The 129,825-nt window shown below is 45.8% G+C and overlaps 1 protein-coding gene across 2 annotated transcripts; it reads left to right on the top strand.

The window, feature by feature from the left end:
- Nucleotides 1-27,968: 27,968 nt before the first annotated feature.
- Nucleotides 27,969-88,303, top strand: LOC147734909 (proto-oncogene Mas-like). 2 transcript variants are annotated; one of them, XM_086953099.1, is made up of 2 exons: nucleotides 27,969-28,039; nucleotides 85,740-88,303. In XM_086953099.1, exon 2 carries the CDS (start codon nucleotides 85,760-85,762, stop codon nucleotides 86,795-86,797), a length of 1,038 nt encoding a protein of 345 aa, XP_086809225.1. In that variant the 5' UTR covers nucleotides 27,969-28,039; nucleotides 85,740-85,759; the 3' UTR covers nucleotides 86,798-88,303. The 2 variants fall into 2 exon arrangements, with proteins under 2 accessions (XP_086809225.1, XP_086809226.1); XM_086953100.1 differs by lacking the exon at nucleotides 27,969-28,039 and adding an exon at nucleotides 28,143-28,209.
- Nucleotides 88,304-129,825: the final 41,522 nt, after the last annotated feature.

Raw genomic sequence — 129,825 nt, 5'->3', positions numbered from 1 at the left:
CCACAGTGAAAGTGTGCACATTTTGTCAGAGTTATGTAACAGCAGGACGCGCGGTCCACATTCCAGGATGAAGAAGAGCTATTTTAAGCTGCGGAATGAAGGTCTTATGACCTTACACAAATGAGGTTATGACAAAAATATACACACATCTTCTGTGGATGCCACCTTTCACTTCTAATTGTCTTTTCAGGTTCCTCCAAGCATGTGTTGTTTAACAAAACCTACTGATCACTTTTGAACCTTATGTGCAATGACAGTAAGATGTCTCCTGCACCTTCTCCTACAGAGACCTGAGAGACAGATTTATCATGTTGTTGCATTTCCCTTCCATCACAGAAGGTAACACAAAGGCAACGCAACACTAAAGTCAGATGTGCCACGTAGCTCAAGGTCACCTTGCTTGGCTCTGTGGAAGCACAAGTTGTTGCTCTGCATTACTCTGCGCCAGGAAGGCATTCCATGGATGGGATGTAGGTGTTATCACTTATCCACCCATGCATTTTGGTGCATTCCCATGTTTACCATGAGTGGTAGACTTTAGAATCGCTCAAAATGCTAGGCCTTCCCTGGGGAGGTGTAATGTGGAGAAATCTGTTTATTTTCCTGTTGTTTTCCTCTCTCGACATTCTGCATCCTGCAGTACACGTTGAAAGAAAAGCCTCAACAGAATGCTTTTGTGCAGGAAGGTGACACTTGCTGCACAAACACATTTCTGCCTACAAAGCAGGCACCCTTGCACCAGTGCAAGGATGCCTACATTAGCGTATTGGGCTCCAGTGCAAGGAGAGGACAGGAATGTGGCTTTTTTAAAAATTATTTTTATTATCAGCACATAATGAAGAGTGAAACACAAACAGTACAAATATACCAACATTATCTATACATAGAGCTATACAGAAAGGCATAAAATAGAAACTAAAAAGAAAATAAATTAATACAATAGGAAGAAGAGAAGATGGTGACCCTGCAAAAAATTTTTTTACATAAAGTTGCCCCAAGTTTTCTCAAATTTAAGAAGAGATCTGGTACCCCTTATTCGAGCTAACCCAGCTTCCATATTGTGGATTTCATTAACCAAAAACCACCATTGCATAATCTGTGGTGGCTGTGGCGATATCCAAGCCCGAGCTACTATGAGTTTAGCACAGGATAGCAAAATAGTGACTAAAGCTTTTTGGGGTAAATTAGTACTGTGTATATCTAAAATTATGGCAGAGGCTGACAGTACCGGTGGTCTTGCCAATTTAAATTTCAAAACTTTATCCAAATTGAACCAAAAGTCTTTCAGTTGAGGGCAAGAAAATAGCATGTGTTCTATATTTGCGCCCACAGTATCACACTTAGGGCATTTGGTATGGTCTGTATATAGTGGATTTGAAGACCATTTAAGAATCACTTCCGGGGTATGATATAATAAACAAGAAGTTTTGAACTGTTGCAAACGAAGGCTAGCTGAGTGAACCAGCCTGTTTATATTAGAGAGGGAATGTGAGATCTGATCCGGATAGACCGTAGTACCAAGTTTAGAACTCCATTTCTCCGCTAGTTTGGAGCAATCTTGTTTTACATAATAATTTAGACAGTTATAGCCAGTGCTTATTACTGATTTAATTTTAGATGAGTAGAGGCAATCCCAGATATCAGATTCTGAGACAATTAAGATTTTCATCCGATGTATCAGAAAGTCGTGAATCTGAATATATTTAAACTTCATAGACTCTGTCAGATGGTACAGATTGTTTAATGTCTCAAAATCTAAAAAGCCATTAGTACCATACATATCCCCTAAGGTTGATATACCATGTGTTGCCCAAACACTAGCCCTGCTGTCATTAAATATTTCCTCAATACAAAATTTATATACTTCCAAAGGAATTGAGTTCTCCCCTGAAGCTTTCCCTGTTGGCAGAGAAATAATTACGTGTCTCAGTTCCTGCTCGGTAATATTATCCGAGAGATCTTCCAAGCCAGGTAAATTAAATTTCCCATTGATATTACTTTCTAGGTATTTTAATATATCAGATGTGAGGGGTTGATTCTCCGGAGTGTAGAGAGTATTATAGTAATCTCTGAATTGAGTCAGAATCTGTATCGGTTGATTATATATAATTTGATTTGGGCCTTTAATACATTTGATACGAGTCTGAGCTCTGTCATCTGCTACTTTATAGGCCAGTAGCTTACCGATCTTATCCTCTCCTTCATAGCACTGAATTTTGGTCTTAAGCATTTTAGCGCAGTTTTTTTCCATTAAGGTAGTTTTAAGATTAGATTTAAGTGATCCTAGTTTTAGTTCTATTTCTAGAATATTGGTAGATCGTAGACAGAGTGCCTTAACCAATAGTATTTCAGATTCCCTAATATCTGCTATTAATTTGGTATTATCATTCCGACGTTCAGAGTTTTGTTTAAGAATATATTGTTGCGCATGGCCTCTAATACTGGCCTTACATGTATCCCAGACACATATATGGGAGGCAGTATGAAGATTTATTTTGATGAACTCAGACAAATGGAGTTTAAGTTGGGAGATATAAGCTGTGTCTGTCAATAGATAGCGGGGGAAAGAAAACAATCTGATGCTATTTTGGCCCTCATTATATCTATAGGTTAGTAAAATGGGATTGTGATCCGAGGACACCCGGGGACAGATTTCCTTAGAGCTGTTCTGAATAATTTGATCTGTTGCCCAAGCCATATCTATCCGGGTACACAGTTTGTGGGGAGCAGAGTAGAACGTGTGACCAGGGATATCAGGATAAAGAGAGCGCCATACATCCTTAACATTGTGTACCCTGCTTAAATCCAAAATAGCAGCCCTAACTTTGTGCATACGTTGAAAAGTCCCCGGTCTAGTAGTATCCTGCTTATAATTAATAATGCAATTAAAATCCCCCATCATGATTAATTACCCCTCCCAGCCCAGTAATTCCACATTTAGTCAAAAACAAAAGCTTCATCCCTGTTGGAGCCATAGATTCCACATAGTACATATTTACAATTGCCAATACAGACTTGAGCAATCACCCATCGACCCAATTTATCGGTGCCAGATCTGATCGTTTCTATTCTTGATCTTTTATCCTTTAATATGGCAACCCCCCTTAGAGAAACCGCTTGAGAAGAGCAGACTATAACCTCATAGCCCAGCTGATTAAGTAATTTTCTGTCTTTATACGATATGTGTGTCTCAGATAGAAAAATTAGCTGAGGATTATAAAGTCTTAGTTCTTCAGATATAAGTCTTCTTTTATTCTTATTATTTACGCCGGCTACGTTCCACGCTAAACATTTTAATGTATGCATTTTTGCAAATAATCTAAATCAATTTTGCCACACTGTATGTTATAGAGCAATGAAAATAGACAGAAAAAACAACGGTGCAGCACTTTCCAGTTTAAACATTTATCATAATGTGCTGAATTTTAAAATATTTTACCCCTTCCCCTGCCACCCACCCCTTGGAGAACCTGGGCCCGCCCCCCACCCGCTTTCTCCCTCAGCCCAGGACTAGAGGGAGCCCCTTCCTTGTCTGCCGCCATTCAAAGGCAGCACAGAACACAGTAGCACCGGGGCTATTGGACCATCCCCTCTCTCTTTTTTTTTTCCTTTTTTTCCCTTTTTCCGCCTTCCCTTCTTTCCTTTCCATTATTTCCCCCTTTCTGTTTTTTCTCCCTCCCTTTTTCACCCACTTATCTTTAGCCCAACAATTAGCTTAGATTTGATAGTGTTTTCTGCGCTTCTTTTTCATCCGAGAAAAAATAGGTATGAGCACCTTTAATGATTTTGAGGCAAGCAGGCTCCTGCAAAAACACTTGCGCCCCAATAGCTTTGAAGAGGTCTATAAGCTTTTTTAGTCTCCATCTCCTATCCATTGTATGTTTGCTCAAATCTGAGCGAACAAATATAGACATATTCTCATATTTTATAGGAGAATTGGGACGTGCTTTAAGAGCTACTGCCTCCCTCAAAAGAAAATTCCCAAAATAAATTATAAAAGGTCTAGGGTATTTACTGTCTCTTTTCTTCTGGAATGGGGGGAGACGGTGGGCTCTCTGAACCTGAGAGTCCCAATCCCAGTCAGCTAGATCAGGTAAAATTTTGCTAAGTAATGCCACCACATATCCCCTAGCATCTGACCCCTCCAAACCCTCCGGTACACCAAAAAGTCTTAGATTTGATCGACGTTGGCAGTTTTCCAAGTCCTCGACCTTCAGAATCTGGCTCTCATGGTCCTTTAGTGAAGTCTTGGTGTGGGCTGAGCATTCTTCAATGCCAACTACTCTCTGTTTTTGGTCTTCAATATCCTGAGTTATCCTGCCTAATTTAGAAGTCATTTCAGTCAGTGATTTCTGAAGCTTGGTGTTATCCCCACGTAGTTGCAAAAAATGTTCTTGCGCCTCAGCACGATGGCTAGTTAAAGTATGTAGGATAACCTCAAAAGGGGACATCTCAGGACAATTTTCCTCAGTGCCGTCTGGAATGATATTACAGGAAGAGTCGGAAGGTAAACATGTAGATGTGTCAAGGCCATGGCAAGATGGCTTCAAGGCTTACAGTGGAGATTGCCATTGCAGAGATAGTGGTTGAACATGTCGGGCTCGGGGCTGGGCAGAGTCAGAGTCCCAATCTAGTGCTGGCGCCGTCACAGAATGAGCTTGGGGTGAAGGGTGAGTGCCCAACTGTTTTTCCTGAGATTCATCTGCAGAAAGAGCCGACCCTGGGAGTCGAAGAGTAATATTCTTCATTAGTCCCTTAGCCTGGATCCATTTTCTAAGGGGGCTATTATCCAAATTAAGATTTTTTTTTTCGTAGTTGAGGCAAGATTAATTAAGGATAAACCTTCTGCTGGTGTTCTTTTCCCTTTTTTAAATGTGCCTTATAATGTTATATATGGGGCATTTCTCCCATCTCCCTTTGATAAATCGGGGCCCGAGAGTCCAGGAAGAAAAGAGTGTCCGGATCAGCACCTGTGGTAATGCTAGGACAGAATAGCAAGCTTCAGACATCAATCATCTGTTGATGCTAGGAGGCAATAACATGCCAAATATGTTAATCATGTGGTAATTCTTGGACAGAAATGTGTGTATCAGATGTCATTGATGTGGTAATGCTAGTAGGAAAGGGTGTGCACTACATGCCAATCTGTGGTAATGCTAGGACATTATTGGGTGTATCATGTGTCAACCATGTGTTAATCTTAGGGGGAAGGGTGTGCACAAGATGGTGATCATGTGGTAATGCTAGGACAGAATGGCATGCATCAAAGGTCAAACATGGGTTGATCCTAAGGAGAAATGGCATGCACCTTACGCCAAACATCTGGTAATACTAAGACAGAATTGTGTGCATCAGATATTAATCATGTTAGTGCTAGGAGGAAAGAGCATGCACCAGATGTCAATCGTGTAAATGCTAGAACAGAATGGAATGTATCAAATGTTATCCATGTGTTAATAACAGGACAGAATGGCATGCATCATATGTCAAATGTGTGTTAATGCTAGGACAGAATTGCATGCACCAGATGTCAACCCTGTGGTAATACTAGGACAGAATGCCATGCATCAGATATCAACCACAAGGTAACACTAGGACAAGATGCCATGCATCAGATGTCAACCCTCTGGTTATACTAGGACAGAATGCCATGCATCAGATGTCAACCCTGTGGTAATACTAGGACAGAATTGCATGCACCAGATGTCAACCCTGTGGCAATACTAGGACAGAATGGCATGCATCAGATGTCAACCCTGTGGTAATACTAGGACAGAATGGCATGCACCAGATATCAACCCTGTGGTAACAATAGGACAGGATGCCATGGACCAGATGTCATCCATGTGGTAACACTAGGACAGGATGCCATGCATCAGATGCTAACTCTGTGGTTATACTAGGACAGAATGCCATGCATCAGATGTCAACCCTGTGGTAATACTAGGTCAGACTGATGGCATGCATCAGATGTCAACCCTGTGGTAACACTAGGACAGGATGCCATGCATCAGATGTCAACCCTCTGGTAATACTAGGACAGAATGGCATGCACCAGATGTCAACCCTGTGGTAATACTAGGACAGGATGCCATGGACCAGATGTCAACCATGTGGTAATACTAGGACAGGATGCCATGGACCAGATGTCAACCATGTGGTAATACTAGGACAGAATTTCATGCACCAGATATCAACCCTGTGGTAATGCTAGGACAGAATGCCTTGCTTCAGATATCAACCTTGTGGTAATACTAGGACCGAATAGCATGCACCAGATGTCAACCATGTGGTAACACTACGACAGGATGCCATGGACCAGATGTCAACCCTTTGGCAATACTAGGACAGAATAGCATGCACCAGAATCAACCCTGTGGTAATTCTAGGACAGAATGCCTTGCATCAGATGTCACTAGCTGCTATGACTAAAACAAAAGCCCAGGAAACCTAATTTATATCTTAAGTACTATGTGTTTCCTACTTTAAAAACATCATAATTCTTAGAGTGAATTATGCTGTGTATGCTGTCGGCTTGTTCGTGGGATGCAAGCCACACACCTGCTACATAATAGAATTCTCTGACGTTGTAAGGTCCTGGTTCATGGCTACCTTATGATTCCTGTGTTAAGAGGAATTGCAAAGGGATTGACGTTACAAGTTGTGTGATAATCAACACAGGACTGCTGTGTTTGCCCCATATAGTTGTACAGGTTAAACCCCAAAACGTTTTGACTGAAATGGCCCAGAAAAAAAAACATTCTGAAATTAGTGTGTTACCTTCTCCTGCATGTTACACCTCTTTTCCAAGTTGAAAACTGGGAATCGGAGGTATTTAAAACACTACGGGTATATTATCAAGAAACGGCGTTAACATTATCGCCGCTTTAGCGGCAGAAAACTGCTGCTAACGCGGCGATAATGGGCTTGATAATACCCTCTTGTGAATTCCCAGAGAAGCCCATGTTCTGGTGTAAACATGGGCTTCTAGGAGCATTCTCTTCGGCGTATTATCAAACCCATTTTCGCTGCTTTAGCAGCAGTTTTCTTGCGCTAAAGCGGCGATAATGTTAACGCTGTGCTTGATAATATGCCCCCTTGTTAATATCCCATCATGGGGTAATGGTATTTAGTAGCAGGGGAACATACCCCCACCCTACCCCTTACAACTTCTAATCAGGATATAGCAAGAGTGATATCAGAAAAGCCCACATTTCCTCAGCAGCAGCAGTTCTACTGCAGATTCTGCTGAGCTTCTGCTTGTGATAATAGTCCTTGGAGTGAAAAGTCTGACTACTTATTTACTATTTATTCTGTAATCCTATAAAGCCGGGGCATGCCCTAAAGGAATGTCATAGCAAAAAAAAGCAGTATTTTCATAGCAAGGCCTGACAAGAGTATACACATCTATAAACTAGTTAAATAAAAAACATTTTTACAGGACAATACAATGATTTTACTTTTATAGTGCTTGAATGCCCGGGGGCATCTTGGCGCTGCAGCTGACGTAGATGGGGGCCTTTAACAGTGCTGTTCAATGGTTAAAGAGCCAGGATATTTGACATGTCTTAAAGGACAGGAGATCTGATTAGTTCTTTGGGGCCATGGGGAGAGAGTTTCATAACTTTGACGTGATCAGCATGACACTTCTGCCTCCCCATGACGTTTGTTTGGTCCTTGGTAGCACTAGACAGTTGGCCTCCGAGGATCTGAGTCTTCTGGATGGAGCACACCAAATAAATATGTCTTGGAGATAGCCTGTAAGACCAAGCAGAGGACCTTAAACTCTATCCTCTTTACCTTAAATTCTATCCTCTTTGCCACTGGAAGACAATGTATCTGGATCAGAGCCTGGGACACAGACTGATATTTTGAAATTCCTGTAAATAGTGGGGCCGATGCATTCTGTAGCATCTGCAGTTTTTAAAAAAAATTCTTGATGCTAATGAATAGGGCATTCCCAAAATCTAGTTAAACTAGGGCAAGAGAGGTAACCACCGTTTTCTGAAGTTCTGCAGGGATGATGGTGCAAATGTTCCTGATTATTTTTAATGTGAAGATTACTGATGATGCAAGGGCATTATGAGGTGGAGGTGGAGCAGATGGACCAGTGCATAGAAATGTTTGAAGCCACTCAAGAAAAACATGTAAAGATGGACGTGTTAGTGTATCTACAACAGGAGAAAAATTAGGAATGTACAACATCCTCTTCCTACTACGGTGGTGCACAGAATTAGAACAATGCCTGTGTGTACACGAGTGGTAGTGATGGAGGAATTTTCCAGTGAAGTAGAAGATGATGGGTTTGATTTGATTCTGCCAAAGTTTAGCTGTCTGCAACCCAAGGCAAAAAATGCAGTTAACAGTAACAAAATAATAAAATGTGAATTGGAGACAATTCAAATAAAATAAATCGACTCTAGATGTTATGTGGCCGATGCCCAAAGCATTTATGTGTCCCAATGTACTACAGGAGAACTCTTTATGTACTCTTACAAGTGTTTGTGCATCAGACAGGAAATGTCCAACTTCCTGTTAGAAAAACTGCAAAGAGGGCACTGCCCTTTCAATTTGAACTTATCTATATATATAAAACCGAATGTATGTCTGTCTGTCTGTCCTTTATGCATTACTACACCATTCATTCGATCGTCATGAAACTTTGAGAAGTTGTTGAGTACACTCCCGCGAAGGGTTCTGGCATAATTTCCTTTTAAATATCGGCCCCCCAGGGCCCTCATAATCTTTCGAATACTGATGTATGCACCAGACGGAAAAACAAAAAATTGTGTATCCACAAGCATTCAAATAAATAAATAGAATTAAAACGAAACTTTGAAATGTTTTCCATAATAAAATTAATAAGTTTCAATAAAAATGACACAATGTAAATTGAATGTTATCATAACGAGTGTCCTTGAATTTCCTTTCTTCGGAGATCACATCAACGCGCAACGGGTAAGCTAGTTGTATATGAATCTTACCTGAATATTCCCCTTTTATTCCCACTTTTTGTAATTTGGGGTCAATTTACAAAGGCATATAAGAAAACGTACAAGAGGATTTCAGGAGTACTACTTTACATCCTTCATGATGCCATACTGGATAGGCTTTTATCTTTGGAACAACCAGAAGCATGAATCCAGAACAAACACTAGAAAAACACTGAACAAAATTAGCATACATTTTTGGTATAAAAAAAGGTGTAAAAACATAATATGAGATAAACCAACCTTTGAATGATTTCCTTATAAAAAAGCCCTCAAGTTTTGTGGGAGTAATACATTCTCTTTTTAAACTGAGGACTAGATGACCAAATGCTTTATTGTGTGCAATGGATGCCCTCCCATAGCCAGCGGCATAGCTAGACCTTCGGCCACCCATGGCGGCCCCTGTGTTTACCGACCCGCGACGACCTTATGAAACAGCAAGTGTGTGGGGGTGCTGGCTATTCCTGCGACGGCCAGACCCAGCAGCAGGTAAGAGCTTGGGGTCAAGGGGAGGCCCCCATCCCCAAAACCCTTGCCCCTCAGCCAGGAAAGATCGCCCCAGTACCCTTGATACACCACTGCCTTTTGGGGTCTTTCAAAGACAGGGTGAAGGTTCCTTAAGTGCCTCATTATACCCACTTCAGGTAGGCGGGCTGAGCTAAAGACTTACTCAGACGTAGGTTCGTAGGTGAGCAGAGACCAATAATTCAAGTAAGGAACTTAGTTGAGTTAATATATATTCCAAAGTGGAAAGGTAGGGGCATATTATCAAGGTTTTGCATCACTCTTGTGCCTCGCCGGGGGATGCAATGGCGACTCACAACCTAGATGAGAATTAACAAGCATGGCCTGTGTGGCTTAGTATATATGGAGTAACGCAGGGCAGTGCAGGCTGCTGCTTTGCGTTACTCTGCTGCAGGGAGGAGTTCTATGGGTGGAGCATGGGTGTTCCCACGTGTACACCCATGGAATTTGGCACTTTCCAGATTTACCATTAGTGGTAGACCACCTGGGAATGCGTGAAAATGCTTTGTGCCCACGTGAGGCTTAACAAGGAGAAATATCTTTATTTCTCCTCATCTTTCCTCTATCTTCATGTGCTGCACCTGTAGAAAGAGGTAAAAGCCTCAAAGCGTTGTTTTCATGCATGAGGGTGTGCTTTACTGCACAAAATCAATCCAGCCTGCAATGCAGGCACTCTTGCACCATGGTGCAAGGGAGCCTGCGTTGCGCTAGGCAGTCAAAAGTGCACCAGCGCAATGAGAGAGCAAGTGTGTGCCATATCTTAATAGATGTGGAGCATTCTTGCACTCTTCCTTTTACACAGCGCAGTGCAGCAAGGTGTTTTACTGTGTTGCATTGTGTGATTCATTGATAAATATGGCCCTTATGTTTGTGATATTTTAACTATTTCACAAACAACGTGAAAAACAATGATACATGGAAAGTAGACAAAAAACTGCTTTACTGTTTCACTAAAATCAAATAAAGGAACCATTAATAGGAGATTATTCTAAGTCAAAAGTAAAAAACATTACACAAAAGTAGTTGGACAACTTTACAGTGGGAGTCAGAGGGGGGATCGTTCAATTAATCTCAGAGAGGCAGCAATGAGATCGGCAGACATAGTAGAGGTAGATCATTATCGTACCCAGGAAGGGCCTGTGGAGACCTATGGCTTTGTCTCCCTCTCTAGTCACAGGAGCCGTAGCTGGTCAGGCCCCAGCATCACCCTTAAGCTGGTGTCAGTAAGAGGTTTTTTCACTGATTGACATCAGAATCTCACTATATGCTGGCTTTTCACTCAGTGCTGCTCCCAGCAACGTGCATTATATATGGTTACTGAGAAGTGCATTATATATGGTTACTGAGAAGTGCATTATATATGGTTACTGAAAACACCAAGAAAGTCCAAGAAAAAAGAAATCCCTGTGTATTTCACATGATCAGTCTCCTCCTAGGGAACTTAACTTTGATTGGGCAAACATGGCCATGGTAGCTGTATTTGGGCAGCCATGCACATGCTGCATATTTTCAGCACTGTAAATGTAGAAAGGATGGGAGTCCTCTGCCTCCGTTTGAAACACAAAGAACCATATTTATCAAGGTTTTGCGTAACCTTGCACCACGCAAGTGTGCACAAGGGCGAAGCAATACTTAAGTGAGATTTATCAAGCCATGCAAGGCCACCTTAAGTGGTCCTGCTTGGCTTGACAAAACTAGAGTAACGATAAGCAACCCAAATTGCTATCTTGCATTATTCTGCCCTGGGAAGGCATTCAATAGGTGGAATGTCTGTGTTCCCACGCATCCACCCATGAATTTTGGCGCACTCATAATTTTCTATTACTGATAGACCTTGGAATGCGTCAAAATGCTGTGTACCCCAGGTGAGGTATAACAAGGAGAAACATCTTTATTTCTCCTCGTTATTTCCCTCTTTGTACATGTGCTGCTCAAAGAGAAAGAGGGAAAATCCCTTCCTTTCCTTCCTGCACAAAATCAATCCTGCCGACAAGGCAACATAGGCGCTAACCAGCCAAATGTGCACCAGTCAGCAATGCACCGTAAAACTGTAAGTATGCACATTCCTGCCCTTTCCCTTTCACACAGCACAGAAGGTGTCCTGCTGCTTTGCATTGTCCTAAAATATTTGTGGTTGGAAAGGCGGGGCTATTGAGTGTGGCTGAAGTGAAAGCTTAATGGTATAAGACAGCTGACTGGCTGCCAAGTTCTTGTCCTTTGGGAAAGATAGAACCATCTGTTCTGTTGTACATTTTATTATCAAGTCCCAGACTTCTATGCAGGGCTGCCATATTTTTTAATGGGACACTATTCAGCAATGTAATTTCTCAAAAATTGTATTGGATAGGGGGAGGGGAGCTTTCCCAAAAGACAACATGGAGCTAGAAACATTGGTAGAAACCAAAACAAAAAAAAGAAAATTCAGACCACATCTTTGCATTGTTAGAGCTATAAATACCAGGAAGTACTATTGTTCAAAGCAACAGTGCGCAATAGTTCTTTACAGACAAATGACTTTTTCAGAAAATGGCAGCAAGATTGTGCGTTTGACTAGTAGTTCACCTTTCGGAACTTTTCAGTAACACTCATTGTAAATGGCTCATGTTAATGCTCATTGGGCCAGTAAAAATTATCATCAATTGATAGGATTTCAATGACCACTTTATGGGCAATTTTGTGTTTTTCAGCCAAATACTTATATAAAGCATCATATATAACGCATAATTCATTAATTGTAATCGCGTTGGCCCACTAAAAAGACCAAAACCCAATAAGCTTTAAAGACGCGATTCCTTTCACTACGCGCCTCTCCCCTGGACTCTCTTTGATTCTCTAGCCCAGCTTTGTGTCTCATCTAACTCACTCTCACACACTCTCGCACTGATATCTCTCACCCTTTTCCTCTGATAACCCCTTTTACTCCCTTTATTTCTATCTTCCACTCTCTCTTTATCCTTTACCCATACTATATCATGTCCATCTTGCTCTTCCTTTCTGCTACATCACCAAAGCTGTATTATTATCTTCCTTCCCTTTACTCCTGCATCCATACTTTCTGTTGATCTTTCTCTGTCTAACATTTCTTCCATTTTATATGAACATCCGTTCCACATTTTTCTCTGCCTCCCCCTTGCCTCTCTAGCCTTTTATTCTGCCTCCATTTCCCTGTCTCTCACGCTTCCCTTTTGCCTTTTAATCTAGTAGCTCATCCTCCCACCTACCCTACTCTAAAGAAAGCCACCCTCTGCTGGCCCTTCTTTACCTTCTATGTCTTTATCCTCTCCCCGAATTCTCTGACCTCTCCCCATTCCTTCAATTTTGCCCCTTTTCTCCGCTGCTCTTCGCTGTGTTTCTAATATTATTCTTTTTAGGTCTAGCTGAAGTGAGCTTTTGGTCTGTGACGACAGAGTGATTGTGTAGAGTAGAATTAAAGGGAAGATCTTTGGAAAGGACATGTCAGGGAGTACACCGTCAAGCATGTTTCGGTTCATGTGACCCCCTTCTGCAGGACATCATTTGACTGCACTTAAAGCTGTGGTCTTCAACAGAGGGTATTCCTATTGAGAAGATAACCTATTTAAAGGCTTATCAACCTTAATAGGAAGCAATCCCCCCACTGTAGAAAACAGAAAGTTTCTCAAGGGTCCCACTGATACTTGGTCCTTTTAAACCAACAAAAAAGAAATTGGCAAGAAGCTGAAAAATAAAAGAACATCTTTATTAACCTCAAATGAGAGAGACTACGTCACACTGAAGCCTTAGCAAAGGAACGAGGCAGTCTGAGGAGTGCAGAAAACAGAGGCCTTATATATGCTTATGGTTACATAGTCATCATAAGACCAAGGGGCAGTCCTGGCACATGTAAGCATGCAAAATGACTAAGATGGGCATACAAGATCTGCTTGCTCAACAAAGTTACTTCTCCATACAGCAGCAAAAATAGCCTGACAGTTATACTAGAGAAGCAGGTGCATTCTACTAGCTAGGCCCTTCTGGGCATGTGCGAAGGTGGAAGATGCTAAATATAGTTTGTTTCTAGGCAAATTACAAGAGCAGTCAACACTGAGAGAGGACAGAGCGCATGGCGAGCACGTTGCAGCACATGGCAAACAAGATGGATGCCAGAAATACAAAATGGCTTTCAGCTCATGCTAACAAATCCCTCCAATATTTAACAGATGATCCTTTTAGCATGAGCTTAAGACATTCATATGATCCAGTAGGAACATAGAAAATATTTGCACATTAATTTTCATAAATGTATCAATATCCTTATTCATTGCTAGATGGGCATTTTTCATTCTAAACATTTCATTAAGCGGGTACATGTAAGGTATAAGCAGGAATATAAAGGGAACAAAGCATCAGGTCATAATTAACATACAGATAGCAGGAGAAAGTACTGACCACTATCACAAACAGAATTATATTTTTTTCTATTCCTAAGCAAAAGCAAATCCTAAAATCATCTAGTAAACATTTTCAGGGCTCCTATGCATTTCAGTGACTATTAATTTTAATTTCAGAATAGCAAACAACACATATCTAATAAAAACATTTGCCAATTGACTTTTACATTTTCCTTTTATGAGGGCTAGAACATCAATCATATCTGGGACCAGGAGGACCACACAGGGCCATAGGAATTCAAACAAAGAGCTGCAAAGGGCTGCTCCTCCTCAAAAATGGGACGACTAAAGTCCTTGGGGAAATTGAAGCCGCTGTACAACCAAGCCAGAGGAGAGTCTTTTCCCTGTGTCTGTTTGAGCCTCACAGGCAGGCTCTTGTTGTTTCCATAGTGGAGCTGCATAACTCGCAACTCAAGAATCACAGCCCAGTTTCAAGGAAAAAAAGTCTCTTCTTTCAGGATAGGGCAGTCACCTACCAGGCAAATGCACTTAGCGATCCTTTCCAGTGTCTCAGGCAGTGCACCAGTTTTCTTCACTTCAATTTAACAGGCACCAGAGACACAGCACCTGTACCCTAATCTCAAGTTCTTTCCTAACTCCTGTATTGCTCTGCTGGCGCATTGCTCATTCCTTGGGGCCACACATTGCATTCAGTGTGCTCAGGTATCTCTTGACCAATAAACAAAGGAGCAAACTTGCATTCACTTTAGGACCAGGATTCGGAGGCCTGATTCTAGGATCTCTGAAGCAACCCTTGTTTCAAAAGGGGTCACCTCAAGCAAAGCTTCTTCGCCATTCAAGTCGGTCTGTGACTCTCAGCTGGGCATGATCCACAATTTCTTCTTTCTGATTTTTGACCCCGTCTTTCGCCCAAGACAGTGGAAGGGGTATACACTTAACATCCCAGGGCTTCCACCTTCACTGAGGTCCTAGTTGCCAGCAATGCCTGTGCTGGTTACCTTCACTTTGGCTTCAAGCTGGACTGGTACTGACTCTGACTCCCCAGGCTGAATCTGACGTCCGGGCCCCTCTGGCAGTGGTTGTAAAGCAGCAAATATCTATTGGTGGACAGAATAAAAGGTCTTTAGACAAGGCACAGAAAAAGTCTATCAACGTAGAGGATAGTCTTAGAATACTTCCTAGTCTTGGGACGCCCCATATATTAGCAAGGCACCCAAGAACCACTTTAATCTATCTATGAGAGAGTAAAAAAAACAACAGCCTGAACCTATTGGCAAGTATAAAAGGAAAACTTTGGTGAACTGACAGGTACTACATCACCCAATCCCAAGCAGCCAAGGAAGTCTGTATTAATTTACTAAACTCAGAGGAAAAGAGAAAAACAACACAGTGTACTCATCTGAAACCCCTCAAAAAAAGGAAATGTTCTACACTTTTGTTCATAAACTTTACATTACTTGTACAGACACTGCAGAAACTTCTAAAAGGATTCTTCTTAATAAAAAGCACCTACATTGGACGCTTAGGACGCTTAGGACCATGCTCTCATGTTATAGGAGCAGCAGGAAAATCTAAAACTGCTAATTTAACAGGGTTTCTTATTTATAAAAAACATTTTCTTCAAAACATTTTTTACTATTGATCACATGGGCATCTTCCCTGCGTTCTACTTTTCATGATCCAAACTATGCAACATCAGCTCTAATAACGACTGTCAGTTTATTTACACAGAATAGCTAATAAAAAAAACTAGCAATGCCCTTGCAAAACTATGTAGCATGGAATAACATACAATAATGTTGTTATCACCTAAAAATTTTAGAACAAAAACTACCCACATCTAGATCCCCTTAAAGGTCAAATAACGGAACAACAATCTAGACTGTTTATCCTGTCATAATTTCATCAAACAGGATGGGCAGTAACACAACATGTATTTATTCATTTATTCATTTTATTGGGAACAACAATCTAGACTATTTATCCTGTCATAATTTCATCAAACAAGATGGGTAGTAACATAACATATATTTATTAATTTTATTAATTCTAACAATGTTTAAAACAGTATTACTAAAAGCCAATTAAATGCCTCATTGCTATTTCACAGACAGCTTAGACTGGCTAAAAAGAAAGGAGAAAAAGAGAGGTCAACATACATATTACCTACCCTTAATTTGTAGAGGAGCTAGCCTCCTTCCTCCATTTTGACAGTAGGAAACCTGAAACAGGTTTCACTTCTGTCAACACTATCAACTCCTATTTGTAGCAACTGGCCATAAACAAAGTTATAGGAGGTACATAGCACTTTTGAGGAGGTAAAGAATATGAATACCCAAACCTCAATCCTTTTAGCAAATTGTTACGGGCTCAGGAGGAATGGGCAGGATTCGTGTTCTGGTCAATGATGGTTTTATTGACGCAAACAGGAGATCAGTACAGGTTTTGCGGGTGTGTAAAGGTCGACGTGGGGATCGGCTCCGACTTCTTCGGACTTTTGGCTTGGGCGTCTCGGCTCTCCTTAGTCCCTCAGGGAATCCTCCTCGCTAGGGGCTCGTCCGTGATGGCACATGATCGATAATATCCAATAAAATGAGAAGGGAAGTGTCATGGGAGTGTTCTGAAAGGTAACTGTGAAAGGAACAGGGAGTGAGGGAGAATCCGTAGTGCAACACTCAGGGCTCTCAGACGGTGAGGGTCAGTCTCAAGAGTAAGGGTACCGGGACTGAGCGGGAATCCCAATCACTCGTCTGACCAGCCCTTTCTCCCAACCCAACTCGCAACTCTCCGTCGTACCTGGGCTAGCCACACACCTCCCTCGGGTGATTGGCTGGGTGAAGCGAGGTGTCGTTGGCCTCCTGGCTTCTCCTCCATCAATGGTACGGCTCTCTCCCTCCAGGTATCCTCCTCCGGTCTATCACTCTTCTCCACGCTGCTCTCTTCTCTCGTCTCTCTCTCCGCTCTCCAACCTCCGGTGTACAAGCACATCCTCTCGGAATCTGCTTCCGCATTTGACAACGCTGCGTCCTTGGGAGGCCCCTCCCACTCATCCGGGTGCTGCCAGTTAAAGGGCCAGGGCTCTTCGCTGTCCTCGGTTTCCTTGGCAATATCGATGTCAACAGAGGGGAGTTCCTTCTGTACCCGGGAACAAACAGGGGGGAGTCGGTGAGTGCCCTTTCGCAAAGTCTCTAAATCAGTATTTGGGGGAGCGGGTAACGCCACCCCGCTACACAAATGTGCAAGTGTAACATGAGGGCGAATGAATTCAAACTAAATCCCAATATCTCAGCCCTAGTGGGCACCAAACTAAAAGCATTAGTGCTGTATATATGGCCAAGCTCACATATACAATTGTATTGTGGTATATTCATATGAGTGCATAAAACTTGCTTTTGCCAACAAAAAAATGAGCACAACTCCTCCTTCTTTTCCTGCGCTGTCATCTTGTCTTTCAAAATGTTACAGATGTCAAAATGTCAAAGCAGAACTTGCTCTGGTAGCCTTGCCAGGCTTCTAAACATAGAACTGACTTTTAACTCTTCCCAGCTGTCATATTCTGTGTGCAAATTTTCCATGCAGCTTTCCCTATTCAAAGTCACCCTGAAAACAGAAAGCTGACCCATTCCCCTGTTTGTCAGTTTAATAACTTCTGCTGGTTTTTTTATACATATTTTCAATTATAAGCAGTGTGCAGTATACTTGTCTAACAATATAGAAGTCAGCTATTTGTATTATACCTAAATGTATGCATTTACTGAAGCCTAAGGCACTTTAAAAGCTGCTCTGAATGGAAAAAAATGCTGTTTAAATGGGGAATTTTGCCCAATTTCGACTTTGATATTTGGGGCACTTACAAATTAATATCCTATAACTTTTTTGCATAATAGTCATCCTCAAAATGTTCTCTAGATAGCCCAGGAGTGAGAAATCAGAAATAATCATATATACCATTATAAAAATGAGTTTTTTCGCCTGCGCAGAGTGAAATTCCATATGCAAATATCCTCATTATGCGGTACAACACAACTTACATTTAATTTTAATGCTAGGAGGTCACAGTATGAGTATTAAGCTTTATAAATATTAAAAAACTAATTTAAAAGCACTCATGTTTTAAATAATTTTTCATAATTGTTATGTATATTTCTTTTAATAAAACCAATCATTTTTGATAATTCCACATGAAAAGCAAACACACCAGGAGAAGAAGATTTTCAAAAAACTGCGTTTTATACTTTTTAGCTATAAACGCTATTTTTTTAAAATCTTCTTCTGGTGTGTTTCAATCATAAGATTTTTCCTTTTTCAAAATTGCTTTACATTTGTTGAGAAAATATTGAGATATCTTTTATCTGTATAGAATACACAGATTACAGCAATTGCATTTACCTGACAGAACCAATTTGTTACTTATATCATAAATACCCGGGTTCTGAGGGACACAGGGTCAGCCCATTAACTCTAATGTATACTGGAGTGGATACAGTACGGGTTTGAATGCAGAGGCCGCCCCCAAAAGGGGCTTTGAGGGCTGGTGCCATAACCAATACTGAGCCTTGTAAGGATCCGTTTCTGGGTGCCCTAAAGCACCCAGAAGCAGAATGGGAGTAGCCTGGCACTCCTCAAGGGCGCCAAAGAGGTGCCATGCCCCCCCAGCCAATGGGGGTAGCGGGTGAGGTACAAACCCCCCAATGGGGGGACACCGGCAGCTGAAGCTGGAAAATGGAGGGGGGGTTATACGTCGCTGCTCCCCCTGTGCAGCTCCTGTTCATCGTGGAGCGGTGGAAGCGGCGCACCAAGGTTTTGACCCACCCACCCTCACCTAAGGAACCGCAGTGTTGCAGTGGTGGACAACAGGCAATCGGTTAGTGGAGAAGTAAGGATGCAATGGTTGGTTATGGAGACAAACCTACAGGGCGGTGTGTAGGGCCACTCGCTTTGGGATTCCTCATGGCAGGGTGAGTTGGCCTGACAAATAGGGGGTAGTTTTATTCATAATAAAACTGCGGTCAGCAATGAGCACTATAACCACAACGCATGTTGGCTGTTTATCCTGAGGAATACAGGTATGAGAGAGTGCATGTATAATGGAGTGGGCACAGTGCGCGGGTAATGTATTTCTTAAGAATATTTAATTCTAATATTTGACAAAAGCATGATGCTGGTTTTTGGTCATCTTATTGCTGATCTGGTTCCTTGGAAAACAGAGGGCACTTTCCATTATGGATGTTGTTTCATAATTTGTGTGGAGCTATTTCATTATCTATGTCTGTCCAGTGCTGAAGATGTGCACGGAGCTCTCACTGCAGATGTTTGAGGACAGCATTTAAGAGTTAGGTAATGTTGGATTCTCTGAGCTCTTTAGAGCATTGCTGTATGAGCCTGAAAGATTTCTCTAGTTTGACTATGACTCTGAGCTATGTATAATTTTTTATTTTTCCACCCTACCCCTAATGGTAGATTCTCAGTCAATTTAATATTACTTTATTCGAATACATGTTGTATACATAAAAGTACAATAAAAATACATCCAATTCATTACATTAAAAATCATGAACAAACATAAATATGACGTGTAATTAATGAAAAGAATTAGAAATCCAGCGCCCTCAAAAGTACATATAGTGCAAAAGCATGCACCAGAGCAAAAAGGTATTCAAGGAGAAATGTGCTCTTACAGCAGCCTTCAAAAAGACATCCAAAAAAATTCGCATGCATTGATTAAATGTCTAACTCCTTATTTCTTTAAAAAAAAGAACCAAAAAATGTTTGGAATAAAGAAGATAAAAGCCACAGAAAAAACATATAATGTGACATTGACTGTCCTGAGTTCTTCGTCTATACTTAGAATGCAGGGAAATGAAGATCCCAAACACATTTTTAAAAAATGCAAATCCATTTGACCTTGCATAACCAGTTCATGAATGCCAGAAAAAGATGGATTGATATCCATTTTTAGGGAAAGTGTGGCTCATCCCCTCTGTAAGTCCCCTTTTCCCTGCCCTCTATTGCCCAATATGGTGAGTGTGTAGATGAGGGGGCCGTGACGTGATGCAGGAGAGAGGCCAAAACCATAATCCCCCTGGAGCCTTCATGGAGCACATACTTCACACAGATAGTCTGGAAGACCACTCTAAACAAACTTGAACACCAGTGGGGGGGTGGCGGATCCCTGCCAGAGCCGTCCCTGAGGCAAGTTCAGGCGGCACCCGCACCTCCTTCGGCGCCTCACGGGAAGTGATGCGTGAAAGGAGGTTAGGAGGGCATGGTGCGCGGGTGTGCTCGCTCAGTGGCTGTTGAGGAATGTGGAAATGCCCCTGGACCTACGTTCATTTTGGTACTTGAGAACTGACGCCTCTCCCCGCCCTTTCCATCTCTGCCTTCGCATGCCAGAGATATATGAAAGAGAGAGAAACATCAGGGTGACTAACACTGTGCGCAACACCCAGTGATAAGAAGGGTTTGTGGCGCTGGGGTGGCTGTATCCAGGGGTCTCTGCGCAAAGCTTGCAGCCCGGTCATCTAGGGTACAGCTCGAGTGTGGGCGGGGAGGTACCTACTGCCAAACCTGCACAACAGTCTGTCAGAGCCCGTGGGAACCCCGCAGATTTAAGCAGCGATGCTGAGGCGCACAGAGCCCGTGGGAACCCCACAGTCTTAAGGAGAGCAGAGCCTGCGGGACCCCTGTGAGAGGCCTCCGCTGTCAGGCAGGGTGCCTGAAAGTTTATCACTAGCACAGAATCGCGCAATAATCAGGCCACACTGTTGTTAAGCATAAAAGGCCATTTAGTAGGACCAGGCTGCACAACATAAACCAAAACAACAATCAACAACAACTAAATCTGCCCCCAATGCAAACTCCATCCTCATACTCTCCTTTAATTCCACCTTCTGTTCTTCAACCTTACTTCCAATCTCTCTTCGCATCCTGGCACTACTCTCATGCCACCAGTCACCTCCCCCATCATTCACTCCTCCCCCCCGCGAGAGGTGGGTGTGCCCGCTAGTGACTCCCCCACCCCTCCCAAATACCGGCAGCCCTGCAACCCGTCCTAAACTGGCACGCTCTGCCAACCCTACCCCCAAGCTCTAATTACTGTAGGGTGGGTGGGTGGCCACAGAAAAAGCTGCTCCCCACCCAGCAATGCCAGAATGCAGGAAAAGGAAGTCACCTTCCCCTCCTGCATTCTTATACCCACCCCCAAACCACACCCCTAACCCCAGCCTGGCCCTTCCCCACGCGAACGACCCCAGGGGAAGACTAGACTGCGTCTTCGCTTTCCCTGGGGCCCTCCAGAGCTATTACGTTTCTTCCGTCAGTGGTAAGTAGCTAGTCCAGGCCAGTCTGTCTCTTTGCCTTGTGGAACGTGTAGTCCTGTTTATTACTGCTCTATTAAAAATTGAGGTCTCTAGTTGTTTGTGACATTCTCTAACAGTGTGTATATCTGTGCTATACACATGGACGATGAAACCATTTCCTACCTGTGTGTGTCTGTGCTTGTATGTATGAAGAGTATTTCTCTAGCACCTAACTACCCAGAGGCCTCATAGGGCTTACGGAAAAGGAAGCAGAATCACATCAGTCTACACCGCTAGGGAAACATTCTAAACAAGTGTGTTTTTAAGAGCTTGCGAAAAGTCAGCAAGTTGTTATTCCCCCGCATAGCTTGGGGAAGGGAGTTCCACAATTTAGCAGCAGTGAATGAGAAAGAGAGACCTCCCCATCTTACCTTCCTTAGTTTCTTAGTGGTGGCCAAATATAGAGAGCTAGAACGTAGAGTCCTAGGCGGCAAGTAGGGCGTTAATAATGGGTGTGAGATGGATGGTCCGGTCTTCCACCTGGCTTTATGTGCCAAGCACATAGCCTTGAATTGAATCCAGGCAGCAATAGGTAGCCAGTGTAACTGTTGCAGTGCTGGCCTTGCTGATTGCCGCTGTGGAACCTGCAGGAGCATCCGTGCTGCACAGTTCTGAACTACTTGTAATTTGTTTATTGTGGCTTGAGGGGCTCCCAGGTACATAATATTTCATTAGTCCAGCCAGGACAATATGAGGGCTAGGACCATTATCCTTCTAGCCTCAAATGGAAGGAGGGGAATAATTTTACGGAGCATTCTCAACAATCCATAGCAGATTGATGAGAGCATGGTGGCCTGGTGTCCAAAGTTAAGGGAGTTGTCAAGCCAAATGCCTAAGCTCTTTATTTGTGGCTTTGGAGATGGTACAGGACCTAGACATGATGGCCACATGGGGACAAAGACAGTGGGGGATGGATTACCCCACAGCATGATCTCTGTCTTGTCCCCGTTGAGGCGGAGGTAAGAGCGCTCCATCCATCTGGCCACTGCTTCAAGGCAAGGAGCCAAGGTGCTAGACGAACCCTTGTCATGGTGGAGTGATACCACTAACTGGGTATCATCTGCATAGCTGACGATCTTAATGCCAAATGGATGGATAATCCCTGCCAACGGCCTCATGTAAATATTAAAGAGCGTCGGACTTAAGGCCGCACCCTGTGGAACCCCACATCCCAGAGATAGACTGGAGGAGGCCACATCTCCGACGAAGACCTGGACGTGGCGGTCGCTGAGGAAGGACGAGAACCATGTCAGTGCAGCGCCTGTTACCCCGACACTCTTGAGTCAGTCAGCCAAGATGGTGTGATTGACCGTATCAAACGCTGCACTGAGGTCTAAAAGAATGATGGCAGCCATTCCCCCCTCATCCACCAACTTCCTTGCCTCCTCTGTTACCATCAACAGAGCGGTCTCCGTCCCGTGGTGAGGACGGAAGCCAGTCTGCGTGGCATCCAGCAGATTGTTGAATTCTAGATGGTTGACTAGGATATTATTAATGTGTTTCTCCAACAGTTTACTCGACCAGGGCAGGAGCGAGATTGGGCTGTCTTTGTTTATGTGTGGGTGGCTCTATCCACCATGCAACATTGCACCAATGTTCAGTGGGATGTATATTTGTATTATTATCCATACATTTTTTTCCATCTATTTGGGTGTGTGTCGCTATCAACACCTTCTAGTGTCTACTTTTCTGTCAGGAATCCTAAGTGTGAGAAAGGATGTGTGAAATGTACAGTTTTGTAGCCAGCTGTTTCTAAGAGCTCCCAATGGGATCACATCTGGAAAGCCAAAATGGTGTTCCCTGGATAACAACATCTGGTTGAGATGCAGATCCTGGACAAGAGCTTGCATCTATCTACTGGTTAAACATAGTGGCCCTGGTCAGTAGGTCTGCGCACCCCACCCCCACCTCCAGGTGTATAAATATGAATGAAAGCGTGCGTCTGAGTGACAACGTGTGGACGTGTTTGCTGGATTCTCCAAGCACCATGCCTGCCTGTGAATTTGACAGGGATGTCTTGCATATTTAAGCCTATGCATGCTCGCATGTAGTGTGGATTTGTACACGGTTCTCACCGTGTTTTCACATACTCTGTGGGTACTTTAGGGCACCGTTCATGTAGGAAGTGGGGGGAAAAGGAAGAGGGAGAAAGACCGAGAAATGTACAAAGGATACACAGAGAGCAAGGAAGCAGAGAGGGGGGAAGGTGAAAGGATGAAAGTAAAGAGGCAAGCAGGAAAGGAAGGAAGGGACCGATTAAAACAGGAGATAGGGAGACAGGAAGGAAAGGAGGTTGGAGGAAAGAAACAAGGAAGGCAGGCGAAGAAACGGGACGGAGGGGGGAATGGGAGGGAGGAAAAAAGGAAGGAGAGCAGGACTGGAAGGAAGGAAGCAAAAAGAGGAGGGGACGGAATGAGAAAAAGAGGGGGGAAAGGAAAGGCAGTAAAGAATGAAGGTAGGATGAGAGGAAGGAACAGAGGGCGTTTGGGAGGTTCAGACGTATTCATGAGGGCTTGGTGTCTCTCAGTGTGGCCAGCTGGCTCCAGGCAGCCTGTGGAGTACAGCTTAAGCCATGTAATGCCTTTTTACTGGTTTGCCTCTTGCTGCCTTCCCTGTGGATGTGTAACAAAAAGGGTTTTGGCAATCATACAGTAAGGCTATGCCAAGAACAGAGTTAACAAAAGAAGTTGCCAGTACTGTGCAATGATTTAAAGTTTTTGAAAAGAGAATTGAGCGGGCTGTCACTCAACCTCAAAGACCACTATTTCAGTCTGGACACTTTAGAAAAATATTTTATTTGATTGTTTTCTTATTATTTTTGTGTTATTTTTATTTTTTCAAAACGTTAGACAAAACAACAAGTGAGTAACTGCAACTTGTATTTAATACAACACCTGTCCACTATTCGGATACAGTTATCAGAGTTTTGAAAAAACGAGGGATTCAAGGATGTATTCAGACACGGAAAACAAGGGGGTGGAAGGTACCCAAGTTACAATTCAAAAAGAACATGAAACATTAACACTCATAGACACCGATTAGACAATGGACACATAAATCAGATAAAGCAAGAGGAAGGGACCTCTATCAACAAAGATATTCAGTTTGAAGGCCCTATACTCAAGTCCTGTGTACAACAGGGGGGCCTGTACAGTTAATGAAAAACAAACCAGGTTGAAAATGTTTTTCGAATGACCGACCAACGAATATTTTTATCCTTAAAACATTTTAAGTCATGTTTAGTCGCCAAAACAGAGTAAATCTGAAATATTATAGGGTCGACGCGTTTCGAATCTCCATGTGGATGTGGCTCAGAGTTACTCACAGCAGCCCAGCTGGATGAATCAGCTGCCTGTCTTCTAGAGCCTGAGCAGCCCTGAACTGCACTGGCCTGACTGCACAGGGAAGGCAGCCCTGCCCTCCCGGAGGCGCCTCTCTTGGCGCTCCCCCATGGCTTACCGCCAAGACTCTTTGTGTAAACTACTTTGGGAGGAAACAATCTTCATAAGAACTGCATGACGAGACCTGCCTCACTCTCCACGGGTGAACCCTTGTCATTATGTGCTTTCATTGGTCCCGTACCCATGTGGCTTGTTTTTGTTGGTTTTTTTTTTTTTACTCTTCTCACTGCATTTGTTTCCCTGTGTGGTGTAATTGTAATTATATAGCGCTTACTACCCCTGACGAGGCGTCAAAGCGCTTTTTCGGCAAGTAGCACCCTACTCCGGGACCCATAGAGGATTTGTGTTAAATTAGTGTAGTGAAATATGAAAGTAATTTTAAGTGGTGGATAGGTTAGTCAGTTATTTGGATTCAGAAGGAGAGAAGAGGAAAAAAAAAGGTTTGTATTTATATAGCACTTGTTACCCCTGATCAGTGTTGAAGCACTTTTCTGGTGAGTAAGATGCTACTCCGGAAGCCATAAAGGATTAGTGAAAATTAGTATAGTGAAATATGAAGTAATTTGAGTGGTGTGTGTCTATTTGTCCGTATTGGTTGGTCTGTGTTCAGCTGGTTGTGTAGTGTAGCGCCAGAATTGCTGACTTCGGAACTGGGAAACCACTTAATCTACCCGTGCCTAAAAAAACCAAAAATGAATGTGTAATAACTGATGCTCAATTTAAGTGCTCCAATACTTTCAGGTCGAGTTTGCGCTAAATAAAACTATGGGGAAAAATTGATGGCGCGAGGATGTGGCATTATATCAGGACTTTAAGTGGGATGAAAAAACTGAGGGGTCTCTCAAAGGGGCATGGCCAATCAAGTTTATGGTGTGGCTTAAAACATGTAAGATAAAAATCTGTGCTTAGCACGGTGTGCTGCTCGACTTGTTTTTTGCTGTTTCTGTCATTGCATTCAGATATATGATGCAACTAGTAACATCATAACTACAACGAGTCAGGACCATTGGTTTTATCAACGGTTGTTAGTTACATACGACAATGTTGCTGCTCCTGATTTTCAATAAGAGAAGGGAAATCCAGAGAGAAAATGACTCTCTTTAAAGGATTTCTCTCTCCCTACAATGCTCACCTGGGACGACGTCATGCAGTAACTTGTCCACTAGTGAGAAGGGAGCAGTTTATATCAATGTGCCTGCTGTCACTACAGTCGGTAAAAAAAGGACCACCTGTGCCAGCTAGGCACAAAACAGAGCCTGATACAGAATCCGTTTCGAGGCCCCCTCTAAAAAAACTGCCGGTGCTCAGCCCCGGTGAGACCCGGCCCACTTAAATAACTGCATAATGTTCAGAGCTGCAGACTTTGGAACTGGGGATCCAAGTTCCAATCTCAGCGTCTGCTCAACATCCTGTGACTGTGGGCAAGTCACTTAATCTCCCAGTGCCTACAAATGACTGTGTAATGTAACTGGTGCTCTTGAAAAGATCTCCAATGCCTTCGGGTGAGTAAGTGCTATATAAATGCTGCAAAAACTAACAATTGTTACTTTCATGACGTGACGCATGCCTGAACCACAATTGAGTCAGTTATGAAATTAACAAACAAAACGGAAAAAACTTTCCTCACCTCGCTTGGATCAATGTTTTTCCGCCAAGTGATGAAGCAAAATATAATATGGCAATTCAAATAAAAAAGGCCCAAACGTACAGTTTTTCCAGCTCTATATTTGACCAATATCTAAATGTGAGTGACTATTTTTAATCCACTTCTACAAAAAATGTTACTGTTTATTGTTGAAGCTTGATTCACACTGTCTGAGACCCCCCCCTGATTCAGAGATCATGGTGAAATATTACTAGGTAAAGGGGGAGGGGGGTGATCGCATCAGAGACAGAGATAGAAACTCGCATTAATACTTAACTCAAATACTTAGTTCATGTAATTCGTCTTTGGTTAAAAAAAGTCATCAAATAAATAAAAAAATATGTAATCTCGACGTTATTCTTCAAATGTCATCAATGGACGGATTTCATGAATTACAGAAGCTCCTCTGCTCAGTCCCTTTAAACTAGTAAACCAGGAGGCGCTGCTTTATCTTTCATGTAAATGCACCCTTGGCTGTGACTTAAAGTCCATCACCTCAACCTCAGCCGGGTGCTGCCACCATTTCTAGGAACGAGAGAATAAAGAAGCTGACACGTGCCATCCTTCCGGAGGGAGGAACTGTTGAGGGAGGGATACGAAGCACCGTGGACACCTTAAAGTCCATCTTTATGTGCAATATCTTCCCCCTCATGTCTCTTTCCCCAACATGGCTTGAGTAGCTAGAGTGAGAAATCCTCGTTCACCCCTGCATCAGAGCTTTCTTCACTCTGCATGCCCTCTTAGCGAGTTGTGACAAAGATCACACAAGATGTCAGGAGAGATGTGCCCTATGTGTGTGTGCACGCATACACACGTCCATACATTCATCAAGCCAGACAACCACAACGCATGGTAAGAGCTGTCATTCTTTCCAAACCTTTTCACTAAATGTGCATGCATTATGCCCAGAAACCTCAAACCACAGCTGCCAACTGGTCTCAAATCCTGAATGACACCCTCAGCCAGTCTAGACTTTTTTAGGCACAACACTTTACATGTTGGAATTGTTTTCGGACATACTCAAGTGCCCCTACATAGAAGACACAACTAAGTCCCACAATGCAATGTATTGTTGACTGAAACATCAGCACTGGATAAAGCCTTTATCCAGTGCTGATGTTTCAGTCAACAATACATTGCATTGTGGGACTTATTTGTGTCTTCTATGTAGGGGCACTTGAGTACGTCCGAAAACAATACCAACATGTGAAGTGTATAATGCGCCTCTCTAATGCGAAAGTAACAAAGGATTTGTGACACCTTTATCATAAAGGTGTCACAAATCCTTTGTTACTTTCGCATTAGAGAGGCGCATTATACAATTTGCTACAGCATAACCACTCTGCAGTATTTTTTACTCTGCGATTAATCATACGAGAGGAGATCAGTTCTTTATACATTTTTTTGTATAGTTTTCATTTGGATTCTTGAGGTGTTATTATAGTGTCCAATCATTGGTATGTCGGCGTGTTGAGCACACGTATAAGTAGTTTTAGGCACTAGACGGTACAAGGCACATAGTCATTTCGGTGGATTTTACCGAACACGTGCTGAAGTTGGTGCAGGTGTACGCACAGAGAACTTCAAATCCCACAATCCTCATTGTATCTGCGACGTTTCTATTACCGTGGAACTCCTTAAGTGTTGTATGGTATCCTTCCGCGGTTCTAAGCTTCGGCTTCCAACATCATAGACCAGCTCGGATATCGGTGGAACGGGCGCTAAATCGAATACATCATCCTTGTAATAGGTATGTGGAGTTAGTTAATACGGAGTCGTTTTGTTACCTTGCTAGTTATTACTCTCCAGAATAGAACAGTAAATGCAACCCGCATTATTTTTTGCAAGAGAACCTCTTCACAGATTCCATCGGCAGTTTGTACTTTCATTTATTCATCTTTGAGGCACAGCAGTTATCAGGTATGCGGGGGAGGGGGAGGGGGGGGGGGGTAGACATCGTGCATCCTAGTAAGAGTGGATGCAATATAAACCTTCAATAAAAATATTTAAACAAAAAAAATAATAGCCACTCTTACTATACATACACGACGTGTGTCGATAAGTCTTTCTTCTGTACTGTCCACAGTACACCAACTTCGGGAAGATTCTGATGTTCGTCATTTTTTTTCAAGGTGCGTGACCTCTCAGTTTTTTATAATATGAGCAAACGGGGACACCTTAGATTTTGTATGGTATTATGCTAGAAGCATTGTTCATCAGTTAGATCACACAGAATAACAGGGACATCATATAGATATGATTGGCATTTTGTTAGTAGCACAAGATTATGCAATCGTCATGTGGACCCAAATTCAGCACAGTAATTATTGAGTAGGCCGTCCATCAACAGCTTTCCGGCACTATTTAACATAAGTACAATTGAGTGAGTAGGCACTATTACTATTCAGCACTAACGATTGAGGGCCCGATTCACAGAATGAATTTAAGACTCAATCCCAAACTTACTACTGTTTTGGTATTCACAGAATGCACTTACTACGTTTGGCATTCACAGAATTAACTTACTACTTTTGGTATTCACAGAAGTTAGGATTTTGTCTTAAGTCTGTCTTAAGTCTGTCTTAAGACAAAATCCTAACTTCTGTGAATACCAAAAGTAGTAAGTGCATTCTATGAATACCAAAATAGTAGTAAGTTTAGGATTGAGTCTTAAATTCATTCTGTGAATCGGGCCCATAGGGTCCTTGGTTCTTATAACTGATTACTTACCACTTTGCACATTCTTATTTCTCCATCTTTGAACGTCGACTTTGAGCATGCCATAGTCACCCGTGTTACATTCACACTATGTAGGGACACCTCCGTAAGTTTTATGCTTGAATCATTTTTTGCTCACACAGATGCATACTCATTTATTTTAAGTTTTAGGAAATCGCCCCTGACGTAGGGAAATTTTATTCCCGAAATGCATTGGGCTCCGGACTCTACGAAAACTACAGTCACATGATTATTTTATGCTATGTATCAATGTGATTTTCCGCATTTTTGAAAACTTGCATTGGTTGTAATGTTAAGCAATATAAATGTACAAATTCATATAGACATATATCCAGTGAGAATATATGTATGTTCACAAACATGTATCCTATACGTTGAATCAATGAAGGAATTGTTTGACTAATGTGAATTCTGTTTTTTCAAGTCAAAAGTAAATGCTAAATAGCAAAGCTGACTAATTGAGTAATTTGTACTATTTCAGTAGTGGAATATAGTTTTTCCAGGGTACAGTGCACACTGCTTGCAGGCAGCGCCTGCATTTTCTCATTTATTTTAGACAGTGTTAGCCAGCACTAGTATGTATTGTAGCACCCCACACAGAGCGAACGTTTGAGTTAGGAATATACTCCAAACTATAGGAATAAATTGTGAGTGCACCTCATTTCTATATCCATCACAAATCACACGATGCCATGTGGAGCCCCCCCACTGTCTCAGTATGGACACCTGCCATAGCTGCAGGAGCCATGCGGCCCATCTTAGGCTTGACACCTTCATGTTATGTAAGCTTAGCCTACAACATCTTGTCTGCTAGGATTCTTAGCACCATTTTCAGAATGCAACCTGTGACCAAAACAGGAACCCTGGCTGAAAGTTGTACATCTACCTTACAATGATGTACATCCCAGACGGTAGTTGCGGGGAAACCGAACCCTGTCTCTAGCCTGGCCTAAACAGGACATTGCCCAACACAGTGGTACTCATTTTATCATACAGAGAGATCTCACATTCCAGATATAGTTTGGTACCAAAAAGGAGTAGAGAAAGGCAGATATTATGACAATGCTTCAGCGAGAGATGTTCTCTCGGCTTCACCCCCTACATTTATCTAATGAAACCACTGAAACCAGTGAGTAGCTAAGCCCTACACTCCCTAACCCCCAAAATGTGATCGTACACTGTTTATTGGTGCATCACAAAATGAAGGATTCTAAAGCTTCATCAAAACACCAAAGTCCCTGATACAAAAGGGCATCCCTTAACCAATCAGTGCAATAAATGTGCGTGTACTCCTTGAGCTGGTGCATAAAGCTGTAGGCGCTAGGCTACAGAACACAGCTTCAATATGTCCTCCTACTCATGTACCGCACTATTTGCTTTCCAAATGGTGAAATACATACAACATGGACAAGGGCAACATTATTAAACAAAATCTACTCCTCCTTCCCTGATGAAGCTAGGGAAGGCAGAGGCATCGGGCTGTGTGTAAGAGGTGCGTGGAAGGGGGAAGGTATGAGCAACCTCCTGGCCCCACCTCCTGAGACACTCATTCAAATATGCTCAAATGTGAAGTCAGGCTCTCCTAGGGATCCTGCGGCCCCTAAAGTTCTCAAGGAGAGTATCTCCGCCCTGGAAACATATATTATACACCTTTTGGAGATCTCATTTGGGACTGGCGTGGTACCCAACTGCTGGAAAGAGGCAGTGGTCCTGCATCTACCCAAAAAACCTCATATCAGCCCTGAACGACTCGATCATCTGCGTCCTATTTCTCTTCTTCCCTACTTTGCTAAAGTGGCGGAGAAGGTGTTGAATAACCAACTGACTTCGCATGTGTAGAAATTCCATCTTCTTCATTCTTCTCAATCGGGCTTTCGGGCTGGTCATTCCACCGAGACGGCATTGTTAAATGCCGTCGAAACATTCAGGCAGAGGGTGGATGCTGGGCGGACAGTGGCCCTGATCCTGTTAGACCTTAGCGCCGCCTTTGACATTGTGGCACACCCCACCTTGCTACAGTGTCTAGAGGCGGGTGGTGTCTCGGGTCTTGCTTTGAAGTGGTTGGGTTCCTTCTTGGCAGAGCGTAGCTTTCAGGTGAGACAGGGCTCCCACTACTCTAAGAGCATTAGGCTACGTCAAGGGGTTCCGCAAGGCTCGGCCTTGAGTCCAACCCTCTTTAATCTCTATGTGGCACCCCTTGCTAACATCGCCGAACGGTTCGGCATCAGGGTGGTGTCATACGCCAACGACACACAACTGTTGGTGTCCCTAACGCAGGATCTGGACTCGGCAGCCCTCAACTTCACAGCATGTCTGCAGGAATTTGCATCTTGGATGTCTGACAATTGCCTGAAGCTGAATGGTAACAAAACCGAGGTGCTGATCGTAGGCCGCACCCCATCAGTTTGGTCGTCGGCATGGTGGCCTCACACTTTGGGTTCCACCCCCATACTGAGTAATCAGGTGAATAACCTGGGCATGTGGCTTGATCCTAAACTCTCTTGAGTATCAGTCCAGACGGGTGGCAGGTACCTGCTTTGGGGTCTTAAAAGGCCTCCGTAAGACTTTGGACCTGCTGCCGGTGCCGGCCAGGAAGACTATGGTGCACGCCCTGGTCACTTCCCGCCTGGATTACGGCAATTTGCAGTATCTGGGTGCGACGGGGGCGTGTTTAAATAGGCTCCAATGTGTGCAGAATGCCGCAGCGAGGTTGGTTCTCATGCTACCTAGAAGGGCGTCTGCGAAGAAGGCTCTGGTGTCGCTTCACTGACTCCCTATTAGAGAGAGGGTGATGTTTAAGGCACTCTGTGTGGACCCATTGTTTGGCACCACTCTGAACTGAATTAACAATGTTGTCTAATGTAAACTTTTGTTAATTACACCTTTAATTGCTGGATTTTCGTAACCACCTACGCATTTGCATTCACAACTGACCTTCTCACAGCAATGGCAAAAATCAAAGCACTGCTCCAAAGGACTTTCGCCTTTCATTGCTTGAAATCTGACAATCTGCCTGACTTGCTGCAACCATCCCCTCAGACTAAGCAATGGCCTATGTCTTTGCTCAGAAGGAGAGCTCAAAAGCGGTCAAAAGGAGTGATCGAGGGAGGTCAACACTGACATAGGTGGTGGGAGGGAGGTGAGGTAGCAGCAGAATTAAAGAGAGAGGCATGGTAGACATTAAGGAGTAAGGTAGGAAAATGCTGAATTAAGAGGTTAGGATCAGAAAGATGGTGTAGGTAAAGAGAAAAGTGAGGTAGAAAAGCTAGAGAGAGGGGGCTGAAGTGTTAAAAGAGTAATGTGGTGTGGATGGAAAAAGAGACGGGTGGGGTACAAAGATGTGTTGAAAGAAGGGTGACGTAGGCAGAGGTGTAGTAGAGAGAACAGATGAAGAGACGGGGATAAGTATAATAACAAATACATAGATTGAAAGAGATAGTGAAGAGTAAGTTCGAAGAGTTTAGGAGATGTAAGGGGAGAGACGCGAGACGGTAAGAGACGAGGAAGCGTAAAGGAGGTTGAGGGTGGAAGAGGGGGGTGACTGAAATATAGAGATGTGTACACAGAAAAGTTAGGTATGGACAAAGGGGAGTTGAAGAGAAAGATGTGGTTGAGAGACACTGATGTAGTGGATTGAGGGAAGAAAAAGGGGGACAGAAGAGTCTTGAGGTTAAGAGAGGTGTGAAACATGAGTTGGAGAAAGAAAGATGGATATAAAGTGAGAGTGGAAAGGTGTGTATATCTAGAGAAACAGGGTTAGAGGTAGTGGAAGACAGAAAGAGGGAAATATATACAGAGAGAGATACAGAGGTGAGCAGGAAAGAGGTGAGGAAGAGAGCGAATGGGGAGATGGAGAGGAGTACATGGGTGAGAAAGAAAGGTGAAGTTCAAAAAGAATGAGTTTAGACTGTGAAGAAGTGGGGTAGAGAGAGGTGAACTAGAGTCTTACTATTGAAGGTGAGGTTAAACGAATGAACAATAAGGTAGAGTGTGTGCAGAATTAAACAGTCACCCATTTTATTATAAAGCGTACAACATAGGTGCATGTTCTGTTGAGTGTAATATTGTATGACACAAATATTTTATTATGTGATGTAAAAAGGACAGTTTGTGCAGATTATGTGCCCTTTCTAGCTAATCATTTAACATATAATTCTACAATACATGTCACTTTTGTGAGGCAGTGTCCAACACTTGAGCATTCAGTTGTTATGGGTAGATATTCCACGAAGGCCCATACTACTGAAACGGGCAGGGCTAAATTGACCTCCACATCCTCTCATCCCTTAGAAGAAATGTATTCGTCTTTAGCAGATTCTGACTATTTATAGTTTTTAGAAGGAATGACCTGACCAAATGTCCTCAAAACTTATCTTTTAGAACGCAATAATTAAACAGAATCACACCCATGTTTCTTCTACAAGTGCAAAAGGAAATGTACTTATAGGACATTACACACCGCCTCAAAAAAGTCTCACATTAATCACCTAAAGATTCTATGAGTTTTGTTAAAAATGGTGGTTCCAAATTTGTGCTGTTACAGGATAATTTCAAACAATGGTTGATACAAAATGAACTGAAATATGTATATTTCCCTACAGGCTGTGATCCTTAAAGTAATACACCTAGAGTAGGCTGCCAAAGATCTGTATATAGACACTTACAGAATATAAGAAGTAACAAAGGACAGAAGAATATTTCCAAGCTCTCACTGGACCATGTCCTTATGTCTCCCCAATGTTCATTACAAGAATGTATTAGTTAATGCTTTTTGTGTATCTCCAGAACCACAAGAACGTCTAACTGATTGAAAACCTAATGGCCACAGCCTTGAATTTCAACAAGGCTAATTCAGACTTTCATCCATCTCAGGCTCATATTGTGAGTAAAACCAAATGGGGTCATATGGTATTGCATATATTCTCTAACACTTTTTGTATACCTCATCCTGCACTGCAAAGATCCCTGTTCCAGCAGTAAAGGCCACAGTAAATATAACTTAATGATGCTACCTGACCCAACTGCCCTACCCATAATGCAGCGTGCCTCTTGCCTGCCCTGTGATGTGAGCAGAGCTGGTCCAGTCAGTACTTTCCCCGGAAGCTCCGCCTCACCGCCTCAGCCTCGAGTCCCCAGCTGATTATGGTTCATGCCTGGAGCCCACCTGTCTCTGGACCAAAACCTGCCTCACTCGTAATTTTTTGTTGCGCTTTGTTTGCTTGTACTATGCCTGCTTATTGTTGAGTCTCACTCGTAATTTTCGTAGCGCTTTGTTTGCGTGTACTATGCCTGCTTAATTGTTTTATTCTGCGTGTTCCTTATTCCTCCCCCTTGTTTTTTTACCCCCTCGTCTTCCGCTGCCCGGTTCCCGACACTGCTGCCCCTGTGGCTCCTCTCACCCTGATACCATCACTACCCCTGCTCCTGCCTCCCTACTTATGGCGATCGCTGCACGGTTGCGCCGCTGGCACACCTAAGACAAGACAAGCCTGTCTGCGCCTGTCCGTGCCTGGACCACACCCAGCGCCAGACACCCTGGTCCCCACGAGCACCACCAGGCCAGTCGCCACTACGATGCCAACCTCCTCCACGCCGGCTGATCTACTGACTGCTTCCGGGCCACCCCAAAGCACACCCACGGACCCTTCACCTGCCGAAACTGCAGCTTCACCAGCAAGCGTACACCAGCATGCACCCCCCCTCCCTCAACCCCCCCATCACCCCCCACCAAGGCAGGCCATAACCACCTCCGATGCATACTGCTCAATACCCGCTCCGTCCACAGGCACGCCATCGAACTCTGGGACCTGCTTGACTCATTCTCCACAGACGTTGCTTTCCTGACTGAGACCAGGATGACAGCTCATCGGCACCCGACGTTGCCATAGCCACCCCTGATGGCTACAAGATCACCCGCAGGGACCGCACCAACAGATTGGGAGGAGGAATCGCCATCGTCCCCAGAAACACCCTCCGAATCTTAACCTTGGATTTGATATTGTTTCAGTTGAGCTCATATGGCCGATTTACTCATGAACAATAGAACCTCTTAATAGTGTCAAATTATGCATGATTATATCCTCCTCAAGATTTGGAAAGCAAGGGTTTTAGTGAAAGATGAGCTAGAAAGTTTGGGAAAACATGCACAGGTATTCTCAAACTTTTCTCCAACTAATTCTCGCCCTAGAAATGGTGAATGGCATCTGAAGGATTTTCTCCGTGGCCTCTTATGACCAAATTCGGAGAAGGCTCCCCTGTCATAATGTGGCTCCATCTTTGCATATTGTGGGTATTAGATGCATAGCCCTGGGAATAGGTGGTCCTCCTTATAATACTGTGCACATTTTAAGCCAAAGATTCACACCATTTTGACTTTTTTGGACCCTCCGTCCCCACCGAATCGCTACTGAAAGTTAGGGATCTTGGCTTTTGCAATTTTTATGATTTCCACCTAAAAAAATATCAAAAATAAAGAAACAGGTGTTCATTAAACAAATAAACACTTTTTGAAAAATGTATTTTGCAAAGAGCAAAATATGCAAAATCTGAATTTTAATGGAGAGTTTGCAACTTTTCACATATGATTTCCTTTCTAAAAGACAAAATGTCTAATCACGAGTCTGGCAGTCCACGGACTGCCAGAATCCTGGGTGCATGGCAGAGGCAGACTTCCAACTGCCCTTTTATGGCCAGGGCGGTCAGGCCACCCTGGCGGTGTCATGGTGTTCTTGAGTCCTCAATATCCTTGGTGTGGCTGCTGCGGCCCACCAAGCATATTGCGAGTTTCCTCACCACGGTCACACTGCCATTGAAAGTGTGGCGTTGAGGATACTCAGGGGACCTCCTGTGTGCATGCAGTACACTGCAGCAGTTCATGCCGTGCAGGTACTGTCTTTGACATTCCCATTGCAGTGCCTATTTCATAGGCACTGCCCTGGGAACAATAAAGAGCAGCCCACCAGACAGGAGAAAACTCCTATTCAGATGGCCGCTTCAAACATGGGTTTGGGAGTGGGGTGGTCCCGTTTCCGCACCACCAAACTCCTCATTATGCCAAAGGCAGTGATAAGCTAGATCTTAGCATATCACTTTGTCTTTTTTGCTCCTCATGCATGCTCTCTATTTGTTAATGCATTCCATTGCTTTATTCGGCACTACAAATCGTCCATAATAAAATCTATTTTCTGTACTTCCTTTGCTCCCAAAAATAAAGCTAAGGACAGCACCTTAATTTTAAGCCTCCAATTTAAAAGGCTGTGTTAAGATGTTTAATTTAGCTTTCTTTACCAACTTTACTTTTCTGAAATGTTTGTTGAATTTTCTGAACTGTCATGGACACTCTGAGTACTGTTGCACACCCTCAGGGGTCTGCAGACCACCGGTTAAGAATTACCCTTTCTATGCAGTACTGAATGTGGCCCTAACAGTCTGTGGCCGACATTGGCATCCATGCTTGATGAAAATGACACGTTTGAGAACTAAACTGTGTGTATACTAGGTGCCATTCTGTGTATTTGATTTACTAGAAGAGTAATTTTTTTACAAATCAGCAGGCTTTGTTTGGACAATTGAATAAAAAGGTTAGTGTTAGAAATAGAGGTCTGTAGTTGGCAATGGTTTGCACCATTGTATAAGTAGTGACCCATGTTCCTAGTCAGGATAAGGGGGATACATTTTTAAACTAACCCCTGTTCACCCCCTTGGTAGCTTGGCATGAGCAGACAGGCTTATCTCAGAGGCAGCGTGTAAAACATTTGTGAACACATACAGTAATACAGTGAAAACACTAAAAAAGAACACCACACCAATTTACAAAAATAAGCAATCTTGCTCTACACCAAACAAGACCAAAATGACAAAAATCCACAATACTGTACCGCAGTCGTGCTTGCTGCTGGAAGCGTGGGGAGCCCTTCAAACTGCTGCTGCCTATCTGCACATTGGGACCCTTGTACCTTGAGCCTGTGTGCTCCGTCGTTTTTCTACCGCCTGTGCTTGTAAGCAGAACTGTGCCTGAGCCCGTGTGCTCCATCTCATCACCGCAACTGCCCCAAGGGATTCTTCTTTGGTATCCTGCACGAGTCAGCCGGTGCATTCCAGCCCAGATTTTCTCACCTGCTGAGGGAGTTGAGTTTGTCAGCGGGAGCGGGACTGCGAGGCCCAGAGGTGCTAGCGCCAGGTAATCGCGCGCACCTGGTGCCTCATCCCGCCCCCTCCTCCTCCTCCTACTTAGCCCAGCTTCCGCACGCGGGACGCGCGCGGACGGAAGCGCCGGTGAAGACCGGGCAAAGAGCGGGCCGTTGTGTGGCCGTTAGGTGGCCGGAGAGGCTGGGCTGGGCCCCGCCCCTTTATTTTTGTGTGTTACCTAGACCCGGGTTCTCCACGATCACCACTGTTTGTACACTCTGTTTAAGTGTTACATTGTGCTTCTGAACTTACTATCCTGTGTTAGCATAGTTCTTTTATTATTGCTGGCTAGGCAATTGTAGGTACAGTTACCCCTGTATAACTTCACAGTTGTGCATCTTCTTGCCATTATGGATACGGCCTCACCAGGGACAGTGGGGGCTAACCGTAACAAGGGCACACTAGATAATTATTTTAAGAAATCTATCTCAGAAATTGAAAGGGAAGATGCCCTAGCAGAGAGAAGGGTGGAGCGTCGACGCTCGATCGAGGGTTATAAGGCAAGACCCCCCCTGGCTACGCCCCCGCATATTTTAATACCCAGTACAGAGGTGACCCCTATTACTGAGGATCCATTTACATCCCAGGGAATCCCAGAACTTCTAAGGGACATTACTTCCACACCACCTTCCTCTGGGGATCCATCTAGTTCGCCTACTGTCGCTCCCCCACCACCTTGCAATCCTGATGCAGCCCAGAAACTTACGCCAGCTCCTATCCTTATGGGAAAAACCACTGCCAAAAATCAACTGAGGAAAACTGAGGTCCAGATAATCCATGGTCCTCCGCCCAAAAAAAGAATGAGGAAGGGGGCACTACACAAAAGGGCAAAATTAGCCACTCTGAATTTGGTAAGGGGAAAGGGGGGGGTGCAGCCTCTGTTTCTAAACCAGCTGTGGGTACTAGACCTACTATTTCTACAGTGACTGTACAAGAAACACCATCCCTTATACTAGCTACTACCCCTCCATGTGCAATTCCGGAGGAGATTCTCCCGCTCGCCCCTACCTTGGAGTTCCTTGGGCAAATGCTCAGGACGCTCACTTCCCCTATTGTAGATAGATTATTGGCCATAGAACAACGGCTAGGGAACTTGGAACAGGCTATTCTAAATAGACCGGTCAATCAGAAGGCCCCTTTAATACCTAGTATAGCTCTGACTGCAGTCCGTTCACTTAACAGCTCAAAACCTTCTACTTCTAAGATGCCCCATCCAACATCTAACAATCTAGCCAAGGCGGCCCATACAACTTCTACCATCACTACAACAGCCTCATTTCCCATGCCCAATCCTCCCACTAAAACAGTGTCCCATATTCCCCTAGGCACCACAACCTCCGCCACCCCTTCTAGAGCTGCCACGAACAAGAACGGTACCAACTCGAAGGGTGGAAATAGTACAGTCACAAGACCAAGCCACCCGGCGGGAGAGAGGGTACCCTCTAGCAATGCACCTAAACGTAGGATCCCCCAGGTTGAACTTCCTCCAGAATCACTACCTTATGTAGTGGTGCTTACGGGTGTGCCCACCCTGGACCCTGATAAGCGAGAAGGTCCAGAGGAACTTAAAAATAAAACCATGTATTGGTTGTCTAAAAATAGACCACTCCCGGTGAATGTTAATGGGGACATAGTGCATGTGCGCCGACTCTCCTGGTTAGGGGGACGGGAGAAAGATATAGATGGCGACTTGATTGTGATTAACTTCAGGGACCCAGAAGCTGTTGGGCATATTCTGAGCTGGATGCTGGGGAACTTAGGCAAATCAATTATGCCGTGTGATCTCACCTATTTCTACCCTAGAGCCCTAGTAGCTCCCCTGTCATGCCCATGGCCCCCCATGCCCCCAACAGGGATTAATGGTCCAAAACAAACTAACCATTATTTCCCCTCACACCCAGGTCCCATGATTCCAAAGAATGTTCATGGGTGGGAACATGTCCCACAAAGGGGCTATGGCACTAATTATAGGAGTACGGACCACTTTTCCCAAACAGGGGGGATGGACCATTTGCTTCCTTTTACACCTTTGGAAGTTAATAATAGATTTGAAGTTTTCTCTGGCTTGGACTCTTGTGATTGACGCCTGGGGTCCTTTTCTGGTTATTTTGCTGTAGAGAGGGCCTTAAGTGGACCGAATGGAAATTCTCACGTTCCCGGTGCCAACTCCCCTTGCCACCTGTCAGGAGACCCTTATGGCACGATCCCAAACCTCCCAGTCACATCTAATTACAGTCCACCCTCCTCACTAGGGGTTCCTATCTCAAATGTTTGTAGTGGTAGTAACACCTCAGGGGGGCAGGGACCAAACCTGCACACTCCCTCTAGAGCCCTGAGGGTACTATCATGGAATGTTGCAGGTATTTTCAACAAAATACACACGGAAGAATGGGATTCCCTAATAACAAACAGTGATATCTGCCTCTTTCAAGAGACATGGGTGAGGGAACCGGTTCTTAAAACTGGCTATGCCATATTTGAAATCCATGCCACCTGGAATGGCAAGGGGAGGCCCTCGGGTGGTTTGGCGGTGTGGATAGCATCTCATATTGGCTGCAAAGCGGAAATTATAGCTACGTCTTCTCAAGACATCCAGTGTGTTCTACTAAACTGGAAGGGCGCTCCAAAGTTAGCAATAATAAATGTTTATTCCTGCCCAGTAGGACCAACGGCGGAGTCCACCACACTAGAAGACCTTGCGTCTTTTTTGGGCCAGTTGCCAACAGACTTCAAGGTGGTAATGGGCGGTGATTTTAACTGCCACTTCGAGCCCCTAGAGGGCTTGAGGGAAGGGGCCCTTACTGCAGAAGACGATTTCTGGGGTATACCAGTGTGTCACTCGCCCCATCCTAGATCCTGGTCTCCACTTGCAGTCCAAATTATGTCATTAACTCTTAATTTTGCGTTAAGAGCCTGTAATGGACGCACTCCTTCAGACACCCCCTCCAAGTGCACATTTAATAGACCTAATCATGAGTCACGACTGGACTACATTTTTGTCGATACCAGCCTTTGGCCAAAGGTGGAGGACTTTTATATAATCCCCCGCACTGATAGTGACCATAATGCTCTCCTACTCTTCTTGGCCTATCTTCCCGAACCTGTAGGACCCTCTCCCCCAGAGGAAAGAGATGAACGGAGAAATCTGGTACTAACTTCAAATAGGCGTAGGGTGAGTTGGCAGAATTTCTCCAAAGCGGAAGAAAATATTGGGAAAATGTATAATCTGGTGCTGCCTAAATTTGAGGCCTTGGAAGAACTAATTAGTTTATCCAGTACCCAGGTCTTGCAGGAATCCCTACCTTCTATTCACGAAGATTTAGTGGGTGCATTGGGAGAGGTCCTCTACCCAGAGGTGCCTAAGCCCAAGCACAAGACTAGAACATCTACTTGGTATAACTCTGATTTCAGAAAGGCCAAAGCTGACCTTATCACTGCAATCAAAGAGGGTGTACCCCGGACCAGGGTGTCCGTTTTGCGGCAACAGTACAAAGACACAATGGCTCGTGTAAGGTCAGACTGGGACTGGGACAGATGGCAGGACCTTTCAGCAGCTCTAATAACCAAGGACTCAAGAAGATTTTGGTCCTTGGTTACTACTGGCTCGGGGGAACCCAAAGCTGCAGTTGAACCCAATATAGCAGCACAAATATGGGAAGATCACTTCGGGAAACTCTATGCAGATGTCCTTGAGAATACTGAAGCCACTGTTGCAACACTCCTCTCCCTTCCTGGTGATACTTTGGAGTTCACGCTAGGGGAAGTGGCCAGCGCAATAGATGGCTTAGCGATGGGTAAGGCCCCTGGCCTTGATAAATTACCTGGTGACCTTTTTAGGTCCCATTCAGAGATCTGGGCGCCTTACCTTCACATCCTTTTCAATTCACTTGCACGTGGAATGGCGATCCCCTGTACTTGGCTGGGGGCAGAGATAGTCCCCATCTTCAAGAAGGGCTGTCCTCTGCTCCCATCTAACTACAGGCCGATCAGCCTGATAGATGTCCCCCAGAAGATTTATTCGCGACTCCTACTGGACCAACTCATGGACTGGATGGAGGAAAATGAAATCTTAAGTCCTCTCCAGGCTGGCTTCAGGAAAAATACGTCCACCATGGACCAAATCTTCCGCCTAGTTCTCCTCTTCTGGAAAACGGTGACCATCGAGGGCGGGAGACTGTACATGGTGTTCGTGGACCTGAAGTCAGCGTTCGATCTGGTACCGCGAGGAAAGCTCTGGGAGGTCCTGAAGGAGATGGGAGTGCCCATTAATCTACTCCAGGCTATAATTAGACTCCACCAGGGCAACTTCGCTCAGGTACGTTGTGGGCGGGGCGGAGCACTGACAAATAGGTTTCCTGTTTCCCGGGGGGTCAGGCAGGGCTGCGTCCTTGCCCCTACTCTTTTCTGTTTATATGTGAACAGCGTCATCTCACACTTAGCTAATGTTGGGGATAATGACGCCCCAGTCTTGGCAGGCAGGAGGGTACCAGCAATTATGTTTGCAGATGACACCCTCCTGCTTTCTAAATCACCCATGGGAATCCAGAGAATCCTTGACGGCTTCGATCTCTTCTGTAGGCAGTATGGCCTTGAGATAAACGCAGGGAAGACCAAATACATGATTTTTAACCCCTCCTCTACAACTAGACCTAACCCATCCCTAAATTCCACGGTCCTAGAGAGGGTCAAAACATTTCAGTATTTGGGCGTAACCCTTCAAGAGAACCTCTCATGGGGCCCACAGATCGCAAGCTCGCGAATAAGGCTTTCCCAACTCTCTGGGGCTATTCTAAAGGTTACTAACACCCCAACATACAAACCTATAGCTCCTGCAGTTGAGATGTATAAAGTGCAAGTGAAACCTGCCGCACTTTATGGTAGTGAGCTATGGGGGCACCAAGCGGCAACTGAGTTGGTAAGTGCTGAAAATAACTTTATGAGGCGTCTTTTGGCCCTCCCAACTGCAACTCCCCTGCTTCCCTTACGTCTTGATCTGGGTTTACCTTCCATTAGGGAGGATCTTAAATCCAAACCCATAAGATTCTGGCATAGACTCTGGTCAACAAAGGAGCTTAGTCACTACAGGCAAGATCTTGTACATGTCATGAACCTAAACCACAATGACAAGATCCCCTGGCTAGCCTTTGTTAAAAAAGAACTGTTCAGGCTTGGTTTTAACGAGCTGTGGGTGACTCCAGAAATTGGTTGTAACAAGGTCCCCCGGAAAAGACTAGTGGAAGTATACAAGGAACAAAATCTTGCATCCCACATGACTGCACTTAGCACCGGCACCCTAACTCACTGTTTTACTCATCCAAAAATTCTTATAAGTTTGAAACTTTTCTGGATTTTATATATCCGACCATGGCCAGGAAGCTGTTTATACAGTGGCGGTTTGGCTCCCTGCCAATTAAATCCTTCACTAGCAAATGGACCAATGGAGGGGATAAACTATGCCCTGGTTGCAACCTGTGTGATGAGGAGGAAATCCATGTTCTGTTTTTTTGCCCCACCTATAAATCCCCAAGGAAATATTGGTTGGTGCCCCTATGCAGGAACATGGCTATAAGGAACTGTCTGACATCCTATAGAATATTGAAATCTGACTCCTCCCCCCATATTGTTTTTGCAGTTTCAAAATTTCTTCTTGCCATGTGGCGTATGAGGTCCAAGTTGATTAAGGATAAACCAACATAGAATGAATGTTCTGTCACTGCCTCACTGTAATTTATGGCTTCCGTTGGTAAATGCCTTTTATCATATTGTCTATTTTATTTTCATGACATGAATTGTGTTGTTCCCTTTTTATGTATATTATCTATCGATTTTAAACGGATAAGAAGTGTCGTTACTTGTATTTGTTTACATTCCAATGATGATTTTAATACTATTGTATGTATTTGCATGTATCTTTTATGGTCTAAATGGCCGAAATAAAGATTTTTTAGATTGGATTGGATTGGATTGGATTGGATAATAAAAATATGACTTTCAAATGGTGGAAACAGTTAAGTTCAAAGGAAATTGAAGATGCAACACTTTTCACAAAGTACTTTAATGCGTCACGCGCAAAGACAAAAGGATCGCATGGAAGGTGATGCATCAGTTCCTTACACTTAGGGAAGGTGATGCGTTGGTTCCTTACTGCTGCACATAGGAGGTGATTTGTCAGTTCCTTACCGGAGAGGAGGTGATGCACCAGATTCTCACTGCGTGGGGAGGTGATGCGTTGGTTTCTTACTGTGTCTTCAATGATGCTATAGACCTGGCACATCGATGCAACACTGTTAGAAATGGAGTAGCCAATTCTCCGGGGGGTAGCATGGAGCAGAGTGGGCAGGTCAAACTCCTGAGGACATGTGTTAAGCATCCACGCAGTACCCACAGATGACACACTAGGCACACCACTAAAGAGACACAACACCGCTTATGGTTGTAAAAAGAATTACTTTTGTATTAGGTCCAACCTGCAAAGGTAAAACACAGTAAAGCATAGTAATCACAATAGGGTGCCAGGGCAATGGATACCAGGGGGATTATGTACAGGGAAAATGGGAAAAGCAAGAAAAAGGTGAGTCCATTGGTTTCCAGGGCTGAAATAAAACAGTGTTATCATTTGACATGAAACATTAGCAGTATAACGTGAGGAAAAGAAACACTAGGCATGAAAGCCCATTATGCATAACTCCTTAGGCCAGCAACACGGTGTGCAAAAACATGACATCAACATTAGGCAAACTGATGCAGGGGCAACATTACCATGCCTGGCACCTTAGCATAACTGCATTACCATAGGGCACCTTCACCTGCGATGTAAGCAGTGGAGGGGGCAAACGGCATTCTATCGGCATGCATGAAACCTGGGGCGGTCCAACAGGGGCAGAAGACACCTTACGCCCATAGCTGGGTGGGGAACTATATCTGACCCAGCCTCGGCCACGCTACCTGTGCTGTCACTCTCCTAAGGCCTCGCAGGTCTAGACAGTGTGTGCCCCAATTGTTGCCACTGCCCACTGTCCAGTAGAATTAGTCTTGGCTCCGGTGGAACCCTCCCAACAAGACACTGGTCCCAGGGGGGGCACTAACCCTGTGCCCGACACCCCCCCCAATCACGTGTGGACCGAGCCCCACTCACCGGTTCCTCCTGGGCTCTGCCTGTGGGTATTTTGGGACTTCCATGCGGTGCTGGGGAGGGGGCAGGCTCCAACAACGTGCCTCGATGCCCCCTCTGTCACTCTGCAGCTGTGGGCACTGCGGGGCTCTCCTCAATGCGGGAGCCCCGCCTGCAGCGCCCTTCTGGCGGCTTGCCCTGATGTCTCACCCTGTCCTCCTGCAGCTTGGCGGCAGTCTGTCTGGGCTGGCGGCGGTCGCTGGGGAGGGGGTGCACAGCTTTGCCTCCTCAAAGGTTGCGGGGCTCTCCTATGCACCTGGGAGCCCCGTCGGTGGCAATGCCTCACCAGACTTCACTCGGGGTCCCTCCTCTCTTGTGGGGACCCAGGACTTCTGGGCAGCCTCCTCCAGCTTCACCCGGGCCCCGCCTGCCTCACGGGGGCCCGGGACTTCGAGGCAACCTCCGCAAGGCTGCAGGCTTGTTTGGGGGCTGCGGGGCCAGTGCGGGGTAGGCTCCCGCCTGGCTTCTTCATTCACACAGGGCTCCCCTTCCACCGCGGGGGCCCCGGGAGCACTCCGGCTTGCTCCTGGCAGTTTCCTCTTGCCGGCCATGCCCCCAACCAGGCATGCCTCAGCCTGACTTCCGGGTCGCTGCGAGCGGCCCGAGGATTCCTCTGCAACCGCGGTCCACGGCGGTGATTTTCTGGCATCAGGTGTGGGGTTGGCACCCGCTGGGGGTGCAGACGCAGCGCTGCCCTTTTTGCCCCGGGCGGCGGCTGTGCTTCTTTTCTCGGCGCCGACGCGGGGTGGGCACCCGCCTAATTGGTAAAGCACACTCAGGGCACCAACACATGCGGAGGTGGCATGCACGCGGGGCAGGCTCCTGCTTGTATTAAAATTTGCATAAGGGCGCCAAAAAGTGGGGTAGGCTCCCGCAGTGCTTCCCAGGCAGTCCGCTCCCTTTTGGGCCACACAGCGCTTCTGCAGTACAGTGCTTCAAAGGGGCAACAGCGCTTCCAGGCAGCCCAGCGCTGCATCACCGAGAACAATCTCAGCAACAGGGCACTTAGCAGGTACAGCGCTCCAAGATTATAGCGCTTAGCAGGCAGCACTGATACAGGGCCAGGCAGCGCTTCGCATGCACAATTCCTCACAGCACAGCGCTTCTTCTAAGCCCAGCACTTCCAGGTGCACAGCGAAAGGGGGCGGACAGTCCCAGCAGCAAGCCTCAGGGTAGCACTCCTCACCTCCTGGGGGCGGGTCCAAAGTGCTCCTTCCCTTCTAGGCGCTTCTGGGCGCAGCGCTTGCGTGGCGCAAGGTCCCGGCAGCTTCAGGGACCTAGGAGGGCCCTCCGTCAGGGGGCCGAGGGGACAGCAGTAGGCACTACTGGGCCAGGTCAACAGTCAGTGGGGGCTTCATAAAAACAGGGTGGTAGGCTGACACATCCTCCACTGCAGCCCTGGCCCTCCTCCTGAACAGCAGCCTGAACTCCTGAAGTGGGGCTTCCACTAGCCCTGGGGACAGTAGAGGGGTGATAGATGGGTGCAGGGTCCAGCACACAGGCCAAGTGTCGTTATCCCCTAACAGCAGGTCCTCTTCCAGTTCTGTCTCTGCACATGGTGGAACATCCCCCTTATTTATAACCCCCTCACCCCACCTTCCAGTTAGTGCCTTCTAGAATTCTGTGGCAAACTGGTTTAAACTGGCTCAGGGGGCGGAGTATAGCAACCTGGGTGCCAGGCTTTCCCTCCAAAAGCAGGGGTGGCTGGGTACCTAACGCCTAGAACTCTAACCTACTGCAGTCTGGTGGCACAACGCACAGCCATGGCATCCATTTTAAAAATAGCATTTCATCAGGTTACATTTTACACCATTGGTGAAAATAAGTGTACACACCATTGCATGCCCATATCACATTACAAAGGGCATCTCGTATCTCACATGGCCTATACAGTGACCTTTACCATGGGCGAGACATACTGAAATTAGTACGCCGAAAAGCGAAAGATTTTGGGGGAAAAGGGCCAAGTCCAACAAACACTATGATCCGGGATGATGCGTGGGTTCTTGCAGCTGCACAGCAGGGCTTGCGTCTGAATCGGTGCAGTGATCTCACACTTTGGAGACCGTTGCATTCTATGTGCTGTGCAGAGATTTGTCGAGCCATGGGCAGGCGCTGCGTCAGTTTCTTTGGCGATGCGTCAAACGAGTACGGTTGCATTAAGCTTCTTATAGTTGTGCTGCTTTCTCCACCTCCCAGCAGCCAGAACAGCTACAAGCACCTCTTAGCAGGTCAGAACTCCCAGCAAGGAAGTTCAGGGGAGGTGGGGGTGAAGTCTTTGTGTACCTAAAGACTTCAGAACAGGAGGCAAGATCTTCTTCAAGCCCTTGGGGATCTTCCTCAAGCAGGGGGCACAGCAAACAGCAAAGTCCTTTTCCCTTTCCTTGGCAGAAAGTAGCCAGTGCAGGCCAACCCCAGACAGCAAACAGCACAGGGGCAGTATTCCTCCTCCGTTTCTCCAGCTCTTCTCCTTGACAAAGGTTTGTCTTGATTCCCATAAGTCATATCAAAGTCTAGGGCCCTCTTTTTATAATACAAAATCATTTGTTCTCTGTGGCAGAGAAGCTCTTTGCCCAGCCAAAAGCAGTTTTGTCCTCTCTGGTGCAGCTTCCTGGCAGTGGTGGTGGCAGCATTGTCCTTGGCAGAGAAGGGCCATTCGGGTGTGAAAGGAATCTCCTCCCCCCATTCTCTGAATACAGCCCAGCCCGGGCTCCAGACATATCTACACCCCCCCCCCCCAAGTGGCTGTCTAAACAGAATGCACATCCCCAGCCCTGTCTCTCCAAAGCCAGACAGTCAATACACAATCTAGCAGAGGCACACTGGATGGTTAGGAAAGAAAATGCCTACTTTCTAAAAGTGGTATTTTCATTCCCAGAATGTAAAAATGACCCTCACTAAAAGATGCATCTTGACATTCGGAGTTCAGGCATAGCAAACTTAATTTTCCTATCTTGTTCTATGGGCAGTAATACTCATAAGATGGTAAGGGCAAACTCTCCCTTTTATCCTATGGGGACAGATAGCCTTACAATAGTTAAAAGCGAAATTGGCAGTATTTCACTATCAGGACATACCACACACATCAGGGCATGTCTTACCTTTCATACAGACTGCACCCTGCCCACAGGGATACCTTGGGCCTACCTTAGGTGTGACTAAGAAAAGAAGAATGTTAGGGCCAGGCAAGTGGGTGCACTTGCCAGGTCGACATGGCAGTGCTAGACTGTACACATGCACTGCAGTGGCAGGCCTGAAACCTTGTAGCAAGGCTGCTTGTGTAGGAGGCACAATCAGTGCTACTAGCCTACTAGCAGCATTGGTGTACAAGCCCTTGGCGCACACAGTGCACTGTACCAGGGACTTGACAGTAAACCAAATAAACCAATCATTGAAACATCAATCCATAACAACAATTAACAAAGGAAGCATGAAGTAAGTGAAGATAACGATCTCACACCTTGGTAGTAGATAAGGAGTATATTTATTGCAGCACAGAAGATACAGGACTGTAACCTATCTGGCCAAAGCACAAACTGCCAGATCGTGGAACATAGAAAGACATCATAGGTAGAACACTTAAACAATCTAGAAGGCTAGCACAGAAGAAGCTAAGCAGAATACAACATATCTTCCCCCCCTTAGACAATAAAAGAAATCAAGGGAAAACAGAAGAAACAAAAGAGTAACAGAACTTTCAGTGAATGTAATCATCCAGGTAAACTGGAGGGTGATTAATTACGCAATCCACAGCATCGGAGTCAATCAGAGGCCACCAGAAATTTTCCTTCACACGTCTTTGAGTGAGGGTCTGCCCTAAATGGCCTTCATGAGCTAAGTTAAGAATCTTATTCCTCAAAGAATGAGGAGGAATAAATCGATCACCCCTCATTAGAACATTCTTACCAGACAACGATAACTCATCCAAAATTCTAAGAAAAGGCCTAACAGGAGGCTCAACAGTACTCTCTCTTCTCGACCCTTTGATAACAAGATCAACCACAGCTTTCAACACAGAATCCTCCTCCATGCCCTTTGACCATTCCTCTGCAGAAAATGAACCTTCCCCCAAGAATAAAACATCTTGCAAGAAAGCAACAGCAGCATCATCGGGTACCTCTTCAGAGGAACTTTGTGACCCAATAGACTGCACCGGAAGACGAGATAAACAGTCTGCCTGGATGTTCTTCCAGCCATGAACAAATTCTACTTCAAACTGATAGTCTTGAAGACGAGAGGCTAATCTGGCCAACCTGGGTGAGCCCTTACCAGGGCCTCCAGGAGCCAAAACATTGAGCAGAGGCTTGTGATCTGTGCGAAGGACAAATCGAGAACCCCACAAGTAAGTTCTAAAATAGCTTGCCCCCCAAGCTGCCGCAAGAGCTTCTCGTTCAATAACTGAATAATTTAATTCAGACGCAGTCAATGGTCGAGATGCAAAAGCAATTGTTTTCTCCACCCCACTGTGTTTTTGGAGAAGAACGGCACCTAGGCCAATTCCACTTGCATGTACCATCAAAATAGAAGAGCGACCGGTGTCAAACGGAGTAAGCACATTGGCGGACTTAAGTTCGATCTTAATCGCCTGAAAACAAGAATCTTGCTCACTAGACCACAAAAACTTAGCCCCCTTCTTTAACAAACATCTCATAGGAGCAGTTTTGGTTGAGAAATCATTAACAAATTTATCATAAAATTCGATCAGTCCCATGAAAGATCTCAGCTGCTCCTTGTCAGCTGGAGGAGGAGCTAACTCGATGGCTTCCAACAAGTTTTTCTTCGGTTTAACACCCTCAGCAGACAAGCAAAAACCTAAGTATTCAACCTCTTTGACCAAGATTGCACATTTCTCTCTACGCAGAGTGAGTCCAGCTTCAGCTACTCTGCACAAAACACTTCGTAAGACACTGTTGTGCTCCTCCAAAGAACCCCCAAAAATCAGGATATCATCCTGAAAGTATATTACTTTGTCTAGACCCTTAAACACTTCGGTAACCATACGCTGGAAAACACTCGCAGCTGATATTAGCCCAAATGGTAAACGAGTGAATTGAAAAGTCCCCTCCCCAGTAACAAACGCTGTCAAATGTTTGGAAGCATCCTCTAAACGAATCTGGTGATAAGCATGCTTCAGATCTAACTTACTGAAAAATCTGGCACCTTTGAGAGTGGAAATCAATTCCCCAATATTAGGCAACGGGAACACATCAGCCACTACACACTTGTTCAACGAGAGCAAATCCACACAGAACCAAATCTTGTTGTCAGGCTTCTGAGAAATCACAACAGGGGAAATCCAAGGCGAGGCTTCTACGGGCTCTATAATGCCCCCTTGTAACATTTCTTCCAAAACAGATTTTACTTCCTTACGCAAAGCGAAAGGCACCCGCCTGGCTTTATGTTGAACAGGAATACTCCCTTCTTTCAACACAATACGATGTGAGTACCCTTGCAGCTCACCTAATTGTTCTCTGAAAACATTGACGTAACTGGAAAGAATATCATCAACAGTGAGATTGTCTACAATCATGACAGGTTCTTCAGCCCTTGGATTTACCACAATGTGTAAGTCATACTGATGAGAACGACCCAGAATGGCAGGACCATCGACAGATATGTAAACTTTACCCCAAGAGGATCTGTCTTTGAAAACAATCTTCCCCTCAAAGTAACCAGGAAGATTAATTTTCTCTCCCTGATACCCAGAGGGAAAGATGTCGCACTCTTTGAGAGACCTGTCCCCCCACACACTCTTTAATAAGGACACAGGAATGATGGTCCACTTTGAACCAGTGTCAACCATTAGACTGACTGACTTATCGTCAATAATAAAATCAGCCTTTGGAACTCGTTCTCCTTTACCCAGACAAGAACAAACTGAATCACACAAAACAAGAATTTTGTTCACATCTCGCTTTAGCTCACTAAACTCATCCACAACAGTTACCCTTGAATTGGATTTGTTTTTGCACATCTTGGCAAAATGTCCTAGCTTACCGCACCGTAAGCACTCCTTGTTATTCGCAAAACAAAATTTTGCTTCAGAAGAATGTGAATAACTACCACATCTTGAACACATTTTGGAGTGAGACTTATTAGAGGGTTGATGTGAGACATTTTTCTTTTGTAGCACATAACCTTTTTTTCTAACAATAGCGATGGCACATAACCTTTTTTTCTAACAATAGCGATGGCTGCCGCTTCACTATCACTGCCATCACTATTGGCTAATTTGTGCGAAATTTCAGCAACCTTTGACTCTAACCCACTCTTCTGTAGTTCCTTCATGCACTTTTCGCTCTCTTCGACTATTTTGGCTAGTTCAATCGCCACTTTCAAAGTAGGGTTTTTGGCAGCCCATAAACGTTCCTGTATTTTGCGATTATTAGCTTGTACTATAAGTTGATCTCTAATGAGTTCATCTGCCATATGTCCAAAGTTACATTTAACAGACAATTCACGCAAACGTGCAACAAAATCATCGATGCTCTCATCCTCGAGTTGTTTGTTCTTTTAAAATTTGTATCTTTGTAAAACTAAGTTCTCTTCTTTTCCAAATCTTGTGACTGCTCCTTTAAACTCATCCAGTGATGAGGATGAATCAGAAGATAGGACTTGTGGCAAAAATTTCAAAATGCGCTGTCCCTCCTTTCCCAACGTTGTCATGAGAAGAGCTTTTTTTCTTTTGGGCGAAAAATCCTCCCCATCTAGTGCTTCTATATCATTATTAAACATTGCAATCCAATCTTCCCATGCGGTAGATGGGTTTCCAGGCTCGCTGAGAAATTGAGGAGGAAGAGCAACATTGACTGGCTGTGCCATATTTAGTACAATAAAGAAATATATGCCAACAAGAATCCTTAATCAGATATAAGAACAGCAGTGTGTACAAACAATTTAAAATAAATGATAATGTCACAGTTGAAGTGATTTTAACAAGTCATAAGACACTCCGATTCATTTGTTTATATTTAGCAGCTGGTCTGAATTGAAAAGTACTTCACTCTGGTCTGCATTGAAAAGTACTTCACTTGAATCAGTGGTCTTTAACGTGTCTAACACCTCATTCTTTAGCGTGTCTAACACCTCATTTATAACATCACAGACATTAGAGAAATGCACGCTTACTGTTCATAAAATGAAGGATGAGAAAAGCGATCCGATGAATGGCCGAGTAAAATTCACTTTTAGTCACACAGTAATCTCTGAAACCATCGAAAGCCGATACGCTTTCCGAAAGATGGCCGCCGAGGTCAGATGTCACGTCAGCATCAAACGTCACACGCGTTTGACCTTGCGCTGAAAACGCGAGACATCCACTGGTTGTCAGGAGACTGAAGAATGCTGTGCGCCGGGTGCGGGAGATTCTTGGTTGCCAGGAGACAAAGAAAACAATGAACTCACCGCGGAGCAGTTGCTACGGCAACACAGGAATGACGTCAGAAGATCAGGGCAACGGCATTACCAACCCAGAAGAAAACGGAAAAATGAAATTTTCTTCGTTTTTCTCCGTACCGCTCGATGAGAAGACTGAAGGGACGTCACATTCTTTCACTGCCTGACACGCAGGGTTTACCAGGAAACAGAGCGCTGTTCTTCCGAGAAATTTAATTCTGCTGCAATCCAGAAAGATCGATGAATGGCCAGAAGCATCCACAGCCAAGTCGCCAAATGAAGTAAGTGAAGATCACGATCTCACACCTTGGTAGTAGATAAGGAGTATATTTATTGCAGCACAGAAGGTACAGGACTGTAACCTATCTGGCCAAAGCACAAACTGCCAGATCGTGGAACATAGAAAGACATCATAGGTAGAACACTTAAACAATCTAGAAGGCTAGCACAGAAGAAGCTAAGCAGAATACAACAAAGCACTTGCACTTTGCCACTGAACAGCAGTAGCAAAATGCCCAAATCTTCTAGACCAGAAAAAACGAAGTCAACACACAGCAAAATAACAGGAGGCAAAGACAAATACAGGGGAAACCGTTGCCAGGTCTAACAGTTAGCAATTTGTGAAGAATGTGACTATTTTAATAAAATGTTTAACTGGTGTACTTATAAGTAATTGTTGCCTTTACAGAATATATTTTAAGCTGATGTTGCAGTGATAGGTTCAGTCGGAGTGGGCACACTTATTGCGGTATTTATGAATTTAATGGCAGCAGGAACTTGCTGCTCACTTATTTCATGATTCATGCAAAGGCATCTGTTTAGCTATAATGAAGAATCACATCTGTTGAGGTAGTGCCTAGTGGTGCTCATTTACTTGTCTGTTCCCTGAATCCATAAGATACTGTTAACCTGGTCTGTAGCTGTAGTGTCTGGGCCGATCTTGTAGGCTTAATCTGGGAGATCACCTCTCTGCCTTATGACTGAGAGATTTGTGTAGCTTTTTATTTTCTCACTTTCTCCACTCCAAGTAGATTACCAGGCAAGATATAGGAATGTTCAGTTCAGTTCAATAAACTTTATTCGGTTAAAAACAAATAACCATAAAAGTAGCAGACATAAAACAAATTACAATGATTACAGTGATTACAATAATTACATCTCATGATTATCAGTACAGTGAGGTAGATCAGTAGGAGGTCTAGGCCATTTCAGTTAGCATTTGTTTCCTAAATTTAAAAACACTTTTTAAATAATTTAAAACCACAGTAACAGTTAAAACCGTATCCATTTTCTGTACTTCTAAAAAAGCTGGGCGACATCTGGTTAAATTCATGTCTTTTTAAAAAAAGGACAATTTTTCTACGGAAGGCACTATAAAATCTGCAGAAAAAAAGGATCTGAATATCAGATTGTTGTGACGGATCATCACACAAACAGGTGGGCAAAATGTGATTCCGTGAGTTCATGCATGGAAAAGACACTAATCTAAAAAATATACAAAATCTAAAACGAGTTAAAAGAAAACGATCATAGTTTGTCATGGGCAGGGATAAATATGGCTGTACAGAGTTAGTCTCACAGAGAGTAGGAAGGTGAGAGTGTACTGAGGGTTTCAAAATTTCCACTCTCTTCCTCTTATCCACAAGATGGTCCAGGCAGATGGTTTTTAGTGTACTCCTGGAAATGGTATCCATTGAGGATGGATCCGAATAATATGAATAGCATCCAATCTCGGTTAGGAAACGCTTTACATATCCCAGCCATTCCATTCTGTCCACATGGTCCAAACTGAGGGTGTCCCGTAACAGGGCCCGGTTCATAACGCATTCATTGGTAGTCCATACCCTATGCCACAATAGGATAGGTTGAATTTTGATAATGTCCGTTATGTAAAGTTGGCCAAGTTCAGCGTGACAGTTGAAAGTGGCAGCGCACTGTGGAACTGCTAGGACTCCCCTCAAAAATGTATTCTCTACCAGCTGGATTTGATCTACATTTGCGTATCCCCACAAACCTGAGCCATACATAGCCACAGACAAGCATGTAGCTTTATATATGGTTAACATTTCTTTTATCGGCTTCCTGCCCAATTTTCTGACAAAATTCTGTAGGGCCATGATCGTTTTCATAAATAAAAGAGTTCTAGCCTTAATTGCACTTGTCCAGGAACCTGACTCATGGAATAAAATGCCCAAATAAGAAAAGGTTGGGGTATTATCCAATGGCACATTGTTTAAAAACATATGCTTCATCAGTTTACCTGGTTTTGGGCCACAGTTCATTGTAAAAGTCTTACTACAGTTTACTAGTAGGTCTAGGTTCAACATGAATTTCTCAAAACTAACTACTAGTTTTTGCAGAGCACGAGGAGTGCATGCCATGAGTACTGCGTCATCCGCATACATGAGCGCAGGGATTGCCCTCCTCCCCACCCTGGGCATATCCCTGCACTCATGCAGCAGGTGACGCTCGAGCCCATTAATATAAAGAAGAAATAAAAAAGGTGCCAATACGCAACCTTGCCGCACTCCGCGGCCTACACTAAATTGTCTGGAGCATTCTCTCCCCCTGCCGTAGCGAACAGAAGCTGTGGCTCCACTGTAAAGTTCCCTCAAGAAGCAAATGATGTTATTGTCCACTCTCAAACCTTTCATTATTCCCCACAATTTAGAGTGTGATACACAATCGAACGCTGATGAAAGGTCCACAAAAGTAAAATACAAGCGTTCCGATTTTATCCTTATATATTTGTGCTGCAAAAGCATTAGGTTTAAACCTTGCTCAATTGTGCCAATCCCTTTTTGAAAACCAAATTGCAAATCACTGATGATATCATTTTCCTCTGCCCAGCTTTGGAGTCTTGCCAACACAATACGTCCCAAGATTTTTACTGATGAGTCAAGAAGGGAGATTGGTCTGTAACAGGCACAACTGTTCCTATCCCCCTTCTTGTAAATCGGGACAATGACAGAGGTGAACCAGGATTCTTTCAGGCCCATTGAGAGAGCTGCATTAAAAGTTGTACCAACATAGGTCCCCAGATTTCAGTATTAGCTTTAAATAGGTCTGCCGGAATCCCATCAGGTCCGGCAGCCTTGCCGCCTTTGGTAGATCTCAAGGCTAGAAGTACTTCATCAAGTGTTACAACCAGGTTATAACTCTGTTGTGAATCCAAACTGAAGTTAGGACCCCTACTATGGATATCTTCCTGTGCCTTATAAAGATTTGAGAAATGATCTACCCATTTATCCTCATCTATTGCAATCTCGATTCGCGCCGTATGGGTTTCATATGGGAAAGGGGTGTTAATTACTTTCCAAAATGCAGCGGAATCTTTAGATTGCGAGGCCTCGCAGAGGGAATCTATTGCCTCCTTATTTAGCGCAGTTTTCCTTACTTTCAGGGCCTGATTGTATGTGGACCTGCACTCTCTTATTTCGCCTATATCCCTGGGGCATCTGTGTACTGCCTGTTTCAGATTTTTCAATGCCCTGGTGCATGCGTTATTGAACCAACTCTTGGGTCCCTTACCTCTATGTTTTGCCTCCACCCTTAGGCTACCTTTTATGTTTGTAGCTATTATTCCAAAGTGCTCGATAATTTGATCATTAGTGGAGTTGTCACTCAGGCAAATCCTAAAACTATTTGAACACAACTCCCAGAGTTCCTTAAAAAAGGTTGTGGGGATTACTTTGCTCCATTTAAGTGTGTACCCATTTTGTCTCCCAAGGACAACATCAACCGCTGTCTCAACTAGAGGCGCGGCCGTCGATGGGTGTGGGAACAAATCTACTACCTTAAGACATTGTGGAAGGTGGTCACTTATGGGTAATTGGATATTCGTAACCCCCAACAGTCTATGATTAAGATTACTGGAGGCAATAATAAAATCAATGGTTGTCGCTAAGCCTCTACCAACAAAGGTCGGTGCGAAGGGTGTGGGTTCTAGGGCAAATTCATTAGCAAACCCTAAATCAAACATAAATAATAATTCATTAAGCAGGTCGCCCATCAGAGTATGATCAAAATGTGTCAAATGCATATCTCTCTCTGTCATTAGGCCACATAGGCCATGATTCCCTTTAGTACATAATGAACAATTAACCCCCCCCCCCCCCATAAAATTATCAACTCCCTATCATTTTTATCTACCTCTAACTGAACTTCCTCCTTAAGCTGCTTCATTACAACCAGAATTTCATATCTCGGGACATTATTATAAAAATTAATGATTAACACCCCGGCTCCTTTAAGATTCCTTAGGGTTATAAGCTGAAAATAACTGGAATATAAATGGCAATGAGCTTGTTTAATGTTAAGTTGATTTGAAACAAGCGTGGTCAAACCACCCTTTGCTCTACCAAAATGACCTCCAACAGCTGGTGTAAAGAAGGTTCTGTAACCATTTACATGGATTGGTTCCTGAGTCCATGTTTCTTGCAAGGCCACTATATCCTGGCCATTTATTACAGACTCCCAGGCTGGGTTAGTAATTTTTTGCCTAAACCCTGCTATATTCCAAAACAGCAGTGCACATGGATCATTCTTTATCTGAATCGGGCCATCTCCTATCTGTTCCCCACTCCCATTTTTAACATCTATGATAGATTGCATCTGCTCCAGAATATCACTGTCGCATGGTGTCAGTCTATCAGAAGTAAGGACCTTTTGTAGAGTGGGCAATTCTTGGGGTAACTCGCTCAAAGCCTCGGTACTTTTAGGGGGAACCATACCCTTAATAAGAGGGTGAAAAACTGGAGGAAATTTTTTTTTCCCGGCCAGATTTTCTTGGGATATCTGAGCTTGCTGTCAATCAACCCCATCCAGACCAGAGAAGATCTGGAAGCGATTTTGGATAGGTAGATTATACATGTGTGGGAAGAATTCTCTGTTATTCCATGGTCTACCTTGAGGGGGGTTAGGCTCCAGATATGGTGGGTATTGATTATTTGAAGGGGGGTATTGATGATCTTGCAACTGATATCTGGGATAAAACACCTCCGGCCTTTGCATGTAAATATGGGGGTCCTGAGCATTTACATAAACAGGACTGCCCAACAAAGGTGGTGGCCCCCTTGGACCAGGCCTATCCCATGGTCTCACATTTCTAGACCCCCGTTGTTGATGGGTTGGCTTCTTAAATAGCTGCCTATTCCAGCCCCGTTTAATATGGTCTTTTGATGGTGCATAGGGATAGAAATAGGATAAAAGATGTGTGGAGATGGCATCGCTGCTACTGGCATCGAACCAATCTCCAATGTGCCTCACGGCCCTATAATCCTTAAAATTAATGATTATAACATCACCCTTTCTATCCTTCGGTCTAACTCCCACCCAATTGGCACGCCTTACACTTAGAATTTCACCATTGATGGATGCAGGCAACTGTCTGTTGTCTCGAAGCCAAAAGGTAACCTTGCTCCGTAAGGCTACGTGATCTTCCCATTTACCTGCAGGCAGTTCTGGAACCCCTGCCATTACAATAACGAAAGGGGCAGAGTCTGGGGGTAAATCTATAGTACGGCTCGTCTTTTCTAAGGCAATAGTCAGTGGATTCCCATTTCTCGATTTAGTTGTTAATATATCCTTACTACCACCCTGGTTTTGAGGTTCCCCAGGTTTAAGGGTTTGATCTTTAATTACTGGGGCAGCCGGCTGAGTTATAGGCAATTGTGGTGTGGGAGTTAATAGCGTGATCGTGGGGCTACCCGATCTTACCCTCTCTTGCACTGGTTTCTTTTTTATCACAGATGCTGGTGCTTTAGTTGCTGGTGTTATGGGAGCTGATGTTATGGGGGGAGCTATTACTTTAGATTTTGCAGGTAGGTTAGTCTTTGCTATAGGATTCATCTTAGCTTTTCCCGGGCCCTTTATTAGGTCATGTAAAAGGAGGGAATTCTGTTCAACCTTTTTCTCTATAATGTCTAAGTGTGCACACATCATGTTGGTCTTATCCAGAATCGGTTGCATCACACCCCTGATAAGTTCTGCAATTTTGGCCATCATGGCCTCTTCACCTAATAAGGTTTGACCCGTTTGTAACTGTGGGGAATGAGCTGCCCCTTTCCTTATCTTCTGTGCTCGATTACACAGTGGCTCACCCCCCCTTTTTTTACTGGTTCTTATAGCAGGGGGGGAAATAGAAGACCTAGAAGATGACATAATAGGAATTTTTGGGGAACCTGATAACCTACCATTATCATTCCCTGTAGGTGAGTCCAGTAATGATGAGCTAGTTGGTGTGCTAGACAAAAGATGTTTGCTCATTGTATTGGGATCAAGAGGAAGATTATCAATATTGTCTATAATCCCTGGTTGTGAGAAATCAATAAGCATCACAGAGTCTGTAAGACGACTCAGCGAAGTTGCATCCCCCGTTCCTCCCAAGTTGGGAGACCTCAACTCAAAGAATAGAGGTACAGTTCTAAGCACACTCACCCCACCTTGTGTAGTTTTATGGCTTGCCTTACTTTGCTTCCCCCTTTGTCTCACTCGGGCTTTCTTGAATCTTCTAGGGGATTCTTTAGTTGCAGGATCATTTATTCCAGTAGAGGATATGCCCAACCCTGTGGGGGCTTGAACATGAGGGACTTCATCATGCTACCCCGCATGGACCATAGCTGTTACAATAGTTACTTTGCCTGCAGGGACCGGGTGTTCCTTTACCACAGAGATATCAGGAACAGTAACTGGGGGCTCAGGTGTGGTAGTAATAGCAGGCGAATGTTCCAATCCCAAAGACGCCCTTCTGTTGCTGTTGATTTGCGCTACCTTTTTTATAAGGAAATTGTCCATAGTAACCACTTTAGTGGTCATAGTGGCTGATGGTTCCAAGCTCAATTATTACAAGATATAATTGTGTAGGAAATAGGATCTCACTCACGTGTTTTGAAGCTACTCAGACGAGCAGTGAGCATTGATGGTCGAAAAGGGTGTGGCCCCGGCCCGGCTCCTCGGTCATCGGAGGGCCACAGAGGGCCCGCCCTTTGCCCGGGCTTAACCCCGGGCGCTCCCGCGCGCTCCCGCGACGCGGGGGCTGGCTCTCTTTTCACAGCGCCTCCTGGCGCTGCAATGACGGCGTCAAGATGCGCCGCCGCATGTGCTGCTGGGTAGGCGAGTCCTCCGCTCGGCGGCCGCTATGGTGGTGAAAGCGGCGGCGGGAGGACTCGCTGTGCAGGACTCGTGCGCTGACCGGGACTCGTGTGCTTGCCAGGTAACTGCCCCAAAGAGTTTTGCTGTGCGTGGTGATGACTAGGAAGGGATGTTCAGGGAAAATAAAAGTAGAAGGGAGGTAGAAATGAGAAAGGGTGGTGCATCCCCCTTGAACATGGGTAGAAGATCACAAAGATCTGCATACCCAGTTATTTGAACTGCCTGTAAAGCCTATTGCTTTTTAATGAATTTTAGAGAAACTGGTTGAAAAAAGCATGGTTTTGGTCCAGTTGTGGACCAGTTTATGAACATAAATCCCATTACATTTTCAGGTTGTACGGCTATGATTGTCTGTCAAGTCAAGCTATGATTGTCTATCAAGTCAAGTTATTGTATACTACCAGCCCATCCCAAAGTTGTCCGGGAGCAATCCGGCTTCAGGGCCCCAGCCCGCCCCGACGTTGTCCGTGTCCCCCCCGGAGCCTTCCTCCATATATTGCAGTATTATACCTATGTTTACTTTGTACGCTTTTGTAACCTGCACACGTCCCTTTTTCGTCCTCTAATGCAGTATTATACCTCCATGTTTACTTTGTATGCTTTTGTAACATGCAAACGTAACTTTTTCATCTTATAATGCACCGTTTGGCTCACTTTTGTAATGCTCCGTTTGCTTCCTCTTGCTCACGGTGTACGCTTTTGTAACCTGCACACGTAACTTTTTCCTCCTGTAATGCACTGTTTGGCTCACTTTTGTAATGCTCCGTTTGCTTCCTCTTGCTCACGATTGTCATTTTTCCACCGCTCCTAAATAAATAAATAAATAACCTACCTCATCCGCCACTCACCGCTCCTCCCCGCCTGTCCGCCGCTCCTCACTGCCTGTCCAGCGCTCCTCCCCACGCCATGTACGCCGGTCCTCCTCGCGCTCCTGGACGCCGTTTCTCCCCGCGCTCCTCACGTCAGCACGCACGTCGCGGCCGGCACTTCTTCCAAGGGACTACTGTTTTTTTCAGTAAATTTTTTAAATAACGTATATTACGTTTATATTGCCTATGTCCATCTGCACACCCTCACGATTACATCGACGTATCGTGTGTGTGGATTGGCGCTGTGGTTCCAGAGTTTACCTGCCTCAAAGTTTCAAAGTTCTTCCTTTATAATAGTGGTATAGATGTTTTGATCTTGCAGAGTGTGGGTTTTGCTTAAATGTTTTATTTCTACATTTTAATAACTTAATGTGACCGTTATCCTATCATTCACATTTAGTAGTATTCAATAATCTATATTTAGTTGTGGCAATCAGTAATAGTTCTTTTAATTAGCATTTTAGTTAAAGCCCTTCTTATGAGTTTGGCAGTTCAATGGACTGCCAAACCCGTTGTGGCTGTCCACAGACCCTTATGCTGGCAGTCCGGCCGATGCATTAAGACTGTGGCAGTTGTTGGACCGCTGATGCCACCAGGGATCCACTATCCCTGGCTGTGATGCAGCTGTCTGAGGCCCCTCATATGCTGGTGATGCTGCTGCTGCACCAGCAAGCATATTAGAGGTTGCCTCACAGATGCACTTTTCATGGCAGTGCGTCCTTAAAGTAAAGTGTGGTGGTGAGTAAACAAAGGGGCCTACATGGCCCCCTATTGCCTCTGTACCATAGGGTGGATGCAGGGGAGCACATGTTGTGCTCCCATGTGTTCATGCACCCACAGTTCCTGTTGGGCATGGACTTAACAGTCCATGCCCTGAAGAAACTGCCTTTGATGCTCCCATTGAAGTGCTTTTTTTAAAAGCACCACAGTGGGACCACAAAAAAACTGCACGCCGGAGGAAAAATTAGATGCACTCTGGCAGGTGGTCTTTAAGAGCTTTGGCAGTCATGGGGTGGCAGCTTGGTGGCCTCTCTCTCTGAGACCATCAAAGTCCTAATAAGGCCCTAAATGTGTGTTCAAATACAGTGGCCCAATCATTAGTTAATGCATTGGCTATTATCTTTTTCTTTAGGTGGTTGAGTCCATTGTCCAGTCATAAATCTACTACAGCCGACCACTTAGTGGTATTAAATCTAAATTTAGTTGCAGCAAAGGGTAATTTTATAATTAGCATTCTAGTTAAATATGTTGGTTCCAATACAGTGGTAGCCTTTCTTCAATCATTAGTTAGTACATCTGCTATGATCTTTTTCTTCAGATGATTGAGCCTATTGTCCAATCATAAATCCACCTCTTGGAACTGTCTCTTTTCACTGGGGTACCAGACTATCATTTGTATACAGTCTTTAGTTTTAGATGTTGACATTAAAATAATTAAATCAGTGCTCTTCTTCTTTTCGTTAAAAAATGTATTTAGACAGTCTGGGCAGCAACTGACCTAATTATTGGCTCTATTGATTGTTATTGTCTCTTTATAATTTATAAACATCTTCGTTTATCAATTCTTGATTGAATAAGTATTAGTTTCAAAAGTAAAGTCCTAAAATCATATCACCTGTCTATTATGACCGTTTCCTCCTTTGAAGACTTGGATTTCAGTATCATTGCCCAGTCAAACCCTGGAGGCTTCACTAAGCAATCTTGGGTGTCACAAGGACTGCAATGGGCACCAGGCCCTACATCAACATCTGAAAACAGCTTCAGCGAGTACGCTGCCCCCAGCAGACCCCATGGGGACAAGAGGAGTACATCTAAGAAGCCACATCCCTGGCTTCCCCATCCTGTGCAGCACCCATGAAAGGAATGTACCCACCCCGGGAGCCGTGACCTTGACTTGACAATAGCCCATCTGTGTCTAGACACTGTTCCTGGCCTCGGAACTCTATGGGCAAAAGCAAAAGACTGCCACACCATAGCACCATAGCATCCTGGCCCAGGTAACAGAGCAGTTCAAAAGGTGGCGGTGATGGACGGAGCATCTGAACTAATCAAACACTCACACCCAGTCAACAGATCTGGGTTTAATCCATCACCGTTCTTTAGCCCACTCAGCCACCCCAGTTCAGACATGGCCATATGCAAATCAGTCTGAACCTGTGCCTCATGGGACCAGAGCAAACATTGACTTTCGTTGAGACATCACAATTAAAGGCACGTTTAGCACCGAGGCAAACATTGACCCTGGCAGCGTGGCGAACACCTGTACATCTGCGGGTCCTCGGCTGTGGCACACAATGGACATACAAGCCAGAAGCTCTCTGAAACAGAGTGCAGCATGAGTTTCCCCAGTACATGATGTACCAATAAACCTGTCTGACCTTCGTGCAACAGGAAGCTTTTTCCCCCATTCGACAAGTAAATATTGTGTTTCTGCAGTCTGAACTCCTAAACGTCAGCAAACTCGTGCACTGGCAAAATATTCATCACATGCCTGACTTCCCTGATAAACATCTAAACCTCACCGTGACCATAGCTGACACCTGTCTGAGAGGCAGCTCTGGAGCCAGTCCAGGAGCTTTATTCCAAACGGCAGCGACAGCACACTACTAGTCTGACCCCTGACCCTCGCTATCGAATGACACAGGCACAAAGCTCGAGGCTCGGAGAGCCAAGCTGTAACAATGACCCTGCTTCGGAGCTATGTAATGAGGACACTGTTTCAAAGGAAGATGTTTTATTACATCTTACTTAAAATCCCTTATTTGGAGGTTTCATTTAAAGGGCTCAAGCTTTCCATATCCATGCATGAGTAGCTCTTCTAGGTCAGGTTTTTTGCTTTGCATTCTGGGACTTTATGCCCCTTTTATAAAACCAACAAAGCAAAGCCAGAATTCTGGACTGGACGAGATACTCCTGCATGGGCATTGGAAACCTGGCTGTCTGTTCCATACGGGTGCACTTTCTGCATATTTGGCCTGGAGCCAGATAGGACCTCAGTCCTACTAATGAGACTGAAACCTCTTGCATAGTTCCTGATTCACTTCTGTGCCGGAATTCTTTCAGTAGTGATGAAAAAGTTGCATAGTGGGTTCTTTTGATGTGCCTAGATGATGTTGGTACAAAAGAATAAACCAAAGCTGAGATGCTTGAAAGCCTGTCCTAGTTCATCTCACATGATACACTTCAGTCAGCAGATCTATACTCGCCCTGAATGCATTATACGGACACCTTACTTTTTTATTAATTGCTTTTCAGGTCTAACCTTAGCCAATCCTTTTGTTGTTACTAAATGGCTATGTATAATATACTCACTTACAGGGACTTTCAGCCAGCCAGCTTCACCCATCGGTCTGTTCTGTTATTCACACTTTCTTTCTGCCACTGCAGAATAGAGCAACACAGTGGGTCAGCCCACTGCAGGCACTGGCTAACTTCACTGTGAGTGACGTGTTGGACTTGGCCCTTCTGGCAGGTTCACCCCTGAACATTTTGCTTATTAATTGTGACCTGGCGATAGTGATTTTTGGTTTCTGCGCACTTTACCACTGTGTCCCAGGGTAAAGTGCGCGAGTGTTGTAAGGTTGGCCTGCCCTCCCATAGGAATGCATGGGGAATGTATGTGTCCATGTTAGTTCCTGATGCGTGGGGCGTTCAAGCTCGAGTTTGGTATGTGCGGACTCGTGTGATTGAATGCTGCGCGATGTGTGCTTCATGATTGTGTCTAGTGTGGAAGTGCCACTTCTAGAAGTTGGTGTGCCTGTGCAGTGAATGTGCTGGCTTGTGATTGGCTGGAGCTGGCTGGTGTGCCAGGCTCCAGGAGTAAGGATGGATCTGCCCCAGTGGTGAATGGGAGCTCTGCATGTGTGATGGCTGGGGAGGAGTGCACCTGGGACCTGAATAGGGCTAGGCTTTCCCCACACAATGCTGGCTCCGCCCCCTGTGGTGCGACTGATGACCCTAGCCTGACTAGCGAATAGGAAGGGTGGCTGAACACATCACAGTGCTCTAAAACTAGCTGTGACTGGTTTTTCCCCCACCCTGCACACAGACAAAGGATTTAACTGTATAAAATGGGGCTGTGTCCCCAGAAATGGGGTTCTCTTGTTCCTGATCTGAAGAGGGGGCCTGGCTGCTGTTGTTGGGCGCCAGGAGGATACCGCAACTGGGACAGCCTCTCTGCCTGGAGGGCCCCGTGAGCTGGACCCTGGGGCCCAGCCTTACCCCCCTGCCTTCCTTCTTGTTACATGATTTTGTACCTGGGCTTTTGGGGACTCCTTTGACCTGCAGCGCCTGGGGAGTGCTGGACTCCCCCTCCAAGAGAGTGCGTTGCACCGCTGGCACGGTGATCCCGTCCTCTAGGGATTCCCTGGCGTGGTGATCCCCTTTTGTGCCTCCGAGCGGCTGCCCACGCCACACATTTGCCGATTGTTTTAGTGCCTCTCATCGACTGCCCACACATTTATTTATTTAACGGGTGCTCACCCCACTTTATTTGTCCATTTATGAGGGAGTCCACCCCTCGTCTGATTGAAATCACTGCAGCTGCCCGGCTTCCAGCGGAAGTCAGGCAATCCTGCCTGGAACAACGTGGGCGGGGCCTGCGGGGAGACAGGAAGTCCCGCGCTCGCCCCGGCAGCCAAGAGAGGACCTCGCCGTGAGAAGCTTGTCAAGCAGCGGGGCTCCCGTGGTGTGGAGAGAGCCCCGCTAGAAGAAGAGCAGCGTGACCGGAGGAGCCGGGAGAGAGAAGTGGAGGTGGGGGCTTGAGGCACGTTGCTGGTGCCTGCCCTCGCCGCCTCCCAGCCCCGTGTGGCAGCCAGCAGGGTTCCAGAGAAAGAAAGAGGAGACCGCGAGGTAGTCTCAGGTGAGTGGGACGTGCCCCCATCACTGGTCCCTGTGTCCTCGAGCAGTCGCTCCACGCTGAAGGGGGCATTGTTGTGCTTCTAGAGCCCCGAGAGGCTCATGGGGCAATTGTGACTTCGAGTCCCCCGAGCCGGACTCCAACGGGGGCATTGGTTCCTTTCCCGAGCTCCCGACCGGCTCCAGCGACGGGGGCATAATTGTTTTCGAGCCCCAAGAGGCTCCGGGCACCATTGTTCTTTAAAGGTCCTGTGGGGACCTGGGCATATCCCTGGGGCGGCTCCGGAAGGCAGCGGGCCGCTCCCCCTTAGGTCACCCCCAACGCGAGAGCCTAGTTTTTTTGGAGCCACGAGGCTCCCAAAGGGCATTTGTGTATTCTGCGGGCTCCAACGCGGGTTTGGGGGCATTTAATTGATTAGAGCCCACGAGGCTCCCACGTCGTGTTTGGCCGCATTATTCCTTCCCAGAGCTCCGTGGCTCCCACGAAGGGGGCACAGTTGTTTAAAGGGCTACTGCTAGCCCAGACCACCCTTGACTACTCTCCAGCTGCCCAGCACTTAGTGGGCAGCTTCTACGTTTTGGCCTGGTTCTTCGGCGCAGTCTCTTTTGGCTGCCTGCGCAGCCTGCCCAGACTGTTCTGGACACAGGGCGTTTCAGCCTCAGAGAGGCCAGTTGGCCTGGGGGACAGTTCTTGTGTTGTGCCCTTGCGTGGGGTACATGTTTGCCCCTATGTGTTTTGCGCAGATGTGATTTCCTGCCTAATGCCTAATGTGATTGGTGCAATGCTTTTGCCCATGCCTCTAAATATGTGTTTTTATGCCTAGGAGGTTGTTTGCCCTAGAAGAGTGATGCTAGGGAGGTCATGGTGCCCTGCGTGATAATTACCTAAGGTGTTTTAGGATTAGGTAGGTGGTGTTTACCTGTTACCAGTGAGTACTGGTTGTGTGCTAATTTTGGTACTACAGTTATGATATGTTCTACGTGCTAGTTCTAAAAGTGATTACTCCTGACAGATGTCCAGGTGGCCCTGTCCCATGTAAATAATCCCCTCTACATTTTTGCCCGTGCCCATGGCACCTTGTAAAGTATATGTTTATTATCTAATGTTAGTGGTATAATACAAAGACTATTTTTTATATATACCCTTGTGTGGAGTTTCCTTTGTGGTGGGCCTTGGGTGTTGTTACTGGGTGTGCGCGCAAACGCTTTACACATCCCCTCTGAGATAAGCCTGACTGCTCGTGCCAAGCTATCAATGGGGTGAGCAGGGGTTATTTTGGCGGGTAACTTCCTTGCCCTGACTAGAGTGGTGTTTTTTGCCTGGCTTTGGCTCAAGCCTCAGCCAACCAGAAATTCCCATTTCTAACAGACAGTATCCTACCTTTTCACAAGGAGCACATGAACACACAAGGGACTACTGTGGCAATGCATAATTTTTGACCCCCCCATTAAAATATAAAGATATGAAGAAATATCTAAAGAAAAAAATGAGGGGGGAAACAGCCCCAAAAGCACAAAGTGTCAAGCATTGGCAACTGGCTGTGCTAGACTGTGACCAGGGTAGGGTTTGAGGTCAACTGCAATGGAGCACTCCTCAGATACAAGGACCAGGTTGGTACTGGTCTAAGAGTTACCTAGAAAATTGTCAAGAAGGTAGAGTCTTCAGAGGGTCAAGCCTGCAGACTAGATGGCAGGTTGATGAAGGACGAGATCTTGGCAAAGCTGTCTGTAGGTGGGAAAACTCCACAGAAAAACTCCAGAGTTTACTCCTAAGAAGTTGTTAACATCAATCCGATGCTGTTCAGTGTCAGACCCAGTGAAGATTTATACCTACAGTCTTTCGTATTTCAGTTGTATTTCAGCAGAACAAGCCTACAGGTTATAACCAAAGAGGGTTTGAAGTCATCGACTGCTAGTCCGCTTCGGTACCTCTAAATTGGATTTGCTGCTGCTAAACGGCTGGCAGGTTGGTCCTAGTTCCTCAATGGTTTTCCAGGCAGAAATGTAGCAAAACTTTGCCAAGTCCCAGTGGTAAGAGTTCGGAATGTGGGGTACATTCTTTCACAGGTGAGCGTTTTCTGGACCTCAGTAACTTGACAGATGGGTCACGACTCACTCCAACAGAAGTCATCAGCGGGGTCCAGGGCAGGTCGATTTGAAACTGCTCATTTGGGCTCTTCCGCGTAAGTGGGATTTTTGCAGCTTTTGCATTGTGTAGATTAACAGAAGGTCACGCTTGGAATCCACCTCTGACTCCTGTGAACAAGTAGGAGCAGTACCAAACCTTAAGGGTTTCCCCATACATCTCATCAGCAGGCACCCTCCTTATGTCTTCCACATGTCTAGTGGTGAACTGAAGAGTAGGGCCAGGGGTGCAATGTTTCTTTTTGGCACTAGCCTGTGGGTGTGGTTGACTCCTGACCACTACATAACCATTATGGAAAACGTTTCCAGGGATAACCTTATCTACTTTTGCAGCAGTTCAATCATACAATGCCAATGTCTACCTAAAACTAAGATGGTAAGATGGCACAGAACCTTAAATCCCTTGTGCATACTAGAGGTGTGACCAGGGAAATAAGCAATCTCTCCTTTTTGGTCACTCAAAACCGGTCCTGGAGGCAGCTCTTCACTTACTGGGATTAGTGACTGGACAAAAGAGGGGGAGGTCCAGGTATTGGTGCACATCTGTCTGTGACAGGGTAGACATCTTTGAAGATACCTAATTTCCTGGGGATTGCCCAGATGGTCATCCTATCCAGGAATAGAACATCTACCCAAACCACACCTAAGGCCTTACTCTCAGCTCTGGGAGCAAGTTCACACCTCGTTAATGAGCTATTCAGCTTTTGTGTAAAAGTTGGCAGCTCATGCAAATGGGAGTTTAGCACCTTGGCTGCTCTTGAAGATCCTCTGCTGGGCCATAATGTTAATGGGTATGGTCATGACGAGCTCAGCTCCTCATGAGCACCCTAGAGGTATACCTCATGACGAGCTGAGCTCGTCATGAGCATCGAAGGGGTTAGAGTCTTTAGGCAGGCAAAATTAAAAAGTACCTTTAGTAAAGTATTTAGTATAAATCAGATTTTACCAATGAGTTTGATTTGTAATAAATATTTAACAAAGTCCAAAAATTAACTTTATTGCTAGTTTTTAGGAAGAAATAACATTAGTTAATATCAATTCTCAATGCTTTTCTATGAACCAACTAAACCTGCTAAATTGTAACTAGAATTTGGGGCCTTTTCACTGTAAGGGCGTTTTACATTTAACTTTACCTGTCCTACATGCCCTACTTTTAAATATCATGCATTTTGCCTTCTTGGGTATTGAGGCTTACTTCAAAGTGGGGCATTAGTATTTAAAAGGGTGGTTTAGGCCTGTCAAATGTTTTATGTTTTGACAGGTTAATATGTGCAGCCACCCACTTTTGACATATAATTTTCAGAACATTTAAAATTAATATGATTTAAAAAGTACATTGTCCTTTATCTTTATCTGCCCCCATTAGTAATATGTCATCTTCTGCTCTTGGCATTCCAAATGTCTTTGTGTGATCGTTGAATCGCTCTAGTCTATCTCTGTACCAGGCATCTCGCAGGGAATCCTCGGCCCCCAATTTTCCCCAATTGTTCTTTTCCTACAATCTCCTATGGTTTTTCCTGCTCCTGGGAAATGTTAAGCCTACTGCTGTTGCCAGACTCAAGTTTTCCTCTAGTCCCAGCATCCTGCAAGGATTATTCTCCATCTGCAATGTTGAAATCCTAGCACTGCTCCACATACCTTCTACGTCTTCCTCTGTTTCCAACATCACTGAAGGTTTCTTCTGCTCCACACATCTCTCAGGGTTTCTTCTGCTCCAGGCATCTCAAGGTTTCTTCTGCTCTAGGCATCTCTCAAGGTTTCTTCTGCTCCAGACATCTCTCAAGGTTTCTTCTGCTCCAGACATCTCTCAAGGTTTCTTCTGCTCCAGACCTCTCTCATGGTTTCTACTGCTCTAAGCATATCACAAGGTTTCTTCTGCTCCACACGACTCAAGAATTGCTCTGGTCAAGGCATTTTCCAATCTCCTGATCCCAGAATCTTCAATGGCTTTCTCTACATCTGGCATCTTCCATGGCTAATTCTGCTCCCAGCATCTTTAAAACCTTTCTCTGCTCCCGGACCTGTCACATTTTCCTCTGCTTTATGTATTTCTCAAGGATCTGCACTCTCCAATGTTTTCCTTTGCTTAAGGTATCTCCCAATGCTTCCTCTGGTGTTGCATGTCTCAAGTCATCTCTCACATCGTCTTCTTCTGGAACCTCCAGTTAATTACCTGTGCCTGGAATCCCATGTCCTCTGCTCGCAGCATCTCTTAAGGATGTCTCTGCCTTCATCTTCCTTCTAATTTTCCTGTGCTTGGACACCTCTCAAGTATCTTCTGCATCTGGGCTCTCCAATGCCTTCCTTTGCTTCTGGCATCTTGCAAGCTTTCTGTGGTACTGGCATTTTACAATTCTTCATTTGCGCGTTGATCTCTCAAGATGTTCTCTGCTTTATGCATCTCTCAAGGGTTCTTTGGCACCTATGCTCTCCTTTGGTCCTTGTATCTCTCATGGCCTCCTTTGGTGTTGGTATGTCTCAATTCTTCCTCTGCTACTGGCCTTTAAGTTTTCCTCTGCTTTATGTATCTGTCAAGGGTGGTTTGTTTGGCTTTGCACTCTCTGATGTCAATTCTTCTAATGTTTGCATCTCCTAATTCTTCATCTGCTCCTAGCCTTTCTTAAGTTTTCCCCTGCTCCCCAAACCTTCCATTTCTTCCTCTGCTCTTGGCATCTTTAATTTCTTTCTTTATTGCCATCATCTTCGTCTCCTCTGGCATCAATCACGCCTTGTTCTGCTTCCAGCATCTTTCCTGTCTTCTTCAGCTCCTGGCATCTTCTGCTGGCTGTGCCTGCTCCCTGCATTGTCCATCATGTCTTTCATCTCTGCATCTCCCAGGATTTACGCTAATGACTTGACTGGAACTTCTGTCTGCTAAGTTCGATTATCAGCTTTCAGATATGTGCCTAGATAGGAGCAAGAAAAAAAGGCGCTAAAATGTCCTCACTTTTTTTTTAAAGGGACTTAGCTATGGTGTCCGACCTTCACAGAAACAAGGAAGGTGTGACTACTAGAATTAATGTTTATAAAGTGGTAACAGGTGTCAATGTAAAACAAAAGAGAATGTACTGTAAGCAGAGGCTGCACGAGAAAGGAAGCAGAAGTGAATGGGAGAACAAGAGAACAGGGTTGATAGGTAAACTGAAGACATTTCAAGGAAACTTGCATCAAATCAACATTGCGGAGAGTACTGACCTGAAGTAGTCTCCGAGACCAACAAAATGTTAGTGAGCTAAAACATGTCCCAAAAGAGGAAAATGTTAAGTGTGAATTTTAGCCCCCGGTGCCCTTCTCTCTTTTAACACATGTAGGGAAGCAGGTCTGGCGACCATGTTGGTTTTGTGTGCCAGCCTGACACAGGTTTTTCCGCCCTGAAGACCGATACGCTGAGCAGTACTACCTGACACGCTGTTCGACTCCCTTTTACCGATGCATCGTGTGCACGGCTAGAAAATAATTTGCGAGCGATCAATATATCCCCACGCAGTCTCTGGATACGGTCAGGTTAAATTACAAGATCGTTGTCGGGACCGGTATAACGTACAACCATGTGCTTTAGATAAGATAAAAGCGACCAGAAAACTGAATATCAAGATATTTCTATGTCGAGCGCCACAAAGCTTATACTCGTAGAATACCAGCGTTCTTATTTAAGGGAAGTCGCCTCCCAGTGAACTTCAACCGCTCCACGGACTCACAAATAAAATTGATATCTGGAGACGTACCGTAGCTATCCAGATAAGAGAGCCGATTAATTGAAATTGGAATATTCAACTACATGGCAGGTCATATCAACTTGCTATATAAAACTTGAAAGACGTCAAACCATCTAGATCAAAGGCAGCATAGAATCGGCAGGGCAACTGGAAATTAAAATCAATTTGAACTAAATTAAACAGCATCATGATGGTAAAGTCCTGATGAAGACAGTCTTCGTGTCGAAACGCGTTGACGGGAAACAATCCACTTTTTAAATATATTTCTTTTTAACTGTGTAAACATATGTAATATTACAATGTTATTTTATCGAGTCTTATCAATGAACTAATGATTTTTATCATTTTTTTCTATTATATTGAATTAAAATGTATTTCTTAATTTGAACTAGTTGTTTATTATTATTATTGACTATAGTTTGTTTGCCAACTATATTGTGCCAGTACCTTATTTGTGTGCCTGGGAGTGTTACTTTGCATACACAGGTCTGCAAAGGTCCACCGTTTTAGTATCTTTGACAATGTGGTGCACCTGTGCCAAAAACCATTCCTCGCAACCTGATGAAACCGAAAGAAGAAATACAAATATATATCACACTTATCGGAAACTGTTTGTTACCAGGTAATCAACCCGACTCTTTCAATGGGGCCGAGAGAGGCCAGCACTACCCCCTTCAGAAGCACCAGGACACCCTCCCGAGTGATATGTGCTGCTAAATATAGAGATAAGATAAGATAACAAAACATAACATCACCCAGAGTACCTGGTGGCACTGCATTTACCACACCTGTAGTTATTAGAAGACCAGGCTTTCCCTTGGACACTCTGGCTACAGGACCAGCCCTGTGTTCCAGCATCCCTGCTGATTTTCTTCCCAGAGAGAAACAGTAAGGGTTTTGGCTAAAGCGCAGTAAGGCTGCGCCAAATCTATATTCAACAAACAAAATGCCAGTACTGCGCATTGAATTAAAGCTAACAATAATTGAGTTCAGATTCCTCAATTACTAAGACCACTCTTTCAGTCTGACTTATCCATCATATTTCGTTTATTTTGTTTTTTGTTTTTTCATATTTTATTATTTATAATTTTTAAACTTTATCAAAATTGTTTTTTGTTATTTTTTTTTTTTCAAAAAACCTAGCAACATATAAGTAACTCCGACTGGGTCAAATATCTTTCACAGTTAGTAAACAATTAAACCAAATTCTTACTCAAAACATTGGTGAAGGAACACACAACATTGAATGGACAACAAAGAAGTGCACTTTATAAACATACACAAGACAAGACTACACAATTCATTAGGTAGTGTGGGGAAAGGGGAAACCAAGGACGATGTACAGGATGTGGATATGGCCTGCGTTACTCCTATTTTTGAGAGCAGGTGCTAACACCTCCACTAGATGGAAACACACTGTTAATTTTTTGTCAAAACAATAGACCATCAAAAGCTTCAATTTTTATATTACAATAACAAGAGATTGGTCTATATAATCTGAGAAGGAGGTCGACGCGTTTCGAATCCCCTTTGATGGTGGGATTCTCATCAGGACCATGTGGACTGAGTCTGAACTTTCCTGAGTAGTGATTAATCTCTGGAGGTAGGAGTAAAATAGGTTAGATGTATTGTAGTGGAATTATCCTTCGAAAAATCCTCAATTGATTTAATTTTATTCCAAAAAGTTGGTTCGAATGGATCCTTTTACAATGATTTTTGATGATCTTAGTTAGACATCAAGTGTCCTCCACGGGCGTCTCAATCCTGTCGGAAGGCGTTCCGACAGAGGATTGAGACGCCCGTGGAGGACACTTGATGTCTAACTAGGAACATCAAAAATCATTGTACAAGGATCCATTCGAACCAATTTTTTGGAATAAAATCAATTGAGGATTTTTCGAAGGATAATTCCACTACAATACATCTAACCTATCCTACTCCTACCTCCAGAGATTGATCCAGAGATTGATCACTACTCACGAAAGTTCAGACTCAGTCCACATGGTCCAGATGAGAATCCCGCCATCAAAGGGGATTCGAAACGCGTCGACCTCCTTCTCAGATTATATAGACCAATCTCTTGTTGTTGTAATATAAAAATTGAAGCTTTTGATGGTCTATTGTTTTGACAAAAAATTAACAGTGTGTTTCCATCTAGTGGAGGTGTTAGCACCTGCTCTCAAAAATAGGAGTAACGCAGGGCATATCCACATCCTGTACATCGTCCTTGGTTTCCCCTTTCCCCACACTACCTAATGAATTGTGTAGTCTTGTCTTGTGTATGTTTATAAAGTGCACTTCTTTGTTGTCCATTCAATGTTGTGTGTTCCTTCACCAATGTTTTGAGTAAGAATTTGGTTTAATTGTTTACTAACTGTGAAAGATATTTGACCCAGTCGGAGTTACTTATATGTTAGGTTTTTTGAAAAAAAAAAAAAAACAATTTTGATAAAGTTTAAAAATGATAAATAATAAAATATGAAAAAACAAAAAACAAAATAAACGAAATATGATGGATAAGTCAGACTGAAAGAGTGGTCTTTGTAATTGAGGATTTTCTTCCCAGGGCACGGCTAGACTGGTCATGCTGGGAGATAGGCTGGTGAACTACGGGATCATCAGACTGCCCACTCACAGAGCAGCCCCATGGAGTGGCACACGCAGTGCTTTAAATGGGCCGGTACTCACCGGTACTGAGTACCAGCACTTCTGAATTTTCAGGCCCTCAGTACCAGCACTTCTCATTAGCCAGAGAGAGTACCGGTACCCTAATAAACGGGACTGCAGGTTCTGATTATGTCTCTCTTATTCATTAGGGTAGATGCGCTCTGTAAGCGCACCAGGCCTTTCCCTGCTGCCGATTCCAGCAGCGCCCATGTGAATGACCTGAGACCGCAGGGGTCTAAGAGTGCTTGCTTTGCGTCACGCTGTGATTAACAGGACAGGGTCTAGAGTAGACGGACCCTTCCCTGTCGATCACAAACGCAACGACATTCAGCTGAAAGCGCTTTAGCCTCACCCCCGCCCCTCTCAATCAGGTGTGTAAATGGGTTAAGAAAGACAGTCAGTAATCCAGGTGTATTTAAAACATTGATGGCACTGACTGTACTAAAGCGAGAGGCAGCCCATCAAAATCCTCTGCCTTCACCAAAGCCGGGTTTCTTTGCATCTTTTTATTCAGGACAGGAGGCAGTCCTTAATTTGTGCCGGCACTTATTTTCCAGGGTCGGCTTATAGCTATCTTTTACGCGCACAGCTGTGGTGCCGATCATTTTTCAAAGAGGAATGCACGCAGCAGAGCTGCTTTTACTTTTAACCACTTCATCATAAGGCCTGCACCCTGCATGAGCCTCTAATTAGATACATATTGGTAGGGGCTGGCTCATGACTCTGCTGGGGCGAGGCAAGCTTGGAAACGCAGGCCTAGGACGATGAAGGATCGTGATGAGCAAATAAAAATATGCATACATTACGCTAGCCTGTGTGCTCAGCTTAGCTTCTACTAATAAAATATTTCACAGAGGCCTACGACTGTGGCTCCCCAGCTGAGCCAGCAGTAGGGCGGAGCCCACAGTTCTTCGCATCCCTTAGACACTGCCTGTGTCATGAGTGCTTCAGAAATGTATGTGGTGGGTGAGGGTAGGTGGATGAATACATGTCACTGTGCCTTCTTTTTTTTCCAATTAGGAATAATTCCTTCACTTTGGACCTTGTTTCCCTTACCCGGTCATGTGTAGTGGGGACCTGACATTGCATGAATCTATCTTCCTGGGGCAGCCTCTTGTGCACATAGTTGCCGGAGCTGAGCTGGATGGGACTGCTATGATCGACTGCACTATGAATCTGCCAGTGAATGCCTCTTTCTGCCTCCTCCTAGACTGGGCCTTGGTGAACATGCTCGGTTACACGGAAAGGGAGAAGCCTTTCAATAACTAACTAATGTCAACTTAGCTGTGGTAACAAATATGTGCGTGCTTTCTCATGATCGAGGGCTGCTTACTTAAAAATATCAAGTAAGGCCCGGAGAGCCGAAGTCTAGGCCAACACTACCATCACGAATACTATTTCCAGTGTATAATTTTTAGTTTGTGATTGCAGGTGGTGGCCAGCAGCACTTATTTTTAGGGACCAGAAGGCACGGAAGAGAAAGGTAAAAATGGGTAAAGATGCAAGAAGGCAACAACTGGGAAATAGAGACAACAGGAAAAAGTAATAGTCAAAAGTACCTGCAAAACGGAGATAAAGAGGGAGAGAGTGTCTGGTGGTAGCTGTAACAAATGACAACAGCGCTGTTAATGAGGCTCTGAAATAAAACATTGAGCCCAGGCACTTATTTTTTTACAAATTAAGTACTGAGTAGCTGCTCCTCTTTGTGAGCCCCTCCAACACTAATCGCTGTATTTACAAGATACCAGTGACTGACCTGAGTTCACGCTCTATGGGTGTGAAGGTAGCCCTGCCCATAGGGCAATGAATAGCAGGGAACGCTGCAGCACTCTAGGAATGAGCTACATGACTACTGGCAATGGCTTTGGTTGGGGATAAAGATGAGGTGAACATAGCAGGAAAGAGGTGGGATTAATGTAAAGAAGATAGGTGCCAGGTGAAGTTAGGATTGACACTTATTTTCTGATAAAAATACCAGATATTTGTTGAGTTCTGTATTCATGAATCGTCTTAGAAATGGTCTTTTTTTTTAAACACACATTTCTGTAAAGTCATAGCTCTCGTACATTTCTTATAATTCACACACTGACACCCACACACTCTGACTCCCCCCACACTCTGACTCCCCCCACACTCTGACTCCCCCCACACTCTGACTCCCCCCACACTCTGACTCCCCCCCACACTCTGACTCCCCCCACACTCTGACTCCCCCCACACTCTGACTCCCCCACACTCTGACTCCCCCTACACACACACTAACACCCCCACACACACACACACTAACACCCCCCACACACACACGCACTGACATCCCCACACACACGCACTGACACCCCCACACACACGCACTGACACCCCCACACACACGCACTGACACCCCCACACACTGACACCCCCACACCCCACACACCCCCTGACACCCCACACACCCCCTGACACCCCCACACCCCCTGACACCCCCACACCCCCTGACACCCACTGACACCCCCACACTGACACCCCCACCCACTGACACCCCCACCCACTGACACCCCCACCCACTGACACCCCCACCCACTGACACCCCGCACACGCACACGCACTGACACCCCCACGCACTGACACCCCCACACGCACACGCACTGACACCCCCACACGCACTGACACCCCCACACACCCCCACACGTGCTGACACCCCCACACGTGCTGACACCCCCACACGCACACGCACCCCCACCCCCACACGCACTGACACCCCAACACGCACTGACACCCGCACACGCGCTGACACCCCCACACGCACATGCACTGACACCCCCACACGTGCTGACGCGCTGACACCCCCACACGTGCTGACGCGCTGACGCCCCCACACGCGCTGACGCCCCCACACGCGCTCACCCCCACATGCGCTCACCCCCACGCGCGCGCTCACCCCCGCAGACGCGCGCTCACCCCCCGCAGACGCGCGCTCACCCCCCGCAGACGCGCGCTCACCCCCCGCAGACGCGCGCTCACCCCCCGCAGATGCGCGCTCACCCCCCGCAGACGCGCGCTCACCCCCGCAGACGCGCGCTCACCCCCCGCAGACGCGCGCTCACCCCCCGCAGACGCGCGCTCACCCCCCGCAGACGCGCGCTCACCCCCCGCAGACGCGCGCTCACCCCCCGCAGACGCGCGCTCACCCCCCGCAGACGCGCGCTCACCCCCCGCAGACGCGCGCTCACCCCCGCAGACGCGCGCTCACCCCCCACAGACGCGCGCTCACCCCCCACAGACGCGCGCTCACCCCCCACAGACGCGCGCTCACCCCCCACGACGCGCGCTCACCCCCCCCAGACGCGCGCTCACCCCCCCAGACGCGCGCTCACCCCCCCAGACGCGCGCTCACCCCCCCAGACCGCGCGCTCACCCCCCCCAGACGCGCGCTCACCCCCCCCAGACGCGCGCTCACCCCCCCAGACGCGCGCTCACCCCCCCAGACGCGCGCTCACCCCCCCCAGACGCGCGCTCACCCCCCCCAGACGCGCGCTCACCCCCCCCAGACGCGCGCTCACCCCCCCCCAGACGCGCGCTCACCCCCCCCAGACGCGCGCTCACCCCCCCCAGACGCGCGCTCACCCCCCCCAGACGCGCGCTCACCCCCCCCAGACGCGCGCTCACCCCCCCCAGACGCGCGCTCACCCCCCCCAGGCGCGCGCTCACCCCCCCCAGGCGCGCGCTCACCCCCCCAGGCGCGCGCTCACCCCCCCAGGCGCGCGCTCACCCCCCCCAGGCGCGCGCTCACCCCCCCCAGGCGCGCGCTCACCCCCCACAGGCGCGCGCTCACCCCCCACAGGCGCGCGCTCACCCCCCACAGGCGCGCGCTCACCCCCCACAGGCGCGCGCTCACCCCCCACACGCGCGCGCTCACCCCCCCACACGCGCGCGCTCACCCCCCCACACGCGCGCGCTCACCCCCCCCCACACGCGCGCTCACCCCCCCCACACGCGCGCTCACCCCCCCCACACGCGCGCTCACCCCCCCCACACGCGCGCTCACCCCCCCACACGCGCGCTCACCCCCCCACACGCGCGCTCATACCCCCCCACACGCGCGCGCTCATACCCCCCCACACGCGCGCGCTCATACCCCCCCACACGCGCGCGCTCATACCCCCCCACACGCGCGCGCTCATACCCCCCCACACGCGCGCGCTCATACCCCCCACACGCGCGCGCTCATACCCCCCCACACGCGCGCGCTCATACCCCCCCACACGCGCGCGCTCATACCCCCCCACACGCGCGCGCTCATACCCCCCCACACGCGCGCGCGCATACCCCCCCACACGCGCGCGCGCATACCCCCCCACACGCGCGCGCGCATACCCCCCCACACGCGCGCATACCCCCCCACACGCGCGCATACCCCCCCACACGCGCGCATACCCCCCCACACGCGCGCATACCCCCCCACACGCGCGCATACCCCCCCACACGCGCGCGCTCATACCCCCCCACACGCGCGCGCTCATACCCCCCCACACGCGCGCGCTCATACCCCCCCACACGCGCGCGCTCATACCCCCCCACACGCGCGCGCTCATACCCCCCCACACGCGCGCGCTCATACCCCCCCACACGCGCGCGCTCATACCCCCCCACACGCGCGCGCTCATACCCCCCACACGCGCGCGCTCACCCCCCCCACGCGCGCGCTCACCCCCCCCACACGCGCGCGCTCACCCCCCCCACACGCGCGCGCTCACCCCCCCCACACGCGCGCGCTCACCCCCCCCCACACGCGCGCGCTCACCCCCCCCCACACGCGCGCGCTCACCCCCCCCCACACGCGCGCGCTCACCCCCCCCCACGCGCGCTCACCCCCCCCCCCACGCGCGCTCACCCCCCCCCCCACGCGCGCGCTCACCCCCCCCACGCGCGCGCTCACCCCCCCCACGCGCGCGCTCACCCCCCCCCCACGCGCGCGCTCACCCCCCCCCACACGCGCGCGCTCACCCCCCCACGCGCGCGCTCACCCCCCCCCCACACGCGCGCGCTCACCCCCCCCACACGCGCGCGCTCACCCCCCCCACACGCGCGCGCTCACCCCCCCCACACGCGCGCGCTCACCCCCCCCCCCACGCGCGCTCACCCCCCCCCCCACACGCGCGCGCTCACCCCCCCCCCCACACGCGCGCGCTCACCCCCCCCCACACGCGCGCGCTCACCCCCCCCACACGCGCGCGCTCACCCCCCCCACACGCGCGCGCTCACCCCCCCCACACGCGCGCGCTCACCCCCCCCACACGCGCGCGCTCACCCCCCCCCCCCCCACGCGCGCGCTCACCCCCCCCCCCCCCCCCCCCCCCCACAGGCGCGCGCTCACCCCCCACAGACGCGCGCTCACCCCCCACAAACACGCTCACCCCCCACAAACACACACATCACACAGACCGGGGACAGGTGCTCCCCCCACGCTCTCCCCCCCACGCTCTCCCCCCCCCACGCTCTCCCCCCCCCCCCCCGCGCTCCCCCCTACGCTCTCCCCCCCTACGCTCTCCCCCCCCTACGCTCTCCCCCCCCTACGCTCTCCCCCCCCCCCCCCACGCTCTCCCCCCCCCACGCTCTCCCCCCCCACGCTCTCCCCCCCCCCCACGCTCTCCCCCCCCCCCCACGCTCTCCCCCCCCCCCACGCTCTCCCCCCCCCCACGCTCTCCCCCCCCACGCTCTCCCCCCCCACGCTCTCCCCCCCCCCCACGCTCTCCCCCCCCCCCCACGCTCTCCCCCCCCCCACGCTCTCCCCCCCCCCACGCTCTGCCCCCCACGCTCTGCCTCCCACGCTCTGCCCCCCACGCTCTGCCCCCCACGCTCTGCCCCCCACGCTCTGCCCCCCACGCTCTGCCCCCCACGCTCTGCCCCCCACGCTCTCCCCCCCACGCTCTCCCCCCCCCCACGCTCTCTCCCCCACGCTCTCCCCCCCCCACGCTCTCTCCCCCCCCACGCTCTCTCCCCCCCCACGCTCTCTCCCCCCCCACGCTCTCTCCCCCCCCACGCTCTCTCCCCCCCACGCTCTCTCCCCCCCACGCTCTCTCCCCCCCACGCTCTCTCCCCCCCCACGCTCTCTCCCCCCCCACGCTCTCTCCCCCCCACGCTCTCTCCCCCCCACGCTCTCTCCCCCCCACGCTCTCTCCCCCCCACGCTCTCTCCCCCCCCACGCTCTCTCCCCCCCCACGCTCTCTCCCCCCCACACGCTCTCTCCCCCCACACGCTCTCTCCCCCCCCACGCTCTCTCCCCCCCCACGCTCTCTCCCCCCACACGCTCTCTCCCCCCTCACGCTCTTCCCCCCCCTCACGCTCTTCCCCCCCCTCACGCTCTTCCCCCCCCTCACGCTCTTCCCCCCCTCACGCTCTTCCCCCCCTCACGCTCTTCCCCCCTCACGCTCTTCCCCCCCTCACGCTCTTCCCCCCCCTCACGCTCTTCCCCCCCCTCACGCTCTTCCCCCCCCCCCACGCAAACATATACCCATAAACGCACACCGGGGACAGGCACACACCCACACCCACACCCACACCAGGGAGAGACACACACACATACACAACGGCACACACACACACATACACCGGGGACAGGCACACACACACACCGGGGACAGGCGCGCACACACACACACACACACACACACACACACACACACACACACACACGGGACAGGCACACACGAGGTCGCCTGGCCATAGGGAAAATGGTAGTGGAATTGTTTTAAATGGGCTGATACGCACAGTTACTGTGTACCAGCACTTCTTATTATTTTTATCCCTGTTAGTACCGACACTTCTCTACTGCTGAGGAGAGTACCAATACTCATGAAAGGTAGGCTCACTGGCTATGTATCACCATATGTTGCTCTTAGCCACGCCCCTAGCCCTGCCCACTTGCAACACCTCTAGCTCATATTAATGAGTACCTGCACTTATTTTTTCCCATTTAAAGAACTGGGCACACATCACTTTACTGCTGTTGATATACATGAACCGCTGCTGCATAGATATAGTGATCCTGGGGGCTTTGAAAGATCCAATATTACTGGATTGTTTCAATGAAATGGCCTCTAGATCTTCGGGACAGTACAGAGAGACACATAATAGCTCAGTGAGTTCAATGGGCGCCTCTAAAAAAAAGTGGTGATTTGCAAGTCCCAGGTAAACATCCTGGTAAGACTGCTTCAGTTTTCCATCCTTCCAAAGTCGGTAAATTGAGTACCGTTTATGAGAGTTAATTTTAAGAGCCTTTTAAAACTGTAGACACGTAGTATGAATCACCATATGTACCAAGTTGTTTAATACTCTCTGAAGCCTTGAAAGCAGCCCCAAGGGAGCAGCCCTATGGTTTTCTTTTTTTGCCACAAAGCTGATTTGCTTCTGAGAAGAAATAGTGTTGCTGTGCTGTGGGCCAGGCCCTGACGCATGGTTTCGCTTTTAAGACCATATTTATACAACCGTGCTGGAAAACTAATGATTTGGCCTCAACTTTACAAATACATTTTATGGCAAGAGCTCGAGATCCCTGCTTGAGGCCAAATTGGGTTGTAACTGAAGCATTTTATAGGGATTCTTTTTTGCTAACAGCTCCTTAATTCTTTAAAACTCATTCTGTCTCGGAGCAATCTATACATGTTAGTGTCTACTCTTTTCTAAATGTATATATGGAGTACACGTAGAACTTTTATATCACTTCTATATAGCACTAAATTGTGATTAGCATAGCTTGTTTAATTCTTTATTGTTTTGATGAGCTGTGACATTTTTTTATCTCTTTTTACTCTTTGTAAAATGGCATTACGTGAAATCATGTGCACTTCCACAATGTTTGAGATGCATGCTAGTGGCATGTTATTGGGTTACACTGGCTCATACATGGCCTCTTTGCCCATGAGTTACAGAAGAGTCGTTGATGCATGGCCAGTGACTCCTGCTTACAAGTTTTTTTTTTCCAGTAATGGGATACACATAGAGTTTGGTCTTCTCACAATACCAATCATGTATGTGTTCCAGCGTTCTTCAAGTAAAAGTAGTGTCTTCGGGCCCAAGTCACAGAATAAACTTAAGACTCAATCCTAAACTTACTACTATTTTGGTATTCACAGAATGCACTTACTACTTTTGGTTTTCACAGAAGTTAGGATTTTGTCTTAAGTCTGTCTTAAGTCTGTCTTAAGTCTGTCACCTAACTTCTGTGAATGCCACAATAGTGGCAAGTGCATTCTGTGAATGCCAAAATAGTAAGTTTAGGATTGAGTCTTAAGTTCATTCTGTGAATCGGGCCCCCAATGTTGCAATAGTAGAGGTTCGGTAGTGTGTATTGTCCGCTTTTGGTACCACAGAGTGTGAGTGGTGTTCCTTTGCTGAGGGGGGAGATGGTGAATGGTTTGCGGTTGGGGATTCGCAGGAGTCCCTTTCAAGATGTTGCTGCTTCAAAGCTGACGGAAACTGATTCAGCACCAGATCTACTTGAGCACTTTGGAGATGTTTGATGGCAAGGAGGTTAACCAGAGGTGGCAGCAGTCCAATCGTGTGGTCCCCTGGCTAGCCCTTTAGTATCCTTGACCAAGCCTTTGCTAACTATGATCTGAGAGGTCAAGGGGGGAGGGGGTAGCAGGAGGCCACTCGGAGTACAAGAGGAATGTGGGGGTCTAAGCATGAAGATAGGGGTCACTGCAGGCGATTTCATCAGGGTGTCAAAGGGGTGGTACTGCCATCCATATTCAGGTGTCTCCAAGCTTATTAGGGACACAGCAAAGTGTGTGTGTCAGGGAAGAGGAAAAGTGACCCCTGGCACACTAATACAGACCAGAAACACAGACGCTCCTCCCTATCTATCTTACAAGAGCCCAATTCCTACTGGAATCTGATACGCATGAGCGTGAGTCATGAGAGACTGGCTTATGTACTCAAAGCCAGAGATGTATCTCAGCCTCTGAGTAACTGTACTATGCACTAGTAGAGGTTTGCACAAGGGTTCTTCGCATACTCTGGACTCATCACCACAAAATCATCATTAGCAAGTTCAGATCCTGAACCAGATGGCCTGGGTCCAACCCATACATGTCCACAGACAGACAACCTGGTCAGCAACACTGCTGCTTTTTGGATGTTCGTCTGCTGACTGTGGTCAGAAGACATGAAGGGTGTGCACTGTACTTATGGAAGGTGAATGTGCCCCATTGTTTAACGTCATTGACCCAATACTTCCCTTGGACAAATATGTGGCATCTTTTAGTCACTGAGGTGCATACTTACAAACAGGCTTACACTTGAAGCAGCCTCTGGATGTGTTGGACTTGGCCCTTCTGGCAGGTTCACCCCTGAACTTTTTGCCTAGTGTTAATAAATAATTATAGTGATTTCTGGTCTTTGCGCACTTTGACACTGTGGCGCAGTGTAAAGTGAGTGCGATCCCTGAGTGCATGTGTGAGATTGGCCTAACCTCCCATAGGAATGCATGGGGAATGTCCGTGTCCCTGGTAGTTCCTGATGCGTGAGGTGTGCAGGGTCGAGTCTGGTATGTGCAAACTTGTGTGATTGAATGCTTCGCAACGATGTATGTGGCATGTGTGTCTTGTGCGGAAGTGCCACTTCTAGACATGGCTGTGTATGTGCTGTGAAGGTGCTGGCGTGTGATTGGCTGGAGCTGGCTGGGATGCCAGGCTCCAGGAGTCTGTGTGGGTCTGCCCTGGTGGTGAACGGAGAGATTAGCATGCTGATGTGAGGGAGGGGCTGCGCCTGTGTCCTGAATGAGGCTCGGTTCCCCCCACACAATGCTGGCTCCGCCCCCTGTGGTGCGACTGATGACCCTAGCCTGCCTGGTGAATGAAAGGGGTGGTTGAGCCATCAAGGGTACTCCAAAACCAGCTGCGACTGGTTCTCCCCCCACCCTGCACCTAAAGACAAAGGGAAAAGGTGTATAAAAGAGGGGCTGTGACCCCATGAAAATGTTCTTGTTCCCAACTTGAATCTTACCAGGGGCATGCTGCTGCTGGGGCCCGGGGGAAGGCTTGCCTCCCTGGGCCCTGCCCAGCCCCTGGACTGCTGGTTTCCTGGATGGCTGAAGACCTTTATTGGGTCTGGACCCCCCCTAGTGCTAGGAGCGCTTTACTTTCCCCTCTAGAGCTGTACTTGGACTTTTGCTGGACTTGTGTTCCCCTGAAGCGCTTTATTCTGTCTGGTAGTGCTGGGAGCGCTTGACTGGTAGCTTCTAGCGCCTGGAAGCGCTTGTGTGCTGTCCCTAGCGCTTTGGAGCGCTTTATGTCCCGCTAGCGCTGAGAGCGCTTTGCTTTCCAAACTGGTGCCCACCCGGCATTTGCCTCGTCCTACAAAGGTCGCCTGGACCCCCATCGAGTGCCTCCCTCGCTTATTTTCGTATTTACCGCCGCTGGCCCGGACCCCTCGTGATGTCTGTCCCGGGCCGTGCTGAGATTGGCTGCCAGCCCGGGATTTCCTGATGATGCTTCCCTGGGCCGCGCCGTGATTGACTGCCAGGCCGAGGAGGGTTGGTTCGAGTCCCTGGAGCCCGACTGAGGCAGGGAGCAGCGGGGGCCTACTCCACCCCCCTGCTTCCCCCTGAGAGAAATGCCGCTTCCCCCCCCAGGGCCTCCAGGAGCGAGGGAGAGCCCCGGAGAGCAAGGAGAGACCAGCGCGACCACAACCCGGTGAGTGCTGCAGAAGGGAGAGAAGGGGCGTCTGGGCACATTGCCGGTGCACGCCCCTCCCCTCCAGCGCGAGCGCCCGGGTGTTCGGAGGCCCGTGGGGCCTTCCCCAATGCAGAGTCCCCCGAGAGGGGCTCCACCTATGCGAAGCGGAGCCCGAGAGGCTCAGGGGGGCAGTTCTTAATCGAGAGTCCCCCGAGAGGGATTCCACCACCCCCCGTTATTCATAAGCCCGAGAAGGCTCCAACGTGGCCCAGTTGTTTTGTTAGAGCCGCAAAGGCTCTGGGGGCATTTGTTCATTAGTTGCCCCGAGGCTCCAGGGCCCACATTGTATTTAGAGCCCCGAGAGGCTCAGAAGCGCCGCATTTGGTTTAAAAAGCCCAGAGAGGCTCGTGGGGCCATTACTTTACTCAGAACCCAGCGAGGCTCCAAAAAGGGGACAAATATATGTTCAGAGCCTGCGAGGCTCCCAAGTTGCCCCCCCCCCCCCCATCATCTACAGCTGCCCAGCACTTTGTGGGCAGCTGCCACGTTTAGGTCTTGGAGCAGTGGTGCAACCTGGACCCTGGACTTTTGATGTAAGTTCTGTGTTATTGTGATTTATGCGTAGTGTTCTTTACTGCACCTCTGAATGTGTTGTAGATATATCATGTGCCTTGTTCCTTACACCTCTGAATGTTTTTAGGCATCATGTGTTCTCCTGTGCTGCACCTCTGAATGTGTTTTTATGCCTCATGTGCCTTGTCCTTACAACGCTGAATGTAGGTTCTGCATCATGTGTTTTCCTCCCCTACACCGCTGAATGTATAATGATGCATCATATGTAATGTGCCTATGCCCCTACTTGTATTGTGATACTTAGGTGGTTGTTCTTGCTAGTACAGGTGGTGCTAGTGAGGTCCTGGTTACCAGTAGTTACTGGTTGTGTGCTAAAGTGATTTTACATTCTATGTTCTAAGTGCTAATTCTACCTAGTGCTAAGTTCTAAAAGTGCTGATTCCTGACAGTGGTCCATGTGGCCCTGTCTTGTACATATCCCCTGTAGATTCTGCCCGTGCCTGTTGGCACATTGTAAAGTGTGTGTTTTATCTAATGTGTTTTGGTATAATACAAAGGCTATTTTTATATATAACCTTGTGTAGAGTTTCCTTTGTGGTGGGCCTTGGGTGTTGTTGCTGTGGGGTGCGTGCGCAAATACTTAACTCACATCGCCTCCAAGTTTAGCCTTGCTGCTCGCGCCACGTTACCTGGAGGGTGAGCAGGGGTTATCTTGGCGTGTAACTCCCTTGCCCTGACTTAGGAGTGTTGGTCTCTGACTGACTTTGGCGAAAGCCCTGGCCAGCCAGGGATCCCATTTATAACAGGACGTGTCAATGACTAAGAAGGGAAGAAAAACACGTTCTGGCACTTGTAATCATTTCCAGATGAGGGAGCTCAGTGTTACAAAATGTAAATGTACTTGCATTTAATGCCCAAGGAGAAAAGTACAAACTGCGCTTAACAGATGATCATAACTCCCCACTACGTCCCAATATGTATGCAGTCCTTGCTTGTAGGGACAGAAAACACCTCTACCAGGCTACTGACATGCCTCAACAGCCTGTCACTTAATTTAGATCAAGCAGAGATCTAACTGCTCATTGGTCATTTCCATAATTAAACTTTCCCTGTAGGATCAGAAGGATATAGACTTGAGACGCTAAATGAATAAAGCTTGGTATAATGGACTTTATAAGGTAAATTGCAATATTACAATATTTCAATAGCTTTACTTCATGAAAAATATATCTCAAGTGTAAAGTCCTACCATTTGCTCTATTTTATGTCTGTTTAACATGGTAAATATCTTGTGTGTAATGTAAATTTATATTTTTCCCAACAGGATCACAGAAAGATCTACATATGGCAAATGTTGGAAACCTGTCCCTCAACACCAGCGCAGGAGGCATTAATGGGACAGCAATGGGTACTTCTGCAACAGGGTCCGTGAATGGTTTTGTCACTGCGGCCGGCTTCATTTTAGTCATCTCTCTTCTTGGGATCATCGGAAACAGTTTGGTCTTCTGGTACCTTGGCTTCAGAATCAAGAGGACCAAATACACAGTCTACATCCTCAACCTTGCGGTCGCAGATCTCATCTACCTCATCTGCATCTCCATTGTAATGTCTATCACAATCGTTCTTTTCTTGGAACCTAAGCACAACATAGCCAATCCAGGGAAGCTTTTAGACATACTAGAGATCTTTCTTGACTTTGGGATTACTGCAGACATGTTTTTGCTAACCGCCATCAGCGTGGAACGGTGTTTGTCTGTCTTTTTCCCCTTCTGGTACCGTTGCAGCCGGCCAAAAATCCAATCTGCCTTTGTGTGTGCCCTCCTGTGGTGTGTCTCTGGTTTGGTGACACTGGTGGACAACTTTGTGTGTCCCCAAGAAATATTTGGCAAAATATCAGGGAGGTGTACAGGAGTCCAGATTTTTCTGTCTGTCTTAATCTTTATTATTACTATTCCGATAATGGTCTCCTCCAGCCTGATACTGGTGATAAAGATCCAAAGGACGACTAAGAAAGGCCAACCACCCAAGCTCTTCATGGTCATTGTGATCTCGGTCATCCTCTTCCTCATTTCGGTGGCACCCGTGAGACTTCTATGGCTTCTGCTTTACCTGCAGACCCTACCCTTCTTTTTCTCTGCGGGGGCTTTTTTCTTTGCAAGCTACGCATGTGTCTCGATAAACAGTAGCGCCAACCCCTTTGTCTACTTCATGGTGGGAAGTCATAACATGAAAGGTGTATGTGAATATCTTGAGAGAGCCCTAAAGGAGGTCTTCGGGGAGGAAGAAGAGGAGGAAAGGGGCAAGGGATATGCAATGACCAAAGCCAATGAAGACAGCGATACCATGGATACTATGGATTCTAACATCAGCTTTCAAACTTAATGACTGGCATATGGTAGACAACGCTGGACAGAACTGAGAGCCACCAGAAGTTCAATTTCCAGATGTGCACGTATGTTTAACTGTGTGCAAAGTCTAACCACGCCAGAGCATGTCTGTAGTTTATGTATTTTCTTTGTGACACTATGAGACCCCTTTGTGTAGTAAGATCTGAACGCTTCCAAAGACTCTCTGACATGGTCAACCGTTCACAGGAACTATGAGATGTGACATAGCCATGGCATTACCGGACAGTCCAAGGGTTCAAAAATTGGGGACACTGTGTGTGTGTGTGTGTGTGTGTGGACGTGAGATGTAGGCGGGCGATTCATTTTTGGGCAATACCTGCCTATGATTTAATTCAGGATTGAGGGAATACCGCCACTGATCGGTAGCACAACAAATTATATATGCCAAATAGAGACACAGTCTGACTTACAATGGCATACAAGTACAAAGCTGGTTGCTGAGCCAATTCAGAGCCTAAAGGTGGGATGAGACTCTCAAGCTTGAAGGCAAGTTAACATTTAGAGAAAAAAGACTGAGGAAAAGCTGATACAACTTTTTTAAAGGAGAATGGTGATGTCAATGGCAATTTGTGATAGAAGAGTTAGTGGGAAATGGAATGCATTACACGGAAAAATGATATCTGCATGACTGTACAGAGTGAAGAATCCTCCTACACATCAACACAAGTACAGTTGTCTGGCTCTTTCTGGGCACCGGCTCCTCAGTACCGCTGCTGCCGGGAATAGCATAAAGTAAGGCACCCAATGATGCAGCCCACACACAGGTGATTCAGAGATGGCTCAGCATCATGCTAAAGGATGCACCTACTTGGGGTAGGATTTGTGGATGTGTGGGTATCATGCTTTGGGGGTTTTGTGGAAGAGAGTGTGCCTAAAAGAGAAGGATGATGCTGTATTAATGCATTTTGGACCAGGCACTTGTTTCAAGCGCTACTGAGTGCAGAAATCCTTGACCTATTGGGAATCGTGTCATTTCACTTAACAGTGGAGGTTTCTCCTTGCAAGCTTCATTACTCTAGGCACATCAAAGAAGTACTTGGTGAATGGCAATGGATGATGCAGAATTTGCCGAATTGTTCTGAAAAGAAACCCCTGGTTCTGATATGTTTAGAAGACCATTTTACCCAACCCTAGTTACCCTAAAACTACCTGCCTTGAGGAGGATCATTAAGGAATTCATGGTCATACTGAAAATATCACTTTCATGAAGAACAGAAAGAGTGGCATTTGTGACAGCGATGCTTGAAAGCAAGTTCTGTAGGACCCCGAAGTAGGATGCTGTAAAAAAAGAATGGGACATTTTGCATCGCGATAAGTAATAACTTCACTCCGACACTGTACACAAACTTCCTCCTATTCACGATTGTAGATATGGACCGGCATGTGAGATTTTAAATGAAGGAGCATGTCTTTTATACGTATACCACCTCAGAAGAATACATTTAATTTTGTATCTAATAAACATCCGTTTTTATTGCCACGAGTTGTTGTCATGTCATTTTTCCAAGGTGCTTGTGGACAGACAGTAGACATCAGATTTGGCAGCTACTTGTTCTTACTTCAGATGTAAACCCACTGACACATCTTCTTTCAGAAGATGCTCTCTAATGTATTAATAGGGTTCAGCTTCGGAGGTGTAGAGTGGCCTCGTTGGAAGATTTCAGCCCTACATGCACTTTAGAGAGGTAGGCATTCCATCTCATGTAAGGGATACACACATATGTGCGTATACAGATATCCCACACAAACCAACACATAACATATAATATATGCTCAGAAAATACACAACAAAGTAAATATTAGTTCAGTTTCTGGATTTTGTCCACCCGCAATGAAAGTTTACACATTTTGGCAGATTTATGTAACAGCAGGACGCGAGGTCCACACTCCAGGATGAAGAAGAAATATTTTAAGCTGCTGAATGGAGTTCATATGACCTTACACGAACGGAAGTCATGACAAAAATATACACACATCTTCTGTAGATACCTCCCTTTCACTTCGAATTCTCTTTTCAGATTCCTTCAAGCGTGTATTGTTTAAAAAAACCTACTGATCACTTAAAATAACGTTATGGGATATCATATGCAAGGACAGCAAGATGTCTCCCATACCTTCTCCTACAGCGTCCTGAGGGACAGATGCATCGCAGTTCCTTTGCATCATGCAAGGTAACACAAAGGCACTACAACACTAAAGTCAGATGCACCATGCAACGTATGGTCACCTTACTTGACCCAGCGGTGCTTGGTAAATCTGGAGTAACTCAAGGAAGCAGCAGTCGTTGCTCTGCATTACTTTGACCCAGGAAGGCATTCCAAGGGTGGAGCGCGGATGTTCCCATGCATGCACTCATGGGTTTTGGCTCATCTCCATATGTACCATGAGTGGCAGACTTGAGAATTTATCAAAATGCTACACTTCCCAGGGGAGTTGTAACGAGGAGAAATATGTATATTTGTCCTGTTTTTGATCCTCTTTCTACATTTGGCATCCTGCAGCAAATGTCAGAAGAAAAGCCTTGGAGGATTCTTTTTGTACTGGAAGGTGACACTTCCTGCAAAACATTCCTGCCTACAACGCAGGCACGTTTGCGTGCCTACATTAGCATAAGGAAAAACCAAAGGAAATGATGGATGGAGCGTTGACAATACAAGCACTCGCCCTCAGTCAACTGATCTGGGTTTAATCCATCACCATTCTTTAGCCCACTCTGCCACCCCAGTTCAGACATGGCCATATGCACATCAGTCTGACCCTGTGCCTCATGGAAACAGTCCAGCCTGAATTGCCAAGCCATGCCTACCCTGGACCGTAAACAAGCTACTGAGGACCGGTTTCTGGCATTTCAGCCGTCTTCAGCCCGGCTTGCATGAATCCAGTGGCAAAGTGAGCAAGGGACTCACGTCTGAGCATATCCTGCCAACTTTTGGCGAACAAAAAAACCAAAGGAAATGGACAGAGCGTTGACAATACAAGCACTCACCCCCAGTCAACTGATCTGGGTTTAATCCATTACTGTTCTTTAGCCCACTCTGCCACCCCAGTTCAGATATGGCCATATGCAAATCAGTTTGACCCTGTGCCTCATGGGAACAGTCCAGCCCTAATTGCCAAGCCATGCCTTCCCTGGACCAGAAACAAGCTACCAAGGACCGGTTTCTGGGGTGAATGTATGACATTGTTCTGCATTCTGTCCATCAACTGTTGTTTTGCATTTTGTCACCCCGAGTGGGATGGGTATGCTCAGACGTGAGTCCCATGCTCTCCACACCACTGGAGTCAAGCTATCCTGGCTGAAGACGGCTGATAGCCAGAAACCGGTCCTAGGATGCTTGATTCCGGTCCAGGAAAGACACGGCTTGGCAGTTCAGGCTGGACTGTTCCCATGAGGCACAGGGTCGAGGCTGATTTGCATATGGCCATGTCTGAACTGGGGTGGTGTGGAGTGCAAATAAACGATGGAATTAGGCTCAGATCTCTGTACAGGGGTGAATGTATGATCTTGATCTGCATTCTGTCCATCAACTGTTGTTTTGCATTTTTACATTAGCAAAAGGCAGCATATTGAGGGCCAGTGCAAGAAAAGGACAGCAATTTGTCATATAGTGCATTCCTCCCCTTTCCCTTTGATGAATCTGGGCCCTAGACAGCATGAAGAAGAGTGTCCGGATCAGCACCTGTATGGCAATCATCAGATGTCAATCATGTGTTAATACTAGGAGGCAAGAACATGCACAATATTTCAATCGTGTGGTAATTCCTGTTCAGAATTGTGTGCATCAGATATCATTCTTGTGTTAATTCTAGGAGAAAAGGGTATGCACTATATGTCAATCCGGTGGTAATGCTAGGACATTAATGGGTGCATCATCCTAGGAGGAAACGCTGTGCGCAAGATGACTATCATGTGGTAATCCTAGGACAGAAAGGCACACATCAAATGTCAAACATGTGCTGACCCTAAGAAGAAATGGCATGCACCTTATAGGTCAAACATTTGCTAATGCTAAGACAGAATTGTGTGCCTCCGATATTAATCCTGTTAATACTAGCAGGAAAGGGCATGCGCCAGATGTTAATTGTGTTATTGCTAGGACAGAATGTAATGTATCAAATGTTATCCATGTGGTAATAGCAGGAAAGAATGCCATGCATCAGATGTCAACCCTGTGGTAACACTAGGACAGAATGGCATGCACCAGATGTCAACCCTGTGGTAATACTAGGACAGAATGTTATGCACCAGATGGTATCCCTGTAATAATACTAGGACAGAATGGGATGCCCCAGATGTCAACCCTGTGGTAATACTAGGACAGAATGGGATGCATCAGATGTCAACCCTGTGGTAATACTAGAACAGAATTGCATGCATCAGATGTCAACCCTGTGGTAACACTAGGACAGAATGGCATGCGCCTGATGTCAACCCTGTGGTAACACTAGGACAGAATGGCATGCATCAGATGTCAACCCTGTGGTAATACTAGGACAGAATGGGATGCATCAGATGTCAACCCTGTGGTATTACTAGGACAGAATGCCATGCATCGGATGTCAACCCTGTGGTAATACTAGTACAGAATGGGATGCATCAGATGTCAACCCTGTGGTAATACTAGGACAGAATGGGATGCATCAGATGTCAACCCTGTGGTATTACTAGGACAGAATGCCATGCATCAGATGTCAACCCTGTGGTAATACTAGGACAGAATGGGATGCATCAGATGTCAACCCTGTGGTATTACTAGGACAGATTGGGATGCATCGGATGTCAACCCTGTGGTATTACTAGGAAAGAATGCCATGCATCAAATGTCAACCCTGTGGTAATACTAGGACAGAATGGGATGCATCAGATTTTTACCCTGTGGTAATACTAGGACAGAATTGCATGCATCATAGGTCAACCCTGTGGTAACACTAAAAGAGAATTGCATGCATCAGATGTCAACCCTGTGGTAACACTAGGACAGAATGGCATGCACCAGATGTCAACCCTGTGGTAAAGTAGGACAGAATGGGATGCATCAGATGTCAACCCTGTTGTACTACTAGGACAGAATTGCATGCATCATAGGTCAACCCTGTGGTAAAACTAAAACAGAATTGCATGCATCAGATGTCAACCCTGTGGTAACACTAGGACAGAATGGCATCCACCAGTCGTCAACCTTTGGTAATACTAGGACAGAATGGGATGCATCAGATGGTATCCCTGTAATAATACTAGGACAGAATGGGATGCCCCAGATGTCAACCCTGTGGTAATACTAGGACAGAATTGCATGCATCAGATGTTAACCCTGTGGTAACACTAGGACAGAATGGCATGCACCAGATGTCAACCCTGTGGTAATACTAGGACAGAATGTTATGCACCAGATGGTATCCCTGTAGTAATACTAGGACAGAATGGCATGCATCAGATGTCAACCCTATGGTAATACTAGGACAGAATGGCATGCACCCGATGTCAATCCTGTGGTAATACTAGGACAGAATGGGATGCCCCAAATGTCAACCCTGTGGTAATACCAGGACAGAATGACATGCATCTGATGTCAACCCTGTGGTAACACTAGGACAGAATTGCATGCATCAGATGTCAACCCTGTGGTAACAGTAGTACAGAATGCCATGCATCGGATGTCAACCCTGTGGTAACATTAGGACAGAATGGCATGCATCAGATGGTATCCCTGTAATAATACTAGGACAGAATGCGATGCCCCAGATGTCAACCCTGTGGTAATACCAGGACAGAATGGTGTGCAACAGATGGTATCCCTGTGTTAACTCTAAGACTGAATGGCATGCCTCAGATGGTATCCCTGTAGTACTACTAGGACAGAATGGCATGCATCAGATGTCAACCCTGTGGTAATACTAGGACAGAATTGCATGCATCAGATGTCAACCCTGTGGTAATACTAGGACAGAATTGCATGCATCAGATGTCAACCCTGTGGTAACATTAGGACAGAATGGCATGCATCAGATGGTATCCCTGTGGTAGTACTAGGACAGAATGGGATGCCCCAAATGTCAACCCTGTGGTAATACCAGGACAGAATGGCATGCAACAGATGATATCTCTGTGGTAATACTATGATAGAATGGCATGCATCAGATGTCAACCCTGTGGTAACACTAGGACAGAATGGGATGCCCCAGATGTCAACCCTGTGGTAATACTAGGACAGAATGGGATGCATCAGATGTCAACCCTGTGGTAATACTAGGACAGAATGCCATGCATCAGATGTCAACCCTGTGGTAATACTAGTACAGAATGGGATGCATCAGATGTCAACCCTGTGGTAATACTAGGACAGAATGGGATGCATCAGATGTCAACCCTATGGTATTACTAGGACAGAATGCCATGCATCAGATGTCAACCCTGTGGTATTACTAGGAAAGAATGCCATGCATCAGATGTCAACCCTGTGGTAATACTAGTACAGAATGGGATGCATCATAGGTCAACCCTGTGGTAACACTAAAACAGAATTGCATGCATCAGATGTCAATCCTGTGGTAACACTAGGACAGAATGGCATGCACCAGATGTCAACCCTGTGGTAATACTAGGACAGAATGGGATGCATCAGATGTCAACCCTGTGGTATTACTAGGACAGAATGGGATGCATCAGATGTCAATCCTGTGGTAATACTAGGACAGAATTGCATGCATCATAGGTCAACCCTGTGGTAACACTAAAACAGAATTGCATGCATCAGATGTCAACCCTGTGGTAACACTAGGACAGAATGGCATGCACCAGATGTCAACCCTGTGGTAAAGTAGGACAGAATGGGATGCATCAGATGTCAACCCTGTTGTAATACTAGGACAGAATTGCATGCATCATAGGTCAACCCTGTGGTAACACTAAAACAGAATTGCATGCATCAGATGTCAACCCTGTGGTAATACTAGGACAGAATGGAATGCATCAGATGTCAACCCTGTGGTAATATTAGGACAGAATTGCATGCATCATAGGTCAACCCTGTGGTAACACTAAAACAGAATTGCTTTCATCAGATGTCAACCCTGTGGTAACACTAGGACAGAATGGCATGCACCAGATGTCAACCCTGTGGTAATACTAGGACAGAATGTTATGCACCAGATGGTATCCCTGTAATAATACTAGGACAGAATGGGATGCCCCAGATGTCAACCCTGTGGTAATACCAGGACAGAATGGTGTGCAACAGATGGTATCCCTGTGTTAACACTAAGACTGAATGGCATGCCTCAGATGGTATCCCTGTAGTAATACTAGGACAGAATGGGATGCACCAGATGTCAATCCTGTGGTAACACTAGGACAGAATGGCATACATCAGATGGTATCCCTGTGGTAATACTAGGACAGAATGGGATGCCCCAAATGTCAACCCTGTGGTAATACCCGGACAGAATGGCATGCAACAGATGATATCTCTGTGGTAATACTATGACAGAATGGCATGCATCAGATGTCAACCCTGTGGTAACACTAGGACAGAATGGGATGCCCCAGATGTCAACCCTGTGGTAATACTAGGACAGAATGGGATGCCCCAATGTCAACCCTGTGGTAATGGTGCAGAGCAGGAATATTGACGTAGAAATATCGAGGGACATTAATATCGCTGCAGAAATATCGTCTGGAAGAAATATCGACAACAAAAATATAGATGACAAGAATATCGACTGACAGGTAAGTAATATTGATTACAAAAATATAGTTGTAATAAATATAGTTTACAAAAATATTGAATTAATAATGTTATTTAAAACACTAAAATACATAAGAATTGTTTGTCATTTTATTATGTTTTAGAATTTTTCTAGTTAATTTATTTTAAGTGTAATTTTGCCTTTTTAGTTCCCTTGTGGGTTGTGGGTTTATAGGGGAATAGGGTGGGAAGTAATTTAATTATATAAATGTAATTGAATAATTAATGTGTTAATTTATTAATTGGTAATTGTTAATTATTTTTAATTATTCAATTAAAAATGAATTATGTTAATTGTTTAATTTAAGATGTGTGTTTTGGTGTTTGTATTTGTACATGGTGTGAAGGGTGGTGACTAATCTTTTTTTATTGATTAATTATTAAATATTTAAAAATGAATTACTATTAAGTAATTAGAGGAGGAGGCAAGCCAGCGACCAAGATGGCCGCTTAGGGGGTCGGCTCCGCCGATCTCTCTCTCCCGCCGTACTATCCTGACACGATCCTGGTCCCCCGGTCATACCCCCTCATGAGTAACTGGAAGCGACGACCGTTGGCGACAGAATGAGACTCTGAGACAGAGTTGCGTTGTCTGCAAGATCGAGGCCCGGTCCGGTGGTCAGACCGGGGCCTCACCTGACTGGGGATCTGCCTGGCAGTGCAACAACAGCGGGGCCAGAAGACGCTGTGGACCTGGCCCGCCCCGATCGGCGGGGAAATGACCGCCGAGGCATCTGGGGCTCTAGATAGTGCTGGAGACACTGCAGGACCCGGGGGAAGTGGCCCCAGGCCCGGAAACTGAGCGTGAAGGTTGAGGAAGGTACCGGTGGGGGCTGGGCGCCTGCGGGGCAAGTCAACCGTGAAAACGCGGGAAGTTTGTCCCCAGAGCCAGGGAGGCCCGCGATAATCGGTGTAGTGCCAGGTGGAGGAATTGCATCGCCCTGGTGGGAGAGGAGATTTCCGGCAAAGGTGTGGCTGGTGACCCACCCCGAATGTCCTCCTCCTGGGGCCAGGAGGACCTTAGGCAGGAGCTCCTGCACAAGTGGTGCTACTGAAGGCCTGAAATCCCTACAGATAAGGTGGTGGCCCGATGCCAGGTGCCTGATGGCAAAGGGGCCCTGGAGGACGCCCCCCATGCAAAGGGACACGTAAAGATCAGCTTCATGTTTGTGGGGGAGCCTAAGGTGCAGTGAGAGAGGCACAGGATACATTAAAGAGTGACCTAAATATCTCTCGGGTGACTGACCACACAGCGGGGTGTCTGAGATTGGACGTCATATTGGAGTGGAGGACCAGAAGGAGCAGCAAATTGAGTGGTTGAGTAGTGCCAGACTGAGAGAATAAACAAGGAGCAGGTATTGACCATACGGCGGTGGCCCTCCGGAGGTTCGAACGAACTCTGCTACTGTTGGCGGTGCAGATGGCGAGTCCAGAGTGGATGCACTGAAAAATTGCCCGGTGGCGCATTGGCAGATCTGCCTACAAGGGACACAGAGCGAAAAACGCACGAGATCACCTGGTGGTGGCGAAGGAGCAAAATGGCAACCAAAACGGACCAAGATAGAGCGTTGTCCCGGAACACTAAAGGGTCCAGAAATGTTCAGTCCAACAGGCTGGATAGGTACACCCTACCAAGGAGATCCCCGGTGGAGGCCAAAAGGCCGCAAGGGGGAGGGGGAAGAAGACGCTCCAGCAGTGGTAGAGACGACGCTTGCAGATCTCATGGCAGCTATACCGGGAGTTCAAACTTTCCTGGGCCAGAAAATGGAAGCCCTAGATACCAAGCTTGACACTGTCACCATAGAGGTGGGTCTGATTAGAGCAGATCTCACAAAGAAATGTTCGCGTTCTGCGAGTGCCTGAGAAATCAGGGGGACAAACGCCAGGCCTGTTTGTCGAAAATGTGGTACTTGATCATCTTAAACCGAAGGGCCTCAGCAACTTCTTCAAAAGAGCGCATAAGGTCCCGGGAGGTCGGCCCAGACCGGGGGCACCCCCGCCCTGTAATTGCCAGGGTCCAAAACCTTTGCGACAGAGATGCCATACTTCAGGCAGCCCGAGTGGGACCTCCACTGTGCTTCGAGAATGCAACTCTCTTTTTTTCTGGACTTGACACAAGAGGTGCAAAAACAGAGGCAAGGTTTCCTATCAGTGAAGTGGAGACTGCGTGACAACGGAATGATGTTTCCGGCCCGCCTTCCAGTGGAGCATACATGAGAGCTTGTTTTTTAAAAAAATCCTGAAGTGGAGGCGTATTGGTTGGACCGTGCTTATGCTGCAGAGACCAGAGGGTCAACCTCGGGAGCAGGTGGATGAACAGTAGATATGGCGCACGGTGCCGAAGTAGGATTGAACTAACATGAGCATAACGTGGGAGGGTGGACCGGGGGGGGGCAAAGCTTCCTTAACGCCGCTAATCCGAAGTGATCGTTTTGGGGAATTGACTGTATATGGCCAGCATAGTGGGGGGGGGGGAGAGAAGCGGGGGTTAATCCCTGGCCCTCCTCTATTTCTACCTTTAGTTAGCTGTGTAGTAGGTTGGGGCGACAGGCACACTGCTAGTTGGGGATGAGCGCAAGCTTCAGGCAGGAGTGCAGGGAGGGGGAGGTGGGACAAGAGTTAAGGGGTGTTTGAAAATGCGAGGGTTTTTTTTGTAATTCTGAACTTATGGTGCGCAGTATATTTTGTGTTTGGTTTTTGTTGTGGGTTAATTTTGGCATTGGGTGATGCGGAAATGATGTACCAATTCTATATCTTCTAGTAGATTGGGGTTGGGGATTGCCAACGCTCAGCTGGAATGTGAACGGGTTAGGGAACAAGATAAAAAGGGGGATGGTCAGCCAGTTGATCAGTAGACACTCCCCAGATGTTGTGTTGCTGCAGGAAACCCACCTGGTTGGAAATCGGTGTTTGGCGCTATATAAGGGTGGGTACAAGCTGGTTGCGCAGGCTGGGTCCACCACAGGGGTGGGGATATTGGTCGGGAACTCCTTCCCGTTTACTATCCAGGCTACCTCTGAGGTTAAAAGAGGCAGATATATTGGCGTTTCGGGGCTGAGGGAGGGGAGGACTGTTACTTTCTTGTCGGTATATCTACCCCCGGCCCTACAGTCTGACACCTTTCGGGACCTGTGTAGAATCTTTTTGACAATGCCCATGGGATTGCTGATTGTGGAGGGATTTCAATTCTGTGCTAAATGGCGAATTGGATAGGCATCGCGCCTGGACCCTCCCGCCATCACGGAGGCGGCTGCTAGATTTTTTGGGAACCACAGGACTAGCAGATGGGTGGCGCTCGAGTAATCCTGGGGAATGGTAATACACCCAAGCTTCGGCCGAACATCATTCTCTTTCGAAACTATACTATATCCTGATACCGACGTCTCAATTGGCGGCGATCCAGGAGGTGAGACACTTGGGCAGGGGAATATCTGATCATTCACCGCTTTGGCTTAGAATAGAGGTGGGTCAGAGAGATGTGGGTCGGATAGCCCCCATAAGCGTGTGGCTCCTTGGAGACCCTGCAACCAAAAAAGAAATCGTACAGAGCACGGAGCTCTGTACAATTGATGGAGTCAGGTAGTTCCCTGTGTGAGACTTATAAGACCGTGATCCGAAGGGAGGTATTATCACTGATTGCCGGAAAGAAGTGAAGAGCCCGCGAGGAGGTGGATAGAATTGAGGCAGAGTTGGCAACACTGGAAAGGGAAGAGTCGGGGGATAACACCCCGGGGGAGAAACATCGCTTGAGTCTCCTCGGAGACGAATATAGGAGCCTGGCGCGTGGGAGGGCCAGGGAACAGCATGTTGACACCCAAAGCAGGATGTATGAGCACGGTAATAAGGCGGGGAAGTTGATCGCGTGGCTGGAGAGGGGGGAGTGGGGGTCCAGGTTGGTGCCAGAGCTACAGACGGAGGGCTCTGGTAGAATAACTGAACTGTAGCAGATAGTGGAGGAGTTCTCGGCCTATTACAGCTCGGTGTACAAGGCTACGGGTATGTACACAGAGGCTGACAATGCAGCCATGATGCGGGACATACAAATGCCCGCACTATAGGAGGAAGACAGGAAGCACCTGGACTCCCCCTTCACAAATGAGGAGATTGCTCAGGCTTTTAGCGAAGGACACTCCGGGAAGGCCACGGGCCCAAACGGAATCACTATAGAACTATATAAATTGAACGCCAACAAACTAGTGCCGTTTCTCCGAGAGATGTTTGTGGAAAGCAGGGAGAGAGGCCGGCTCCCATATGATCGAGTCGCAAACATAGTCGTTATATACAAAGAAGGTAAGCCTCGGATGTAGTGCTCTTTTTATCGGCCAATTTCACTTTTGAATGCCAACCCGAAGATACTGGCAAAATTGCTGACTATCAGGCTGGTCAAGATGATCACAACAATCATGCATCCAGACCAACCGCGCTTTATGCTCTGTCGCAACACAGCCCTTAACATTCGGAGGCTGCACGGGATTATAGCCGGAGCACCGCAGATACATGAACCTGCGGTCTTGCTGTCATTGGACGCCACTATGGCGTTCAACAGAGTGGAGTGGCCCTATTTGTTTGTGGTGTTGGGCAAGATGGGTATAGGGCACTAGTTCATTGAATGGGTCCACCTCTTATACTCGGGCCCTCTTGCTAGAGTAGTGGTAAATAAACACAGATCGGAAGACTTCCCATTGGGAAGGGGCACACGACGGGGGTGTCCCCTTTCCCCACTGCTGTTTGCGTTGGCGCTTGAGCCCCTAGCGGCATGGGTGCGCTGGGATAGGACAATTAGTGGGCTGAGATAGACTTCCGAGTGGGAGGATACAATTTCACTGTACGCGGAGGACATTCTCCTGACCCTTGAGTTCAATCCTTGATAAAATGTTTGACATGGAACTGTATGTGTAATTGTTGCGATTGATTGTGCGCCACCTGGTGCCATCTATGTTGTTTTATATGTTAATAAAATGATTTAAAAAAAAAAAATATTTAGTCATTATTAATCGTAATTGTGTAATTCATTTTAGGTGTGTGTTGTGGTGTTTTAATGTGTAAATGGTGTGCAAGCTGTTAAGTAATATTTTTTTTATTAATACTTTATTTTTCATTAATTAGTAAATATTAAATGTTATTGTGTAATTTTAGGTGTGTTGTGGATATTATAGTGTGCTAAATAATATGTAATTGATTAATTTAATAAATATTAATACATGAATTTTCATTAATTGATTATTAAATATTAAATGTAATTGTGTAATTCATTTTAGAGGTGTGTTGTGGATATTATAGTGCTAAATAATGTGTAATTCATAATTTTTTATCTTTGTAATAAAAATATATTTATATTTATATATTAATTTTGTTAAAATTAGAAATTAAATTTAATAAACATGTTGATAGTTTTGTTTTTTATTGTTTTGAAATCCTGCGCTTTCCCTACTGTTGCACTCACTGGAGTGGGAATAGTAATTTTATCCCTACGCTATCCAGCGCTTTCCCTACTGTTGCACTCACTGGAGTGGGAATAGTATCTGTTACACCTCCGCTATCCCTACTGTTGCACTCACTGGAGTGGGAATAGTAATTTTACCCCTACGCTATTCCGCGCTTTCCCTACTGTTGCACTCACTGGAGTGGGAATAGTAATTTTTACCCCTCCGCTATACAACACTTTCCCTACTGTTGCACTCTCTGGAGTGGGAATAGTAATTTTTACCCCTTCGCTATCCAGCGCTTTCCCTACTGTTGCATTCTCTGGAGTGGGAATAGTAATTTTTACCACTACGCTATCCAGCGCTTTTTCTACTGTTGCACTGACTGGAGTAGGAATAGTAATTTTTACATCTACGCTATCCAGCACTTTCCCTACTGTTGCGCTCTCTGGAGTGGGAATAGTAATTTTTACCCATATGCTATCCAGCGGTTTCCCTACTTTTGCACTCACTGGTGTGGGAATAGTTACCCTCCTGCTATCAAATGTTTTAACTACTAATGTTTTTATTTTGTTATTAAATGCATGTATTACTTTTTAAGAGTTTCATGTGTTAATTAAATATAGAATATTTTATTTAAAAATATTTATATATGTTTTGATTTGATTTTTTATAACTAATAAATTGCATAAATTAAATAAAGATAATAGTTAATGACATTTAAGTAAATATATGTACACTTTCTGTGTTTATATTTATTAAATGTATTTGTTTTAATTAGTTAATATATATTACATTTCATTTGTTAATAATAATATTATTTAATTAATTTAATTTACGTAATGTTATTTTTTTTAAAGTCGATATTTTTTACATCGATATTTTTGAGTCGATATTATTGTACTTACCTGTTTAAGTATAGGGAGTCGATATTTTTGTAATCGATATTTTTGTTGTCTATATTTTTGTTTTCGATATTTAATCATCGAGCCATGGTAATAGTAGGACAGAATGGGATGAACCAAATGGTAATACTAGGACTGAATGGCATGTATCAGATGTCAACCCTGTGGTAACACTAGGACAGAATAGCATGCATCAGTTGTCAACCCTATGGTAATACTAGGACAGAATGGCATGCATTAGATGTCACTAGCTGCTATGTCTAACAAAAAAGGCTAGAAAACCTAATTCATATCATATGAACAATGTTCCTCCTACTTAAAAAACATCACAATTCCTAATGAGTGAATTTCCTGTGTGCTGGCAGCTTGTTCGTGGGCTGCAAGCTGCACACCGGCTACATAATAGTATTCTCTGAACTTGTAAGGTCCTAGTTACCTTCTGATTCCTGTGTAAAGAGTAATTGCAAAGGGATTACAAGCTGTGTGACCATTAACACACCACTGCTATGATTCCCCCGTATATGTGTGCAGGTTAAACCCGCCAAAACATTTTGACAGAAGTGGCACGAAAAAAAATCTGAAATTAGTGTGTTACCTTCTCCTTTTGCATATTACACCTCTTTTCCGAGTTGAAAATTGGGAGTCGGAGGTATTTAAAACACCTAGTAAATGCCCCATCACGAGATAAAACCCCCACCCTAGCCCATACAACGTCTAATCGGGGTATAGCAAGAGTGATCTCAGAAAAGCCCACATTTCCTCAGCAGCAGCAGGTCTGCTGCAAAATCTGCTGAGCTTGAGTGAGTGAGGGATGATTTATATAGCGCAACTTAGCCCATGGGCATCAAGGCGCATAGAGATGGTATGGCTGTTTGAAAGAGGAAAAGCCAGGTCTTCAGTGCCTTTCGAAAATGAAGATAAGAATTTTGGACTTTGAGCTCAGCGGGAAGTGTGTTCCACATTTTTGGGGTGAGGGAGAAAAAAGCCCTCCCGCCCCATCTGGCTTTGGAGACTCGAGGAACAGAAAGAAGTTTTTTATTGGCCGAGCGAAGTGCCCTACTGGGAGCATAGAGGGACACAAGGGATCTAATGTCTTCAGCACCGGACCCATGCACAGCGCCATGGATGAGACATAAGACCTTAAGCTTTATCCTGGCCTGCATGGGGAGCCAATGCAGATTTTTCCTAATAGAGGAACCTGATGATAGCCTAGGGGCGTCAACAACGAACCTGGCTGCTGCATTCTGCACTATTTGAAGGCGTTGAACCAGTCTTTTGTTAATTCCTAAATATAGTGCATTGCAGTAGTCTAACCTAGAGGATATGAGGGCCACCGTGACCTGTTTTCGAGCCTCAGTGGAAAGGTAGTGTACGATCTTTCTCAAGATTCTTAGGATCCCACAACAGGTTGAAACAGTCCTGCTGACTTCCTGGTCGAAGGAGAGCTTGGTGTAAAAAATTACACCCAGGTTGCGGACAGACTGGGAGGGTGTGGGGCAGGCTCCAAGAGCAGAATGCCACCACTCCATCGACCAGATCTCCTGCTTGCCTCCGAAGATAAGAACTTCTGTGTGTGATAATAGTCATTGGAGGGGAAAGTCTGACTACTTATTTTTTATTTATTCTGTAAACCTATAAAGCAGGGGCATGCCCTAAAGGAATGCCATAGCAAAAAAAAAGCAATATTTACATAGCAGGGCCTGACAAGAGTAGACACAGCTATAAACTGGATAAATAAAATGTTGTTTTACAGGGCAATACAATGATTTTATTTTACTTTTATATAGTGCTTGCATGTCAGGGGGAGCTTGGCGCTGCAGCTGATGTAGATGAGAGCCTTTAACCGTGCTGTTCAATGATTAAAGAGCCAGGATATTGGAAATGTCCTAAAGGACAGGAGGTCTGAGCAGCGGCAGCCTTAGGCATGTGCAAGCTGTGCACCTGCACAGGGTGGCCAAACCCCAGGGGCCGCCACACCAATAAATATCCTTAATCTAATAATCCTCTGAGGATGGATACATATTTGCATGCTGGCCCCTGGCGGGGATTTGGCGGCTTCCGGCTCTGTTCCACTTCCGAACACCCTGATCCCCCTCTTCACTGGCCTCCGCGCCTGCGTTCCTCCTGGTTCCTGGTTGACTTCTATTTTTCCCTACCCACTGCTGGCTCGCTTGTTCAGGTGTATATAAGCCACAGCCACCGCCATCCTTTCATTCCTTGTTACTATTGCGCGAAAGCAACTATAACCTTTTCCTCTCAGAGCGGGTGAGTCGTTTTACAAGTTTGTCTATAATTTTTATAAAGTAATGGTGTTAGCGCAATAATCCTAGTTAATATCTGGTGGGATTCGCCCAGTGCACCCTCAGCGAAACAGACCTTAGCGCTGATAGGTGAAACTCTCCAGGGCTGACATCACGGACTGGAAGCACTGTGGCCACGCCCACCACCCTTAGGCCACACCCCCTCACTCGGTATTTAGGCGCGCTGATATGCGAGCGCGGCTAGAGAACTGGTAAGCTCCTGAGGCGGAAAGCCGGGAGACTTTTGTGGTGACTGCTTGAGTTTTTTAAAACTTTTAATCTATTGTGTGATACTGTGCTTTTAAACTACCTACAATCTCACCTTGCCATTCGCCCAGTGCACCCTCAGCGAAACAGACCTTAGCGCTGATAGGTGAAACTCTCCAGGGCTGACATCACGGACTGGAAGCACTGTGGCCACGCCCACCACCCTTAGGCCACGCCCCCTCACTCGGTATTTAGGCGCGCTGATATGCGAGCGCGGCTAGAGAACTGGTAAGCTCCTGAGGTGGAAAGCCGGGAGACTTTTGTGGTGACTGCTTGAGTTTTTTAAAACTTTTAATCTATTGTGTGATACTGTGCTTTTAAACTACCTACAATCTCACCTTGCCATTCGCCCAGTGCACCCTCAGCGAAACAGACCTTAGCGCTGATAGGTGAAACTCTCCAGGGCTGACATCACGGACTGGAAGCACTGTGGCCACGCCCACCACCCTTAGGCCACGCCCCCTCACTCGGTATTTAGGCGCGCTGATATGCGAGCGCGGCTAGAGAACTGGTAAGCTCCTGAGGTGGAAAGCCGGGAGACTTTTGTGGTGACTGCTTGAGTTTTTTAAAACTTTTAATCTATTGTGTGATACTGTGCTTTTAAACTACCTACAATCTCACCTTGCCATTCGCCCAGTGCACCCTCAGCGAAACAGACCTTAGCGCTGACAGGTGAAACTCTCCAGGGCTGACATCACGGACTGGAAGCACTGTGGCCACGCCCACCACCCTTAGGCCACGCCCTCCTCGCCCCTATAGAAATGTGCTTCCCCCGGAAGCGCAGCGGACGAGCGCAGCGGGCACGCCGTTTGCGCGCCAAAGGCGCGCCTAAGGCAAGCCTGTCTGCGCCCGTCCGCGACCGGATTGCGCCCAGCGCCAGCCATGCTGCCGGTCAATCCCCTTACACAAAAAGGATACTCTGGACAAGTATGGAATTATTGGCATTAAATACAGGGAAACCCTGCACGGCGTGCAGGTTCGACCTGACCCAATCAAATCTTCCACCCTCATGCCTGGTCTGTGGCGATCTGCTGGCCAACGCTCCACTCCAACAAAACAAACTGTTGAAAATAATACGCCGACCAATAATGACCAGTTCCCCTACGATTCCGTTTAAGGCAGCTCTACTGAACTGTAGATCTCTCCCTAAACATGTGGATGATATAAACCTATTAATAATGGACTCTGAGTGGGATGCTTTGTTTCTCACGGAAACCTGGCTAAACTTGGACAGTATAGCCTCTATCCCTCTTGCAATACCACCGGGGTTTAAAATAAGCTTCGCAAATAGAGAAGAAGATAGAAGAGGTGGCGGAGTGGCGATTATCTTTAAAGAAAAATTTACACTGACATCCTCTGCTCCCACCACTATCCCTGGTATAGAGGGGCTACATTTCTGCTTTCAAATCAATCCGCAATTATCCCTAGCCGGCCTGCTCATATATATAGACCTCCGGACTGCCCCTCGACACGCACCAGTGAACTTTGGGACTTAATAACCCAAAGCTCCCTAGCTCACCCTCACTATATGGTCCTCGGTGACTTCAATGTTCACGCTGATAGGCCTGATTGCCCCCAGACTATTCAACTTCTCTCTACGCTACAAGCCGCCAACCTAACCCAAATTGTTTCAGGACCCACGCACCTTGCCGGCCATATACTGGACCTAATTTTCTCCAACGTGTTGGATTCTACCGCCCTTCCTCCCCTACCCCTGGTCTGGACGGACCATTATTTAATATCTTTTTTTATTTCCCTTCCTCCCCATTCCCAGAAAACAGGCAAACGTTCCTACATATGTAGAAACTGGGATAAATTATCTGCTGACACCTTATGTCCGGCTCTTGCAGTGGCCCTCCCCACACTGACATCGGATGTGAACTCCGATGCAGTGCTGCTAAACCGCTGGATAGGCAACACTGTGGAATCTATCGCTCCTGCTAAAACTGCCACATCTCGCAGAGAATCCCCTACCGCTCCTTGGTTTTCCGTAGAGTTGATGGAGAAAAAAAGAAATTGCAAAAAGTTGGAGCACCTATGGAGGGCAAATTATTGTGAAGCAGCAAAAAACTGCTACAAAAAAGCCCTCCGACGTTTACACCAATCTATAAAAAAAGCCAAAAAATTATTCTTTGCAACCTCCATTCAACAAGCTGAGCAATCTAGTAAAGAAGTCTTTAAGATTGTTCAATCCTTTTTTAAACCAAGAGCCATTGACACTGAGATAATTCCATCAGAGAGACTCTGCGAAGATATCTCGGACTTTTTTGATAAAAAAATTATCCAGGTCTATGAGACCTTTTCAAACCCCACGCCCACTGTAATGGAGGACTTCAATATAAAAGACTCGCCCCCTTCCCTTCTAGCCCAATTCCATCACATCTCCCGTGATGAGGTCATGAGTGAGCTAAGCAAATGCAAATCGGGAGGCCCAGACGACCCTTGCCCACCAAAACTCTGGAAAGTGATGTCGTCAGCTATTGCTACACCTCTCCTCCATATCTGGAACACATCCATTGAAACTGGTACGTTCCCTGACTGCTGGAAACATGCCACCCTCCTCCCTCTAAAAAAAAAGCCAAATGGTGCCCCAGACGACTTGACCAACCTACGCCCCATTTCCCTGCTAGCAGCCCCCGGAAAAATGCTCGAGAAACTGATTCAACGCCAATTGAACAGTTTCATAGAGAATAACGGTATCCTTCATGAAACACAATCGGGTTTCAGGACTGGTTTCAGCACCGAGACGGCCCTTATCGAGGTTGCTGAGTCAATTAGATGGTCTTTAGACGAAGGGGCGTCAGCTATGCTGGTGCTCCTGGATCTATCGGCCGCTTTTGATTCAGTAGACCATGGAAGATTGCTGTTAAGGTTAAGAGATACAGGTCTGGAGGATAGAGCACTGAACTGGCTTCAATCCTACTTAACAGATCGCTCCCAGAAAGTTGCATTGGGCACTTTCTCCTCCAAACCAAAACGGCTCTGGTGTGGGGTCCCCCAGGGGTCTGCACTCAGCCCGTTACTTTTTAATATTTACTTAGCCCCACTTTTTACCTTGATCGCCAAATGTGGGGTCAAGGCAATCTCATATGCCGATGATACTCAATTGGTTTTCCCCTTTGTTGAAGTATCTGAGATTGCTTTCAGTAAAATTAAGGGCTGCCTTAAAGACATAGCCAACTGGATGAACACTAATAAACTTAAGCTGAATGCATCCAAAACGGAAGTGCTATTCTTTGGAAAAAATACGCGTCCTACTCCAGACTTATGGTGGCCCCCGGAAATGGGACCAGCTCCAGCCCCTGGATCTAATGCGAAGAACTTGGGAGTAAGATGGGACGAGAATCTCTCTTTCTCCTCGCATGTTCAGCAGGTCTCCACAGGTTGCCTTCACAAACTTAGGAACCTTCGCAAATTTCTATCTCTCCTACCTCCTGAGTGCCGTAAAACGGTAGTCCACGCAACAGTTACCTCAAGACTGGACTACTCGAACGGCCTCTACCTTGGTCTCCCCAAGTATCTGGTGCAGCGCCTGCAGATCGTGCAGAATGCGGCTGCGAGACTTATAAAACCGATTCCATTTTAACATCATGTCTCTCCGCACCTTCGCGAACTGCACTGGCTTCCAGTGGCGAGCAGAATTAAATTTAAAGTTCTTACCCTGGCGTTTAGAGCATTAAAAGGTACCTGCCCTAACTATTTAAAACTTAGACTCACCCGCTACCATCAGGACAGACATTTACGCTCCAACTCCCGGCTTCAGCTAACTATACCAAGAGTTAGGAAGGCCAGACTTGGGGGTAGATCCTTTTCTGCCGGTACAGCGAAACTGTGGAACGCCCTGCCTCTGGCCATTCAATCCACCTCGACAGAAGCAAGTTTTAAAAAACTCCTGAAGACCTGGCTTTTCATGCAAAAAACCTAGATATTTGTCATAGCTTCTGTCTTAAGCTGTAAGCTCTCTACTAGCGCCGGGACACCTCCTTGTGAGGTAGCTGTTCGCGCTTTACAAGCATCAGTATTATTATTATTATTATTATAGGGGGCACACAACATTCGCGTACCCATTGCAAGCAAAATGAAGAGAATTCGAGTACACAAATCTGGATATTCGAAACGAAAGAGAAAGGCGGCTAAGCAAGCTTTCGTAGCGTCACAGAAAGGAGCAATCCTGAACTTTGTCACCCAAGGGAAACCTAAAGATGAGGAATCCTCCGGCCAGAGTACTGTTGGTGAACTAGGTAAAACAGGCGCTGATGACCATAAACAAGAACAAAAAAATGATGATATCCATGAGCAGAATGATACTAATGAGCAGACCAATGAAAATGAAAAAGGTGACTCTGTGACTAATTCGGAAGGGTAGGAGCAGCCGCAGGTACTGGTCATCCAACGCCTTTTCTTGATGTTTTATTAAAACACCTTCCTGAGCTCCAGGGGGCTCTGTCCCACCCGGACCCACTCTTCTGGGGCCCCTACCTATGCTCCCTGCCCAGGGCCATCATGAGCCTAGAGTCGCCCCTTGTCTGAGCAGTTCTTTAGGGCCATGGTGAGAGAGTTTTATAACTTTGCCGTTCTCAGCATAAAGCTTCTGCCTCCCCATGATGCTCATTTGGTCCTTGGTAGGACTAGACAGTTGACCTCTGAGGACCTGAGTTTCCTGGATGGAGCATACCAAATAAATGTGTCCTGGAGATAACACCTGGGCTGATGTTGTGTAACACCAAGCAGAGGACCTTAAACTCTATCCTCTTTGCCTTAAACTCTATCCTCTTTGCCACTTGAAGACAGTGTATCTAGATCAGGGCCTGAGGCACAAACTGATATTTTGAATTTCCTGTAAATAGTCTGGCCGATGCATTCTGTAGCATCTGTAGTTTTGAAGAAATCTTTTCTGGATGCCCATGAATAGGGCATTCCCATAATCTCGTTCAAGTAGGGCAAGAGAGGTAACCACCATTTTCTAAAGTTCTGCAGGTATTATGGTGCAAATTTTCCTGATTTATTTTTTAATGTGAAGATTACTGATGAGAATTGCAAAAAACACAGTTGATGGACAGAATGCAGAACAATGTCTTACGTTCACCCCAGTACAAAGATCTGGGACTAAATCCATCATTTTTTTTGCACTCCACACCACCCTAGAGAGGTAACCACCATTTTCTAAAGTTCTGCAGGTATTATGGTGCAAATTTTCCTGATTATTTTTTAATGTGAAGATTACTGATGAGAATTGCAAAAAACACAGTTGATGGACAGAATGCAGAACAATGTCTTACGTTCACCCCTGTACAAAGATCTGGGACTAAATCCATCATTTTGTTTGCACTCCACACCACCCTAGGTCAGACAATGGCTATATGCAAATCAGCCTTGACCCTGTGCCTCATGGGAACAGTCCAGCCCGAACTACCAAGCCATGTCTTTCCTAGACCGGAATAAAGCATCCAAGGACCAGTTTCTGGCTATCAGCCTTCTTCAGCCTGGATAGCTTGACTCCAGTGATGTGGAGAGCCTGGGACTCACGTCTGAGCATACCCAGCCCACTCGGGGTGGAAATTGCAAAAACAAAGTTGATGGACAGAATGCAGAACAATGTCTTACATTCACCCCAGTACAAAGATCTGGGCCTAAATCCATAGTTTTTTTTGCACTCCACACCACCCTAGGTCAGACAATGGCTATATGCAAATCAGCCTTGACCCTGTGCCTCATGGGAACAGTCCAGCCCGAACTACCAAGCCATGTCTTTCCTAGACCGGAATCAAGCATCCAAGGACCGGTTTCTGGCTATCAGCCTTCTTCAGCCTGGATAGCTTGACTCCAGTGATGTGGAGAGCCTGGGACTCACGTCTGAGCATACCCAGCCCACTCGGGGTGAAAATTGCAAAAAACACAGTTGATGGACAGAATGCAGAACAATGTCTTACATTCACCCCAGTACAAAGATCTGGGCCTAAATCCATCGTTTTTTTGCATTCCACACCACCCTAGGTCAGACAATGGCTATATGCAAATCCGCCTTGACCCTCTGCCTCATGGGAACAGTCCAGCCCGAACTACCAAGCCATGTCTTTCCTAGACCGGAATCAAGCATCCAAGGACCGGTTTCTGGCTGTCAGCCTTCTTCAGCCTGCATAGCTTGACTCCAGTGATTTGGAGAGCCTGGGAATCACGTCTGAGCATACCCAGCCCACTCGGGGGGGAGGGGGGAATTGCAAAAAACACAGTTGATGGACAGAATGCAGAACAATGTCTTACATTCACCCCAGTACAAAGATCTGGACCTAAATCCATCGTTTTTTTGCACTCCACACCACCCTAGGTCAGACAATGGCTATATGCAAATCAGCCTTGACCCTGTGCCTCATGGGAACAGTCCAGCCCGAACTACCAAGCCATGTCTTTCCTAGACCAGAATCAAGCATCCAAGGACCGGTTTCTGGCTATCAGCCTTCTTCAGCCTGGATAGCTTGACTCCAGTGATGTGGAGAGCCTGGGACTCACGTCTGAGCATACCCAGCCCACTCGGGGTGAAAATTGCAAAAAACACAGTTGATGGACAGAATGCAGAACAATGTCTTACATTCACCCCGGTACAAAGATCTGGGCCTAAATCCATTGTTTTTTTGCACTCCACACCACCCTAGGTCAGACAATGGCTATATGCAAATCAGCCTTGACCCTGTGCCTCATGGGAACAGTCCAGCCCGAACTACCAAGCCATGTCTTTCCTAGACCGGAATCAAGCATCCAAGGACCGGTCCTGGCTATCAGCCTTCTTCAGCCTGGATAGCTTGACTCCAGTGATGTGGCGAGCCTGGGACTACTGATGATGCAATGGCATCGCATCATCCGGTGGAGGCAGAGCAGGTGGACCAGTGCATAGAAATGTTTGAAGACACTCAAGAAAAACATGTAAAGATGGACGTGTTAGTGTATCTACAACAGGAGAAAACTAAAAATGTACAACATCTTCTGCCTACTATAGTGGTGCACAGAATTAGAACAATGCCTGTGTCCTTGCGAGTGGTAGTGATGAAGGAATATTCAGGTGAAGTAGAAGATGAGGGGTTTGGTTTGATTCTGCTACAGGTTAGCTGTCTGCACCCCAAGGCAAAATAAGTATTGAACAGTAACAAAATAATAAAATTTGTAAAACAAACAATTCAAATAAAATAGATTAACTCTAGAAGTTGTGTGGGTGATGCCCAAAGCATTTATGTGTCCCGATGTACTACAGGGGTACTTTTTAAGTTTGAGTTTATTAAACATCAGAGAAAGAAACGCAACATAGCTGGAGTGAGGAAGAAACAATCAGAATGATAAATCATCAAATCATACAGCGGCAAGGGAAGTAAAATTTACATACATGAAAAAGAGATAAAACTACCATTACATTGAAAATGAAGCATTAAAAAATGACAAAGTAAGCATAATAAGTTACAAAAAAGGATAAGCAAGTAACAACAAGAGAAGTTAAGGTGGTTTGTGTACCTCAATAGAGTGGACATCATGAGTGATTGAGGACAGGGCAGAGGAGGAAAGATAATTCACGAAAGGGAGCCATAGGAGATCACGTTTGATTGCTAGGGAAACAGGGGAAACAAAATTAGTATCTAGCCTATGATTATAACAGACAGCATTCCACCATGAATGGAAGGAGACATTAGTGGCTTGTTTCCAATTAGACGTGCTATGGTGGAAAGCAATGGCAATGAAAAGATCAAGAAGGAGATAATATCGATGTGATTGGAGAAGTGCAGGGGATAGGGAACCCAAAAAGATGTGAGTAGGGGAAAAATGGATGCGAAATTGGAAAATTTCCTGAAGTTGTAGCCAAACCAAGTTCCAAAACGGTAGGATAGGAGGATATTCAAAAAGCATATGTTTCAAATCTGCGGATAAACAGGTACAGGACCAGCATGTGGAGAGGGTGTCTTGGGAGATAGAGGACAAAACGAAAGGGGTCAACAGAGCACGATTATAAATAAAATATAAAGTCTGAGTTGTATTGGCAGCTCTAGAGGTTTTATGGAGTTTAGACCAAATCTTTTCCCACAATGCAATCGACCATTCGAGAGAAAGGTCTCGCTCCCAGGCTAATTCGACTTTTGATTGAGGCCTTTCCGCAGAGAATTGAGCTGAGTTGTACAAAAAAGAAGCAGAGGGGGAGGAATCCACTACTGAAGCAATAGAGTGATGAGCGAGGGGAATAGAATTAGAGGGAGGTAAAGATGTGAGATAAGATGTAAGAACAGGAAGTAAAGCGTCGTATTGTGAGCGCGAACTAGAGGGTAAGGAGAATCGAGATCGAAGGTCCGAAAAAGATAGAGGGAGATCGTGAGACAGAAGCGGAGAGATCCATCGAAGACCACGAGAATGCCAAGATTTCCAAAAGAAAGTGCGGTTGCAGATTAAAAGTCGTTTATTATGCCAGATGGGTTGCTCATGAGTCGAGGAAAGAGAGGGATAGGAAGAAGATAAGTATGGAGAGAGAACTTTACGAGAATGAGAAATGATGGGATTGCGGAGACTAGCCAGAGGGGAGGTGAAGGATAAAAGTTCACGAAACTCAAAGGGAGAAATAAAAGAAGATTCAATAGTTACCCAAAGGGGGGGATAGAAAGGGAGATCAGAAGAAAGCCAGCGAGCCGATTGTTTGAGTGAAAAAGCACAATGATAAGCTCTAAAATCTGGAAATCGGACCCCCGATAGGGATTTGTCCTTCCGCAAGGAAGCGAGTGCAATACGAGGTCTCTTACCCTTCCACCAAAATTTTTAAAAAATAGAATCGGTCTTTTTAAAATACCAATCAGGAATTCGAATTGGTATCATGGAAATAGTATATAATAGAAGAGGCAAGAGCATCATCTTGATTGAATTTAGACGACCCCACCAGGACAAGAAGAGTGGGTTCCAGCGGGAAATGGAAGATTCTAACTTTTTAGAAATATAGTCAAAATATAGTTTTAGAGTGTCTGATAAGAGGGGGGCAAACCAAACACCTAAATACTAAATTTTAGTTGGTTGCCACGAGAAACCGGAGATATCAAAGAGATGTTTTTGGCCATAGAGGATTTAAAGGAAGAATCTCGCGCTTATCTACATTAAGACGGTATATTGAAACAGCGGAGAAGGAGGAGACCAGTTGTAAGAACGAGGGAAGAGAGGAAAGTGGGTCAGAGCAATAGAAGAGAATGTCATCGGCATAAACCAAAAGTGAAAACCAGAAATAGATTCATTGTGAAGGAGTTTGGTAAGAAAAGGTTCTAGAGCCAGGACAAATAGTAAAGGAGAAAGGGGGCAGCCCTGTTGAACGCCACTTTGGAGGTGAAAATAATCCGAAGAAATGCCATTAACAAAGATCGACGCTTGGGGACAGGAGTAAAGGAGAGAAATAAGAGAAATGAATTTGGGAGGAACACCCAAGAGAGAGCCTGAAACATAAAATCCCAATCGATTCGATCAAAAGCCTTCTCCACATCCAAAGAAATAGCCGCTAGTTGGGTATCTAAAGAAGAGGCTTTACTCACGATGTTGAAAAAGACCCTGGAGTTATCCGAGGCCAGACGACCCTTTACGAAGCAGGACTGTTCATGACCAATCAGAGTGGGCAATATGGGGTCTAGGCAAAGAGCCAGGATTTTAGCCAAAATCGTAAAGTCTGTATTCACTAAGGAGATGGGGCTGTAATTTTTACAAAGAGAATGGTCCTTACCCTCCTTAGGGATTAAACAAATTATGGCCTGCTGAAAGGACCCGCTTGATGAGCCAGAACCCTGAAAGTATTGAAACAGAAGTAAGAGTTTGGGTAAGAGAAGAGAAGCAAAATGACTCAATAGTAAACCCATCGGGCTGGGGGCTTTACCGTGACGTAATTTAGAAATAGCGTGAGAAATGTCCGAAAGGGAGATATCAGATTCCAAAGACCCAAAGTCTACATGAGATGAGGGAGGGGGGGAAATAGACTGGAAATAAGCAAGAATATCGGCCGAAGAGGTAACAATTTCTGGAGTGTATAGATTTTTATATAAATAAATTCAGTAAGAATGTCTTTATCCTTAAATAAGGAATCCCCAGTTGATGGCTTAATTAGTTCAATTCTCGTTCGTTCCTTCTGAATTTTTGAATAGTTGGCAAGTAATTTTCCCATTTTGTTTTGACCCCCGTAATAACGTGTGTTGCATTTCAGTAATAAGTTTGACGCAGCATCTGTGGTGAATTTATTAAAGGAAATTTTAGCTTCAATAAGGTCTTTAAGGGAAGATTCAGTGTACGAGGCAAGATAGGCAAGTTCAAGCTGCTTAATGTTACGAGTAAGAGAGATGATTTAGCCTCGTTAGCTCTTTTCCTACGTGATACATAATTAATAATAAAACCCCTAGAAGCTGCCTTAAAAGAATCCCAGACCGTGACAAAAGAAAATTCGGGAGTCTGATTAAGTACAAAGAATTCAGAGGCGAACTTGGAAAATTCTGTACAGAAAATGGGGTCAAGGAGCAAAGAGTTATTAAATCTCCATCTGCCAGATTGAGGAGAGAAGGGAATGAGGTCGATGTCAACAAGTAAAGGGGCCTGGTCAGAGATTAGAATGGAACCAATTTCAGAGTGAATAGCATGCTGGGTTAGGGATTTACTTAGAAAGAGGTAATCAATACGTGATTGGGAGTTGTGGGCAGGGAAATAGAAAGTATATTCTCTGAGGTCAGGGTTACAAAGTCTCAAAATGTTCACTAAAGCATTGTTTTGAATGTTATTAATGAATTGGGAGTGCATTTTTGAGGGAGAGAACTTGACTTTAGAATGACGGTCCAGGATAGGATCTAAAATCTGATTACAGTCTCCACCAAAAATAATATAATCATCAGATAAGGAGGAGAGTTTGTCAGATATGTAGGGCCAAAAAATCTTATCTACACCAGTGGGGGAATAAACATTAAAGAACACAACTGGAATCTTATCAATAGGCATTTTAACAATTAACCAACGACCCTGGGAATCGCACTCCTGGGAGATTACAGAGACATTTAACTTTTTATGAAATAAAATCAAAACTCCACCCTTTTTGGTGTCAGTGGGAGAAAAGTAAACATGTCCCACCCAACAACGTTTACATTTCAAGGCTTCCACTTCTGAGAGATGAGATTATTGAATGAAAGCCACATCGGTTTTGAGTCTAGCAAGATGTGACGGTACTCGTTGTCTCTTAATTGGGTTGTTTAAACCCTTAACATTCCAGGTAGTAACACAGAACGAAATACAACAAGAGTAAATATATCAGAAACATGCTCACTAAGTCAACAGAGAAAGAAACCAGAAAAAAGGTCTCGTAGCAAAAGAGGTAAAAGACGAGGAAGAAAGATGAGGGGAAAAAGAAGGAAAGAGAGAGAGAAGAGAAAGCATTGAGTGAGAGCAAAAAATGAAGCGATAAATGAAGAACATAGACAGTACAAGTCCAGAAAGATGACTGAAAGAAAAGAAAAAAAATGTACTTACAAGACAAACGTGAAAATAGGGAGTGACGGTACCAGAGACAGCGGTGACAACAGCAGGAGGCAACCGCATCTAGACCTCCGCCTGCAAAATGACAACAAGAAAGGCAACATGAGAGGCTAACAGAAGAAACAATGGGATGGATTGCTCGGGAATGAACCTATAGGAAGGGGAATAAAAACAAAGGTTAGTATAAAAGGATAACATGATAGGAAACAGATGAGGTACAAATTGAAACAGAGATCAAGGTATTAAGACCAATCAGGTACAAAGAAGACCAATCAGGTTGCTCCGGAGTTGTCCATGGCACTTGCTCCATGTCGACGAAGAAATTCTTGCAGCACAGCAGGATCATCAAAAGTAGTGGTCTTCCCTTTATAAATGATCTTGAAAAGGCACGGATGAAGGAGGCCATATCTAGCATTAAGAGCTCTCAGTTCAGGTCGCATGTCCAGAAAGCGCTTCCGACGATCAGCTGTGACCTTAGCAACATCCTACGACGATGACCCTCCCATATAATTTGTTTCTTGACCTTGGCACTGGAGAGCACCTGCAGAAGATCCGTATATTGTAGAAATAACATGATGACGCCACGTGGTTTAGAAGACACTCTAGGACCCAACAGATGTGCTAGTTGAATATTAATGGAAGACAACGCAGGAGCATCCAGAATTGTTGGAAGGAAAGATTGGAAGAAAGCAGTAGGATTAGACCCCTCTGAAAGTTCATGAAGGCTGTAGAGGCGAAGGTTGTTCCTACGGTTTTTGTTTCCAAGTTCTCTGTCTGCCTCTTAAGAATAAGGATCTCCGCTGCCATGGAGGGGATCCGGGAACAGGAGCTTTGTACAGATTTTGATGACTGTTCGAGAAGTAAAACTCGAGAATCCAGGGTCTCCCATTTATCCTGCATATTCTGCAATGTTTGGGACGTTGATTCCATAAAAGGTCTCAGAGCTCACAGCTCTTCCAGGATAAGATCCAGGGATGATGTAGCAGGAGTGGTATCTGGGGCAGGAGGATCCTTTTTGAGGCGTTTTGAAGAAGCCAGAGTGGTCGGGAGTTTACTGCCAGTATGAGATTTGGAGATAGCCCCCAGGTTAGATTCAGGTTTAGACATTGCTCCTTCCTCCATATCCTGTGCAGGAGAATCCGAGTCTGAGTTGGTAAGACCTTTTGTCGTAGTAGACATTTTCAAATGATGAAGTCTCCCCATGTATAAACAACAAACAGCGAGCTGAGAATAGAAGGGTTGGCCGCCCAAGGTCAAGACTGAAGAAAAAAGTCAAATAAATATGACGACCCTGACGCAAGGTAGAAAACCAGGGGTCATCTAGTGCACCAAAAGGGAGCAGAGAGAATATAGTAGACGAAATCCCCTACGTAGACTGGAAGAAGCAGAGCCAAGGCACAACCACATGGCAGGTGTTCAGAGGGGACACAAAAATCACAAAAGGTAGAATGGTTAAGTTGAAGTATGCAAGCTGTGGTAAATGAAAGCTGCCAAAAACATACTGTGAGGCCACGGCCTCAAAGAGAAGCAAGAAGACATCCACCAGGTCACAGGAGCATAGAAGTGCCTCACAATGCGAGAAAACGGACAGTTGCTAGATAATTGCTAAGCACCAAGGGCCATAAAACGCTTAAACGAGCAAAGAGCAATCCAGAACGGAGAACATTGTCAAATCTGCAGGGCCTCCTTTAATTCAGCGCAAAAACAAAGCAGCAAAAATCAATTAATTCAGGGAGAATAGTTTCTTCACGAAGTCAGGCAGTGCAACATCGCGGATAAACAAAATGGCGGCCGGAATGCAAAACCGGGACCGCAAACCGCAAATCAACAAGCATACTGACCACAGGGCTGTATGTATCTGAACCGGGCTCACCTGGCTTTGAAATGAAAAGGTAAGCGGTTCAGCACCTCAGTGAGTGGTCCAGAAGGGCAGGCGCACACTGCGTGTGAAATGGCAACCGGAGCCGCGTAGATTAAAGTTCCTCCCTTCAGGCACAGGAAAGTCGGTGGAGGCGAGAAATAAAGAGTCAGTTGAAGTCACCTCATGCCGCGCTGTCGGCGAAGGTACTTCCAACTCGAAATACCTCCCGCCGAGATGTCAGAAATTGCGCAGAAACGGAGGTTGCCGTGGGAGCTCCTCTGTCACCCCGCCATCTTGGCTGGCACCTTAGCCACTCCCCCCTACAGGGGTACTCTTTATGTACTCTTAAAAGTGTTTGTGCATCAGCCAGGAAATGTCCAACTTCCTGTTAGAAAGGACTGTGCCCTCTTTGCACTTTTTTCTATTTAAACTAATTTAATTACAAGAACAGAGGCTACATTATACATTATGCATTATTCCTTTAATGCAGTCCAAGCAGCCGCTTACTTCACAATAGTAAAAGGTTCCAGAATAGGACAATAGCAACACATGAAAGGCATGAGCCATCAACAATCTGCCTCTTTTTTAAATGCGGCTCCATGCAGATAAGTTCATTTTCCTTCATTACAATTATTGATTTTTATCTCTATTTTGAAGTTCCCTAGTGTGTGGCTTAACCCCAGCCCCCTTCCATTGGCCCTATACCGATCTCCAATTTATGGAGATCTCCTTACACCACCTTCCCTAGTCCCATCCTTGTGTGACTGACCAGATTAACCTTCTTTTTCTTTCAGTTTATGTACTATTTCTTATGTTTGAATATATTTAAAGATTTTTAGATGTTTAATTAAACCTTAATATTTTGTTTTTTGTGTAAACAATTATTCTTCAATTTCATCCTTGTTCTACTTCCTCATGACATAATGAGTTTACCTAATGTCTTCGATTAACTCCGGTTTTTACCTCTTTCCACCGATGTGACCGCTCTGCATCTCTACCTTTTATTATTTCAGATTTCATCTGCAAGTTGCTATTGTTTTACAAACGTAATCATAAAAAAAGGGTTTTAGCAGGAAATACTCATTTAAATGGCCTTTTCAACAGTCTATAACAAATTTAATTATAATAAGAGAGGAATTATTCTCTTGACATTCCTTAATCTATAAACCTTGCACTATTATTAAGGGAAATCCTCCTTAATTATCTTTCATTAAATGGCTTTACCACTTTTTACAAGTTAACATTTCCTATATACCATGTCTGACTCTGACTAGGCTTCTGCCCCTACTCCTAACATAGACAACAAAGCCCTGCAAAAAATCCTTAATAAGGAATTGAGGTCCTGCATGTTTGAGACCTTAAGTCAGATCATGTCTTCTAAAAGGTCACTCCCTGATGAGGACAAAATCTCAGAAATTTCAAACCTCTACTCTGACAAGATCACTGAATTAAGGGGTAAAAGACTTAAGAAAAGTAAAAACATTAATACGAGCAATATAGGAGGTGCAAGCACCTCATCAATTCAGGGTGGTTTTAGCACCTCAACTTCTAATGGAGTTACTCGCACCTCAAACTTCCAAGGTATCCTTAGCAGCACAACTTATCTGGGTGTACTTAGTGGCACAACTTATCTGGGTGTCCTTAGCGGTACAACTTATCTGGGCGTCCCTAGGGGCACAAAACATCTGGGTGTCCCTAGCGGCACAAAACATATGGGTGTCCCTAGTGGCACAAAATATCATAATGCTCTTTACAATATGGGAGATAACACATCTAATGATACAGAATCCTCAGGCACACCTGATGAGTATGTCCTTGATCATGAAGAAGATGATCAAGAATTTTACAATCCATAAGAGGAACTCCCATCATCCTCTAAGGACATTATCCTGAAATGTTTTCCCCATTAAATCTGAAACACCCAAGAAAGAAAGAAGAAAATTCAAAAGGAAATGAGATCTTTTATTTTTTAGGTACATTTTCGGAGGGTATGTCCTCTAAAAGACCCCTCCCCTTTCAAGATGAGCTCCTTGAAGGGCCAACTTGTCTCAACCCCCCAGGTATTAAACAGGGTAAAAAAGCAAAAATGATTAATTATTCTGAGCCTTATACTAAGATCACCATGAGAGGTCCTAGCACCTCAAATGAGTTGGAGGTCGTAGCACCTCATTCATGAAGGGAGGTCCCTGTACCTCAAATTTGAAAGATGTCCATAGCGGCACAATTTACTCCGGTGTCCTAAGCGGCACAAATTACGATGGTGTCCCCCGCGGAACGTCTTACATGGGTGTCCCTAACAGCACTAAAGACCGGTGTGCTCATTATTTTACAGACTCCGATTCAGAAAATTAGGATGTCTTACCCGACCCTTCGGATGAATTTGTCCTTGATTTGGACAGTGATGAGGACCTTGATTTTAACAAAGAGCTTAATGATGACTCGCCATCCTCATCTAAAGATGTTTTCTCGAAGTACTGGGACCATTAGCCAGAATCCTAGATTCCGCAGAAGAAAGCCACATCAATGGCACCCCTCTCAACACCAATCTAATCAGGGGATGGAGCCAGAGAGCATTAATTCTACTTAGTAATGCCAACGCTAGCATTCAATGCAGAAAGACAAAGAGTCATTTTGACTAAAACAAATCCAAAACTATCTGACATGGCGGATAAAGAAACCTTGCAAAACCCAAAAGGTTTACTCTTTAAATCGTTTAGGATAGATTGGACTCGCATACCTTTACAAACTTCTATGCTTCAGAAAGGAGACGTAATAGAGGTGCAATTAGAAACTTTAAGATTTATAAGCACACTCTTTCTTGTAAAAAAGAAAGACAAAGGTTGGAGACCTGTCATAAACTTAAGAGAACTAAACAAATATTTGGTTTACAGACACTTCAAGATGGAGGGCATCCATCTCTTGAGGGATTTACCTCTAGAGGGAGACTAGCTAGTCAAACTAGACCAAAAGGATGCTTTCTTCACCATTCCTATGGCCGAATCTCACCAACCCTTTCTTCAATTTGTTCAGGAAAAATCACCCATACCAATTTCAGGCTCTCCTCTACAGACTCTCCTCTGCCCATTGATGCTTCACCGAGGTCATGAGAGCTGTTGCCTGATCTCTTAAGAATAAGAGGCATTTGTTTAATCCTTTACTTTGACGACATTCTTATAATATCTCAAGAGCCTTCACAACTAGCCGAAGACCTGAAGAATGTGATGGATCTCCTAGAAAATTTAGGATTCATCATAAACAAAGAAAAATCAATTCTGTCCTCTTCCAGATCTCTGGAGCTCCTAGGTTTCACAGTAGACACATTGCAATATCTCCTTTCACAACCTTCAAAAAAGATTACCAAAATTAGGAAGGAAATAAGACAAGTCCTGAAACAGAAAGACTTATCTCTGAGAGAGCTAGCCAGGATTCTGGGTCTCCTCTCCTCCTCCGTCATCTTTCCCGGTCCCCTCAACTATCGGGCCCTCCAAAGGTAAAGACGAGAGCCCTAATAACTGGCCTCTGGTACGGAGATCAGATCTGTCTGGATCAAGCAGCCAAATTGGAACTAGCCTGGTGGCTCTAGAACCTAGACGCTTGGAATGGAAAAGCAATCCTTGGTTCAAAACCAGAGTTTGTTTCACAATCAGATGCGAGTTTTCATGGCTGGTGAGCTTGCCTTTTCAATCAGAACACTGGTGGTATCTGATGAGAAGAGGAATCATCTCACCACATAAATTATTTAGAACTAACAGCTGGGCTTTATTCCCTCATGAGCGCACCAAATCTGCGGACCTCTCGAAGAAACTTTGGATGCTCTGTCTGGAACATAAGATCCCTCTTCTGTCTGAAACACAAGATCGCTCTCAAAGCGGAATACTCTGCAGACTGGAACTCAAGATTCCTGTTAGATCACATCAATTGGAAACTGAATGTTTCTTTGTTCAGTACCTTAAACAAGATCTGGGGCCCTTTAGAGAAAGACTTATTTGCGAGCGGGCTAACCTTTCAACTGGAGAACAACTTCAGCTGAATGCCTGACCCGGGTGCTCTAGCAGTCAGCGCCTTACTACAATCTTAGAAAGGAGCCAAGGTGTACGCGTTCTCCCCCTTTGCCATGATTCAGAGAGTTCTTCAGATAGTGAGACCGGATCAGTGCGTCCTTGTCCTAATAACTCCTTTTTGGCCATCCCAAGCATGGTTCCCCACCACTCTAGAACTAGCTTGCAAGCCCCTTTTTAATTCCTAGCCTAGAGATTCTTCTTGCAGACGTAGACAGAGGAGTTCACCCCTTAATTCTGAACAGGAGTTTAACCCTCCTTGCCTGGAGAGTGTCAGGAGATCCAATGAAATCTCAGGACTTTCGGCGACGGCTGCAACTCTCCTCAGAGAGTCTTGGGCCCCAGGCACTCACTACAGACATAACAACATATGGAGAATCTGTACGTTGGTGCCTGGAAAGGAACCTTGATTCCTTGGAAGCACCTATTGTTGACATAGTTAACTTCCTTGTTAAACAATTTGATAAAGGCCTCAGGTATAGAACTATCAATTGCTATAGATAGGCTATTTCTGTTGATCATGTCCTTGTCAACGGTAAAACGGTAGGTAAAAATGTCATTGTTTATAGAGTGATGAAAAGCATTTGTTTAAGAATACCTCCTAAACCTAAATATGAAAGTCTTTGGGATGTCAAATTAATCCTTGATCGTTTCAATAATTGGCCTGTTAATACACTCCTCAATAAAAAAAATTAAAAATAATAAAAAAACATTTCCAATAAGCTGGCTGTCAAGCCCGCCCTGGTGTCAACACGCTGTTCTCCATTGCCAGGGATAAGATTCAAGAAGTTTCCTTGGTTTTACCGTTCCTGTGGTTGCAGAAATTCATTGAAACAGGAACGGTATAGCAGACTGGTCAAGTCAGCGCTGTGCCGCTCTAGCACAAGGTTAGCGTTCTAGCCTTTCTCATTTCGAGCGGCCATTTCGTGCGCGCTCTATCTGAGCACTGCGCACTTCAACCGTCATTTTGGAGCAAGCGGCAGCATTCCGGAGAGTCTCCTCGAGGTTCTCATTCTGGCTGTCGTTTTCGTTGGAGTCGTCATTTGGTGAATATTCGTGCTGGCAGATTCCTCGTATCCAGTCGCGAATTATTTTAGAGACTCAGTTATTCAGTATTCGACCCTTCGCCTCGTCAGTTTTGAGGTAAGCCGCTTTGACTAAATTCTTAGCGGACATCTTCCTGTTTTGGTTTCCACAGCGGAGTACTCCCAGTGCTACCTTCTGGAACTGTATTAGCGCTCTGGGAATTTAGAGACTGACTATTGGAATTGCTTGCTGTGCGCTAAGTCCTGTCAGAAATCAAGTCATCTTAGTTCCTTCGCAGCATCCATGCATTGACTGCAATTGTCCTTTGAACATTACCCAGCGGCATCATTCATGAACTCCAGAACCATGAGTCATAGTGAGAAATAAGTTGGGTTTAAGGCAAGCAGCGCAGTTTTCTAATTTGCGACATAGACTTGGAATTTCATTATAAAGCAGAAATCCAGTTTGGAGCTCCAATTCTCGATCCTGAGGACCTCCCTCCACCTTGAACAGCATCTAGTCGGGGTAGTGTTTAGGGGTTATAATATATGCGCATATAGGTTATATCCTTACTCACACAAAGGGTGGTCCAAGCTTCTTCTGGATGAAAGTCATACCATCATCTATCTGCTATTTGAATTCTTCTACAGAGAGCAGCGCAATCCACACTCATATCAGGTATTCCTTGAACTATGGTGTCACTGAAGAGTAATAAGTCCTATGGAATGTGAACTGTGAATTGTGAATTCCAAGCCTTGAGGGAACGTATTAATGTTGTGTTACTTTGCAGGTGTCCTCAGCAACTTCGCAGTTCTAGACGACACCAGGGTGTGGCAGTCTCTCTTGTTTGTTATCCACTTCCCCTTTCCCTTTCGTTCCTGGGCTCAGAGGATTCTGGGTGCAGGGGTGATTGGGAGTTGGGAACTTATCTTCTGAAGACCCTCCTAGATCGCCCCCACAGACTTCAGGAGTGCAGGTTAGTCCTCTTGACAGATTGAAGTGCCAAAACACATTGTGCCTTCTGTCTGGGCGAGATGGCTGAGGGTTGGGATGTTAAGGCGTTGACCTCCGTTCTAGAAGGAATGCAAAAACAGTTGAGTGACACTCAGGAAGAGATTAGGAGGTCCAATCAGGAGACTAGCTATTTACGTCAAAGATTAGATGAGTTAGCCATTAGTCCAAGCCCCAGTTTTGAAAGATCAAAGTTTCAGAGTTTTGCCCCATCCTCGTCTTCCTCAGAGTTAACTACCCAAGTAGTACATGCCATGTCACCCACCATTCCTTTGGCCCCTCCAGAAAGATTTCAAGGGGATCCTCATAAGGCCCAAATTTTTCTGACACAGTGCTCATTGCATTTTTTGTAGAAACCCATTTTGTTTAAGGAGGACCAGTCCAAAGTGGCTTTTGTTCTGTCTTATCTGAGTGGAGATGCAGCAGCATGGTCTCTACCTTTGGTATCAGCAGATGACCCGGTACTCTACAAGTTTGAAGATTTTAAAGCAGAATTTCTACGCATTTTCGACAGAAGGACCATTTCGCAGGCCACCAACAATGAATTGTTGGATTTAAAGCAGGGTAATAAGGAGCTTGTGGCTTATATTGCGCAATTTAACCAACTCATTGTAGAGACCAACTGGCCCACGGCCAAGAGGGCCGCCATTTTCTACAGGGGTCTTAAGGATGAGCTCAAAGATGGATTAGCACAGATTCCAAAGAGACCAACTGATTTGTCGGAGTTAATTGATTTAGTGTTGCATATCGATCAGCGACAGTCTGAAAGGCGGAGTGAAAGACGCAAGGATTTCCGGTCGGTTCCGCCAAGGTTGGATCGAGCTCGGACCGAAGTCAGTAAGAGTCATGATGGTAATCAGGCCGAGGAACCAATGCAGATCGGATCAGTGCGGGGTCCTCTCAGCAAGGAAGAACGAGAAAAGCGTCGAGCAGGCAAGCTGTGCATGTATTGTGGTCAACCGGGCCATTTTGTTCGAGAATGTTCAAAGAGGCCAAAGATGTCTACGTTGGTAAAAGATCGGCTCCACCAGTAGACGGAGTTGCACTGGTGGAAGCGACACAAGAGTCAGCTCCAAAATTGCAGTCTTTAGCCAACACCTTACAATGTTCCGCACCCCATCTCATTTTGTCCAGTAGAATCCAGTTTGGAGAAGCAGTTCTCCAAAATATCTCAATTATGATTGATTCGGGAGCTACTGGGAATTTCTGCGATATTCAATTTGCTAAATCTCTGGGTATCCGATTTGAAAAGAAATTAAGACCAGAGCCAGTTCGAGCAGTGGATGGTACAAATCTGTCTTCGGGGCCCATTGTAGCGGATACGGAGACCATCACAGTGTTTGGTCCTGGGAACCACCGGAGTTTGGTCCGATTCAATTTAATTGATGCTCCACAGTTTCAATTAATTCTAGGTCTGCCTTGGCTCACCGAACATAACCCTAAAATTGATTGGGCCAAGCGCACGCTGGAGATGTCATCCGAGTATTGCCAAGAACATTGTCACGCTTCTTTCCCGACGGTACTTCATCAGTCCATGTCATCTAGTTTCGCAGATCAAGTTCAAACCATTTGCTCCTTGGAAATTCCGGAGATCCCAGACGAGTACCTTGACCTGAAGGAGGTGTTCAATGAACAGGAGGCGCAGAAGTTACCTCCTCATCGAGTTTACGATTGTCGCATTGAATTGGAGCCAGGAGCGGCACTCCCGTGCAGTCGTATTTATGCCCTTTCGGAACCAGAGAATGTGCATCTCAAAGAATACATCGATCAACATCTAGCCAATGGATTCATACGCCCATCCCAGTCTCCAGTGTCGTCTCCTCTCTTTTTTATCCCTAAAAAGGATGGATCTTTGCGAACCTGCATTGATTATAGAGCGCTCAATTTGGTCACAAAAAAGAATCGCTATCCTTTGCCCCTCATATCGGAACTTTTGGACCAGGTCAAGGAAGCACATATTTACACAAAACTAGACCTTAGAGGAGCTTACCATTTGGTTCGAATGGCCGAAGGAGAAGAATGGAAGACCGCGTTTCGCACCCGACTGGGATTATTTGAGGACCAGGTGATGCCTTTTGGGCTCTGTAATGCCCCAGCCGCGTTCCAGCACTTTGTAAATGACATTCTTCGTGAATATCTGGATCGCTTTGCAGTTGTTTACATAGACGACATTTTAATTTTCTCAAACAGTCGAGAAGAGCATGTGAGTCACGTACGAGCCATTCTGGAAAGATTACTTGAGCATCAGCTATATGTAAAGCTAGAATAGTGTGTTTTCCATTCGTCTAAAGTAGAGTTTCTGGGCTTCATTCTGTCTCCCGACGGGGTGTCTATGGATGACACCAAATTGCAAGCCATAAAGGGTTGGCCAGCGCCTCGATCTGTTAAGGAGATACAAAGTTTCCTTGGATTTGCAAATTTTTACAGACAATTCATTCATAATTTTTCAAGTAAAGTGAGTCCCATAACTAAATTGTTGCGGAAGAATGAAAAATTTGTGTGGGAACCGGCAACTGAAGAGGCATTCACCACAGCACCCATCCTTCAGCACCCAGACTTGAATGAACCATTTTTTGTGGAGGCTGATGCTTCGAATTTAGCTATTGGAGGAATATTATCTCAGCGACATAAGAACACTGGTCAGCTTCATCCGGTTGCCTATCATTCTCGTAAACTCACCCCGGCAGAGATTAACTATTCAATTGCTGATAAGGAGCTATTAGCGGTTAAAGACACTTTTCAGGTTTGGCGGCATTATCTTCTGGGAGCCAGACATCCAATTACTGTTTTCACTGATCACAGAAATCTCCAATTTCTGAAGTCTGCTCGAACTTTAACTCCTCGGCAATTGAGGTGGTCTCTTTTCTTTGCAGACTATGATTTTGTCCTAACATATAAGCCAGGAGCAGCTAATGCAAAAGCGGACGCCTTGTCCCGGTTGGAGCTGGGTAGCGAAGCTGAGCACCAGACGAAGAGTTTTGTTATTCCCACCGAGAAGATTGTGGCAACTTCAGTGGAAGATGATTTGGGAGACATAATTTGTGCAGATTTTTCCCAAGAGAAGTTTGAAAATTGGGACACCGAAGGCCTTGATCGAGTAATCAAGAAAGGAAAACCTTATCAGTCTGGAAAGGTGTTTGTTCCCAGCGAAGATCTTCGACTAAGAATAATTCTGCAGTTTCATGACCATCTATAAGCAGGCCACAAGGGAGTTGCAAAGACTTTGGATTTGATCAAGAGAGAATTCTTTTGGCCGGGCATGGAAGCTCAGGTAAGACAGTTCATAGCCACTTGTGAGCAATGTGTCAAAGGAAAAGTTATGAGACAACTCCCACAAGGTTTACTCCAACCCATACCAGTGGCCCCTTCTCCCTGGCATACAATCTCTATGGATTTTATCGTTGACCTACCCTCCAGTCAAGGGAGTACAACCATTTGGGTGGTGGTGGATCAGTTTTCTAAAATGAGCCATTTCATTCCGTTAAAGTCCCTGCCAACTGCTCCTCAGTTAGCTGAATTGTTTGTCCAACATGTGGTCAGGTTACATGGTATTCCAAAAGTTGTGATCTCGGATCGTGGACCGCAATTTGTGTCCCGTTTTTGGAGGTCTTTTCTAAAAGGAATGGGAGTGGACTCTCGCCTGTCTACCAGTTTCCATCCAGAAACGGATGGACAGACCGAGCGGGTAAATCAGGATTTAGAGCAATATCTCCGTTTGTACCTTATGGATCGGGAAGGCGATTGGCCCTCCTTACTTAGTACAGCGGAGTTTGCTTACAATAATTCGATCCATTCTGCCACAGGTTTGTTCCCGTTCTTTTTAAATTCTGGGAGGCATCCAAATATGAGAGTAGGTAAGGTCGATGTTGAGGTTCCGGCTGCTCAAGAGGTTCTTTCTAATTTACAACAATCTTATCAGTTGGCCTTTTCTAATCTTTCTAAGGCTAAGGCTAATTATAAGAGGTCAGCTGATCGTAAAAGAAGGGACAGTCCTCAGTTTAAATCGGGAGACTTGGTTTGGATTTCCACAAAACACATGAGACTAGGAGGGAATAAGAAGTTCCAACCTAGGTTTGTGGGCCCTTTTCCGGTAGACAAGATGATAAACCCTGTCAGTGTAAGAGTCTCTCTTCCCAGTACTATGAAAATCCATCCAACTTTTCATGTTTCCTTGGTCAAGAAAAGTCCGCCTCACCTACGGCGGGAAGCCCCTCCAGTACCAATATCAATCCAGTCTTCGGAAGAGTTTGAGGTTAAAAGGATTCTAGATTCCAAGTTGAAGAGGGGTAGATTGTTCTACTTAGTGGACTGGAAAGGTTATGGCCCAGAGGAGAGATCGTGGGAGCCTAGTTGTAACGTTCATGCCCCCAGATTAGTGGCAGCATTTCACAAGACTTTCCCTTTGAAACCTGGAAGGGGGATTTTGGTGGGGGGTACTGTCAAGCCCGCCCTGGTGTCAACACGCTGTTCTCCATTGCCAGGGATAAGATTCAAGAAGTTTCCTTGGTTTTACCGTTCCTGTGGTTGCAGAAATTCATTGAAACAGGAACGGTATAGCGGACTGGTCAAGTCAGCGCTGTGCCGCTCTAGCACAAGGTTAGCGTTCTAGCCTTTCTCATTTCGAGCGGCCATTTCGTGCGCGCTCTATCTGAGCACTGCGCACTTCAACCGTCATTTTGGAGCTAGCGGCAGCATTCCGGAGAGTCTCCTCGAGGTTCTCATTCTGGCTGTCATTTTCGTTGGAGTCGTCATTTGGTGAATATTCGTGCTGGCAGATTCCTCGTATCCAGTCGCGAATTATTTTAGAGACTCAGTTATTCAGTATTCGACCCTTCGCCTCGTCAGTTTTGAGGTAAGCCGCTTTGACTAAATTCTTAGCGGACATCTTCCTGTTTTTGTTTCCACGGCGGAGTACTCCCAGTGCTACCTTCTGGAACTGTATTAGCGCCCTGGGAATTTAGAGACTGACTATTGGAATTGCTTGCTGTGCGCTAAGTCCTGTCAGAAATCAAGTCATCTTAGTTCCTTCGCAGCATCCCTGCATTGACTGCAATTGTCCTTTGAACATTACCCAGCGGCATCATACATGAACTCCAGAACCATGAGTCATAGTGAGAAATAAGTTGGGTTTAAGGCAAGCAGCGCAGTTTTCTAATTTGCGACATAGACTTGGAATTTCATTATAAAGCAGAAATCCAGTTTGGAGCTCCAATTCTCGATCCTGAGGAACTCCCTCCACCTTGAACAGCATCTAGTCGGAGTAGTGTTTAGGGGTTATAATATATGCGCATATAGGTTATATCCTTACTCACACAAAGGGTGGTCCAAGCTTCTTCTGGATGAAAGTCATACCATCATCTATCTGCTATTTGAATTCTTCTACAGAGAGCAGCGCAATCCACACTCATATCAGGTATTCCTTGAACTATGGTGTCACTGAAGAGTAATAAGTCCTATGGAATGTGAACTGTGAATTGTGAATTCCAAGCCTTGAGGGAACATATTAATGTTGTGTTACTTTGCAGGTGTCCTCAGCAACTTCGCAGTTCTAGACGACACCAGGGTGTGGCAGTCTCTCTTGTTTGTTATCCACTTCCCCTTTCCCTTTCGTTCCTGGGCTCAGAGGATTCTGGGTGCAGGGGTGATTGGGAGTTGGGAACTTATCTTCTGAAGACCCTCCTAGATCGCCCCCACAGACTTCAGGAGTGCAGGTTAGTCCTCTTGACACTGGCTACTCTACTATGCCTAATTGTAAAGAATGAATAATCCGGTAATTTGTATATAATTACGAGTTTATAAGGAAGCAAGCAGGTACGTCCTTTCCAGTCAGATACAGTCCACCAACCAATGTTTCCTTACATTCTGGAGTGTGGATGTGGTGCATCATCTGGTACTATGGCAACCAAAGAATGCACCACGAGCACAACACCACATCTCCCCTCTTTATATTAATAAAAAACACAAGAGCAATGAGCTTCATACAAAAATAACTATGCAGATCAACATTGCAAAAAGGCATACTAATTGCAAACAAATTGCAAAATAATAAAGCAAAACAACATTGCAGAATATCCATGCAAAATAACGTTACAGCCAAAGTAATAAAACTAACGTTACCCACACCCCCCTCTTTCCCAAAATAAAAACTAAGGGAAGAGCAAACACAACAAGGCAAAAGCAAGTTACATAACATAGATCCTGAAACGAGAAGGGACCTTAATTTGCCTACCAGTGCGTGTGGTATTCTGGTTGCTAGCAAACGAAGAATGCGTCAGTGTGGGCAAATTAGAAGACGGCAACTGAGAAGGAGATGAACTAGGCAACTGCAGAGAAGACTCTAATATATCATTAGTAGAAGCTTCAACAACTTCTTTTCGAGCAACACCACCCTGCATGACTTCATCCCACATCCATTCAAAAGAGGGGTCAGGAGCGGTGTTGGCCTTGGGACAAGAGAAGTTCCCTTTACACTTTGCCAATCTATTATAATGCCAAACTTGGTTGTCACTCAACTTAGCAGACTTTAAGTATAACTCTATAACTTGCAAAGGATCAGAAAATTTACTTTGACCTTTCTTAACCTTGATATCAAGTTTAATTCTGACCCAATCCACAACTTTGAGCTCAGCTTCTTTAGTGACATTTTTCCTTCCAAAATCACTAATGTGTGTGTCATGAATTTTTCATAGTCTAGAACGGAGTAAAGCAGACCATTTCCCACAAATTTTCTTTGAATTCCAAGCGACATTATCCTTAGTAAAAGGCTCTCTACCCCTAAGGATCCTGAAAGGGCTAAAATTGGTACTAGTGGGAGTGATTCTATAAGCCCAAATGGTTTCCAGTAACTCCTTTTCCCAATCCTCATCAGCACAAATAGAGGCTTGGATGCTCCCCATGATTA

Source organism: Lissotriton vulgaris, chromosome 1_2 (genome assembly GCF_964263255.1).
Source record: "Lissotriton vulgaris chromosome 1_2, aLisVul1.2, whole genome shotgun sequence".
In the NCBI taxonomy this organism is placed as follows: Eukaryota; Metazoa; Chordata; class Amphibia; order Caudata; family Salamandridae; genus Lissotriton; species Lissotriton vulgaris.
Note: the sequence above shows the minus strand (reverse complement) of the source record. Positions and strands in the feature narration are given on the sequence as shown.

Bases quoted from the DNA above. Each gene is read 5' to 3' on its own strand.
- LOC147734909 (XM_086953099.1), top strand. From the start codon at position 85,760: ATGGCAAATGTTGGAAACCTGTCCCTCAACACCAGCGCAGGAGGCATT.